Source organism: Chelonia mydas, chromosome 6 (assembly GCF_015237465.2).
Source record: "Chelonia mydas isolate rCheMyd1 chromosome 6, rCheMyd1.pri.v2, whole genome shotgun sequence".
NCBI lineage: Eukaryota > Metazoa > Chordata > Testudines > Cheloniidae > Chelonia > Chelonia mydas.
This window is the reverse complement of record NC_051246.2, coordinates 70,723,186-70,867,364: the sequence shown is the minus strand read 5'-3', so window position 1 is coordinate 70,867,364 and position 144,179 is coordinate 70,723,186. Positions and strand designations below refer to the sequence as shown.

At 43.4% G+C, this 144,179-nt stretch overlaps 2 protein-coding genes across 2 annotated transcripts; both read right to left on the bottom strand.

Annotated features, from left to right (window-relative positions):
• Positions 1-28,591: 28,591 nt before the first annotated feature.
• LOC102936869 (cytosolic phospholipase A2 zeta) lies at positions 28,592-70,392 on the bottom strand. The gene is made up of 20 exons (XM_007055800.4): positions 70,266-70,392; positions 67,913-67,985; positions 63,152-63,288; positions 56,246-56,374; positions 50,357-50,406; positions 49,762-49,804; positions 48,828-48,894; positions 47,293-47,462; positions 44,781-44,894; positions 40,755-40,792; positions 39,232-39,367; positions 38,561-38,697; positions 37,000-37,222; positions 36,057-36,171; positions 35,053-35,190; positions 34,615-34,722; positions 32,765-32,959; positions 31,700-31,866; positions 30,076-30,262; positions 28,592-28,812 (listed from the first exon to the last, which is right to left on the bottom strand). The coding sequence occupies exons 1-20, from the start codon at positions 70,365-70,367 to the stop codon at positions 28,592-28,594; spliced, it is 2,550 nt and encodes an 849-aa protein (XP_007055862.4). The 5' UTR covers positions 70,368-70,392.
• A 12,741-nt stretch (positions 70,393-83,133) lies between these two features.
• On the bottom strand, positions 83,134-142,698 carry LOC102947510 (cytosolic phospholipase A2 zeta). The gene is made up of 21 exons (XM_007055766.4): positions 142,368-142,698; positions 123,781-123,909; positions 119,821-119,893; positions 112,123-112,259; positions 110,131-110,259; positions 105,725-105,765; positions 105,013-105,055; positions 102,752-102,818; positions 102,203-102,372; positions 100,067-100,180; positions 99,412-99,449; positions 97,960-98,095; positions 96,939-97,075; positions 95,887-96,109; positions 94,401-94,515; positions 90,877-91,014; positions 89,455-89,562; positions 88,020-88,214; positions 87,444-87,610; positions 85,961-86,147; positions 83,134-83,912 (listed from the first exon to the last, which is right to left on the bottom strand). The coding sequence occupies exons 2-21, from the start codon at positions 123,889-123,891 to the stop codon at positions 83,692-83,694; spliced, it is 2,550 nt and encodes an 849-aa protein (XP_007055828.2). The 5' UTR covers positions 123,892-123,909; positions 142,368-142,698; the 3' UTR covers positions 83,134-83,691.
• Positions 142,699-144,179: the final 1,481 nt, after the last annotated feature.

Genomic DNA, 144,179 nt, shown 5'->3' with positions numbered 1-144,179 from the left:
CATGGCCTCTCCACTTTGTCACCATTGGGGATTTCACGCCAGTAATGTGTTGAATGGAAACTTCTATTTTCATTGTCTTTGGGGAATATGAAGTTTTTCACTTGCTGTGGCCCATGCAGTACAAGGAAGTCCCTCAGGCTACTGCTCAAGTGGGTCCACAGTCCTGGATCATCTAGACTTAAGGAACTAAACTCAGCAGCAGCAGCTGTTTCTTGCACCTCCACCACACTCTTGTCTGATCTACACTTTTCTTCAGGAATGTGCATGGTTACATCCATTTGAGATGGAGATATTGATGCTGCAGTAGATGCCAGCTCACCTGCACTCTGACTAACTGGAAGATCAGGCATCTCCTCACCACTCACATCCTCACTGGGGCCAGAAGGCTTACTGTGAACATTTGTGTCTATGTAGCTCAGGAGTGCTCCTTCCTGCTTAGATAGAAAAGCTTCCTTTGCTTTCTTTCTTTTTCTGAATGCTGCCCCAGAGGGGGTTTTCTTCTTTCATTCATGACTGCTGTTCTGTGCCAGCTATAGTGGCTCTCAACACTCAGTTGAAGGGGACGCATAAGCAGGCTGGTAGCAGGGCCTGAGTGAGGGAAGATATCAGCGTCTTAAGGGCCTAACTGGCTCCTACTACTTCAGTTGACTGCCTGTTCTCCTCAAGTGGGCTCAGGGAAGCAGCAAGAAACAGGAAGCTCCCTGAGAAGCTGGTGTTAATCAGTCCAGGCTCCTGGGGGTGCTAGAGAGGTACATAAGAGGCTCCTCCTCCTCTCTCTCCCTGCAGCTCCTGCTGCTTTCTGTTATTCCCTCTCACCTTTTCTCCTGCCTGCCTGTTATGTCTCTTGTGCCCTCCTTCCTCCAGCACAGCACTCCACCATCTCTGTGCATCTAGAGCAGAGAGAATACATATGCACCAGCAGCAGACACAATTTTCTACACTCTGGGTCCTTGTGGCCCCCCCTGTCCCTCCCCCAGTCTGGCACCTGAGGCGACTGCCTGAGTTTGCCTCATGGTAAGGCCAGCCCGGCTCTGGAACTACTCAATATGAGACCAGTCAGGATTCTGGTGTAGCATGCCTCCTCTCTCTGAGCATACTGTCACCAGGGCAAGAAGCTTACACAGCTTCGACCTTCCTGGATCTGACCTCAGAGCATTCAGCATGCCCTTCCACACCGTGCACTTCCCACAATGAGTCTGCCCTGGCGGGCCCTGCACCCCAACTCCGTAGTCACACGTGACTCTCAGCCAGCCAGTAAAACAGAAGGTTTATTATTCAACAGGAACACAGCGTAGACCAGAATTTGTTAGCACAGAAATCAGTGACTTTCAGCCAAGTCCATCTGGGGGAGTCCTGGGCCAGAAGCCCTGGACTCCCGCTCTTCCAGTCCCCGCAAGCAGACTGCCAGCTTCCAGCAACCTGATCTCAGACACCCCTGTTGCTCCTCCTCCTAGTCTTTGTCTCACTTCCCGGGCAAAGAGTCACCTGGTCGTCACCTGGTTGCATCTCCCTCCTCGGTCTCAGGTTATGAAGGGCACCAGTCATAGCATAGGCGCTGACAGATGGAGCAGCCTCACCTGCCTCAGAGGTCTCAGCCAAAGTCACACGCCCTATTCCCACCACCGAGGTATTGGTGCAGCACACAGGGAAACTGAGGCACGCACAGTATTCATGCAAAACAGTAACACTCACATAGGCTCAACAGTAAGACTCACATACCACATACCAAGGGAAAATCCCCATTTCATCACACCCTCACCCACTAACTGTGGGATGAAAAATCCTACATGTTACCCTTAATTTGCTTAAACCACTTGGATCCTTTCTGTAGCTTTGGGAACGTCAAGCAATCAGATCATATGAGAGAAAGTAGTAGCAGAACACAGCAGCAAATTATAGATAACCCAAATGAACAGAAGGATTTAGAAATGAATGGAGCTGACTAATACTATGAACTTATATAGCATCTTTCATTTGACAATCTCAAAGCACTTTATAGAAGCGGATAAATATTATTAACCTCATTTTGCTGATGGGGAAAGTTACCCAGTAGATTATGCTTCTTGACAAGCGAAAGTTGGGGTATTGTGGCAAATTGCCAGCACTACTATGATGGGTCTCGCGCTCTCTTCTTGGGGGGGGGGGTGTTCAGGGCACCATTTCTTGCCCCTGAATGGGGGTATTAACTGCCCCACTAGTGTCCTAGAGGAGGGGAGTGGAGAGGGAGGGACCCAGGCACGCCCTCTACTCCAGGTCCCAGCCCAGGGGCCCTAGGGATAGCGGTAAACCGCTTGAACTAACGGTTCCTTCCTCTGGGCTACTTCCCTCTCCTGCCCTTCAGCTTGTGGGGCTTCCTGCCCTCCCTCTGCACAAACCAGGTGTCCCTTTACTTAGGGTCTTGGTCTTCTTAGCCCACCGCAGCACTTCTCCAAACTCTCCTCTGCTTCCCTCCAAACTGCTCTCTGCTCCAACACCAATCCACTCTGCTTCAACTCCTCCCCTTGTCTGATTGAAGCAGGGGGTTTTATCAGGTGACTGGCTTCAGGTGCTCTAATTGGCTTCAGGTGCTCTAATTAATCTACAGGGAATAAGGCTCCCTTCTAACACTCTCCTGCTGCCCTCTGGCCATGCTGTATCACAGTATCTTCTCAAAAACAAAAAAGTTTTTCTAGCAAAAGTGTGTTGGTATAAACTCCATGCGTGGCAATATTTGAGAAATAAGGCAAAACTAGAACTTCTGAGACAATCACATGTGCCTTAGGTGTGGTTAATATTGTGCCCGTCACTCAACAAATGCAATAACTCCTCTGCTTTCCTCCACTGACTTCCAATGTCTTTAATAGTAGATTCTTTTAGTGCTAACAGGAAATGGTTATTAGCTATTTATATTCAGTTTTAATTAAAAATAAAATTTTAAAGGAAAAATGCACATTGCAGTTCTTGATATAAATTATTACAAAAATAAGTATTTTTAATGATTTCTTTGATGCATGGGTATAGCAGGGTGGTTGGGCTCTTTTGCTGACTGGCCCTCTTAGCAGGCGTTTGAGCCCTGCAGGGACATTCTGGCAGGTGTGACTCATTAATTCCATCCTCGGTATAAGGCAGGTGAGAGGGGCTCATTGAGCAGGGGGAACTAAGATCTGAGACAAACTACAGGGAAATCCTGAGAATTACTAAATTTAGAGAGAAAGTTAGGCTGAGGTTCTAAGTTGCCAAAGAAGGCAAAGCCAGGAAAAGGATACATTTGGATTAAATACAATATATGTAGATTTCAGTTCAAAACAGGACTGGAATTGCACCTGTTTACAATGTGTCACTGTTTATAAATGTTCAATTAATAGTCCCTCTGAGAAGTTATACTGAGCTCTGTCAAGAGACAGAACACTACTGAAGGACGAGACAACATACGTGAATTTGGTATTTGACAGATAGCATCCTATTCCAGGCCTGCTTCTCTCCTTAAAGTGCATTTCAGTGCTTGTGAAGGTGCTGACTTGACAGCGCTGAAAATTAAAGTTCTCCTTTTATCAAAAGATCAGATACAGAAGGGGAATAATAGTAAAGACTAGCCCATGTTGCCCATTAGTATCTCACGTGTTGTGCCCAGTTCTAGGTGTCAGTGTGTCGCTCAGTCTCCAGGGGTCTCCAAACTTTTAGAATCGCGCACCCCCAGGCCCAGCTCTGGGGAAGCAAAAAAAGAAAAAAAGAAGAAGAGCTGCCGCCGGCGCGCCGCCGAAGACGGAGCGGGGAGAGCCGGGCTGCCGCCGGCGCGCCGCCGAAGACAGAGAGGGGAGAGCCGGGCTACCGCCGGCGCGCCGCCGAAGACGGAGCGGGGAGAGCCGGGCTGCCGCCGGCGCGCCGCCGAAGACGGAGCGGGGAGAGCCGGGCTGCCGCCGGCGCGCCGCCGAAGACAGAGAGGGGAGAGCCGGGCTGCCGCTGGCGCGCCGCCGAAGAATCAAAGGTCCAAGAGCGCTGCTGCCACCATGCCAGCGGCGCTCCTTCGGTGGCGCGCCTCCTGCCGCGCACCCCTACGGATGGTCTTGTGCGCGCACCCCACTTTGGAGGCCACTATTCAGTCCTTAGTCACTCTGCAGAGACTACCAACAAGAGTGCCCTTTGTGGTTTTGTGGTGGAGATGCCTGAACACTGTTAAATGGACAGACCACCAACTCATTCCTAGAGACCACCATTAGATAGTAACGATATTTAGCCATTACTGACCTGGGCCAGATTCATCCTGGCCATGTAAGGGCTTGTCTACATGAACACTTAAGTTCTTGGCAAGCTGGGGAGTAACTTTACCCCTCTTTAGCCTGCCAGCCAAGTGTCCATGCGGCCCTGCTACCATGCATTAACAGTTCCCTAATGCACTTTGATCTGCCCCACTTTGAAATGGTAGTAGATTAAAGTGCACTACAGAACTTTTAGCGTGTGGTAGCAGGGTCCACACAGGGCACTTAATGCATATCAGGCTAGTGCAGCTTGCTGGGAACTAAATGATCATGTAAACAAGGCCTAGTAGTTAAAAGACCTGCCACTTTAATACCTGTGTATGAATATTTAAGCTTGATGTCCAATAACACATTCTGTGTAATCAGAACAGTTTTAAATCTGAGACGGGTGGGGAGCGGGTTCTTGCACATTTAGTGAAATGCTGCATCAAGTCACATCACCCTGATAAGAGAGCTCTGGGATTCCTCCTTATGGTCATGATAAATAAAATAGGATGTAGGAGAATTCAAGCCCTGAGACATCAATTTCAGTTCCTAGAGCATTTCTTCCATGCTATGGCTGTGTGGAAAGCCTGCAGAATCATGTCTATGTGATTCTGGACTCAGCTTCAGCAGTTTGTCAAAGTCATCCTTACAGTAGGCCAAATTCAGGAGATTATATGGTGAGCAGCAACCAGCAAGAGGTATCGTTCCCTCTGCCATCTCCATTGGCCCTGTCCATTCAGTATTGGAAACATCAGAGGCAAAGAGAAGCAGCAAAAAATCTGGCATTGGCACCTCAAATTTGCAAATAAATCCAGAATGTTTAGATTCTCTCCTTTGGAAGCCCCAATATTTCCAGTGCCCTGTACCCTCTATCTGGTTTGTAATCCACCTGGGATGGAGTTGATCACAACTTCCAGCAAGTCCTAGAGCTGCCTTGATCTGAGTAACTTTATTTAAGTAAATAAAATTTATGGATTTTTAACCTCAATTTCTGTAAAATTGGAAACTTCACCCAGTTCTACAATGGATAGGATTGTTACAATACTATGAGAAACACTGAACCAATCAGTTAAGAATTTGATTATGCTGCAACGGGAAACATACCACAAGACAGTGGGGAAAAGTTGGTCATGTGGACTGTAGTAAAATTGTAACAGACATGACAGCTGCTAGCCATATTACACACATGCTGCACATTGGGTGGACACTGTGAACTTCAATATCAACACACACAAGCCAGCACCTAAAAGGAATATCTATGTAGTTGTCAGAAGCAACAAAGCGACAGCCAGTAGAGAACTGTGATGTACACTGCACACTATCCATAGCCAAAAAGTTATAAAATTGGCTCTTTGAGTTGATATTCAACTACCTACCAGGTACTTTGAACTTCCTGAAAGTATCATTCACCAATGGGAAGTGAATTACTATGGGAGCCTTTAGATTCTCTTCATCCACAAATATGTAGCACTCCTTTGGATTCTTCTTATCTTCTTCGCTCAGCATAATTTTTGGGAAAGGTATTCCTCACTCTGAGTAGTATTTCTCAGTTTGTTCCATAGACTACATCAGCACAGAAGAGGACAACATTAGAACAAACAACAAAACTGAGGCCAACGCAGCCCTTCCTGGAGCATAGAAAAATGCCACATTGCATTGGAATAGCGGTAGGAATAAATGTAAAGTACAAGAGGAGAATAGAAATATAAAATGAGAAATAAACAAACAACATATATACCCTTTAAAACGTCAGGTTAATAAATACTGAAGATTTTTCAAAACAAGAATACCTCAACCATAGTTTGAAAACAAGAAGCGGTAAAGACTGCTAGTAGAAACATACAAACAGGTAAAATAACTGCTCCTGGCACTGACAGAACTAAGACATTGAGAAACCTGGCCTAAGCTAAAAGAAATTATGTCCCTGCGTTTTATGTGACATGATGAAAAATCACGACTCCCATATTCTATAATTTCACATGCCTTCATATTATTTGCTAGTATTCTAATTTCAAGTACAGACTTAAGTTATATCATGTCGAACTTGGAGCATTCGAAGGACCAAGATAACATTAATGTTGGGTTTTTTAAAATATTATCAGGATTAGAGTTCAGTGAATAGTGAATATATTCTTAAATATTTTACTTATTTTTGTTTTACAAAATCCAGGTACATTGGACCAGCTCTGTAAGCTAAGGAAATATTGAAATAATTGTTAAATAATTTAACTGGAAAATATTGTGAAATTCTTCAAATTATTTGACACATTTTCTACCAGTTACATTCAGGAGTAATGTTAGTAATTTTATTCAACCCTTTGATAATAATTAGAAAACAGATCATTAGAAAACAGATAATTAGATAATTAGAATCATTAGATAACAATTAGAATAGAAATATTAGATAATAATTAGATAATTAGAAAACAGATAATTAGAAAACAGTTTGAGACACAACATTTGACAAAATAATAATATGGACAGACTTGATTGTTATCTCAGTAATAGGGACCAATCCTGTACTCCTTATGCAGATAAAACTCTGCTCCAGTCAATAAGAATCTTGCCTCCATGAAGTTTATGGAATCAGGCCTAAAGATATATTGCATCTAACTGTTAAACTGGAACACACATCACAATCTCAAATGGTCTGAAAGTGACTTTTTACTGAAGACTTCAAATGTTTTTCCTCTTAGGAGCAACTTTCCAAAATTTTCTCTGCAAGTTTAAAGGACAGAGTCACATTTGACAAGTACCAAACATCACCACACACTCCAACAGCAACAGGCTTCACTTAGAGACTGGCATCAAAGTACTGAAGAGGTTGGCCACCAACTATTCAGCAATCTGATTTGCCACCACAATCCCTATTCAACTAGCCCTCTGAAAAACAAATGTCTGAGATCTTGTACTTAGTCATCTATAAGACATCACTTTCACCAAGTACTAGCTTGTCTTCAGAACTTACCTCTGTTCTCCTTGACAATATATCATTTAAAAGCTAATATCTTATTACCTTCATTCATTCTTTAAATTTAGTCTACTTTCAGTATGTCAAGGTTCCTTCCCCACTCTGAACTCTAGGGTACAGATGTGGGGACCTGTATGAAAGACCCCCTAAGCTTATTCTTACCAGCTTAGGTTAAAAACTTCCCCAACGTACAAACTTTGCCTTGTCCTTGAACCCTATGCTGCCACCGCCAAGAGTGTTAAACAAAGAACAGGGAAAGAGCCCACTTGGAGACGTCTTCCCCCGAAAATATCCCCCCAAGCCCTACACCCCCTTTCCTGGGGAAGGCTTGATAAAAATCCTTACCAATTTGCACAGGTGAACACAGACCCAAACTCTTGGATCTTAAGAACAATGAAAAAGCAATCAGGATCTTAAAAGAAGAATTTTAATTAAAGAAAAAGTAAAAGAATCACCTCTGTAAAATCAGGATGGTAAATACCTTGTCTCCTCATTGGTCATTTTGGTCAGGTGCCAGCGAGGTTATCTTGGCTTCTTAACCCTTTACAAGTGAAAGGGTTTTGTGTCTGGCCAGGAGGGATTTTATAGTTCTGTATACAGAAAGGTGGTTACCCTTCCCTTTATATTTATGACACAGTAGGTGGACTGTTGACTGTCCAGCAGCCAAGAAATGTAACAGATTGCAAAAAGAATTTAAAGCTAAAAACATTTACAGCTCTGACTTTTTTGTCATAGAATTGATGCATTTTTGGTGGCTACATATATCTGTTATATATCTGTCTGGTGCACTATTTGTTTTTGATTTTTATGGGAGTTTATATAATTGATGCTGTAGGTCTGTCAATATTAGATAACAGTCTGTGAGCCATCTTGGTCAGATCACTGTTACAAATGCACACTTACTCTTACCATCTTTCTGTAATAAAAGGATTATTTTTACCCCAATACTGAAAAGACTACAAACCCAGTGAAATAAAAATTTCACTGGCAGTTTCACATATGTAACAATGGCAATTACTTCTCTGACTAAAGAGGAAAAATAGAGGGAGCATCGTGATGCAGGAAACTCAGAACACCTGGGGTGTGTTGGGTACCCTCAGAACTTAAATGGTAAGGCAATAGCAGTCTTCGTTTTTACAAGGGATACCTATGATATAAAATGGCAGATTTAAGCATAGGGGCACATTTGGCATCTGTCAATCTTGGCAGTACCTCAAATATTGGTGGCCACTAGAGATGGCAGGTTTGAAAACAGCTAGTCGAGCAGAAAGATAAATCAAATTGAATAACCTCAAATGCTGTGCTCAAGGAGTAATCAAATGACAGGGTGATATCCACATTCCTCTCCTTCCTCAAGAGTGGTGGACAACTGGTATTGATGAAATAGGCAGCATCAGCCAGACACAGGTCATCTTCTGATGTGGTCAGTTGATTAGGGAACAAGTCCAGTTGACAGTCTGAAAGGCAGATATTTCTAGTATTAGTGCACCATTTAGAGACAAAAAGAAAAGGAGGACTTGTGGCACCTTAGAGACTAACCAATTTATTTGAGCATGAGCTTTCGTGAGCCACAGCTCACTTCATCGGATGCATACTGTGGAAATTGCAGAAGACATTATATACACAGACACCATGAAACAATACCTCCTCCCACCCCACTTTCCTGCTGGTAATAGCTTATCTAAAGTGATCATCAAGTTGGGCCATTTGTGGGGGGGCGGAGGGTGAGAAAACCTGGATTTGTGCTGGAAATGGCCCAACTTGATGATCACTTTAGATAAGCTATTACCAGCAGGAAAGTGGGGTGGGAGGAGGTATTGTTTCATGGTGTCTGTGTATATAATGTCTTCTGCAATTTCCACAGTATGCATCCGATGAAGTGAGCTGTGGCTCACGAAAGCTCATGCTCAAATAAATTGGTTAGTCTCTAAGGTGCCACAAGTCCTCCTTTTCTTGTTGCGAATACAGACTAACACGACTGTTACTCTGAAACCTGTCATTTAGAGACAGTGTCTATGATTTTCTTCTCTAGTGGAAGGAAAGGATAACAGAAACAAGTTTTCAAATTCCATATCTGATTACCCTTGAGATGCTGGTCCCTCACAGCATCTTAACCCTCCATCCTGAAAGAATCCCTTAAAGTAAAGGAGGATTTTGATCAGTGTTTTAACCTTTTAGTTCCCCACACTGGTATGCCAGCGACAAAACAACTGAGATTGAAGCCATTCTTTTCTTGGGGAAATCTTGCCACTCCCCCCAATCCTCCCCTACAAAAATGGGGAACTGTGCAAAATCCATGATGGTTTTCTGAAAATATCATGTATCCTATGAAAAGAGATTCCCACAAGAACCATTGAGGGTTTAATTTTCCCTTGGGGGCTGATTGGTCACTAGCTCTCTATAATGCATTATGAGAAATAACCTTTCCTGCCTGTTTTACACATCTTTGTACTAAACTTATGGGACTCTGATCTTAAGTATGCCTGGTGTACTTTTACAAATATTTTTTTAAATTTGCTAATGAAATGTCATTCTCCAGCACCAGCCAAAAGGCCAAAACTTGCTCACTGAAAGCATATTAGAACATACCTGAAAGATATTATTTTAACATTCTTGTGGGGGAAGGGACAAGAAAGCAGCTATTTATACATATTTAGGGGGTTACCACAGTTACATTTCCTATATGGAGTGACACCTGTATTTGAAAGGTGCCCTTGTTGAGAGCAGAGAGTTCTAGCCTCTACAAGGGAGACAGAGAAAGGAGTGTGTTGTAGAAAGTAATTGTTTCAAGGAAACATACACATACAGATAAGCCTGTTTTCTTATTGCTCAAAAGAGTGCGACAAAAGGGACAAAGAGAGCCATTGTGATTATAAAAAGAGAGCAAAACTATCTACAAAGTTCTAAGCACTTACCGTGGTGGCAGAGATCCCACTAAAATAACTAAGTTAGCATGAAAAAAGGAAAGCTGAAAGCTGTTAATTCATGTTTTTATCTTCACTAGAGATATGGCTTAATAAAGCTAGAAATAGGGTAAGCCCAGAGACTCTCTCATAAATTCACAATTCTTTTACGTACTCCAAAGTTATTTGCATAGTTCATTTACTAGCCAGACTAAAACTTTCAGTAGCCAATTGTGCAGTTTTATCTGCACTGTTACATAGAAGCATCTGTTTAATATGCAAGAATTTGCTAACCAGTTCAAAGCCCCTTCTAGTTTTTGTGCTGGCTTTCCTACCTACTTTGTTCTATGGAACAACACACTAACATACAGCCCACCTGGTTGGTGATCCCATTATTGACAATGGATATCTGGGTTTTTGTGGTCTTATATCATTCCTGTAGACTGATTTTTTTTTTTAAAGGATAATCACCTTCTATGTAACAGATCCAGGACTCTGGGTTCTTCGTCATTAGTCGCCCCATGAAAAATTCACTTCCAAAATCTTCTGAGCGAATGAAAGCAGCGTATTTCAGGAATCCAACCTCATAAGGGGAAAATTCACACCATTCTAGAAACACAAAAATGAAATATTTTACCTGATCATGGAAGCAGACAAGAATATATATGGAACAATTCTGACTTCAGACAAAAAGCATCATTTCAAAAAATTTGCTGAAGTCACTTAATTCCCAGGGGACTGTAACTCAAACTACCAGTTTGTTGAGAATCTAACAGCTTCTAAAATTTAGCTCATGCTGCATTCTCTATATCCCTGGTACATAAACTGCTGAGATCATTTTGCGGTGGGATATGCACCAGTTCCATAGTTTTATGTATTCTCCACATAAGAGCTGGGATCTTGTTCGTCCTTGGCAATACATATAATATATTGCAGCACCTGTTGTCCAACATTACTCTGACAGAGTGGCCCCTGATGTTGCATAGGAAGTGATAGCAAGTGTATCAGACTACTTTGACTTGAAGAATGTTGCTATGGAGAGACATCTCCTGGGGGGGTCCAATTGCCTTGGGCTGAGAAGACCTCAGAATGGGCACCCCAGCCTAAAAGGGAAACATCTGCGATGATGAAGTTTGTAGGGAGAGAACTTGAGAATGGAACTCCCACAGAGACCTTTTGGGTTTCAATCCACAATTGAGGGAGTCAAGGACCCTCTGAGGTATCCACACCTGCTTGGACAGATTGTACTTGTTGGGTGTGTAGCCAGGTTTGAAGACATCAGAAGTGTAGTCTTGCGAGGGGAGCTACAAATGTACAGGCTTCCCTGTGGCCCAAGAGTTGAAGACAAGTCCTTGCTGTAGTTTGTGGGCTCAGCTGCAGTGTGAAAATGAGGCTGGACATTGTAGCAAACCTGTCTATGGGCAGGTACGCGTTGAAGGTGGTGGAAGATGGAGTGGCTCCAGTGAAGTCTCTTTGTTCCATATGTATGAGCGTAGACTTCTCCACATGGAGACAGAGGCCCAAGCAGCAGAAGAGGGATGCTGCCTTGATGATTACTGAATGCACCTCGAGAAAGGACACATCTTCAGGAGCCAGTCATCCGGTTAAGGGAAGATAATTATTCCCATCTGATGAACATTCACCGCAATGGCTGAGAGGACCTTTGTAAAAACCCTTGGGGTGGTCAAAAGTCCGAAGGATGGAATAAGGTATTGATAGTGCTCCTTGTCCATGACAAATCATAGGAAATGTCGTTGAGCAAAGTGCATAGCTAAATGAAGGTATGCGTCCCAGAGGTCCAGGGAAATGAACCAGACCCCCGGATCCAAATATGGAATGATCACTGCCAGGGTTACCACCCTGAACCATTGACAGAGGAGGAAGTTGTTTAAAGTCCTGAGATTCAGAATCAATCTCCACCATCCTCCTTTCTTGAGAACCAGGAAGTATCTAGAGTAAAAACCTTTTTCCACAAATACCGATGGAATGCATTCAATCATCCCTAAGAGCAGGAGGGTACTTTGTCTTAAGAGACCTCTGTAAGAAGGGTCCCTGAAAAGGGATGGGGACGGGGATGGGAGATAGGGAGGGATAGAGCTGAATTGCATAGAATAGCCTGTCAGACCACCTCTAGGCTCCATCTGTCCCAGCTGAGGAGCTCCTAGGAAGATAGGGAGAGGCAGTGTCCATAGAGGTTGTTGTGATAACTGGGCCTACAAATGTACCGTCATTGAAAGCTCAACTGTAAAACGTGAGCATAAATTCATAAAATGTCACAATAACCTACAGCAACAGATGTTGATGGGAAAAGATGTAAAAGCAAGACAGAAATATTGAATTAGTCCCAACAAAAAGGTCTACTGCTATAACTCAAGGGCTGTGTTGATAAACAAGAAAAGCATGGAACCAGAAATCAGTGAACCAAAATTGGTGTGTTGGAAACTAGGCCTAACTGGTGGACAAAATAATGAGAGAATGGGCTATTCCATCCATCACTGCCATTTGCTGTCCTTAAAAAAAAAGACATTTCCAGGAGAAAAATTGATGACTTGAGCTAGCTTCACCATCATGGATTCAACCTTCATCGTCTCCTGGGACCCTGGGCATTCATCATCCAATCCTGAGAGTTACCCTGACAAGACCAGGTAAGAGAGAGAGAGTGCCAGATGACATTGCCATCTCCACCAGCTCTGGCTGAATCCCAACCACCACCTGGGATGTGGGACTGTCTCCTGCCCCCACCCCAAATGTGTCCTTTTCCTACCCTACCTTCTTTCTCCCTTTTCCTTCTGTCTAATAAGTGTCTATAATCCTGTGAGCAGAAAGAAGCAGTTAAAAGTTAAACAGCCCAATGCTGGTACAAGTTTGCCAGATCTCAGAGTGGCAGATAAAACCCTGTACCATGCATGTGTTTTTCCAGCGGAGAGGTTGCAAGTGATAGAAAATTCCGCTTCTGACTCTGGTGTTGACTATTTTTGCTATTCTTTACTCTCCCCTTTTGTGTATGTTTGTCTTGTTAGGAAACAGATTGAACTTCGATAACAACAACTCCAGCCCATCTCATCTTACTTCTCTTTTCCCCAAAGGAACAGTTACTACCATCTTTGATTCCATCAAAAAGACGGTCAAACAAGGGGTTTTTTTCCTTCTCAAAACTCTCTCCAGCTAAAGGAAAAGGGAATAAGGGATGTTGTTAAAATAAAAGCCTTGTTTGCTTTACTTTTCCAATGCTTTAATTGCTTTTTCTTCATTTCTGTATCTTTAATAAAAGGTTACAGGAGTGGGCGGGTGAGATTCTGTGGCCTGCAATGTGCAGGAGGTCAGACTAGATGGTTATGTACGGTCCCTTCTGGCCTTAAAGCCTATGAGTCAAAGGATTTTTAATGATGTGTTTGCCCTGGTGCTAAGGATGCTGTGGGCTCTATACCAAACCCCAAACCTTATTTAACACTGTTTAATGTTGGACAGTTTCAGAGTCATGTTAACAGCTTTGACTCTTTGGGCCCATATATTCCATCTAAATTAATACAACAGGGTGGTCAGGGGTTGGTGCAGCATATGATCTGGAAAGGGGGGACTTGGATTCCCCAGGCCTCAGAAAACTCTCCGTAAGCAGTAATTTCAGTCTGTCCTCCCTCCGCTTTCTAGATCTGCTTTTGAATCTGAAGCAGACCTTGCACTTGAAGGGGATGTGAATCTCTCCAAGGCAGCGAAGTGGTGCCATGGCACTCTTGATCACAGATTTTGTCAGCGGTATCTGCAGGTCCATGCCTGTGCCCTAGACATCTTTTTGCTCCCTATATACCCTCACACCAAAGCGCAAGGATGTCTAGGGTGCAGACATGGACCTGCAGACACTGCTGACAAAACATCCTATCAAGAATGCACATATGTACGGACATCCTGACATGGAGCACTGATAGGAGCAATAACTGAAAGAAGTTTGAGCAATGAATTCAATTATTTGAGCCCATTGGTTGTGGATCAGCAGGGGCTGGGAGCGATGCAGAGGCAGCATGCCCAGTCATGCCTTTGGGAAAAAGAGGCATTTCATGTTGCACTATAACAATTCTTTTGGCCTACTCAGCAGGAGCAACCAACTTCCAGGGGGGCCTCTTTAGCCCCAGAAGAATAGTCAGTTATGATATAGGGCATTTGGTGTAATGGAAGAGGGAGTGAAAGTTAAAAAACTGGGTAGCAGAGCAAGGAGCAGTCCTGCAAAAATCCCCTTAAAGTCCAATGCTCATCCAGCTCTATATTATTCCATGCAGTGCTTTAAGCAAACAACGTATGTCTGTCACAGCACCATTGAGACTAGTGGACTTGCCTGTATCATGCCATCAGGAGTGAAGGTGAATGGTTGGAGGCAAATGTATAAATCCAGGGTATCCATATTTTGAAACATATATTCCCTTCCTCCCTGCTCCAGCCACAGAATTCTATCTTACAAACCTCATGGTCTAGCAGGTCCTCTTCCAACTGGAGAACCTTTTTCAGGGTAGCAGCAACCACCTTCTTCCGCTTCTGCAGGAAATCCTGCTCCTCTGAGCACAGGTCAGACCCCAAGAGCATGTCTAGGTCTTCCTGGCTGAAACAAACAAAGTATGACATGTATGGACAGAGACCAATGTACTATTCAGTGAGGACTGGATCAATTTTTAGCACTTGTAATTAACCTGCAAATGGATAAGCTATTCCCATAAATCAAACAAATCCCACAATTCCTTTGTTGCTCACAGATCATGCCTGTGGTCCTGCATCAGTGCAGGGAGCTGGACTTGATGACCTCTCAAGGTCCCTTCCAACCCTACATTTCTATGATTCTATGCTCTTCTATCAGTTCAATTCCACATCTATTCAAATGAAAGAGACATACCAAATACATACAGATCCAACAGTGATCAACAAGTATCTTGCTGGACAAACAGATGCTAGTCAGCACCAAAGAAGTTTATGTGTCATCTTTCTTCTTCAAAATATTTCAAAGCACTTTTCAAAATAATTAGGTAAGAGGAGTTGCTATTACATGATTAATAATAGTTTATACACAAACTTAGATATTAGAATTTGTATTATTGACAAAGGAAATGTGGACAAGAATGCCAGATTTCCTCACTTCTTCTGAAAAATTACCATTAAACACAAATGTCTCCTTCCAAGGACAGCACATTTCTAATAATACATAACCCACCCACCCTTAGTACTGCACTGTCATGTCACATTTGGTATGAGCCTAACTTCTGGTGTTGGACTTGTCATGAACTCCTGGTCCAGAGGCAAGTATGAGGGCCAAGTGCACTAGTTACATGGGAAGCAACTTCTTGGTAAGTCAAATTCAGTGGTAGTGTAAATGACAGTTTATATTACACATGGGATTGGATGTTAGTTGGTCAGAAAACAGATAAATAGAACCATAAAATCATATAGAGTCATAGAAATGTCAGGCTGAAAGAAACCTAAGAGGTCATCTAGTCCATCCTCCAGTGCTCATGCAGGATTAGGTATACCTAGACTAACCCTAAAAGGTGTTTGTTTAATCTGTTCTTAAAAACTTCCAGTGACAGGATTCCACAGTCCCCCTAGGAAAACCTGTTCAAGTGCTTAACTATCCTTATAATTAGAATATATTTTCTAATTCCCTAATATCTTTTTCTAATATCCAACCTGAATCTCCCTTGCTACAAACTAAGCCAATTACTTCTTGTCCTATGTGGTGGGCCCGGAGAACAATTGATCACCAACCTTTATCAGAACTTTTTACATACTTCAAGATTTATGTCCCACCTCAGCCTTCTCTTCTGTAGAAAAAACATGCCCAATTCTTTCAACCTTTCCTCATAGATAATGTTTTCTAAACCTCTTATCATTTTTCTTGGTCTCCTCTGCACTCCCTCCAATTTGTTCACATCTTCCTAATGACATGGTGGCCAAAATTGGACACAATACTCCATCTGAGGCCTCACCAATGCCAAGTAGGGAGGAACAATTACTTCCTAGGTCTTACATATTACATTCCTGTTAATACGTCCAAGAGTGACATTTGCCTTTGTTGCAGTATAATCACACTAAGAAAAGGAGTACTTGTGGCACCTTAGAGACTAACAAATTTATTTGAGCATAAGCTTTCGTGAGCTGCAGCTCACTTCATCGGATGCATTCAGTGGAAAATACAGTGGGGAGATTTATATACATAGAGAACATGAAACAATGGGTGTTACCATACACACTGTAACCAGAGTAATCACTTAAGGTGAGCTATTACCAGTGGGGCCGGGGGGGACCTTTTGTAGTGATAATCAAGGTGGGCCACTTCCAGCAGTTGACAAGAACGTCTGAGGAACAGTGGCGGGGGTGGGGGGGGGATAAACACGGGGAAATAGTTTTACTTTGTGTAATGACCCATCCACTCCCAGTCTCTATTCAAGCCTAAGTTAATTGGATCCAGTTTGCAAATTAAGCCCCACAGTATGCTAACATTTTTATGGCTGACTTAGAACAACGTTTCCTCAGCTCTCGTCCTCTAATGCCCCTACTCTACTTGCACTACATTCCTGGAAGTGGGGTAGGACCTGCCGCTATTCTTCCATGGGAGCATTTCAGTCCATGCAAAAATAATACAGTTTCTCTTTGGTTAATTCCATGCTCCCATCTTTGCCATTCGCACCTTCCCTCTGGGTAAAAATTTTAAACTACATTTTAGAGAGAATGAGAGTAGCTGAGAAATCAATCAGAAATGTAATTACCACCACTAGGACACCATTCATGATGAGATTTTCTGGTTGGTCCAAGCTGAGGGGGGGAAAAGCACTTTTCACAACTAGTTCAATGTAATACAAACATATGCATCATTCTTATTTTGCTTTTTAGTGTAAAGAGACGTTGTTTTCCATTTCAGTAACCTTTTTAAATGTCAACATAAAAATCATTCCATAATGAGTTATGTGCTCATGAAATATGGTAAGTGTAATTTGGGAGCCTTGCCATTTTAGGGATACAAATCTATCAGGTTAGCCCTGGCCTTTCTAATGCCACTCCCTGTTCTGCTCAATAACAGAGATTGAAGTTAGCTGATATTTTGTGAAATAATGCAATCGAAGGCAACCAGATTAGAAAGAGATGCAGAAGAAAGGATCTTTCTTACAGCAGACTGACTTGGTCATAGGCAAAGGGCCTGATTCTTCAGGCACCACAGATGAACAACTCCTACTGGCCTTCATAAGTTTTATGATGCTTATATGCTGGAAAATCAGGCACCAGGTTACTCTGCTACAAGTGTGAGCACAGGTCATAGCAAAAATGCCTATTCGCTAAACGCAGATGCTCCTCCCTCCTCTCTTCTTCCCAGTCATTCCAGTCTCCCCACCATTTCAAACCACCACTTCAGGTAGACATCCATCCCCATCCCTCTTCCAAGCCCCTTCATAGCCCCCAAGTATGCAGTTAGCCTTCTTGGCATCAAGGGCACACTGCTGACTCATATCCAGCTTCTCATCCACTGTAATCCCCAGGTCCTTTTCTGCAGAACTGCTGCTTAGCCAGTCAGCCCCCAGCCTGTAGCGGTGCATAGGATTCTTCCGTCCTATGTGCAGGACTCTGCACTTGTCCTTGTTGAACCTCATCAGATTTCTTTTGGCCCGATCCTCCAATTTGTCTAGGTCACTCTGGACCCTATCACTACCCTCCACCGTATCTATCTCTTCCCCCCAGCTTAGTGTCATCCGTGAACTTGCCGATAGTGCAATCTATCCCATCGTCCAGATCATTAATAAAGAGAATGAACAAAACCGGCCCCAGGACTGACCCCTGGGGCACTCCACTTGATACGGCTGCCAACTAGACATCAAGCCGTTGATCACTACCTGTTGAGCCTGACAACCTAGCCAGCTTTCTATCCACCTTATAGTCCATTCATCCAATCCATACTTTAACTTGCTGGTAATGTTGTGGCCCAAACTGTGCAAGATGTGAGGGGACAGTAATCCTCAAGTTCTCACCCTGACTCTGACTCGCTACAGGGTGACATCTTGGGCTCATCACTTAACCACTGTAAAATGGGGATAATGCTACTTGCCTACTTCACACAGATTGTAGTGAGGAATTATTTCATTAGTTAACATTTGTGCAGCACTGCTGAATATATACATGCTGAGTATGTGTGTGTACACACACACGCACGAAAACTCATGCTGGTGCCTAAATACAGATTTGGAAGTCTGACTTTAGGGTCCTATTTTTGAAAACTTTGGCCCTGAAGTTTCAGGTGCTGGAGTCCAGGATCTGCAGGAGTTGACAGACCTGGAAAAGTTTATCCTAACAAAGTTTCATGATTGTACAGTTTACCCTGTAAGTCACTTGATGCAAATATCTGCTCAGTAGCTCTTGCCATCTATATCAGCATGCCTACCTCTCTTTCTGACTCACAGCTCTTTGAAACATCTGCTTTCAGATGACATTGTGTGTGTCCTATGCCTCTGAGTTAAAAAATAGCAGCACAGGAAGAAACTAACTGCATTAGTTAACTTTGGGATGTAATTTGTAGGAAAGTTGTATACAATACAAAGTCACAAAAGACTAGAATCAAAATGTTTTCTTAGGGAAAATCTACGTTTGTAGAAAAAGGGAGACTGGCTATCTCATTTATAAAATGGGGATAATAATGCTTACCTGCCTTTAAAAAAAAATCTTGAGAACTACAACTGGAAATCATTTTGTAAGTGCTACGTACTATCATCATCATCCACTCTGAACTGTACAAACACTCACAAGAATATAGCCTGTAGGGGTAGAGGGCATCTCAGTCATAGGATATACTATACATCAGATTTTTGAGAATGGAGCAACACTATCATTTCATTAGCTTGCCTTTTGGGATAGTGTCAGTACCACACGTACAGAGTATATAGCAGCCATGCTAACTGTAGAATCACCAAACTCCACCATCTTGCAACAGCTGTGTTTTGCTTGGAAATCTCCCATCCATACACCAACCAGTCTTGGTGGTTCTACCTTATGAGATCACATCTGAGGGACATATGGCTTCAGGCCAGCCATAATTCCCTGCACAGGCGGTGTCAGAAAGTGACCTTAACCAGTCAATCATCATCACAATCAGTTCATATTTCCACCCATATCCTCAAACCCAAGCCAAGCAAAGCCATTCTCCTAAAATTAATATGTTAAAAGGTCTGTTGATGTTTGCCTAAAATGTGCTAACACACACCTTTGAGACATCCATTTAACTTGTTCTTTCATTTGACGCTGATAGGTTAGGATCAAGCTGTCTCCAAGCCATCTATGTGAAAATAACTATCCATCCGATGAGGTGAGCTGTAGCTCACAAAAGCTTATGCTCTAATAAATTGGTTAGTCTCTAAGGTGCCACAAGTACTCCTTTTCTTTTTACGGATACAGACTAACACGGCTGTTACTCTGAAACCTATCCAACTACAATTATTGTTTAGCTCCCCAGGATTACTAAGAGAAGCAAATGTTAAGATGCTTTCAGTCAGCATCAGATCCACAAGTGTCATATTGACTTGTATTCATGAAATTTGGCATATTCTTTTATCAAGAACTCTTGCATCATAGTATGAATCCAAATTATGTCTGTTACAGAGCCAATCTCCAGGTTGAGATTAGCCAAATTATTCCAGTCCCTAGGTTTAAGTTCCTCTGTCCTTCTTGAGGTCCTTTCAGTTAGTTTTCTGAATTGTTTGAGGAATATCTGAGCCCCATATTTGGCGTTTGAAACCCACAACTAAGGAGATGGAGTCCCAATTGGCCAGAAACCTAATACTAAGGTAGAACCAAGTGATCTGCTGCTGTGTGAAAGAAATGTGTAGGGGGAAAAACATTGAGGGGACGAGGAGAGAGACAAAATAAAGATTAACTAGACTGAAGACTCCCAAAATCTGCAATTGAGCCCTGCTGTCCCCTCTTTACTTTAAAAAAAAAGTTTTCCTAGTTACGGTTACATATTTTATTGTTCATTTCTTTAATGCACTCATTCAACAAAAAGGAGTGCCTCTTTTGCTCTGCACACATCTTGAAATGTTCTAAAAATACAGCTATAATAATGGACTACTACTTCACACTGCTTTGCCCAATAATTAATACATATAATAATCCATTGTGCTTGCTGCAGCCTGTGACTGTTTTTCTCACTTATTGGAGAGACTATTTAGGTGAGGTAATGCCTTTTAGTGGACCAACTTCTGTTGGTGAGACAGACAAGCTTGGTCCAATAAAAGATATTCCCTCACCCACCTTGTCTCTTTACTATCCTGGGACCAACATGGCTACAACAACACTTCAGACACTTCTCAATTATTATTTCTAGTACGTATTTGTAACTAAGCCTGTTGAAATGCTCTCAGTGAAACCCAAAACAATGCAAAATTTGCCTGGTTTCACACTACATTACAAATGCAAAATTCAGGCTAGAATTACAGAAAGATTTGTCGGGGCTGGGAAACTACTTAAAAGATTCTGGTTCCAATTCTGAGCAAATCTAAGTTTAGGAGGGTTTTTCTCAGAATCATTCCTAGACTGCCTCCGTCTCCCAGGTACAGATCTAGAATACTACCGCTGGCCAGAATCAAAACTACTCAATTGTGTCTTACAGGTCCTTCACTGCGAACAGCATCGCCCTTACCTCGTATAGTTAGCGCTGTACTTCTAGAGCAGAAGGCACACGAATTCTGTCACCATTGTCACCATAAAGTTCTGAGTGGGTACAAAATGTCACACACTGAAGTCCCAGATGGCCTTGAATTTCCTACCATATTTACCTGTGGAGGAAAGAATTATAGCCTATGTTTTCAGAAGTAAATAGTGATTCTAGGTGCCTAACTTGAAATCACTGAGGACCTAATTTTCAGACAGGGTTCCCAACTTTCCAATTTCTTAAAATCAGACATTCCAGACCGCAGCCCCACTACTCGCTCGCTCCTCCTTTCCCCCAGGATTCACCTGCCACCTGCAGAGCTGGACTGGGAGCTGGGGCTGGGAGCTGAAGTTCCTACCCTTTGCTCCTCCCTCCATGAAAGCAATGGCCAACAATTGTTTCGCGCCTTTTTCCATGCTGGTGCCATATTGCGGTCAGCATCGTCAACCACCCGCCGCTTCCACTGCCACTCTGCTCTCCTGCTGACGTCAGATCAACATGGCAGTTATGACCATTCTAAACACCACACACATTATCCAGCAGTGTATGCAGAACCAAAACCTGCAAAAGCAGATGAGTAGGCTACAGCAGCATGGTGAGGAGAGTGATGAGGACATGGACACAGACTTCTCTCAAACTACAGGGCCCAGCAATTTGGTCATCCTGGTGGCAAGGGAGCAGGCTCATGCCATAGAATGCCGATCCTGGGCCCGGGAAACAAGCACAGACTGGTGGGACCGCATAGTGTTGCGGGTCTGGGACGATTCCCAATGGCGGTGAAACTTTTGCATGCATAAGGGCACTTTCATGGAATTTTATGACTTGCTTTCCCCTGCCCTGAAGCACAAGAATACCAAGATGAAAGCAGCCCTCACAGTTGAGAAGTGAGTGGTGATAGCCCTCTGGAAGCTTGCAATGCCAGACAGCTACCGGTCAGTCGGGAATCAATTTGGAGTGGGCAAATCTACTGTGGGGGCTGCTGTGATCCAAGTAGGCAATGCTATCACTGAGCTGCTAATATCAAGGGTAGTGACTCTGGAAAATGTGTAGGTCATAGTGGATGGCTTTGCTGCAATGGGATTCCCTAACTGTGGTGAGACGATAGACGGAATGCATATCCCTATCTTGGGACCGGACCACCAAGGCAGCCAGTACATAAACCACAAGGGGTACTTTTCAATGGTGCTGCAAGCACTGGTGGATCACTAGGGACGTTTCACCAACATCAAAGTGGGATGGCCGGGAAAGGTACATGACGCTCACATCTTTAAGAACTCTGGTCTGTGGGAACAGCTGCAGCAAGGGACTTAGACCAGAAAATAACCATTGGGGATGTTGAAATGCCTATAGTTATCCTTGGGAACCCAGCCTACCCCTTAATGCCCTGGCTCATGAAGCCATACACCGGCACTCTGGACAGTAGTCAGGAGCTGTTCAACTATAGGCGAACAAGTGCAGAATGGTGGTAGAATGTGCATTTGGACATTTAAAAGTGCTCTGGCGCAGTTTACTGACTCGGTTAGACCTCAGCGAAACCAATATTCCCACCGTTATTACTGTTTGCTGTGTGCTCCACAATCTCTGTGAGAGTAAGGGGGAGACGTTTATGGCAGGGTGGAAGGTTGAGGCAAATTGCCTGGCTGCTGATTACATGCAGCCAGACACCAGGGCAGTTAGAAGAGCACAGCAGGGGGCGCTGCGCATCAGAGCAGCTTTGAAAACCAGTTTCATGACTGGCCAGGCTACGGTGTCACAGTTCTGTTTGTTTCTCCTTGATGAAAACCCGCCCCCTTGTTTCACTGTCCTTCCCTGTAAGCCATCTGACCTCCCCTCCCCACTTTGATCACCGCTTGCAGAGGCAATAAAATCATTGTTGTTTCGAATTCATGCATTCTTAATTAATTTGTCACACAAATGTGGGGTTAACTGCCAAGGTAGCCCAGGAGGTGTAGGGGAGAAGGGAAGCACCGGGTGGGGTGGTGGAGGAGGGGTGGATGGCAGGACAAGGCCATGCTGCACTTCAAAACTTATTGAATGCCAGCTTTCTGTTGCTTGAGCAGTCTTCTGGGGTGGAGTGGTTGGGTGCCCGGAGGCCCCCCACCGTGTTCTTGAGCATCTGGGTGAGGAGGCTATGGAATTTGGGGAGGAGGGCGGTTGGTTACGCAGGGGCTGCAGCAGCAGACTGTTCTCCTGCTGCCTTTCCTACACCTCAACCGTACGCCAGAGCATATCAGTTTGATCTTCCAGTAGCCTCAGCATTGCATCCTGCCTCCTGTCCTCGCGCTCGTCCCGTGCTTTCCTGAAACTTTGACATTGTCTCGCTCAACACACTGTGCTGGGCTCTTTCAGCATGGGAGGCCTGCATGAGCTCAGAGAACATTTCATTGCGAGTGCAATTTTTCTGGCTTCTAATCTTTGATAGCCTCTGGGACGGAGATGATACATGGAGTGATAAAAAATTTGCAGCTGTGGGAGGGAAAAAAAGGGAGAATAGTATTTAAAGAGAGACATTTTAGAGAACAATGGGTAGACTCTTTCACGGTGAACCAAGCTGTTAACATTACATAGCACGTGTGCTTTCTTTACAAGGTCCCATTTTGCCTCTTATATTGAGGGCCTGCCGGTAAGGTGTGAGAGATCACACACGCAGGACCGGCGGGCAACAGAATTCGGCTTGCAGGCAGACATGGTAAGCCACAGTCTTTTGGCTTCTTTAACCTTCCTAACATGTGGGAATGGCTTCAAACAGCAGCACCCTCATTTCACATACCAAGCACCCGTTGGGTTGGTCCTTTAAAATGAGTTGGCCATTTAAAAGGATGGGCTGTGGTTTTCCGGTTAACGTACAGCACAAACCCAACTAACCACACACACACACACACACACACTTAATTCTCTGGCATGATCACTTCACCCCTCCCGCCACAGCGTGGCTAACAGCGGGCATGATTTCTGTTCAGCCACAGGCAAACAGCCCAGCAGGAATGGCCACCTCTGAATGTCCCCTTAATAACATTCCCCTATTTCTACCAGGTGACCATGAACGATATCACTCTCCTGAGGATAAACACAGAGAGATAAAGAACATATGTTGCTTGAATGCCAGCAAACACCAGGACCATACGCTGCCATGCTTTGTTATGCAATGATTCCAGACTACGTGCTGCTGGCCTGCCATGGTAAAGTGTCCTACCATGGAGGACAGAATAAGGCTGCCCTCCCCAGAAACCTTTTGCAAAGGCTTTGGGAGTACATCCAGGAGAGCTTCACTGAGATGTCTCTGGAGGATTTCCACTCTGTCCCCAGACACGTTAACAGACTTTTCCAGTAGCTGTACTGGCCACAAATGCATCCCAAGTCTTCAGGGAAAATTAATCATTAAACATGCTTGCTTTTAAATCATGTATTATATTTACAAAGGTACACTCACCAGAGGTCCCTTCTCCACCTTCTAGGTCCAGGAGCCTGCCTTCAGTGGGTTGGGAGGGTACTAGATCCAGGGTGCAAAATAGTTCCTGGCTGTCAGAGAAAACGGTTTCTCCGCCTGCTTGCTGTGCTTCAACCTCCTCATCATCATCTTCCTCATCCCCAAAATCCGCATCCCTGTTGCGTGAGTCCATTGATGGAGTCCATGCACAGGGCTGGGGTAGTTGTAGGGGCACCCCCTAGAATGGCATGCAGCTCATCATAGAAGCGGCATGTCTGGGGCTCTGACCTGGAGCGGCCGTTTGCCTCTCTGGTAGGCTTGCCTGAGCTCCTTAAGTTTCACATGGCACTGCTGTGGGTCCCTGTTGTAGCCTCTGTCCTTCATGCCCTCGGAGATTTTTTCAAATATTTTGGCATTTCGTCTTTTTGAATGGAGTTCTGATAGCATGGATTCATCTCCCCATACAGCAATCAGATCCAGTACCTCCCGTTTGGTCCATGCTGGAGCTCTTTTGCGATTCTGGGACTGCATGGTCACCTCTGCTGATGAGCTCTGAATGGTCACCTGTGCTGATCAGCTCGCCACGCTGGCAAAACAGGAAATGAAATTCAAAAGTTCATGGGGCTTTTCCTGTCTACCTGGCCAGTGCACCTCAGTTGAGTGCTGTCCAGAGCGGTCACAATGGAGCACTCTGGGATAGCTCCTGGAGCCCAATACCATTGAATTGCGTCCACGCTACCCCAAATTGGACCCAGCAAGGTTGATTTCAGTGCTCATCCACTCGTCGGGGAGGAGTACAGAAACTGGTTTTAAGAGCCCTTAAAGTCGGAAAAAATGGTTTCATAGTGTGGACAGGTGCAGGGCTAAACCGATCTAACGCTGCTAAATCCAGCCTAAACTCGTAGTGTAGACCAGGGCTAACATATAATTATAGGCCAAATATTAAGGAGGTCCTATTGTAGCCAACCATGCAAGAAAAGAGACATATTGTACATATTATTGGAGTGAATGACATCTAGTCTGTGTTTATCACATTCTTATGTCTTAAGCCAGAGTAAAGTATCATGAATTATTAAGAGGTGTCAGTTTGAAGAAGCCAGAAGGTATGCTACGCTTTGTCTGTATAGCACTCTGTATACAATAAGGTGACACTGCTTCCCACACATTGATACACCTACTATCATCTACCTCACTAGAATCAGATGGGAGACCTGCTTCATTCTAGGCAAATACTATGTGAATATTTGTTTAATTCAATATACAGAGTGTATGGTTGGTTATTTGCTTCTTTAATCTTAGCTATGTATTTGAATGGGAAGGAAAAGAAATTTAATTAGATACCCCATCAACTTGAAAAGTCATATTTCTGCCTCAAAATAGTATATACCTACAGTAGTTACCAGTAACACCCAAAGGTAGTAAAAAATAAAGGAAGTTAGTGAAGAAAATATTTCTCTGATTTTTAGTGTACTGTGTGTGTGACAGCATGCTATGTACATGCACTGCTATTATAGCAGTGTCAGTCCCAGGATTTTAGAGAGACAAGGTGGGGGAGGTAATATCTTTTATTGGACCAACTTCTGGTGGAGACACAAGCTTTCAAGCGACACAGAGCTCTTCCTCAGGTGTAGGAAAGGTACAGCTAAATACAAGATTGAACAGATAGTTTAGCATAAGTAGTTAGCAGATATTCTAAGGAATCATTCAGTGCAAAGTTTTATCACATTCAGTAGTCATAGGACAAAAAGTGGAGTTAGAGGGTTACAATGCTGTTGTAAGGAGACATAAATCCAGTGTCTTTATTAAAACCACAATTTTTAGTGTTTTAGGCTCATCTTTTGAAAGTGCTGTGCAGGTTTCCTTTGAGGATGAGGACTGATATCTCAGCTATACAAAGTGATCACCCACAGGTGATATGCTTTTTTTGTCTTGTATCATTTTCCTGTGTGAGTTCACTCAAGAGCATAGTGCTTGTCTGGTTTCTTGTTATTGGGGCATTTAGTGCACTGGATGAGGTACACTAAATGTTGTGATAAGCATCTGTAGGACCCATGGATCTTGAAAGATGTGTTGTGGGAGCTGTGCATACATACAGTCAGTTTCACTGTTTCTCCTGCATAGTCAATTTCTCCCTGGCTGAAAAAAACCTTTTTAAATGTCAAAGAAACAGAAAGAAACCCTTTGTAACGTATTCAATTTTTTAAGCAAAAGCAAGACATCCTATTTAAAAGGTGCCCTATTAGAAACTGGATTTTTTTTTTAAATACTTTAAAAAATTATAGTTGACAGCATCCTTTTAAGGCAGGGCCACCTGAGTTCAGCTAGGGAATTGCAATATAATTATGTGAATACATGTATTGTAAGTTAGGATGCAAGTCACACAAGAGAAAGGGTTTGAGTGACACTGACACTGGGCACTCTGGTTGGCTGACACAAATGTCATCTTGTGCTAGACAAGGATCCCCGGTTTTCGGATGGTTAATATGCTTTATATCACTGAACTACATTCCCGTCACTGTATTACTTCTAAGGCTACATCACAACAGGGGTGAAAGTAACTTAAAGGACTTACTGGTACGCCGGAGTCCTGAGCAGGGAGCAGGGCCTCAACCAGAAGAGGCGTAGCCTTTACAGCCTCGGGCCCTTTAAATCTCCAACAGAGCCCCGAGCCCCAGGGTAGCAGCAGCACCCAGGAGCCCCTGGGGCTTTACATCCACCGGCCCTTTAAATCACCGCCGGAGCCCGGGGCTGCCGTCGCTACCCCAGGGCTCCAGCAACAGGGCTCCAGTGGTGATTTAAAGGGCCAGGAGCTCTGGCCGCTGCCAAGAGCCCCAGACCCTTTAAATCACCAGCCTGGGGAAGCCGGTCTGGTCCAGCACAGAGTACCAGCTCTTGCCGGTATGCCGTACAATACCGTACCAGCTTATTTTCACCTCTACATCACAACCAAGTTACATTTGTGTTCTCTCACTTCTTTTAGGAAGCAATGACAATAATTGCTGATGCCCAGAGGCACCTGCTGTGATATTAGAGCAGACTGCGGCTATCCACCCTGCTGCGGTCTCCGAAGGCTGGTTTAAGTCCCAGCGCTCTACACCTGCAAGTATAGCCAAGCCCCAACTCACTAGTGCAATGGATCGCCTATAAGACCAGCCTCAAAGTAAATTCTACGTATTATTTTGATACATGCAATTTGTGCACGTGGATCTCAGATGGCCACATCCCTTACATATTTATTTCACTGAGGAAAATTAAAGTACACTGTATGCAAATATATAGTTTTAATCAATTAGAACGTAATTACTTTTAATTAAATATTTTATTTTATTAAGCCACATTTCTCAGTAGAAGCAATAGAGATGCAAATTTTTACATTTTAAAACAAAAAACTGGTTTTAAGCTACAAGTACCCAACTGCAAAAGCAGCTGGTATCTTTGTCTGTCAGCATTGAGACAATACAAAAACAGCTCAGATTTACTTAAGATTTCCACAACAACAAAAATCACCTTCAGCCTGAAGACAAATAAGCCAAATTTTATCCCACAAGGAACATTTTTGAGAAAGAGGCAAGCTAGATCTGCTCTTAGAATGGAATGGCTATTTCAAACTTAACCACAGCTGGACTGCTATTGTTAACCAACTCTCTCTGTTTGCCTTTATATTCAGAACACTCCGGGGATAATCAGTTGTACAAATTACTAGGTTTAATGATCTCAAAATAATTAGATGAAATTAAATGAATTCAGATTAAAGAGGGGCCAGAACTGTGGAGTATGGATCCAGAATTTACCCAAAGCTCAGATATTTTCTGAATCTGCCGCATCTCCAATTCAGAACACTAATCTATATTTATGGTTTCTGGAGACAGGAAAAGCAGGTGAAGTAAGTACATTTTTTACCACCCACTAAAACATGTTTTCAAAGGAAAAACTCTAAAGCTAAACAATGCAGAGCTCTGAAGAAAGCTCACACCCTTATCAACTGTCTGCACTTCTTGATGCCATCCTGACAGGTACTGAATATGGAGCAAAACCCTCTTTCCCCTGAAGAATAGGGATTCTGGAGATTAGTTTACCAGCATTACATATTTATCAATGGAAAAGCATCACTGGCTTAATCCCATTGATTCACACATTGCACAGGAACACAAGAGCTCAGTAAGAACATACAGACATGCTCATACACAAATATTTTAATGCTATTATTAAAGCTCCATTCACACACTTCACCCAGAAGTGAAGTCCAGCTGATACATACTGTATTTGGAGAAGCTACGAAACATAGTTAAGTTATCAGCTGTGTTGGTCATTTGCAGATATCTTAGTCCTTTGGTGTTCCTGTCTGAAGCTTTCGTGTATTCAATGCCCTGCAACCAGTCAATATCCTAAATACAAGGCTGCATCTTATTTTCTTTTGGCATTCTTGAGTACCCTTCTTTTCATGCCCAAATCAAGGGCTTTTAAAATAGCGTCCTTGTTGTTCATAATATTGTAGCAGCTTAATTCCAGCAGCCTATCAAATTCATTGGGTTGATATGTGAAGTTCATAGAATGATAAGGAGATTTTTCTCCTTCAACAGGAAAGTTGCCAAAGGATTTCTCATCTTCCGTCTCACGCTCGACTCCTGCAGACAGAAAATCAGACAATAACAGTCTTCACAGATCCCCTTAACAAGATACTCCCATGTTTATGCAGGAGCAAAAGGAGGTGCTACCATCATGGTTTATCATAAACCTACCCACAAGTTGATGATCGATCGATAGATAGATAGATGGATAGATCGATCGATCGATAGATCGATCAATCATCGGCTCCACTGACTCTGCAGATGGCTCTTTTGTCCTGCCACTGGGTGCAGGTAAGGTTCCTGACAAGGTGAAATAGGTGTGTTTGAAGCACTTTAACCAAGTGTGATTTTCAAGCCCTATACTTGGTTCCTATCTCACAGGCAGTGTGAATTATTTTAATTCATAACTTTTTCAGCTACAGAGGGGAACCCAGAGTCCCTTATCCCCAGTACTCTTCAGCTTTGCATTCAAACCTTTGGACAATACATTTCCATATGCCAGTGTTGTTACTGTTCATAAAACCAAACACCTCAGGGCCCATTGTCATTATCCTAATACAAAATTTCAGCTTAAACAGTCTACAACATTTTAAAAATGAGGCCAAAGCTATGACAGAAGCTCCAACCCCAAGCAACCGAGACTCTCTGGTAATGGAGTAAAAAGGGCTACTGAAAACTGGACTAACAGTACACCTGAACAAATATACTCTATATAACAAAAACTACTTTGGAATATTTGAATAGATTAAAACAGTTTTAAACAGATGGTCCGTTCCACCAGCTAGAGTAGGGAACGCACAACCTTCATATTTGTGCATTTAATAATATAAATATTTAATCACTTTAAGTAGCATATGAATCATATTTTCTTGAGATATTGAAGATGGATATTTTGGTGGCCAATGTCCAATATATAGTTACTGCTCCCAATGATTCTTCTTGTAGGGCAGGTTTACACTACAAATTTGCAGCTGCATTGCTGAAGCATGTCTGGGGAAGATGTTCTAAGCCGACAGGAGAGAGCTCTCCCACCTCTATAAGCTATGTCAGTGGGAGAAGCTCTTCCACCCACATAGCACAGTCCACATGGGGGTTAAGGTGGGTATAACTATATCACCCACGGGGGTGGATTTTTCACACCCCTGAGTGATGTAGTTATGCTGCAGTACATATACGGTATGCAAGCCTTAAGTAAACCTTAGGTAAGTAAGCCTTAGGTTCTTAGCACCTTAGAGGATTGAGCCCTAAGCAACTCCCGACTATGGGGCGAAAAATTCTCAGTACCGTGTATAATTGAACCTCTCCTACATACTTCCTTACCTGGTGCCTTGTATTTCTGGAATGTGTTGTTCACCAATGGAAAGTGAAGCACTATGGGAACTTTTGGATTCCGAGGATCCATGAACATATAACACTCCTTGGGCTTCTGCTTATCTGTCTCACTCACAACAATGTGTGGAAAGGGGATTTCCCGTTCTTCACAATACTTCTGAGCCTGATGCAGCACCTGAACTCAGAAGACAAAAGTAAAGTTATTTTCTTTACTGGATAAGATCTAAAAATCAGGTGGTGCCAGATATTCAAAAGTGCTCAGCTCCCATTTAGGCATCTAAATAAAGATGAGATTTTTCAAGTGCACAGCACTCCAAAGTTCCCATTCTGACCTCATGGCCAGATTTACAGAAGAGCTCAAAAGAGTATATGTCTACATAGGGCTTAACACAGTGGGGCTTCAACCTCAGCCTCCAGGTACTATTGTAATATAAATGTTATCATCAATTATAACAATGTAGCTGTTTGATTTGGCTATACCTATCTCTAACCACCAAAAAACAGCCCCCTCCCAAAGCCAGGGACAGAACCCAGGATTCCAGTCTCCAGTATTCTATTGCTGTCTAGCCAACAGCTGGGCAACCCACTGGCAATGTGTGTGTCACGTCGCATCCCCCTGTACTGGCTGCTCCACACAGAGAAGAGCAATTATTCCTGTAACTCAAGTAAAGGCTTGTGCTGGGAATGTGAAAATCCAGAGTTCAAACTCTGCTTATGATCCATATATGCCAGAGGATTTTTTTATGGCAAGCAATAGAATTAATTTTTTCCATTTTTTCCTTTTTTTTTTTTCAAATTGGTTTATTTAAGTAACACAGTGAGAAAACATCCTTCAAACATGCTTTATATATATATATATATATATATATATATATATATATACACATATACACACACACACACACACACATATATATATACACACACACACATATATATATATACACATATATATTAATCTGTATATTATTGTGTCCCACATTTTGGTCATTTGTCACACATCTTGATTGTTGGTGTCACACACTGGCAGTTTGAGGGATGAGAAATTTGCTTTGAAACTTCTCTTCCTTGTGTTTTTAAATCTATGTCACGGGCCCGGGCCCTCAGAGCCCAGAATGTGCAGGGTCGTGTAAAATTTCTAAATGTACATATGTTCATTTAACATGGCATTTTAAGTATAGAAAAAAATGGTTCATCTCATATGGAAATGGTTATTTTTAGGGATAGATATTAATATTTATCCATCAGGAACTGGACTGAGATCATCAATTTATTTCAGGTAAATCACCAAACAGCCATCAGCTGGAAATCTACAGAATTGATCTTGGATTCAAACCAATTATCTACAGATTCATAGATTTTAAAGCCAGAGGGATAAATGTGATAATCTAATCTGGTCTCCTGCATAACAGGCCACAAAATTTCACCCAGTAATTTCTGCAGCAAGCCCCAAAACTTGACAAAAGGTTGTATAATGCATTATACCCAGTAATAATTCTCTCAGTCATTGAGATATGTCTAAATAGGGCATTTGACCATTCTGATTTCATCCATTATGTCCTAGGCAGTAGACACATGTCTTTACCTAATTCTGCTCCGTTTTGTCTCTCACCTCAAATGGAGCTTCCCAAGAGTAGTTGAATGAAAAGATGACATCTACATCTCTCTCCGGCTGAAGCACCAAAGGAAATGGAGAATTGATAGAAAAAACCCCATCTACCAAGTACAGATGGTGTTCCATTGGAGTTAGCTGGTTGGGAAAGGCATCCTGGTGAGTGCCTGAAAGACCCCAAAATCATACTGGTCACTGAAGTACACAAAACACGTCAGTCTAATTTCAGAGAAAAGGTGAAAATCATCTGAGACCCTAAGGAGAAATGTTTAAATGCCCTGGAATTACATTAACTGTACTCCCACACCCCAACACCCACCTACCACCAAATCAAACTAAGTTGCCTCCACCCTGGACACTCAGCAAAACAAGACAAATAAAAAAAGATCTATATCTGAGCACCACAGAAAAGCTTATAAGCAAACATCACCACAGGAACCAAACATCTCAAGTGCATTAACTATTCTATCATCACAACACCCCTTTAAGGTAAGGAAGAGAGATTAAGTGACTTGCCCATAGAGCGTCAGTAGCAAAGCTCAAAACAGAAGCCAGATCTCTTTATTCCTGATCCAGTGCCGTAAGCACAAGCCCATCCTTCCTACTGGGACAGATAACTTTCGTATATGGCAATTTCCAATACAGTCAAAAGGGATTTGGGATGGTTTTGCTCTGAAGTATATAAGCCCAAGTCTGCTGTCATATACACAAGTACAACCCTGTCATTGTGGTTGCCTGTTTGTAAAGGAAGACTGCATTTGGCCAACAGCGTTTCCATTGGTGGTGTTGGTGATTTTACTCATGGAGATCTGGTTACACAAACCCCAGTGGCAGCAGACAAAACATGTTTTTAACTTGTTTTAGACAACAACTGCATTTTGAGCAGCCGTCTATACTGCCAACTGAATGGTTTGCTCAGAGCAGCATCTTGCCCATTTTATAAGCTTTACAGCAGCATGTACTTGGATAACACATACTTGCATTGTCACTGACTGGTCATCTTTCTCTTCCTAACTGTCCCCAATTCCTCTGACACACAGTCTCACACAGAATCTTGTTACCCACCTTTCCAGGTCACAAACTCCTTGGAATTGACGTAGTCCCTGTGAAGGTACAGTCCACGCATAAAGTTAATGTTTTCCCCAGCAGAGAAGCGAGACTTAAATACATCTTGAAATAAATGTGAGAAGGCTCCACCTGGCATGACCATTCGCTTTTCTAATTGTGAGGGGTCCAGAGGCTGGCGTCCTCGAGCCTCATCTGCAGAAAGAAACAAACAAATCAGAATTCAGATCTCTGTATCCAAGCTCAAATTTCACAATTCCCTGACCATTTTACCCTGAGTTCAAGATGCCAGCCATTTTATACTGACATTTCCCCCTACAGCAGCTGGGATTTTAAACACAACTGCTACTGTCTTCAGCAGGGCTCATGTAGCTAACACCTTAAGCAATATTTTTAAAAAATGGCTGGTATTATTAAGCCTCCACCGACAATCAGAGGTGAAAGTAAGTCGGTATGGTCCAGTACGGCATACAGGCAAGAGCCAGTGCGCTGTACCAGACCAGCTTCCCCAGGCGGTGATTTAAAGGGTCTGGGGCTCCTGGCAGCAGCTGGAGCAGGGGCTTTAAATTGCCACCAGATCCCTGCTGCCAGAGCCCCCAGGTAGCAGAGGCGGCCGATAGTGGCAGCTGGGAGCCCCGGGCCCTTTAAATCACCACCGGAGACCCTGGCCAGCGCTGCTACCCCAGGGGCTTCAGCAGCGGGGCTGGGGCAGCGATTTAAAGGCAATTTAAAGCCGTTACGGTCCAGTATAGCATACCGGTAAGAGTTAGTGCGCCAGACCGGACCAGCTTCCCCTGGAGATGATTTAAAGGGCCTGGGGCTACCGCAGCAGAGCCGCAGGCCCTTTAAATCGCTGCCCAAACCCCGCTGCCAGGGGTAGCAGCAGCAGCCGAGAGCCACCAGGACTCCTTCAGCAATTTAAAGGGCCTGGGGCTCCGCTGCAGGTAGTGGCAACTGGGAGCACCTGGCCCTTTAAATCACCAGAGCCTTCAGCCACCTCTGCTACCCCAGAGCTCTGGCAGCGGGGCTCGGGCAGTGATTTAAAGGGCCCCTGAGCCCTCGGGCTCCCAGTCGCCTCCGCAGGTGGTAGCTCCCGCAGTGATTTAAAGGGCCCAGGGCTCCCAGCTGCCACTACCACATCTGGAGCACTGGGCCCTTTAAATCCTGGGCTCTAAAGGCCACGCCTCTTCTGGTTGAGGCCCTGCCCCTTCCGGTCAAGGCCACGCCCCCTGCTCAGGACTCAGGCGTATCGGTAAGTCCTTTAAGTTACTTTCACCCCTGCCTACAATAGAATGTTGAGAAAACAAGACACAGTTGGCTCCAACCTTGTATACTAGAGTTAAAATCTCTAGTATAAGTGGGGCCCACCCATGTCCCCACTTTGAACACTGCATGGTTTTCATCTGGCGAAGGGGACATAGATAAGTACTTATCTCAACTACAAACTTCAGACATATTGCAAGTGCTGCAGGGGACAATTGTGATATTGCCAAATCCTCTGACTCCATAATAGCTGTAGTGTAAATAAGTCCAGAATCTGATGCTGTTGTGAAGTTTCAGAAAGTTGTGGTGCTGCCCATTTTCTCTTTTTCTTCATTATACTGGTAAGGAGAACTTATATTATCTCTTTTATTAGAAACTGTATTATCCTTTATCATCTCCACTGTCAGTCCCACACATAATGTTCCTATAATCTAAACTAAATGGGCTACCAGTAGACAGTGCTGTTAAGGCCCTCCTAAATTATCTTCTTTTATGTTGTGAGAAGAGGTTACTTCCTTGAATGGAGGAGTTATTTTCAAGGCCCTTTCATATGACTAAGGAAAGCCCAGTCTCTGTCTATCTTTTACCTATAGCTTTGATGGCATCTTTCAGAGATTCTAGAAAGCCAACTTTTGAAGAAATCACTTCTTCCCAGATTTCATCTAGATTGGCAGCAAAGGCACTGGCCCATATTCCTGAAAAGGGACAAGGAAAGTATTAATTTAGGTTCCCTAGACATCTCAGGCACTGAACACCATGACCAATCTCAATTTCACCATATCAGATATGCATCATATGCAGGACAAAATTGGGATAGGACAGATTATCTTTAATAAAAGTCTTGTTCAGTTAAGAACACAGAGTGTGGTTAAATGCTTAACAGTCTCCAGGGGCAACTGTACAGCTGTTGATATAAGTCACTAACAATTAAATATCTGATTATTCTTAACCCTCTCATCAATGTGCATCAAGTTACAGTTGCTATAAAGCATAATAGGAGTGTTTCTAGCAGCATCAGATCTTACCCTGCAGAAAACAAATTCTGGGCTCCAGACATTTCCCAAGCAGCAGCCCATTGAAGAATTCACTGCCAAAGTCTTCTATGCGGATAAAGGCTCCATACTTGTGGCTACCAAACTCATAGGGTGTGAACTCACACCACTCTGTGAAAGGGTTAACCAAGATAATTATCTCACAAATACACTTGGATAAACATATTCATCCCCTCCTCATTCCCGTGAGAATGGCTAAGAGAGAATAATTCAGTTTCTTAACCCATACCAATGATGCCTATGCTGGTAAAGGTTAACCCTCCCAGATAACAATGCTTTAATGCCCTGAGGTGAGATTCTTCCACATACATCTTACTTATGGCATGACAGCAATATGATTGACAGGAGATTTATTTAACAGATTCATGGGAATTCACTATTAAGACTTTTCACCAGCATCACAAGTTGATATTTTTTAATGGCGGCAAAAGGGATGAAGAATGAATTTAAAGAAGTATTATCCTGCCACTAACAGAAATAATTAAGTAATGGGATTTTCAAATCAGCCAAACAAAATAAGCCATCATATCATCATTCAAAAGTGTGTTGGAGACAAAAACCAAACAAACATCAAATAAAGATGTGCACATGCCCACAGAGAGATACATCCAAAAACAAACCAATGTCTTAGCATTATAATGAGGATTGCCAAGTACAATTCAAGAGAAGATGTGCGATTGAACACATCATTACAAATATTGAAAAGGCATGAAAAGTTAGGTATACATAATGGGTGAAACCCTAGCCCCAGTGGAGTCAAAGGCAAATCTCCCATTGAGAGTTTAATGGGAACAGGATTTCACCCAGCAAATTCAATGTAGCGAGGATATGAAGGAGAATTTATGCTGCTACCCACAATCATTATTATGCTGGGACAAGATCTGAGACTGGGAACAAGGACATAAATAATTAAAACTGGGGGGAAAATGCTATTTACAGCTTTTAGAGGGGGGAAAAAAACCCACTTTACTTTATACCTGTAAATTCATGGCTACCGACATTGGGCTTCACATTGACAGCTGCATAGATAGGGAAGGGGTTCTGTCCCCACCTGACTGCTGACTGCTGGTCAGACAGCTTCGATGGATCCTGCTGGATATGGCAAGGAAAAGTCATATCACTTTGGTGTTCAGTTTTGCCTTTAAATAGAAGGTTCCTCTTGCCCTCGCAATGCCATGTGACAGATGTGACCAATCACACAGCATGAATAGTGAACTCAGAGGAAATTCTCAAGCAAATTCTTTAGTTTTTCATGGGCTTTTTTAAAACCTCATGGAGTAATTTGTCAAACTCATGATCTCATCTTTCAATATTTCCACAATCCAGAAATTGAAATAATATGAGAAAAAACTAGATCTCACAGTGTTTAGTCCTCATAAATGGTTCCTTTAGGCATCAGGAGAGAGAGAATGAAAAACATAAAGCAAATACAAAGTACTAGACACACATACCTACTGAGGAAAATCCTGTGGGCCAGGGATTCTGGAGTTCTAATCCTATCTGTCCCTTATTCATCATGTGGCCTTCGACAAGTAATATAACCAATCTGTGTCAGAGCTACGCCATCCGCAAAAAGAGGTAATGCTTATCTATCTCAGAGGTGTTATGAAGATGAGTCAGCTAATGGTTGTAGAGCATTTTGAAAATACAAAATGCCATGTATTTATGATCATCATAGGATAATTACTATAATATTAGCATGGAATAGGTTTATGATTAACATAGGATAATCACGTGGGGCTTTAATCACTGTTGGATATTATTTAAAGTTTTCATTTCTCCTGTAAAATTCTGTTTATGTCTGGGAGAAGTTTAAGAAGTGTCCCACAAGTCTGAAGAGATAAGTTGCCGGAGGCTTCAAACAGGTTTGTTAAACTCCTATTCTGAAGACAAACCATTCACATTCAGGACTCTCATTACCTTCTGTTGTAAGAAATATTCTATGATAAGGCCCCACAAATCCGTGAGTGTGACCTTCCGTCCTTCTTTCTCCAACAAGATCAGCTGCTGGAAATAATACACCAGTCGTTCAGCAGAAAACGCCCCCACTTTGCTACTGGTCACGAGTTTCCGAGCAACGCTAATTGCATCCTGGAGGTCTTTGTGGGACCAGTGAGGGTCTTTGTAGAGTTTAGACAAACACCTAGTAAAATGTCCACCAAGTTTTTCAGTAAACAACAAATTATTACACAATATGCCAAATGTCTGGAGAAAGATGACTGCCCTCCCCACATTGCGATTTGAACAGAACTGAAAGTAACATCTCTGTTTTTATTTAAGAACATATTAAATGTATAGTCTATAGCACACCTTGGAATCTTTCCTATTAAACAATTTTATGATAGGTCACAGCTTGGGCCTCAAAACTGCACTCTCTTAAAGTCTTAATATCATATCTCTGTGCACACCCTCAGACTTTCAGTAACAACCTAATTAATTATTAGTATGAAGAAACTTTCCTAAAGCATCGATTACCATGGTCATCTAATGTCTTGGGTTTCCTGTGTGCCCTCTTTTCTTTACCTCAGTATCTCAGACTACGTTAGGCAGAAACACACCCCCTTTACAGCACCTTCCCTCTAACTTAATTCACATTATTTTTAATTAATACCTAGCCATACTTTACATACCTTTCTACAAACCGATATATTTTAATGCTACATGGGCTTGTCCCTTGATTTTTCTGCTACAAACCTGATATCACTAAAACCTCGTTTCTTAGAAAGAGGACTTTCAGTGGCAAAGGGATTACGGCCCCAGAGAGATGGATCTGGCTCAATGAAACTGGAAGTAGTTTGAAACCTTTTGATAAGAATTATGTTAATGAAAATATTGTATGGATTGAAGAAAAATGCTCACTTTAAAAAAAGGCGGGGCAAAGATATTATGACTTACTTTCCTGCTTCTCCTTTTTGTTACTGATTTGAGGGAAGGAGGGAGGCTACTCAGATCCCATCTCTCCCTGTGATTTACTGTCACAGTGGAGATCATAAGGGGTGTTTAAGCTGGAGCTCCCTCAATATGAACAACAAGGAGCTTCTGATAGGGCATCCCCTGTGTGGGGCCCTTGATTCTGGAATTCATTTGTCCCCACGTGATCTACCAGAGCCCAGATTTCTTAACCTTCTGGACATGCTGCAAAGCTCACTTTTTTCTTCCCTTAGTTAAGGTGGTTGAGAGGGGGTGGACCAAGGTGGGTTTATTTATGGGCAGTCTTCTGGTTATATTTATTCTGTAATTTTTAATTTATGGGAGAGGCACCCAGAACTTGAATGGGCATCTATAGACAAACTTGAGAAATTTGAAGGATAATTAAATAAGTAACCAGATGAACAACAGAGACTATGGAAATATATGAGCTTATCACTGAATCATCCATGTTGGTAAAAGTAAACTGTGTCAATAGAGTATCATTCCCCAGACTATGCTGACTTGGGTTCTTGGGTCGAAGGACTATGGGGAAAAAGTTCCAGTTACATACCAGGTGGATCCTGAGACTCCAGACATATACATCAGGATATCCAAGAGATCAAGCTGCTGGAGTCCTGATAGATTGCCATAGAAAGCAGTCATAGCTCTCATCCCACCTCCTGATCCCACTACTGCCACTACAGGGATCTACCGGAATAGAAGAATGAAAGGCTATGAAAAACATATGCAATTGAATATACTACATTGCATGCATATGTATTAAATTACACACACACACACACACACACGGTCATTTGGTTTTAGGTTTCATTTCATGGATTTTCTCATTATAAACAAAAATAAAATATGGGAGGTAGTTAGACAGATAAGTATTCCTATGAAAGGACTCTGTTGACATTAAAAATCTGAGCCCACTATGTCCAAATCTTCTGCTGATTTAGCCTCTGTAATTTGATCTGGGAGTATGAGCTGCCATTTTGGACAGAAAACAGGGACTATTAGCGGCTCAGATAGCTTTCTCCTTTTTTTTTCTGGGTTGTTTTTCCCTGTTCTGCTACTGTAAATCCAAGCTGTGACTGTGTCTTGCATTCTGAACTGCTTTTTCAAAATCTGTGTGCTTACAATCTATTTTCCATTAAGCTGAGGTTCACTGACAGCACAGTTATCTCCCCCTAAAACTAGTCACAAAGGACAGAGTTCTCTAAAAAGGGCATTTCATACCTCATCTTTCTTGGGCTCCTCTGGCAAACCAAGTGTCTTCTTTAGGGCATCAGAAACTACTTTCTTCCTCATGTCCAAAAATTCTCTCTCTCCTTTACAGAGGTCAAAACTGATGCGCACATCAAGATCCTGAGAGCTACTCCCACAAACAAGAGGAGAGTGAGGGAGAACAGGAATGGCAAAAGAGAGATGAACTTTCAGAAAGCCCTTATTACTTGAGACCACCTCTCTGATTTTGTACCCTGCCTCACCAGTTAAGACCAGCTGAGAAAAAATTAAATGCATTTATTTTTCCTTGGTTTTCATTCATACCTGTGTTGCATTCTTGTTTATGTTTTACTAGTATCTGTTTTTAAAGAACCAAGCTGTCCAAGTGATAAGAGCCATAAAAAAAAGCACAGTTTGTCCTATCTCTGGAACAGTTTTCTCACTTCAGCATTCCAGACCAAACTTCACCCTTCCTTCAAGACCCTCTGAAAGGCCTCACATCATGAGGATAGCCTCACAAAAATGAAACTTCCAACCTTGCTCTCTTCCATCAGATAATTAAACATTAAAAACAAAATACAATATTTAAAAAATTGTACCTGACAAGTCTGTTCAATCACCTATACCATTTCTCAGATGATACATGGGGATAAAAACTTTTATACAGCCAAAAAAGCAGAATATACACTCTTTAGATAAATGTATTAAAAATCAGGGAACAGATAGAAGCAAGGCATCAGCAAAACAACTAAAGTTAGTTCTAATGTTCTTCCACTTACAAGATTATGCAGTCACTTCACTTTTAAGCTGTATCCCTTCCACAACCCTGCTTTGCATTTTGCCTTTTTACACCATAAGCTCTTTGAAACGGGGCTGACTCCTTTCATATTTGCTGAATGCTCATGGATCTCAATAGAGGTTTTAATAGGTCTAAAAGAATTGTAACAACCTCTCTGAAAAAGGCAGATGTAAACTCTGGTTAGAGGAAAGTCAAACGTTCAACAGGTATATTAAATGTGTCTTAATGACATGATGTGTGGTTTATACTATCTTCAGACCATGCCTAAAACAGGAATCAGCTCTACACTGAAAAAATATAACCTACCAACGACGACACACGCATTGTACTGTTTGGAGCTGAGTGCCAGCTCTCCTGCCCATGAGCCCATACATGCGTTAGTTTGTGGACAAGTCAGCATATTACCATTTGAAGCAACTTTTTCAGATTTGACTTCCGTAAGCAACTCTTCAGCACTCAGCCCCAAGTTGTATAACTTCAGTTCTTTTTCTGAGCCCACAGATAAAATATGTTTCAAATACAAGGAAAACTGATTCTACAGTAAAGTTACAGTGATCTGATACAACACAAGAAAAAACCCCTCAACACTAGGAACCTTTTTTCACTTGAGACAGTCAGGTAAAATGAAGTGTAAGTGTGACTGAGACAGGTAAAACAGTTACCAAGATAGTTTATAAATGAGAACAGTATTTGCTTATCATATGTTCTTTTAGGAATTTCTGGGTATCTGACGCACCTCTCTTCAACCTTCACAGTCAGATCCACACCTTGCCCCTGGAAAAGAAGGAACAATTCTGAACCAAAGGATAGTTTTACAAATGGTCTCACCTGTGAAGCATAAAGAATTCCCACAGCTTATCATAAAAAAATTATACAAAATCTATCCAGAAGTAAAGCCAACTCGAAGACAGGCCATGTTATGTTTTCACCATACACAAAGAACAAATGTATGCTTTAGTCAGAGTGACCTTTATTTCAGAGTGGTAGCTGTGTTAGTCTGTATCAGCAAAAACAATGAGGAGTCCTTGTGGCACCTTAGAGACTAACAAATTTATTTGTGCATAAGCTTTTGTGGGCTAAAACCCACTTCATCCGATGCATGGAGTGAAAAATACAGTAAGCAGTATAAATATTACAGCACATGAAAAGATGGGTGTTGCCTTACCAAGTGGGGGGGTCAGTGTTAACGAGGCCAATTCAATTAAGGTGGAAGTGGCCTATTCTCAACAGTTGACAAGAAAGTGAATATCAAGAGAGGGAAAATTACTTTTCTAGTGCTAACGAGGCCAATGCAATCAAGGTGGACGTCGCCCATGTCCAACAGTTGACAAGAAGCTGAGAGTATCAGCAGAGGGAAAATTACTTTTTGTAGTGACCGATCCACTCCCAGTCTTTATTCAGGCCTAATTTGATGGTGTCCAGTTTGCGAATTAATTTCAGTTCTGTAGTTTCTCGTTGAAGTCTGGTTTTGAAGTTTTTTTGCTGAAGAATTTCCACTTTTAAGTCTGTTATTGAGTGCCCAGGGAGATTGAAGTGCTCTCCTACTGGTTTTTGAATGTTACAATTCTTGATGTCTGATTTGTTTCCATTTATTCTTTTGCGTAGAGACTGTCCGGTTTGGCCAATGTACATGGCAGAGGGGCATTGCTGGCACATGATGGCATATATCACATTGGTAGATGTGCAGGTGAATAAGCCCCTGATAGTGTGGCTGATGTGGTTAGGTCCTTATTGTAGATTAAGAAAACAAGAAAAGCTAGCAATAAAGTCACCATAAAGGAACACAGCGGTTCCTTGTATACAATGTATAGAATATGTGGGACACTATGATATTGTTGATACCAATATTATAAAATTGCAAGGAATCTGACCATGTCCTGTGAGGTATCTGCCAAAATGTTACCATTTGCCAGGTATGATAATTTTGTTTATATGTTTGTATCACCTGTTATTATGCGTTATAGATATGGAGGGTATATCTGTATTTCCAAACTTGTGCTTTGTTTTTGGGTGACACCCCCAGACGGATTGGCATCAGCACTACTTAGCCTGTTCGATGGCCCATCAAGGGTCATCAGTTGTACAATGAATCCACTGAAAGGAGCCAGGGAATACACCCTGTGAGTCAGCAGGACTTGTAGGGGCATACCTATGGACAGAGGCTTTAAGGCTTTTCCGTGCCCATGGGCTGTGAATACACAAAGTACAAGCCATATGGCAAAAGGAATATAAAGGACAGCTGCATCGTCTGCTTTTTGTCTTCAATCCTGCTTCTTACCTCTGGAGTAACTTTTCCACAAACTGAAGCTCTGAACAAAGGACTGAATGACCCATCGAAGCTGTGGATGTGTTCCAGCGGGATTTTCAAGCCAGAAAACTCACCAATATTGCTAAGAACTTGATATCTGGACTTTAAAGTCTCTGGGTGTATCTGAGTGCTTTATCATTTAACAAGTCTCTTCTTGTACTTTCCTTTTTCTTTAAAATAAACCTTTAGTTTTAGACACTAAAGGATTGGCTGGCAGGCAGCGTGGTATTTTGGGTAAGCCTAATATTGACCTGGCAATGTGGCTGGCCTAATATTGACCTGGCAATATGGCTGGCCCTTTGGGGTTTGTATAGTCAGCACAGGCAACAACTCTGTGGGTGCTCCGGGGCTGGAGCACCCACGGAGAAAAATTGGTGGGTGCTCTGCACCCACTGGCAGCCAAGCTCCCCGCCACAACTCACCTCACCTCCACCTCCTCCCCTGAGCATGCTGCGTCCCCGCTCCTCCTCGCAGCACTTGCTGCCGTGAAACAGCTGTTTCGTGGCGTAACAAGCTCCGGGAGGGAGGGAGGAGAAGCAGGAACAAGGCGCACTCAGGGGAGGAGGCAGGGAAGAGGCAGGGCCAGGGCGGGGATTTGAGAAAGGAGTCCAATGGGGAAGGGGGCGGCGGAGTTGGGGAGGGGACTTTGGGGAAGGGGTTAGAATGGGGGCAGGGCAGGAGCGAAGTTGGTAACTGGAATGCTGGTTAAGGCAATAAATACATGGATTTTGACAAATTTTAACAAAAAGAGCTAATTTAGTTCATTCACATAATCCCATGTTCAGCATGTGAGTCAACATAGCAGAAGGTTTTGAACAGGAAAGTTTATATAACAGAGGTTTTTGGACATCACAGCTCATGTGACAGAAGATGCTGGAGGCTCCTCCTAACAGTTCACTGAAGATGACACAACACTGTGTGATGAGAAAAGCCATCAATGTAACCATAGAGATTATAAGCACAAAAATATAGTCAGTATATATCTTGTGACAGATCCAACAAACCCATGTGTTTGACCTTGCACACCATCTTTGGGTAAAGCTCAATCTCTTCAGATGTGGAGTGTTAAAATATGCTGCTAATGACTCTAAATGGGGCCTTTGTGACTCCCCACTTTGCCACTGCAGCCAGTGAGAAAATATAGGCAACAAAGCTGCGGGGTACACCCATCAGCAAGGGCTGCCTGGTTCCTGCATGGACTTGTACAATGCCCTTCCCTCAGCTATTGAATGGTTAAGACATTTAGACTAATATGCTTGACTTGATTGCCTATGCAGATGCAGCACATTGCTCTTGCAGAGAGCCAAGGGCCCGGAGGAGGGAGTGAGTAAGAGAATGTAAACATGAGACAAGCCACAGCCAGATCGACAGAGGGAGGTTTAGTTGCTGAGCTACCAAATCTGTGCTCAACCAACACTAGCCTCTGTCTCCTCCTCTTAAGAGAGGAACAGGGCTAGGCAAGTGCAACACCAGATCTCTCTTCCAGAGTCCATGGGCATGCAAAATACTTCTTGTGATTGCTTATCTCAAGTCAACATGAACATCTCATTTCTTCCCATCTCCATAAAGAGGTCCTTGACCAGCAAGACCAGACAGAGAAAATGGTGAACTGAATAGGAAAAAAAGAGGGTTCAATGAATTTATACATAGTTTCGCTCTGTTTTATTTGATGCTTTAAATTAACCCATGAATTGTAGATGAGATTTCACTCCTTCCTCCTATTTCCCACATTTCAGAGATGACCGCTCCAACTTTACTGTGAGGAAGCAATAACATGCGAGTGACTGCTCATTAGGAGAGACAGACAGTATATAAGGGGTTAGATACCACGGGCTTCCACAGTTGAATCCAGAACATTTACCAGAGCACGTCTGCTCTCTAGCAACCTGTCAGGCAGGCCAAAGTGGATAGGACTTCTGAGCCAAACCGCATTCCAAACTGAAGGTCAGGTAAGTGTGCGAGGACAAGAGTAATTAGTAAAGGGAAAATGAAAGGCACAAAGGGAGAGATAGTGGTAGGCTTATCCCTATCAGTCCCCTCATTCACTCCTACCCTTCACTTCCATTATAATATTGTCCCCCTCTGATTATCCCCTTTAAATTCCTTATTTGCTCTAACAACCAACTTTCTTCTTATCTCCCTTTATTCTCAACCAAAAACCTCTCCTCCCTCAACATTCCCCTTCCTCCATTCCTTATCTCTGACTCATGCATCCCTTTCTCTTCCCTCTTACTGTAGCACATAGCAGCTCCAGTCAGATCCAGGCATCACTATACTAGGGTGCTGTATAAACACATTGTAAAAAACAGTTTATACTCCCAAATGCTTCTGGCTTTAAAAAACCAACACTAACAGGAACAGAAAGACAACATAGAGCTTAAATGCACAAAGCTTAACTTAGTCCACCATTTCCACACCCCTAAAAAACCTGTGCATAGAAAGAGAGACTATTACCTTTCCTAGTGGAACGCTAATTTCAACTTCCTGTCCAAGAGGAAGTGTTGCAAGGGGGATTGCTCCCGTCCCTAAGCGTGCAGTGTGCATTTTCAGATCCTCACTCCATCCCTCCTAGGAATTAAAATGCTTGGTTTATATACAGAGAAACGTAACTATTTGTATACATTTATAGAAGCATCCTTCCATCACTCAAGGTGCTGTACATTTGTTATAAAAACATACCACTCAGCTGTGTGCTATTGACTAATACAAAACCATGTGTTCACTGTTCAAATGAGTAAAAATGGCTGGTGGTTTAATTACCCAATAACAAAAACTTTATTATGTCTCAGTTCAGGTTGAGCCAGGCAATTCAGGAAAAGATGTACCGATAAGATCTCCTTAAAAATCTCACTAACTTTGAAACGTTAAAAATTACAAGCTAAAGTTACATAAACAATTCTGACCTACCCAATTCACACCAGTGGACCATTATACAGAAACATTCCCAAAGACCAGCAACTACATAAACTTGTCCTTTGAACCCAGACACATGGTAGTATATGAAGGCCCAATCCTATTTCCACTGAAATTAATGTCCTCTTTCCTTTGACTCTAATAGGAAATTGACTATGCCCTTTTTAACCTTTAATAAACCTATGTAGCTCATCAGCAGGTTGGAACCTTTAGATCCATTGCACAGACCTCTGCCACTTGAGGTAATGGAGTAATTGATAGCAGTAGTAGGTTGTCACTATTTCTACGGCCCAGAACTAGAGGGGACACTTTGCCGGTGGGTGTCACAGATATTTGCTGACAGCAGAGGAATGGTGAGACTCGGGAATCTTGGGTTGCATTCCAGGCTCTGGAGGGGAGTTTGCTCTAGTGGGCACAGACACTTCTAACCATTTCCCACCAAGGCTGACCCCTTCCGCCCTGTCTCCTCCAACCTGTCCCTGAACCAGTCCTGTTTCTTCCCCACCCCTGGCTCCTCACCTGAGTCTATTCTTCTCACCTAGCTAGTCCCAGTCTCCATACCTCAGGTTTCTCACTCCAGTACCAGTCTCCTTGCCCAGGAAGACCTAGTCTCAACTCCTCCAGACATTCCATCCCAGTCACCTCCCCCACTCCAAGTCCGAGTCCTCTTGCCCATCCGTTCCCAGTTCCCCACCATCCTACCCCTGCCCCTTGTCTCCAGTCTCCTGGCCCAAGCAGTCCTAGTTTCCCCCTCCTCTTCCAATCCGGTGCTCCACACTCCCAAGCCTCCAGTCTCAGTCTTCCTCCCCAGGCTCCTTGTCCAATCTCAGCACCCACCCACCCTGGCTCCATGCGCCAATCTCTTTGCCCAGACAATCCCAGTTCTCCCCTACTCTGGCTCCTTGTCAGATCTGTTCTAGTCCAATCTCCCCCCAACTCCTCATCCAGTCTCAGTTTCCCCAGCCCAACCACTGGCTCTCAGTCCCATCCATTTCCCTCCCTAGCTCCCAGTCTACTTGCCCAGCCAGTCCCACTCCATCCCACTCACCAGTTTCCCTCCCTGCCAGCCTCCAGTCCCAGTTCATCCCCTAGGCTCCTTGTTCCAATCCACTATCCTGCCTACCCCTCACCCCAAAGTTCAGCTCTTGTCCCCTCTACATTTGAGTAAGGTAGCTTCCTCCTCCACACTCACTAGGCATCAGCAGGAGGGCCATTGAGAGCACAGGAGAGACAGGCTCCTTTGCTCCCACTTCTAGTGCCTGGCCCCAGCACAGTCCGCAATTGCAGAGAAGTTCATCTTAGCTCCAAGGTGGGGCATGCCCAATGTGGATGGAATCCTCAGGTAATTCAGCTACAAAGTTTAGCATTTCTCTACTGACCACATACAAATTGCAATTTTTAAGGGCTACTAAATTGGCCAAATTTGGGCAGATTTTCATAGGGATGGTGGAAGAAATATGCCTGACACAAATACCATGCTCCTGCCAAATTTCAAGTCCCTGCTCCAAGGCACGGGGGTGCTAGAGCTTCTCAAAGAAAAGGTCACCCTGGTTGTTGTCTTTTTTAACATGGGCAAAACAATGTAATTTTCCCTAGACACATTCTCAGAAACAGCTCAATCATTTTGGCTGAAATTTTCCAAAATAATTCAGCTTGAGGCAGATATCTGGCAGTAAAATTTCAGCCCAAATGGTTAAAGTTTGGTAAAGTTATAAGCAAATAAACAGCATCTTATAATGGGAAGTGCTGGGCCATTATAACAATAGTCAGCCCTACCAGTCCCACCCTATAATTATTTGTTGTGTATTCTCACATCTAATAGTTAATATAAATAGTTCCTATTTTAACATAATGGACTTATTTTCATCAACAGGTTTAAGACCTATGTCAACTTTGCCTCTAACACTACTTGTCCAACCGGGGTAGTACATAGAATTATTATGAATGGAATATAAGTCAGGACCTAAGTGTCATTTTCAGGAGTCGAGGACCTGGCTTCAGAATGGATTTGCCTGGCTAGTGGATTAAGCCTCCAGCAAATGCTGTTTCTCACCTCTAGGACAGTTGTCGTTTGCAGCAGCTCCAAGTGCAGCTCTGGGCTGATTTCTCTGTCTACATGAAAGAGAAACGGGATCTTCCTTCTCTCTTCTGAATCAGCACTACAGAAAGTGGATGACCGATTCTCAAAGGCCCCTGGCACGGACAACTTGACCTGACAGTTCTCTGAATAAGGAAATGAGAGAGTCAGCCCACACAATTAAGAGCATAAAGACAGAAAAGGAAATCCCTAATATACTATTCTAGATTGCAATCAACTCTCCTCAAGTGATTAATGAATCCCCTCCCAGATGCCAGAACTTCTCACATCCTCCAGAACAAGTTCCACATTGATTCCCCAAAACCCTGCCTGCAATGCTTCACCACTGATCATCTCCAGCTGTCAAACCTACATAAGAGCCCTTGTAACATTAAGATGGGTTTCCTGGTTTCCAGTAGTGGGTCCTGCTCACCCGACCCAATATGGATATGGTGACAGTGCAGGTGTGTTAGCTGTGCCCCCAGCACTGTAGATAGCATTGAGGGACTGCATTAAGTGAAAGGTGGGAATTTTGCTTGGATGGATTTTGGCAGGGAGGGGGTAGTGTTATTTTACAGAATACCTACAGAATTATCCTTGTTTGCCCCAGCTGTCCTCCTCACAATCCCCCTTTTGTAGGAATGTCAGTATCTGCCCTTTGCCAGCGAGGTGAAGAAAAGGACAGCTAGAAATGAACCAGACAGACCTCCTGAAGGTCCTGTAAAGCCCATATCAATGTTTTTTATACTACACCATAACAAAGGGAAGTGCAGTTCCTCACCATATCCTCTGCCATTCAACCCCTGCATTTGATGGATATGTCAAAGAAAGGACACAGCCATCACAGTTCAGGGCAACTGCACCTGTATTCCCCCCTCACAGTCCCTCAAGTGCACCCATGCTAGGCTCCCAGCTCCTCAACTGTCCTCTCTTGGGCAGAGACCACATTTCTCTCCCTCCGGATCAGAGTGTTTCTAGGCTGCACAGTAATTCCCTGCCTACATTGTGATATCCCCAGGAAGCCAGACTCCATGAACAGGCTAGGCATCTGCACTTTGCTTTCTCTTTGAAGGGTATGAATAGCTGTAATTGCCAGCAGTTATAAGTTATCACATGGGCCTTTGTAAGCAAGCACATTTATTCTTAAGGTGAAAGCATTACAGAGAAAACACATTAAAAACCATAAAGGAACCTACATGCATGCTAATAGACTTGCCTGAGATCACCCCTCAACCTCGAGCAAGAGCTCTGTTACTAGGCAGTCCTTCAAACCCCACAAAGGGGTTTTTCTGTGACCACAAGTTCATAACAGCCATGAATAGCTCAGTTTTTCCTTTACACAGCTTGGACCTTTGATCCTGGCCTCATGGAAAAGGTGATCAGCAGACAAAGGCCCACAATAATACATAACATTTGCATTTAACACAATGGACTCCAAAGACACTTAACTTAATTCAGTAAGGTTTTTCAAGGCTATTGCAGGAAATTGCCATATCTCTCACAAGACCTACCCTGTATTATCCATTTGGTCTTCTCACTTTTATTGATGGAGCCTTGAACACACAGGCAGGGATGAGCCTATGTGAAAAGAATGGGCCATGAGAACTTAACTCTGACTAGGAAATTGTGTTCATTTCCTCACGGACGCTAATGCTAGTCTCTATGATGAGAAGTTACTAGAATAATCCAAGGACAAAACTCAGGACAGATATGTTCCTGCATCCAGAAGAGCATTTCCCCTAAGCAAGACTCTCCTCGCAGTGCTCAGGGTGACTCTGTGGCTTGACCACCTTCCTCCAACTTTTATTCCTGATTGCTTCTGACCTAAACTAGTGCCATATAAAATTGGCCTGGAGAGATTGGCTCCTAAGCTCATTTGTTACTAAGGGGCACAGGAATGGGAGTGCAGGGATGTGAAGAGGCAGGTGTACCACTACCATCTTCTGTGGAAAGCTATGTGTACCTCAGCACTGGGAGAGATCCAAAATACTCTCCCCACCCCACATACGTTCTCCAGAAACACAGCTTTTCAAAATCTGCCCCACAGCAGATGCTCTGCAATGAAAACTATCACCCCGCTGCCAGACAAAGCAATTTCAAGAAATGCTTCCAGGTGACAGTGTAACATATGGAAAAAGTGGATCAAGTCACCCTTTAGTGGTAAGTCCACTAGAGTATCACAGCCTACTACTGCAACCAGCTAATGGAGTTATTCTTTAGCTCATGAGGTTGAGGTCTCTTCTGTGGTACTTAAAGTCCCAGGTACATACCCAGCTGACACCCTGTGGGGAAGTGGGAGACATCACTACAATCACAGCCAAGGAGAGAGTCTCTCTGATTTGAGAGAATGAAAGGGGATTTCGGAAAGCAGTGCACCACCAACAGCACAACCCACACTAAATAACAGTCCTCCAGCATGTAAGTAAAAACACATCTTCTTCTCACCACTAGAACTCCATTGGTGATGGACTCAGCGTGGGGATCTGTGCTGTGGAAATGAAGGGATAATATGAATGAGTTTTGGTTCCTTAGCTACAATCATCCCCCTTATCTCCCTCTCCCAACTCTCTGCATTGGGGTCTAAACTATGACAGGCTTTTTATAATCTATAATCTGACACTGAAGCAAATGCTTCCTTTATGTCAGACAAAAGTTTTCCACTGTCGGAGAAAAAAATAGTATCTTGGTTTTACACAACTGCTTTGGATTCTCCCACCTTGTCACAGGATAGCCAGAACCAAGGAGGAAGGATTTGAACAGGATACCAGCCATCCCAGACATACTGCAACGAAACACTGGAATATATACTGTGAAATATCCAGCTGAATTAACCTGCCCTAGACACATCTAGGATACCAAGGCTGTGACTTCCTCGGAGCAGTGCTTCAAGAACCCCTTCAAACTGAGGAAGCAGCAGCCTTGTTGGCACGTATAATCGCATCCCCTCACAGAGTGAGTACACTGAGATGTACTACAGTGGATTGTAAAGGGTTAATTCAAAACTAGATGGACAGTTAGCAGCACCTGGGGGGAACCTCACCTTTCTTCCAAAGAAAATTCCACATCCAACTCTTCTCTCCCCTCCTTTTCCTTGAAAGAGACCAGACACACAGTGGGTCACCTGAATATTGGAGAGTACATTTCATAGCTCCAGACCCACCCCAATCTCTGGATAGAAATTCAATGCTTGTATAATAAGAGTATAGTAGTAGGAATATACTACCGACCACCTGACCAGGATGGTGACTGGGGGAAGGGGGAAGAACGCCAAAGAAAACCTCCACAGTAGCATTTAACTTCAAAAAAGGGGAACTATACAAAAATGAGGAAGCTATTTAAATGAAAATTAAAAGGAACAGTCACAAGACGGAAATGCCTGCAAGCTGCATGGAAGCTTTTTTAAAACACCATAATACAGGTTTAAACTAAATGTTTACCCCAAATAAAAAAAAAAACAGTAAGAGAATCAAAAAATGCCACCATGGCCAAACAACAGCGTAAAAGAGATAGTTAGAGACAAAAAGACATCCTTTAAAAATTGGAAGTGAAATCCTACTGAGGAAAATAGAAATGTGCACAAACTCTGGCAAGTCAAATTTAAAAGTATAATTAGGCAAGCCAAAAAAGAATTTGAAGCGCAACTAGTATGATACACAAAAACTGTGGGGAAAAGAAATTAAATACATTAGAAGCAGGAAGTCTGCCAAAAAATCAGTGGGGCCACTGGATGATTGAGGTGCTAAAGGAGCACTCAAGGAAGACAAAGCTGTTGCAGAAAAGCTAAATGAATTCTTTGTGCCAGTCTTCATTTCCCAGGATGTGATGGAGATTCCCACACCTGAGCCATTCTTTTTAAGTGATAAATCTAAGAAACTCTTCCAGATTGAGGTGTCAAAAGAGGTGGTTTTGGAACAAATTGTAAACAGTAATACGTCGCCAGGACCAGATGATATTCACCCAAGAGTTCTGCAGGAATTCAAATATGAAACTGCAGAACTGTGGTATATAACCTATTGCTTAAATCAGCCTCTGTACCAAATGACTGGAGAAGAGCTAATGTAACACAGATTTTTTAAAAAGGCTCGAGAGGTAACTCGGGTAATTATAGGCCAGTAAGCCTAACTTCAGTACCAGGCCAATTGGTTGAAACTATAGTAAAGAAGACAATTATTAGATACAGAGATGAACACAATATGTTGAGAAAGAGCCAACAGATTTTGTAAAGGGAAATCCTGTCTCACCAATCTATCAGAATTCGTTGAGAGGGTCAACAAACATATGGACAAAGGTGATCCAGTGGATACAGTATATTTGGACTTTGAGAAAGCCTTTGACAAGGTCCCTCACCAAAGGGTCTTAAGCACCGTAAGCAGTCATGGGATAAGAGGGAAGGTACTCCCATGGATCAGTAACGGGTTAAAAGACAGGAAACAAAGCGTAGGAATAAATGGTCAGTTTCACAGTGGAGAGAGGTAAATAGCCAGGTCCCCCAAGGATCTGTACTGAGACCAACTGTACTGCTATTCAACATATTCATCAATGATCTGGAAAAAGGGGTAAAACACTAAGATGGCAAAGTCTGCAGACAATACAAAATTTCTCAAGATAGTTAAGTCAAAAGCTGACTGCAAAGACTTACAAAGAGATCTCACAAAAATGGGTGACTGGGCTACAAAAGAGCAAATGACAGGTTTCAGAGTAGCAGCCATGTTAGTCTGTATTCGCAAAAAGAAAAGGAGTACTTGTGGCACCTTACAGACTAACCAATTTATTTGAGCATAAGCTTTCGTGAGCTACAGCTCACCTCATCGGATGCATTCAGTGGGAAAAAAATGCACAGAATGCATCCGATGAAGTGAGCTGTAGCTCACGAAAGCTTATGCTCAAATAAATTTGTTAGTCTCTAAGGCGCCACAAGTACTCCTTTTCTTTTTAAAAGAGCAAATGAAATTCAATGTTGATAAAAATAAAGTAATGGGTATTGGAAAGCATAATCTCAACTATACATACAAAATGATGGGGTCAATTAGCTGTCATTACTCAAGAAAGATTGTGGATAGTTCTCGGAATCTGCTCGATGTGCAGCAGCAGACGAAAAAGTTAACAATGTTAGGAACCATTAGGAAAAGGACAAATAATAAGACAGAAATTATCATAGTTCCACTATAGAAATCCATGGTACACCCACACCTGAAATACTGTATGCAGTTCTGGTCATCCCAACTCAAGGAAGATATATTAGAATTGGCAGTAGTACAGAAAAGGGCAACAAGAATTATTAGCAGTATGAGGAGATAGTAAAAAGACAGACTGTTCAGCTTGGAAAAGAGACAGATTAGGGGGGATATAACAGACGTCTATAAAACCATCAATGGTGTGGAGAAAGAATAAGGAAGCGTTATTTACCCCTTCACATAACAAAAGAACTAAGGGTCACCCAATTACATTAATAGTCAGCAGGTTTAGAACAAACAAAAGGAAGTACTTCACTCAATGCACAATCAACCTGTGGAACTCATTGCCTGGGGATGTTGGGAAGGCCAAAAGTTTATCTGAGCTCAAAAAAGAATTAGATAAGTTAATGGGGGATAAGTTCATCAATGGCTAAGTGGGTCAGGGACACAACCCCATGCTCTTGGTATCTGACCTCTCCCTGGCTGAAGCTGGGACTAGATGACAAAGATGTATCACTTGATATTTTGCCCTGTTCTGTTCACTCCATCTGAAGCATCTGTCACTGACCACTGTAGGAAGGCAGGATACTGGGCTCGATGGACCATTGGCATGACCCAGTTTGACTGTTCTTCTGTTCTTATGTAACTTCTCACAAAGTTATCTTTCACACTGGGGCTTTACAGATATCTGAGCTGACCTGTCTCTCATCCAAAGACATGTAGCCTCTCATTTAGTCTAAATTTTTATTCTCTCCATTCTCCTTCCCCTTTCTCTGTTAACAGGCAGCCACCCCTGAGGCTGGCATAGAGAGCTAATAGTGTGGAAGATGGTACCCACCCATCTTCTCCTAGTCCAAACATAGCACCTTCACCATGAAGCTAAACCCAACTGATATGAAGAGAGAAACTGCTGAGGTTACCCTCCACCCATGCATCTTATGCTCATTTATGTTGCTGGAGGGCTAAATATACAGAGAAACATTGTGGTTAATAATCTTAAATGGGAGTAAAGTGGAGGCAACAGCAAGAAGCAAGTACTTCTCTACTAAAAAAACAAGTGATTTTGTAACCCACACACCTTCTGGTGTGTTGTTCTGTCCCATCTAGTGGCACCGAGACCACTTAGAGCAGAGGTGAGCAAACTATGGCCCACGGGCCACATCTGGCCCACGGGACCATCCTACCCAGCCCTTGAGCTCCCGGCCAGGGAGGCCAGCCCCCAGTCCCTCCCCCGCAGCCTCAGCTGGCCGTGTGGTTTGCGCAGTTTGCACCCGCTCACCTCCCAGGCTTTCCAATAAGCCTGTCCTGCCGCTCTGAGCAGCATGGTAAGGGGGCAGTGAGAGGGGGGGTGATTGGATGGGGCGGAGGTTTGGGGTGGGGGGGTGATCAGGAGACAGGGAGAAGGGAGGGGTTGGATAGGGGGTAAGGTCCTGGGGGGACAGTTAGGGATGGGGGTCCCAGGAGGGGGCAGTCAGGGATGGGGGTCCCAGGAGGGGGCAGTCAGGGGACAAGGAGTGTGGGGGGATTGGATCGGTCAGTGGTCCCGGGGTGCCTGTCATGGGGCAGGGTGTGGATGGGGTTGGGGCAGTCAGGGGACAAGGAGCAGGGGAGGTTGGATAGGGCGTGGGGTCCCGGAAGGGGGCAGTCAGTGGACAAGGAGCGGGGGGGCGGGTGGATGAGTTGGGAGTTAAGGGGGGCAGTCAGGGGGCGGGAAGTAGGAGGCGGCGGATGGGGGTGGGGGCCAGACTGTTTGGGGAGGCACAGCCTTCCCTACCCGGCCCTCCATACCGTTTCGCAACCCCGATGTGGCCCTTGGGCCAAAAAGTTTGCCCACCCCTGACAGAGAGACAGGGAGATTAATGAGTCTGCTCTACAGCCTTAGCTAAAAAGCAGTTGGCTTTTAGCTCATGCAGTAGAGGCTCATGCACTAAGCTCCAGAGGCCCCAGGTTTGATCCTGATGACCAGGGTCTGTCGGTGTCACAAGTGGGGGCTCTGGAGCTTTTAGTGCATGAGCCTCTACTGCATGAGCTAAAAGCCAATTGGCTCTTGGCTAAGGCTGTAGAGCAGACTCGTTAATCTCTCTCTCTTTCTCTCTAAGTGGTCTCAATGCCACTAGATGGGACAGAACACCACACCCAGGAGGTGTGTAGGTTACACTTTATCATAAGCTCCCAGATAGTCTTTAGTCACAGCAGTGCCCTGACAGCATTCAGTCAGCTGAGGTGGCAGCAACAGCAGTGGTGGGGGGTTGTGCTTGTTCTCACCATATAGCAGAGGAGCTCAGATATAACGTGATAGAGGATATGAAGAGCAAACAAAACACAAACTGATTTATATAATCTGGATTCCAAGACAAATGCAGCAGCTTATAGTGGAGACCCTTCCAAAAAGGGAAATTATACCCAGTTTCATCAAGGTAATGAGCTCATATGTACCCTTAACGGCCATTTCTAACCATAGGTCTTCTGTGCCAATAGTCATGCCTTGGCTTCCCTCTATGGCCTGCACTCCTGCTACCTCAGATCTCCCCAGCTAAAATATGATTAAAGTCTAATCAGTGCTTAGATGGAAGACCTCAAAGAAAAATCTATATACTGCAGGATGTGGTGATGACAATGAAGTCATATTTCCCTCTGGGTCAGTAAGGGTCCAGTATAGTTGAACAGCGGTGGTTGTTCTGCTTAAAGTGCATGTTTTTGCAAGAGTAGATGTGTTTGTTTCACCCTCCAAGGAAAATTCTGCTTGAATAATTGCATTCTGTCTCCCTGAATTCCCCTCGCAATTACTCCCTCAGGAAAAACAGACTGGTCTCTCAAATGGGCAAAGATTTGATTGTGAATGGAGGTTGGGAGAGTACCATCATTCTTCTTCCACCAAACTGAGCCCTGATTACAAATCCAAACCTCATGCTGGGTTTGTGAAACCTGCTGGGCCAATGTATGATTTCATGTAGAAACCACAAAGAATTCACTGCTTTCAGGTGAGTTTCATTCTAACCTGGAACTCAAGGACTCTGATCCCTCACAGAGCAAAACTGAAAGGAGATTTACATGAACCCCTGCAAAACAGAACTGCAGAATTTTGTACAACTCCATTGTTAATCAGTTCACAGGCCTCTAGTTTAGATATCAGCCGATACATTCACCTTTTGTGCGCACTACCTCCTCTGAAGCATTGACAGCCTACAAGGCATAAATGCATGATGTTTCCCAAAAAGGACAGTATAGTGTTTTTTTTAAAAACACCCCAAGAAATCTCCCATACAACCTACTTTGGCAATTGCCTTCTATTTCATGCAGAAATGTGGCAAGGGACGTGGAGGCAATATGGACTTTAAATCTGAATATTTCCCTGAGGAATTTTCACCAGTGACTCAATATCAAACATCACCAATAATTTCTAAGGGTTTGTGTCATATTGTGAGCCCTGGAAGCCAAACAACAGGGTAGTTTGAACACGGGGCTATGGTGGAAGCTTTAAGAGCTAATGCTTCAAAGGAATTCTGGATAAAAAGCAGAACATAATTATTCAGTGTTATCTCTGAAACGTGATCCAGGACAACTGCATAGGTTGAGATTCGTTAGCCACATTATACTCCATTTTGAAAAGGAATATTTAATAAATCAACACTTGCTACATACCTAATGTGGGAAGTAATCCTGGTACAACTACCAGCCTCTTCATCACATGTCAATTACACATCCTACCTGCACTAGTCTTTTCCCCACTGGGAAGTTGGGTAGAAAAGTCTCACCTGGGGATTTAGCACAAATGTGTGATTCAAAGTCTGCCCTGGGATAATATTCCCCACATCAAAATGAATGGAGGCAGCATGACTCCTCAGCACAATGCCTTTGTCATAGAAGGTGAACTCCACGATATTCTGCAATGAGAGAAGCAAGAAATCTTATCTAAACATCTTATCTTCCACAGTCAAATAAAATCTATCATAGCCTAATGTGGAATAAAGGGACATTCTCAATTCATTTGTTATTCTGTCCTTTGTCTTATCATACAATCATAGGACTGGAAGGGACCTCAAGAGGTCATTTAGTCCAGTCCCGTGCACTCATGGCAGGACTAAGTATTATCTAGACAATTCCTGACAGGTGTTTGTCTAATCTGCTCTTAAAAATCCCCAATGATGGAGATTCCACAACCTTCCTAAGCAATTTATTCCAGTGCTTAACCACCCTGACAGTTAGGAAGTTTTTCCGAATGTCCAACCTAAACCTCCCTTGATGCAGTTTAAGTCCACTTCTTCTTGGCCTATCCTCAGAGGCTAAGAACAACAATTTTTGTCCCTCCTCCTTGTAACAACCTTTTATGTTCTTGAAAACTTATGTCCCCACTCAGTCTTCTCTTTTCCAGACTAAACAAACCCAATTTTTTAAATCTTCCCTCAGAGGTCATGTTTTCAAGACCTTTAATCATTTTTGTTGTTCTTCTCTGGACTTTCTCTAATTTGTCCACATCTTTCTTGAAATGTGGCACCCAGAACTGGACACAATACTCCAGTTGAGGCCTAATCAGCGTGGAGTAAAGTGGAAGAATTACTTCTTGTGTCTTACAACACTCCTGCTAATACATCCCAGAATGATTTTCGCTTTTTTGCAACAGTGTTACACTATTGACTCATATTTAGCTTACGATCCACTCTGACCCCCAGATCCCTTTCTGCAGTACTCCTTCCTAGGCAGGCATTTCCCATTTTGTATGTGTGCAACTGATTGTTCCTTCCTAAATGGAGTACTTTGCATTTGTCCTTACTGAATTTCATCCTATTTACCTCAAACATTTCTCTAGTTTGTCCAATTTGTCCAGGCCATTTTGAATTTTAATCCTATCCTCCAAAGCACTTGCAACCCCTCCCAGCTTGGTATCATCCACAAACTTTATAAGTGTATGCTCTATGCCATTATCTAAATCACTGATTAAGAGATTGAACAGAAGTGATCCCTGCAGGACCCCACTCATTATACCCTTCCAGCATGACTCTGAACCACTCTCTTGGAACGGTTTTCCCAACCAGTTTTGCACCCACCTTATAGTATCTCCATGTAGGTTGCATTTACCTAGTTTGTTTATGAGAAGGTCATGCGAGACCGTATCAAAAGCTTTACTAAAGTCAAGATATACCACATCTACTGCTTCCCCCCGCATCCACTACCTTCTCAAAGAAAGCCATCAGGTTGGTTTGACACTATTTGTTCTTGACAAATCCATGCTGACTGTTACTTATCACCTTATTATCTTCTAGATGTTTGCAAATTGATTGCTTAATTATTTGCTCCATTATCTTGCCAGGTACAGAAGTTAAGCTGACCGGTCTGTAATTCCACGGGTTGTCCTTATTTCTCTTTTTATAGATTGGCACTATATTTGCCCTTTTCCAGTCTTCTGGAATCTCTCGCATCTTCCATAACTTTTCAAAGATAATCACTAATGGCTCAGATATCTTTTCAGTCAGATCCTTGAGTATTCTAGGATGCATTTCATCAGGCCCTGGGGACTTGAAGTCTTCTACCCTTTTATTTTCAAACAAGTAAAACATTTCCCCTACTAAGTTTGTGTTTGTGACAGACCTCCACATGGATGCTACTTCTGCTAGCATGTGCTCCAGACTGGAGAACGTGGCACAGCCAATGCACCTAGGGTCAGTATACATAGCACTCTCACTGAACATATGACACCTGAAGAGGTGAGGTAATCGATAGACACACAGGCATCTATGTGACAAAGAGAGTGGCGGTAGGGACTGGTGCAACCAAATACACAACATATTCTCCCCAGTAACAGACTTGGGGTCTGGAAGGAGTGAAGGAACAGAGCAAGAGGAAGAGGCAGAACAAGAGGAAAAGTAGAGAAGGGGAGAAGACTTGAACAGAAGGCAAGCAACTAGCATAGCCATGTGATGGCAGAAGCACAAGCATAGACAGCAGAGACCCCATTTAGTTCTACTCAATATATTAAGTTGGGAAAAAAATTCTAAGCTAGACAAGCATTTAAATACTGCAGTACATTCCTGCTAATAGCCAACAGTAATGCTCTGGGGTAGGACACAATCAGGGCCAGTCCAAAACATTTTGGCACCTGTGCCGGGGAGATCAAATGACGCCCCCATGTCCCCTCACTTGGGTCAAAACTTTGAAAGGTCTCAATTCTGCCTTCTTCCTGTTCTACTCCTCTCATGGTACTGCTCTGCTACCTACCCCAATAAAGGAGAACTAACAACTTAAAAGACTTTGTCCGAAGTTTTAAGTAACACTTAACTTTCAAATGCCTAAACAGCAAATATAACTTCTCTTGTCAGCATAGAAAACACTGGCATTTTTATCTGTTTCAATAATCAAAGTGGTGCTTTCCATGCCTTCTTGGTTTTAAAGATTTGAACTGCTTCCGCTGAAGGTCCACCGTCTGAGCCAGCTCGTGCTCTACTGAGATGGTTGCAAGGCCAACCAGCCTCTCCTGTGTCATTGTGGAGCGTAGATGTGTTTTTATTAACTTCAGCCTGGAGAAGCTGTGTTCTCCACTCGCAACTGTTATAGGAAGTGTTAGAAGTATGTGCAGAGCAACAAAAGCATTTGGAAAGAGGGTGGTCATCTTATTTGTGCACATATATTCCAGAACAGCCTTTGGAGTTGATACTGCTCAAATATATCTTGAAAGGACTTTCAGTTCATCACCTAAGCACTTGCATCAATATCGTGCATGTCATCATGTGTCAACACTGTCTCCAGTGTCCTGCATTGCTGGTGTAGGTCTTCTTCAGGTATAGTGAGGAGTTTTGGAATATCATACAACATCCCAAATATACTGCTGTGTTCCTTGAGCTGCATGAAACGTTCTTCAACTGACTGTATTGCACAATCTAGCACCTGGTTAAAGAATACAACTTTGAATTGTTGTTTGGGGTCTCTTATGGGATTATCCTGGCTTTGCAATCAAAATGTCTTCTTCAGTGACTCCTGTGTTCTTGAATGGGTGGGAAAATAGCTTCAGTGTGAAGTTCCTCTGCCAACTTCTGTGCACTCTTCAGAACGTTTTGAAATTCCTCATCTGACCGATAAGACTGTAGGTATGACTTTGCTTTGTCCAGCTATTCCATTGCTCCAGATATTTCAAGGTCAACACCTTGGAGTCTCTTGCTTAGAACATTTATTTCAAACAGTGTCATGTCACAACACTAAGCCACACAGAAATTTGAAGTTAGGTATGTTTCTGGTGATGTCATTTCCCTCTGCCATTGTTCTCCCATGAACAGTTTCTGTGATAGCATTATCCTCCATAATGGCAACTATGGCATCATCTATCTTCCCAATTTGGTGTCTGACAGGCTTTAACTCCTCCACTTGACTTTCCCATCATGTGGCACTCAGTGGTTTCAGTGTGAGAGAGGATGTTCCCAGATGTTGCTTCAAAATTTGCCATCGATGAGTTGATGCAGAGAAAAATACATAGATGCTTCGAATTACATTAAAAAATTCAGCAGCCTCACTAACCACCAAGTTCAATGAATGAGAACTGCATGGGACAAAAAAAGCTCGAGGGTTTAAATCCGTGTCTGCACTCCTCTGTTCTTTCCTTTCATATTGGCACCATTATCGTAGCCCTGACCTCTCATGTCAACTATCGCAATTCCCGTATCTTTTGACCTTTTAAGAAGCACGTTTGTCACACCAGCTCCTGTAGTATCATCAATGTCAATAACTTCTAGAAAATGCTCTCTGACAGTCACCACTGCAGAGACATTTTCACTAGGTTCTGTTGTTGTTACAAAACTCACCATTAAAGCCATTTGTTCCGTATGGCTGATGTCAGGTGTGCAGTCCAGAATAACAGAGCAATATCTTGCTGACTTCAGATCTGCCACAATCTTCTGTTTGACTTTTGTTGCCAGTAACTGTATGATCTCATTTTGAATTGTTTTTCCAAGGTAGTGGTGTGCGTACATTTCTTGGGTGGTGACTCTTCTTACATGCTCCTGGGAGTACAGCATCAAACTCAGCCATCAGCTCCACAATTTTAAGGAAGTTTCCATTGTTTGGCACATACAGCTGATCTTAAGTGCCACGCAGTGCTAGGTTTTGGGTAGCAAGCATTCTCACAATGGCAATGAGCCTTTTCAGAACATTTTGCCAGTGAAGAGACTCTGATGCAATCTTCTCTTGATGCTGATCATCTATGGTGGCCTTTAACCTTAGTCTCATCTCAAGCTCTTTCCACCTATGGAATGCTCTCCGGTGATTTGCTGCCTTCTCATGGCATGCCAGATTTCTAGACAGATTTTTCCAGTCCTTTGTTCCTGTAGAACCCAATGCAGCTGGAACATTAGATTGGAAGAGTTTGCAACAGAAACAGTATGCAGCATTCTGGGTTTTTAAGTACATAAGCCATGGCCTCTCCACTTTGTCACCATTGGGGATTTCACGCCAGTAATGTGTTGGATGAAAACTTCTATTTTCATTGTCTTTGGGGAACAGGAAGTTTTTCACTTGCTGTGGCCCATGCAGTACAAGGAAGTCCCTCAGGCTACTGCTCAAGTGGGTCCACAGTCCTGGATCATCTAGACTTAAGGAACAAACTCAGCAGCAGCAGCTGTTTCTTGTGCCTCCACCACACTCTTGTCTGATCTATACTTTTCTTCAGGACTGTGCATGGTTACATCCATTTGAGATGGAGATATGGATGCTGCAGTAGCTGCCAGGTCACCTGCACTCTGACTAACTGGAAGATCAGGCATCTCCTCACCACTCACGTCCTCACTGGGGCCAGAAGGCTCACTGTGAACATTTGTGTCTAGGTAGCTCAGGAGAACTACTTCCTGCTTAGATAGAAAAGCTTCCTTTGCTTTCTTTCTTTTTCTGAATGCTGCCCCAGAGGGGTGTTTTCTTCTTTCATTCATGACTGCTGTTCTGTGCCAGCTATAGTGGCTCTCAACACTCAGTTGAAGGGGACACATAAGCAGGCTGGTAGCAGGGTCTGAGTGAGGGAAGATATCAGCGTCTTAAGGGCCTAACTGGCTCCTCCTACTTCAGTTGACTGCCTGTTCTCTTCAAGTGGGTTCAGGGAAGCAGCAGGAAACAGGGAGCTCCCTGAGAAGCTGGTGTTAATCAGTCCAGGCTCCTGGGGGTGCTAGAGAGGCACATAAGAGGCTCTTCCTTCTCTCTGTCCCTGCAGCTCCTGCTGCTTTCTGTTATTCCCTCTCTCCTTTTCTCCTGCCTGCCTGTTATGTCTCTTGTGCCCTCCTTCCTCCAGCACAGCACTCCACCATCTCTGTGCATCTAGAGCAGAGAGAATACACATGCACCAGCAGCAGACAATTTTCTACACTCTGGGTCCTACTGGCGCCCTCCTCCCCCCAAGTCTGGCACCTGAGGTGGCCGCCTCAGTTCGCCTCATGGTAAGGCCAGCCCTGGACACAATGAGCTTATTGGTCGGGGAGAGAATGTCAGACAGTTAGGCAAACACATTAGACAAGAACCAGTTAGCTATCAACCAATATAAGCCAGCATCCCCTGCATTTGATTATGAAAACTTTTCTCAGAGGTCTTGGCCTCCTGTGCTTTGTGAGCGGTTTTGAATGCCATGCAATTCAGTAATCAAGTGATACGTTGTGTCTTAAACAAGTGATATTATTTAGGAAGGCTCAGGGGTACATAAGTTTTTCAACATAACTCTAATGGCTGCTGCCCTAGCAAGTTTGAAAAAACAGGCAGCGTTTCAGGCTTCCTGCAGAGTGGCTTCCTACAGAGAAAAGTATTACAGATATTATTGTGCTGTCACTACTTGGCTATCAATAAGAAATTGATTAACTTTTTGTATAGTCTGTTGACTTCTTTTCACAGAAGATTATGTTGTACATATCTACAACACCTGTCATAAAACCCCTACACACCAGCCCAGGAGCCAAAGCCTTTCCACAAGGCAGACCAAGTGAGAACAGTCAGCCAATCCCACATGACATCCTGGTGAGCAACAGCATTCCTACCTTGCCCCTCTTCCTTAAACTCCTGTATGGGGATGCTGAATTTGATACCCCATCTCCAATTATGCCTTATGGTTCTTTTTTAATGAGGCAGTGGTGTCTAATGATTTGAGCTTTGGATTGGAAACCTGACTTTTAACCCTGGCTTTGTCACAGACTTCCAGTGTAGTTTGGGGGAAACCACAACACTTTTGGGCCTCAGTTTTCTCATGTATCCAACAGGAATTTGTTTACCCAACCACACTGAAATCTTGAGAGGATTAGTTCACACAGCATTTCAGATGTACAGTTCTATATAAACAATATTCCACTTGCAAACACTTTCCTTTGAGAAAACTGCAAAAAGCATAATTTCTCCATCTACCCTGCCTCCATCTCAAGAGTCCTTAAAAGGCACAGCTCCTGCTTTTCCCTGCACCACTATTTTTCGGAGCCTTGTTTTAAATAAACAAGAAGTCTTCACTGAAATTTACCTCCTACATTTGTCATCAGAAATACACCTTCCCAGTGAAGTGAAGAGCTTGATAGAGGCAGATCTTGAATCACTAAATTTTATTTCAGTATGTGTGTGTCTTGGAATAATGACCCTTTGTTTTTTGAATGCTAAGACGCTTCCACTGCGGATGGAGTAGGGTAATCTAGCCAGCTCCATGTCAAAGAAACCCACCTCACCTTCACAGCACTGTGGATCCTGTATTCAAAGGTTTCATTCCACTCTGGATCACTGGAATTATAAACAACCTGTGTTCGAGATGTGACTGGAGATGCAGTTGGAAGATTCAATGCCACATAGCAGTCTGCCTTGGACACTGAAAGGGAGGACAGAAGACTGGCATCAGGAAAACCCTCAACAGGCAACTTCTCTCCTCCGCTCTAGGGCCCTACCAAATTCACTGTCCATTTTGGTCAATTTTACAGTCATAGGATTTTAAAAATCATAAATTTCATGATTTCAGCTTTTTAAATCTGAAATTTCACAGTGTTGTAATTGTTTGAGTCCCGACTCAAAGGAGTTGTGGGGCGGGGGGGTGGTGGAGGATTGCAAGGTTATTGTAGGGGGATTGCAGGATTGCTACCCTTCCTTCTGTGCTGTTGCTGATGGTGGCACTGCCTTCAGAGCTGGGCAGCTGGAGAGCTGCAGCTACTGGCTGGGAGCCCAGTTTTGAAGGCAGAGCCACTGCCCGCAGCAGCATACAAGTAAGGATGACGTTATGATATTTCCACCCTTACTTCTGCACTGCTGCCTGCAGAGCTGGGCCCTCAGTCAGCAGCCACCACTCTCTGGCTGCCCAGTTCTGGGGTCAGCAAGGCAGAAGTAAGGGTGGCATGGTATGGTATTGCCACCCTTATTTCGGCACTGCTGCTGGCAGGGCACTGCCTTCAGAGCTGGGTGCCCAACTAACAGCCGCCACTCTCCAGCCACCCAGATCTGAAAGCAGTGTAGAAATCAGGGTGGCAATACCACAAGCCCCCTAAAATAAACTTGTGAGACACACACACACACACACACACACACACACCCCACAACTCACTTTTGGGTCAGGACCCCCAATTTGAGAAACGCTGGTCTCCCCTGTGAAATTTGTATAGTATAGGGTAAAAGCACACAAGAGTAGATTTCATGATCTGTGGTACGATTTTCATGGCCATGAATTTGGTAGGGCCCTACTCATAGCTTTCTTTGCAAGCCAACCCATCATGTCTCATTATCCACTTTCTTTTCAGTGTTTAGTTCGGGCTACTGAATATCAATAACCTAGCGTTCAAAATGGCTGTCAAAACAAACATGTTCCTATGGAGTCAATTCCACTTAAGATGCAAAACGCAGCCAAAGCACCAAAAATTGAGAGTACTGACCTGTAACTGGAAGTTCTTTGAGACATGTGGCCCTGTCTGTATTCCACACAGGTCCAGAAATTCTAACAAGCAGAGTCCACTGGCCTGCACATGCACAGGAGCTCACCTCATGCTCCGGACCAAGGGTATAAAAGGTGGTGCGGGCCTCTCTAGTGCCTCTTCGTACCATGAAGACAGCAGCAGAGGGCATGGAGAGCAGGTACTGGAATACACATATGGACCACACATCTGAGAACATTCAGTTACATGTAAGTAACCTCCATTTCTTCAAGTGCTGGTCCCTATGTATATTCCACACATGGGTAACTGGCAGGCAGTACTCATCATGGAGGAGAGTGCGAGGATGCCAGCTGCAAAGATGCTTGAAGTACTGCAGCTCCCACTACTGCACCCTCAGCAGAGGCCTGAACTAGTATGTAATGTTTTGTGAACGTGTGAATGGAGCTCCAGGTAGCTACTCTGCATATATCCACTATCAGTACTTCCTGCAGGGATGCTGTAGAGACAGCTTGTGCTTTTGTGAAGTGTGACCTTATCCCATCAGGCAGAGGGACAAGTGCTAATTGGTAGCACATGATGATGCACCCAGAAATCCATTTAGAGATTCTTTGACAGGATATACTTTGTCCTTGTGACCTCTCTGCTATAGAAATAGCCTAGGTGATTTTCTGGTAGACTTGGTCCTCTGCAGGTAGAATGACTAGGCATGTCTGACATCCAGGGAATGAAGTCTCCTCTCCTCCACAGAGGCACAGAGTTTCAGGAGGAAAATTTGGTAGACATGGAATTCAGAAATAACTTAGGGAAGGAATTTAGGATTGAGCAGAAGGGAGACCTTTTGTGTGTGAAAAATAGCATATGGTGGGCCTGCCAGGAGGGTTCCCATCTCGCATCTGGCTGAGGTAACAGCAACTAAAAATGCAACTTTCATGGATAGGTGGGACATGGAGCATGTTGTCAAGGGTTCAAATGGCAGCCTGGTGAGTGCTGATGGGACGAGATAGAGGTCCCATTGAGATGCAGGTTTGACGACTGGCAGAAAAGTTCTAATTAAGCCTTCCATAAATCTCACTATTGTAGGGTGAGTAAAGATGGGAACTCTCTTTACTGGAAGAAGGCAAGCACTGATCCCTGCAAAATGGACCTGCAGTTAGCTAATGGAAAGATCTGAGATCTTTAAAAACAGCAGGTAAACTAAAACAACTGGGATATCTCAGAACTTGGAGAAGGCTGCCTATGCTAAGCCTAAGTAGAGAGAAGCATCTCCATTTAGCTAGGTAGCAGGTCCTAGTTGAGTCTTTCCTACTTTGAATAAGAATATCTTGGATGGGTGCCAAGCAAAGATGCTCTAGTTCTGATGCCCATCCAAACACCAGGCCATGAGGTGGAGTAGGTCTGGATGGGAGTGTCTGATTGCCACCTTCCTGAGTAAGGAGATCCAGGAAGGAGCAGATCCTGAGAGGAGGATGAACTGACATTCTCAGGAGTTCTGGGAACCAAAACTGTCTGGGCCAGTGGGTGTAAGGAGAATGACTCTGGCCCTTTCATGATGGATCTTTCTCAAGACCCATGGTAATGGGAGAACAGGCGGAAAGGCATATCTAAGTTTGTCCGTCCATGACAACAGGAGAGCATCGCCCTGGGAGCCATGATCCATAGCTCCTCTGGAGCACTATAAGGGAAGCTTCCTGTTTGTTTGGGACATGAAGAGATCCCATTAAGGTGGTCCCCACTGAATGAATCTCTCATTCAGGACGGAGCTGTGCATCTCCCCCTCACAGTCTGCAGAGAAGCGTCTGTTCAGGTTGTCTGGTAAAGAGTATTGAACCCTTGGAAGGTACATGGATTGGATAGTGATGCCATTTCTGGTGCACCCGTTCCAAAGTCTGGCTGCTTCTAGGCAAAGGGGAAGAGATTTTGCTCTGCCCTTGTCATTTATGTAAAAGACCATGGTGATGTTGCCCAATATTACTTGGACATGGAGAGAATAAATGAGCTGGAGAGAAGTTTGCATGCCACACAGTCTGCCCTCAGTTCTAGTAGACTGATGTGCAGTCTGGCCTCGTGGAGGATCCAAATACCTAGTATGGTGTGGTTGTTCAGGTGAGCACCACAACCCATAAGGGATGCATCTATGATGATGATGGTACTAAGAGTGGGAGTGATGAAGGGGGTGCCAACTCTCATTTCATCCAGGTTTGACCACCAAATAAGAAAGGGAATGGTCACTCTCGTGTTGATGTGATCCTTGTCTGGTGCATAGACTGACCAGACCCAGGCCAGTAGGTAGCATAGATGAAGTCTGGCAAATGGTGTTATAAATACATGAGGCCATGTGACCTAGAAGGGAAAGGCACAGTTTGACTGTTATCTTTGGTCAATAAGTAATCTGTGCTATCAGATTGCTTATTAACTGGAATATTTCTGTGGTGAATATAGCTCTTGTTGAAATGGAGTCCAGTGTCACTCTGATAAAGTTTATCGCCAGTGTGGGTGTTAAACCGGACTTTTCTTTATTTGTACAGACACCCATCACTACTAGAAGATGGAGCAGGAACAAAGCCACCAACGTGACCTCTTGGCTGGTGCAACCTACTTGGAGCCAACCGTCAAGATACAGGAAAACTGCACTTCGAGAAGAACTCTCAGGTTCTTTTTGCAGTAGGATCAGCTTATCAAAGTTAATTATATAATCCCCACCTCTAAGCACAGTGCACTGAGATACAGGTACAGTTAGATGAACTGGAAGAAAGGCTGTGTTCTCTCCATATCTTTCCCCACACACAGCCTACAATTCCTACAGGTGCACCCACAAAAAAGAATCACCTTTTCTGTCTGCAGAAATCTGTGTGTGCGCATGCACGTGCATATAAACAGCCATTTCTGCATGGAGATTCAGTAAACATGCAAAGGGGTAGCCAGGTACCCAGTTACCTAATTTGCATGCACAAATGGCTGTTTATATGCACAAATGGTTTTTTCAGGCGCAACAAATGTGCTCATTTTTAATAAATGCAACCATATTTGAAAATCAGGCTAAAGACAAACTCTAGTTAAGAATAACTTTAATTTGAAAATAAAAGCAATATTTTCAAAGGGAGTTGACTAAAGGAATTGAACATTGTCACCTAATTTTGTTTAGTTTATTTTTTAAAAAGGTCAGGAGAGGATTAACACAGTATAGAAGGGTTAAAAGTAAAAAGGGCCAGATTCACTTTGCACTCACCCTACTTTTTACACTAGTGTGACTGTTTACTTTGCTGGAGTTATTCTTCATTTACACCAGTGTCAGAGAAAAAAAAAAAAATCAAGAGCTACATTTTTTGCCCTACCAATTTTGTCATTTTCAATTTACCAGAAATTAAACAGTTCCTCCATGTTACCAATTTACCTGGAAACTACCATGGCTATTTCGCTATTTTCTCTCCTCATCAGCCTCAGTTAAAAAAAATTAAGACTAAAAATTTGTAAAAGTTAATTTAGTGTTTGTGACAGAGGCCAGACAAGCGCTATGGAATCTGAAGTATTCTGTTCACAGAAGAACATTAGTTTGGATAATTTTGGTCAAGGACTTACACAGGTCTGTGCCGTGAATATTTCTAGCTCTGAGGACTTTCACCGTGAGATTGTAGTACAGGTGCTTGTCATGCTGAAAAGACAATCAACCTGAATGTTAAACTCAGCAACAATTCACCTTAAGAAAACTGCTAATATCAAACAAAAACAGGGGACCAGCCAGCCCAAAGATTGCTTAGCCTAAGAAAACTAAGAACCACTTCAAACTGAGGAAGTGGAAGCTCATCAGGCTAAGCAGAGTAGAATTGGCCTACCTTTCCTTACCTACTTCAATAATCTGCCTTTATATCTCAGATTTGCCTACTCATCTTCAGATGTCAGTTGTTTCCATTAAACTGAGGACTATGAACCATGAGAAAGTCCCAGCAAAGGGACAGGGAGTAGTTATGGTAGTCAGAATATTGCTATATAACCTGAGATCGAAGACTTTATGATGTCTCATAGAAACATTCTGTGAAAATGTTCTTTATATGCTATCCATGAGTGTTGAGCTGCCACGCGCTCATTTTAGAAAACTAACTTCAAAACATTCATTTGCTAATAAATAACACAAATTATTGCACAGACTTATCTCAGAGATATAAAACAAGAAATGAAGTGTACACACTTTTTTATTCTAACCTTTACAAGTGTTGCTTGACTTTACTGATTTGAAATGTATAGAGGCCTTATTTTCACTAGAGGAAAAAAAAAGTGTGTTCTAACGTCATGTTAATTAACATGTCATAGCTAACAAGATAAAATCCCTGTGAAGGCAAGCTAGTTGGAGCATTAACACATGGTAACAGGTCAAAATAAATGCTAGCAGCCCACTACCATGTGTGAAAACAGCAAACTGCCTTGTCTTCACTAGAATTTTACCTCATGTTAGTTAGCATGTGTTAGCTAACACAAGGTAAGAACATAACTTTTTTCCTTCTGTGGTCACACCTAAAAATTTGAGAACCTGAACAAAACCTTTGACCAAAGCCACAGTGCCTGTATTATTTGTTAGATCATTAGCTTGAATCTTATTAACGTAAATGGGGAATTGTTCTGGTAGAGAGAATTTTGTTCATTCATGATTTTACCTCCTGTGTGAGGAACCCGTATCCAGCACATAACCAAAACGCAGTAATCTGGCTCAGTAGCCTTAAGTATTTTGCATCACTGTTTACAGGTATCAGGTTTCAGAGTGGTAGCCATGTCAGTCTGTATCAGCAAAAAACACAGGAGTATTTGTGGCACCTTAGAGACTAAAACTTATTTGAGCATAAGCTTTTGTGGGCTAAAACCCACTTCATCAGATGCATGCGGTGGAAAATACAGTAGGAAGATACACACACACACACACACACACACACACACACACACACAGAGAGAGAGAGAACATGAAAAAATGGGTGTTGCCGTACCCACATACTCGTTATAGTGGGTCTTGCAACATCCGTTTTTTCATGTTCTCTGTGTGTGTATATATATCTTCCTACTGTATTTTCCACTGCATGCATCCGATGAAGTGGGTTTTAGCCCACAAAAGCTTATGCTCAAAAAAATTTGTTAGCCTCTAAGGTGCCACAAGTACTCCTCATTCTTTTTGTTTACAGGTATGTAAACCTAACTGTCAATTAAGTCTGCTCTATACTTGAATAATGAAGCGATAAGAAAAGAGGCAAATAAGTGTTACTCAGTCTCCTCAAAGTTAATTATTCTTCCCCCACCCCCTCTCTGACTGCCACCTGGAACAAGAGGTTTTGGGAAGAAGAATGGGCAAAGTCCAACTACAGTTTATGGTTAATAATGATGTATTTCTAACTTTGTTATGCAAACATTTAAATAAATCTCTTCCATTTTTCTCCCAGAGATTGTGAAGATTTCTCTCAGGATGTCTACACTACAAGCTGCAGCACTGCAGTTATGCCTCTGTAGTGCAGACACTGACAACAGCAAGGGTTTTCCGTCGCTGTAGTAAATCCACCCCCTCGAGAGGCTGTAGCTAAGTCGAGGGAAGAATTCCTCCATTGACCTAGTGGTGTCTACATCGGGGTTTAGGTCATCTTAACTACATCTCTCCAGGGTGTGAATTTTTCACACCATTGAGCAATGTAGCAAGGTCAGCCTAAGTTTAAGATGTAGACCAGGCCTCACTCTATATGCTGAAAAGGTCAGAGTTAGGACCTGACCCTGAAAACATACACTGGAAAATGCAGGACTTACTATTGTTAAACCTTCTACTGACATCAGTGGGACCACGCACCACAATAAGCACTATGCTCAGGCCTGTAGTTTTACACATCTAGTGCAACAGTTTGCAGTTTCTTCATTCAGTAGTTGCAAAATCATATAGCAAAAGAATTGCTAGAGTTTACATTACCTGCCTGTCAGAGAACTCAGTATCTTTCTCCTTAAATAGCACAGCAGCCACAAGTGGCAGCATTCGGGTTGACACACGGCTAAGCAGCACAGCACGGAACATGAGAGACTCGGTCCAGGCACCTCCCAAGCCTGAGGTAAATGTAACAGAGAATGAACGGTGTTTAAAACTACTGGGCTGCTCTGAGTTCACTAGCTGGTTCTGTTCGCTCCTCAATACAGCTGTTATTCTAATATCCTTTCCTTGAAAGCACTCACACAGCGCTGCTCCCTCCAGCCATATTTCTTTAATGTTATTTCAAACCTACCTTTTTAAACTAATTATCTGAGGCAGTGACTGGAGACATTTTGAAGAAGTCGGAGCACAGGAACTTCATTTGTATATTCCTAAATGGCCAGTGCCCATTTTAAAAAACATCCCTGCACATTTCTCTGAGTTCTTCGCTGCATGTTTGGTTAGCTTCTTTGCATTAAAGAAATAGTTACATCAAATGTGGGGAAAGATCCCTAGTCCAGGGGAGCAGGTATTAAATTAAGGACCTCAGACAGACAGCCGGATGTAACAGGAGCCAGGATATCAATGCCTGCCATATAAGCCGGACCAATAGCCTATGACAGGGGCCAACTAATAGTCTCTTCCAGCATTCCTGGGTATCTCACCATTATTACACCAAAAGCCTAATTCCTTAATACACTGTGCCATACAACTTCATACTCTCCCTTCAAATGCCTCCAGACATATTTTTTCCTCTTACTTTTCAGTTGCTTACATGCATTCCCCCACTCTTGCTCTTGAGACTGAATTTGCTCCTTCAAACAGTTATATGTATATAGACTTCATAATAGCTATATGTGTCAGAGAAACGATGGTCCAGTGGTTAGGGCTCTAGTCTACAAGATGGGAAACCTGGGCTCTTGTTCCACCACAGACTTCATATGTGACCTGGGGCAAGTCAATTCTCCATCTGTAAAATGTGAATACTATTTTTCTCCTCACAGGGGTGAGGTGAGGACAAATATAATAAAGACTGGGAAGTGCTCAGATACGAGGGCAATCGATAAGATATACCAAAAGTTAAGAAATGTAAAGAAGGAACTCACAAGATGTGAGTATCTGCTCATCTCATGATCTTTTATTGTTGCATCACTTATCTTCCCTCCACCCCTTCTCCCACCCTTTGTTTCCAAGTTCATCCCAGGGGATAGGGACCACGTCTTGTCTCTCTATGAAGCACGCCACACATTTTTCTACAGAAATAGTAAGCAATAGGTAAGAATGGGAGTGGCATTAACTTTAGCTATGAATTTCCTGATATGAGCGTTATTGTCATCGCAATGTTATTGACGTGTATTTTTACATTAATTTCCTCATTCTTCTTCCATGCTTTTAAAATAAATCAATTCATGGAAATTACAAAAATGTATTTTGCCTGAGACATTGAAAAAAATCTAAAAAGACATTCTCCTCTCCCATATGCAAACAGAGCTTTGCTGGTGTATAAAAATACTCATTCTAGAGATACAGTATTTAAAGGCTCATTGTTTATACAGTAGGCCATAAAGGCTTCAGAAAAGATGAATATGTATTACAACACACTCATTTTGAAAATGCATATGAAAATAATGGAAGTGCCTGTCCTGCAAAAAGAATCCCCAAAAGACCCTGAAATTGAAGTCACAGAAGAAATACAAAGTCCTATTGGAAATCCATGAAAAAGTGTCTTTGTAGTTAAGGCACAACTTTCAGCTTTAACATAGTAGGATCCCTTGAAAATCTTCAGCTGGTTTCTACCAGGCAATTGGTGACTGCTCCTTTACAATCATCATAATGATCTCATTACTACTTTGTGGTCCCCCATTTGTAGCATCCACCCATTGACATTTTGTCATATACTTAAAGCCTAAGCTCTCTGGGGCAGAGACCTCTTTTTGATATAATGCCTAAGACGACAGGGCCCCAATCCCTGAATGGGATCTCAATATTTCCCATTGTGATGACACCTAAAGGTACAATAGTGGCTCTAGCTAGTCAACTAGATTCTGAAACGCTACACTGGACTTTTTGGGCTACTGGTACCTGGGGTTACTGTTCCTCCAACTGAAGCCAGAGACCAGTTGATGGATTCTAATGGTGCCCACTGGAATTTCCACTAGAGATTAGATTCTAATTGTCTGAGGTCAAATGTGACATCACCAGTTACATGCAAGAAAAACTGCAGTGTGAATGACATTCAGCACATTCATCAACAGCTGAGAGTCCCGGAAGAGTTTGAATATGATCATTCATACTGAATCCCCAAATTATATTACAAGTTAGATACAATTGCCAGCACAGACTCATTAAAATAATTTCAAGCACAATGAATGGGTGTTTAGGATTTTTCTTCCAAACTGCGTTAGCCATAAAGGTTTTTGGATTGCACATTAAAAGGAAAACAGAAGTACGAGAAGTGGACCTTATTACTTCTGGAATAAGGATGCTTTTGAAGTTAAGGCCCAGGGTAGGCAGTCTAGAGACATGGATTTCATTCCCAGCTCTGCCAGAGACTCACTGTGTAACGTCAGGCAAGTCAGTTAATAAATTATTAGTATCATGTTATTTGTGATGCAGCAGTGCCTACAGGCACCAATCATAGGTCAGGGCCTCATTATGCTAGGTGCTGTACGTAGAACATTATAAAAAGACAGTCCCTGTCCCCAAAGCTCATAACAGAAATTTATGATGAGACAACCCAAGGATTAGGTCGGACACAGTAACCGTCAAAAGTATCACATTTGGTACAACAGAGGCAACACGTAGGGGTGGTATGACGGGTCAAGTGCCCTCCCAGATTGGCCTGCGGAGGCAGGGGGAGAGAGGGGCTCTGTACTTCTCTCCCTGCACCTCCCCGCTGACACGTTCACCCCCCTCCCTAGCAGCCAGGTGGGGAGAGGGACAGAGCTACTTCTGCCTGAGCGCGCCTGGCTGGGAGGCAGCAGTGGCCTGTTCCCTGCCTGGGTTTGGCTGCCAGGGACAAGGGCTGAGCAGCATGCTAAGGGGAGACAGGGGGCTCCAGATCGCTCCGCCCCTGTCCTCAGCAGCAGGGCCTGAGTGGGGGGCATCCCACTACCACCCGAGCTGCTGGAGACAGGGCCCAGGTGAACCAGAAACATGTCTGGAGGGTGGAGGGGAGAAGAGGCAGCTCCGGTCATCTGTGTGGTACAATAAGCTGCACTCTCAGTTAAACCATCAGTAAAATGAGAACAGTAATACCTATTTACTTCTTCGGGGTGTTTTGAGGAAAAGTTTGTTTATGACTTTAAAGGACTTTGAGATAATTGGACTGAAAATGCTAGAGAAAGGGCAGGACGCTGTTTTTGTTCCCCATTGTTTTCCACTGCTCTAAGCAGACCTTGTGCACAACTTTTGATACTTTAAGAACTGATCTTTACACTAGGACTAAACCCACCTTTAGTAAATTCTGCAAGCAGGGCAGAATCATAAGGGAGAATACTGCATGGCACACAGGGTTGACACACTTGTCCTACACATTTCATACCTGCTGATCATAAGTAAAAGGTTCATGCGGTTTCCATGTAGTTCCCATTTGTACATAGGATAAAACCATCACAGTTCAGCACATCAGACATTACTGGCACTCTGCTTCCATCTACACGAGCAAGTGTTGCAGGTTAGACGTGAAGAGGAGCATTTTTCTTTCATCATAGCTTATCACCACCTCCCAAACTCAGAAGGACATGTTCCAAAGCAACACCCTTGCAACAAGTTGTAATTTGGTGTTATTTAAAGAAGGATGGTATATCTGTCAGTATAAATGTGACGCATTGATGGACTACAAGAGAAATTTTTCCACACAAATTTAGCAAAAGGAAGAAGGATAATGCTTGGGAAAATTAGTAGATGCAGATTTACAAACTCAAAGGAGGAAAAATGGACCCAAATGAGAATACCAGACAGGAATCCCCCAATTTTGGACCCACTTCCATAGCTGAATTTCGTGACTGAGGCTCACCTCTACCAATTACAGCAGCACAAGTTTTGTCAACAGAGATCATTTAAGCACAGACAAGTGTTTTAGCTCTCCTTCAACCAGGAATTCGGATATCAAAATGTATGCTAAATTGTTTCCTTTTGCTGGGAATAATGCAAAAGTTTACTTCACAGAGCATCAAGGGGCCTAGAAGAGAGACTGGAACTTGAAGTGGGGGTGGGAGATCGAGGTCAGATGAGGAATCCACAAGTGAGACCCGAACAAGGAGAGTGGGGATGGAAGATGGATTCGATGAGAAGCCTAGGGAGGGTGGAGGTGGCTGGCTGGACAAGAAACCCAGGGAGGGAATCTGGGATAAAGGGTGGAGAGAAGACTGGGACTCCAATAGAGAGCCCTGAATGGGATATTAGGACTGGCTGGTCAAGGGAGACCAGGATGAGGGGCTTGGGGCGGGAGACTGGAACTGTCTACGTGAAGAGGTTGGGATGAGCCAACATTGGACATGGAAAGTGACAGACACAGGCTGGAATGGATGGGGCAGGAGGGTCTATGACCTTAGATACACTCCCCACAGAACTTGGACTATAACCCAAAATTCCTGACTTTCACCATTCGCCTGCTGTCAGCAAGTATCTGTGAAACCCACTGGCAAAGTGTGTGTCTCTTCCCCCTCTAATGCTGGTCTACACACAGAGGATGACTATCTACTATTGCTATCAGTTACTTGGTTTGCTCGGTGGGAGAGAGCTGTGCAGCGGATGTGAAGGTTTCAGCCCTGCTGATGACCCATGCTGGAGGACAATCTGCATGTTTTGCAGTTTGGTTTTAAAACCTAGGAAATTACACACAAAAATCTACATTGAAATAACATTCCAGTTGCAAAGCCAATCACTCAGAAGTTAGGAAATACCAGAATGTCCAGACTGTGCTATCTTAATTCACACCCCTTGCGCATATGCATTATGCACATTCTTTAACTACATCATCACATACTATTTTTTCTACAAACGTCTGCCTCATTCAGTGTACAGGCTGGATAGTGCTCTGGGGATAAATCAAGGTTGTACAGTAAAGCAGTGGTTCTCAACCAGGGCTCCAGGGCCCACTGTGGGGGCCATGAGCAAGTTTCAGGGGGTCCACCAAGCAGGGCCAGCATTAGACTTGCTGGGGCCCAGAGCAGAAAGCCAAAACCCCACCTCCTGGAGCTGAAGCCTGAGCAACTTAGCTTCACAGGGCCACCTGTGGCGTGGGGCCTCAGGCAATTGCCCAGCTTGCTACCCCCTTATGCTGGCCCTGGCTTCTATATGCAGTAAAACAGTTGTTGTGGCACAGATGGGCTGTGGAATTTTTATAGCATGTTGGAGGGGCCTCCGAAAGAAAAAGTTTGAGAACCCCTGCAATAAAGGATGCTATTTCCCCCAGGACCCCTGCCTCATTTGTTGCAGAAGTAGGACCATGTGTACAATTTGCTGATCTGGGACAGGCAAGTCTAAGGCCATCCAAAACTAAAGGCTTGCTCCCTTAGCTAAGAGGGAGGAACCACTAAGCCCAGGCCACAAGTGAGAACATGGGACAACAAATGAAAAAACAGGAACAGGAGTGAGGTCAAAGGTTGAAAATCAGAGGACCCTGGACAGCATCCACTGCCCTTCAAAGGTGTCTTAGAAGTCAGTGGATGCTGCCCAGAGGAACTCTGCCAGGAAACTTGATTGAACCAGGGAATGAAAATAGACCCCACACTCACAAAGCATCTCCACATCATGCTTCCTCCTCCTGGTGTGATGGACAGCCATCTTAGCAAGTGCCAGGAGGAGGACCCACAGCTTTGTGAGGCCATGGACTGAATGTGCCTAAATCAGGAGGTGCAGGGAAAAGTGCAGCTAGAATCTCAGTAAGAGGTTCTGGAGGAACCAGAAGAGGGGCTTCAACCTGACACATCCTACATATATGTATGCTAGCATCTCCCTCTTGCCACAAAAGGGACAGGTGTCAGGGGAATTAATGAACTGCACCAAGTACATGCCCGTGCTCGTGGCCACATGGAGGAACTGCCAACTAATATCCCCGGTGGGCTCTGGGACCAGAGCAAGGTAGACTGGCCCACCAGAGTCCCTCACCTTCCTCAGGTGGCAGCAGGTCCCACCACATGGTGTCAGGATGGGACACAAGTTTCAGCATATAAACCTGTTTGTTAGCCTGGGATAGACTTTGGGTTTGACTTTTTGATACTCTTATACCTTATACTAATATGTGTAAACAAAGGGATTCTTACTAAAAACAAAGACACTGTAAAAGTTGCTTTTGCCTAAACCAGATGGGTTTGTTAGCATAATGGAAATAGAGAAGAGCAGTTAAAGTGTTACTGGGCATGGTGGGAATGTAATATATGAGCACACACTTAAAGACTGCCTCAACTCCTTATCTCAAGGCAAGGTCAAGCAACCAGTTAGGAGGGGCAAGGGGAGTTGCTGGGGGGAGGAGAGGGAGCCATAAGAAACACTAAAAGCTAAAGAAAGGCCTGGCCTTGGCCAGAGCACAACCTCACTCCTTACCCCTCCCATGGGGTACAAAACGGGTGGGACTAAGTCCCCAGCTCACGACCCTCCAAAATGAACAGGACCATAAGTTGTAAGGGGTGTGACTAGGGGTGTGCACTGAAGGTATATTTGGGCCTGCTAAGGAGGAGGAGGGGGGAAACAGGGAATGGGGAATTGGGAATGGGAGGTGGGAAGGGGGACATGGAATAAAGGCTTTGTGGTGTCAGAGCTGGGAATGGAACACTGAGAAACAGCCTCTGCCGGTGTGTAGAGCTATGGATATGTTTGCTTGGAACTAATCTCAAACATGGAATTGCCTACACTTCGTACTTCTGGTCTTCTCCTTTCTGTCTGTGTGACAAGAACCAGGGGAGAGGGTGAAGGAAAAGCCCTCTAACAACAAGGGCAAGGAAGTGGATGGTATGAAGCAAGATCACAGTTCAAAGGCAGACCAGCTGGATGTTGGGCAGCTGGCTTAGGTGGTCTGTTGAGGGTGGCCAGAGAGGCTGGCAGGGCAGGGGCCCAATGGTGAGTTCTACAATGGTGGGCAGGGAGCAGCCACTCACAGGACCTGCTCAAAGAAAGCAAGAGGCAAGGCTGCCCTCACCTCCTGGAGCACACTACAGGGGACATGCAAGGTGGGCAGCCCTATGCACTGATCAAGAGCCGCATGGCCCACCCTGTTGCTCAGTTCAATGCTGGCTTAGATCATTGGATTCTATCCCTGCTTCAGTCACAGAATTCTGATGCTGGGCAAGTCACTTCAACCAAACTATGCACAGGTGGTCACAAATTGTTTCTCTCCTCCCCTGGGTGCCTGACTTGAAACCCCAGGGTCTGATTTGCAGAAGTGCTGAACACTTACAGCCACAACTGTAGTCAATGTGGGCTGTGCTTTGAACATTAGATAGATAGATAGATATAGATAGGTATATATAGTGCTAAGTTCTCTAAAAAATCAGGTCCCTAGACATCTCAAATGAGGCACCCAATTTAGTGGACACTTTTGATTTTAATCTCTGTGCCTCAGCTCCCCACCTGTAAAATGAGGATAACAGTAGCCTTCACCTGACAGAGGTGTTATGAAGATAAATCAAATAATGTTTTTGAAGCACTCCGATACTTCAGTGACAACCACCATAAAAAAAGCCCATGAGGAAATTCATTCTGTCTTCACAACAGGGTTTGAATATTGTGCAGTAAATAAGATCGGATGTCACTCATTGAATAACGAGAAAAGAAAAATTGAATAGCAGCTCATTTAATGAGCACCATCCATCCAGTGCACCGAATGAAGCAGGGGTCCTATGAGAAAAAAAATGGAATGAGATCATGTAATTAAAGACTATTATAATGCATACCTACAAGGGGGCCAAATTAAGATTTCACAGGCAACCTTAATTCACTCATTTCTTAACTTTTGAGCGCTTGTCTTTACAACCTTAGTATTCCTTTAACTTATTCATAGATATTAAGGTCAGAAGGCACCATTATGATCATCTAGTCTGACCTCCTGCACAACGCAGGCCACAGAATCTCACCCACCACTCCTGTGAAAAACCTCTCACCTATGTCTGTGCTATTGAAGTCCTCAAATCGTGGTTTAAAGACTTCAAGGAGCAGAGAACCATCCAGCAAGTGACCCGTGCCCCATGCTACAGAGGAAGGCGAAAAACCTCCAGGGCCTCTTCCAATCTGCACTGGAGGAAAATTCCTTCCCAACCCCAAATATGGCGATCAGCTAAACCCTGAGCATATGGGCAAGATTCACCAGCCAGATACCCAGAAAAGAATTTTCTGTAGTAACTCAGATCCCACCCCATCCAACATCCCATCACAGGCCATTGGGCCTACTTACCATGAATATTTAAAGATCAATTAATGGCCAAAATCATCTTATCCCATCATACCATCTCCTCCATAAACTTATCGAGTCTAATCTTAAAGCCAGATAGGTCTTTTGCCCTCACTGCTTCCCTTGGAAGGCTATTCCAAAACTTCACTCCTTTATTATGTATTGTGTATACATATACACAAATAGTCTGAAACAATCAAAAAAATTAATACAATATATTAAAACAGTTGTTGTTGCTGTGGGTTTGATGAAATAAACACACAACAAAGGATCCCATCCCAACAGCTTTGTTCTAATTAGCAAGGACCAGTAGTGACAGATTAAGGGCCCATCAACAAATGAGTGCCCAAATAAAATGGCTTTCCATCCCCTGGTTCCTACAGTCTGATTTCCTACCTTGGTCCCTAGCTCTACCAAAGCTGTTTATCTTCCACTGCTGTAAAGAAGGTAAAGTGCATACAGAAAGGGAAAGGGGTAGTGTTGCTAGCTCAAAGCCATTCCCAGACAGTTAAAAAAATGGGATTTTCCACCTCTGTGTCACTTCCTATATGCATAAGTGAGAATATTAATATGGGGTGACAGTTCCCCTGCCTTATGAATGCCAACCAGTGCTGCTTTTTCTGAGGTCTTCTGTTTTCATCGAGGAATGGGGGATCATGCAATAAGCACAGTAGCTGAATTAGTCTCCAGAATGAATGAGGGGAGAGAGGTAACAATGCTGATATCCAGACTGTCACATGGAGATTCCACAGCAAGTTCTGCCGCTTTAGGATCATAGAGTAAACAGATCTCTGCCTATGGGATTTACCATGGTACAGATCTAGTACTGCAATTTCTACTTCCTAAGGCAGCCTGAGTGCTATTGGCATGTTGCCAGTATCTAACATTGAACAGCAGTGTTTTATAACATCCCTTCCTCAAATTCCTGGGAGCAATATAAGGAAAGGAAAATCAGGATGCCCAAACTAGCTGTTTGTAATATACAGACACAGACATAAGATAACTGCAGTGTATTGGCCTTTACAGAATCATAGAAATGCAGAGCAGGAAGGGACCCAGACCCAGACCATCCCTGACAGGTGTTTGTCCAACTTGTTTTTAAATATCTCCAGTGATGTGGATTTCACAACCTCCATTGGAAGCCTGTTCCAGAGCTTAACTACCCTTCTAGTTAAAAAGTTTTGCCTAATATCTACCCTAAATCTCTCTTGCTGCAGATTAAGTCATTGCTTCTTGTCCTACCTTCAGTGGGCATGGAGAACAATTGATCCCTGTCCTCTTTATAACAGCCCGTCACATATTTGAGATTTGTCAGGTCCCCTCCCGTCTTCTTTTCTCAAGACTAAACAGGCCCAGGTTTTTTAACCCTTTCATCATTTTTGTTGCTCTCCTCTTGAGTGTCTCTAATTTGTCCCCATCTTTCCTAAAGTGTGGAGCCCAGAATCAGACACTGTACTCCAGCTGAGGCCTCACCAGTTCTGAGTATAGCAGGACAATTATCTTCAATATCTCCTATACAACACTCCTGTTAATACACCCAAGAATGATATTAGCCTTTTTTGCAGCTGCATCACATTGTTGACTCACATTCAAATTTGTGATCCACTATAACACCCAGATCCTTTTCAGCAATGCTATTGCCTAGCCAGTTATTCCCCATTTTGTAGCTGTGCATTTGCTTTTTCCTTCCTAAGTGTAGTAATTTGCACTTGGCTCCATTGAATTTCATCATGTTGAATTCAGACCAATTCTCCAAATTGCCATGGTCCTGACGACTTCTAATGCTGTCCCCTCCAAAGTGCTTGCTACCTCTTCTGGCTTGGTGTCATCTGCAAATTTTATAAGCATACTCTCCACTCCATTATTCAAGTCATTAATGAAAATATTTATTAGTAATGGACCCAGGACTGACCCCTGCGGGACCCTTCTAGATACACCCTCCCAGTTTGAGAGCAAACCATTGATAGCTACTCTTTAAGTATACTCTTTCAACCAGTTGTGCACCCACATTATAGTAATTTCATCTAAACCACATTTTCCTAGTTTTTCTTACAAGGATGTCATGTGGGACTACATCAAAAGCCTTACTAAAATAAAGTAATCTTTTAGGGATAGTGAGAACCATCAAGGACTGATGGTTTGTTATGGTTATGGGGAGGGGTGTCATCAGGTGACACTATTACAGTCTTTCAGGTTCTCTTACTTAGCATGTGAGCAAATATTTGGTATTGGCTGTACATTTAGTCTGGGTTATGCAAGGCTCCGGGTAGAGGGAGCCGTGTGAGCAGCAGCGTTTGCTCTCTTCCTTTCTGTATAGTCAATTCTTCTAGCATAATTGCTCTCTGCGAACTGAGCTGGGATTCCTGAGAGAAGAGATTGCTTGCATGCTCTTTGTGACTGACTTCACCTGCTGGGACTGAGATGCTGGTGTAAGTAAAAGTTACACTTAGAACATACCCAGACACTGCATCACTGATTTCTCGTCCCCCAGAGACAACCTATAAAGATTGAAAATTGTACACAGTACAGCTAGCTCTTTAAAATCTCTCCTGCCCTGCAGAGTGAATTCTACTGAATAACCAAGTTCCAGGGTTGCTCTTCCTGTAGAATAGAAAGCTTTTTAAAGAGACAGGACAGCATATCAGTGTATGTTGCATCGTGGGTCTGCAGAGAAGGATTTATCTTCCTACAAAAATGTGATGAAGTGGAGTCCTCCATGAAGTGCTTATGTGCTAATTTACTGATCAACGGGAGCATAAAGGACCCTTACTTCAGACATGAAGCCCTGCTGCTCTGGGAGAGCTTGAGCAGAAAGTGGGTGTGTGAAGTTTTAGGAAGCCTGGGGAGACCTAGCTTTGAGGAGAGTACTCGTTGCCTTCCCATTTACATCAGTCTAGGGTTATATATATCCCCCTCACCATGGTACCTGAGCACCTGCTGGGAGAAGGGGAAAACTGCAAGAAACAGACACTGGTTTATTTAACATTCACAAAAGAAGAAAGGTCCAGTTTGGAGAGGGAAGTATCCTGCCTCCCCTGTGCCAAACATCACAAGGCCTAACCTGGATGTAAGGCTGTCTCAGAACCCAGTCAAGAATATTTATAAACATATGTAGAAAACAATAATAAAATTAATCTTCTGAAGTTATTGGTGATAAAAAAGGTGACAGACTCCCAATCCTGCAAAGAAAACAGCCAGTCTGCATTGAAAATAATGAAAACAGGTAGCACTGAATTGGTGATTCTCATCATGCCTCAGCTGGAGAAAAGGACATAAGAGTTGAGGATGTAGCCTGGTAGGAAGGAAGTTTAACAGCTCAGAACTGCAATTATTTAGTACACTGAATTCTAAAAAGCAAGACCCCAGGAGTGAAGATTGATTATATTTTTATAATTATATTATATTTGAGCAGCATTGCCTAGTGGATAGAGCACTGGACTGAGACTCAGGAGACCCGGCTTCTAGTCTTCATTCTGTTACTGGCCTTCTGGATGATTTTGGGCAAGTCACTTCCCCTTTGTGCCTCCATTTCCCTATCTGTAAAATGGGGATAATGATACTGACCCTTCTTCGTAAAGGGCTTTGAGATCTACGGACAAAAAGTATTATCGTAAGAGCTAGGTCTTATTCTATTTACTGTTACTACTTACCTTTGACCAGAAGGCACTTAAACTGGAGGAGAAAGAACTATCCTTAAGTTGAACAAGCATCAATCAATAAAGAAAAAACCCTCCACTTTAGCCTTGTGGCCTAAAAAGCAGCATGTTAGCAAAATTCTTTTTGTTTAATTAAAAGGAAATATGGAAAATATCCTTTTCTTTATAGAAATGAAGTAGCAAACCATTCTTGAAAAGTTACTACTACGCTAGGGTCTGCTTTGAACGGGGACATCAAACTTCTGTCATGACAGTTCAAATACACAATCAATACATTCAGTTCAAAGTAAACACCATACATGGGAATAGTTGTTATTCCCCAAAAACTTAGTTTTGATTAGATATGCCCTGAAGATTAGTTTCCTATTCTTAAAAACCCTCTCTGTAAAGTGAGGTAGTTCCACCCCACAATATAACAGCACCACTTCACATTCATTTTATTTGTTCACATTTAGTCGTTGCACCTATCTCAAGCACTAGCTGCATTACACTATTCCTCTAATGCACACACTAACAAAATAAAACCCTAAACAAGGCCTTGACCCAAATATCTTAAAACAAAATAGACCTCCCTAAATCTACCCACATTCGTAGAAAAATAGCCTCCCTTCCTCCTCCCCAGGAAAAGTCTGAGGAAAACAAACAGATGAGTTCTTGCAGTATCTGAAGATCACCAATTCCAGGCTCTGGTGAGCCAAGTTGCAGCAGCAGAAGGAAGTAATTTCCATAGTCAAAGATCCTTTCCTGAGAACTTCCAGTGCCTTCCCAGTTACATTAGAGAGGAGTTAGAGCTCTTGGTCTGGTATCACACAAGGAGAGAGACCATCTTGAAGTTGCTAGGACTAAGCCATCTAGGGTTTTATTGGTCAAAATCAACACTTGAAGTATTACAGTAGCAGATTTTAAAAGGAACTCTGGCAGCCCTTCCCCCATCCCCAAGTGTCTCTGTACCCCCAAACTCAGCCACCTCCCTCCCCACTGAGGCCCTGCACCTGCACGCCCATTCACCCTCTGCCCCAGTCTGTCCTTCCCCACTAGCCCTTACAAGCCCCTGTCTGACCCCCAGCAGCCCCACGCTGTCTATCTCCCCATAGCCCCGTTTCCTGACCTGGCCCGACAGGTGCTGTGAAGAAGGTTCTGCAGGCACTCTCTCTTTCCTAGCTGGCCGGGAGCTGCTGCTCTGTCCTATCACCATAGCGCTCTTGGTGAGCAAAAGGCAGAACTGCAGCAACTTTCTGGCAGAAGCTTTTTTCTGGGCAAAAAAATTAAAAATGTGTGGCTTATTAATTATGCATGCACAGTGGTACAGAATTGCCCCAGGAGTACTACTTGAACCATATGCCTTTGGTGCATTGCAGTCCATCCATGTCCTATGCCAAGAAGGTTCTCATTGCCCATTGCCCTTCTTCAGCTTCCTCCTGCTCAGAGCCAAATTTAGGGCCTTTAGGAGTATGTCCTTGTTGTTCAGAACATTGTAGCAGTTCACTTCCACCAGCCTGTCAAAGTCATAGGGCTCAAAGCTGAAATTTAGCGTGCGGTAAGGAGAGTCTTTTCCATCAATGACAAAGTCACCAAAGGATTTCTCATCTTCTGACTCACGTTCTACTCCTACAACCAGAGAAAAATAAACTGTAAAAGTCTTACTAGAATCCTTTAATTGAATCATCAATGAAGGTCACAGATCAACTAAGCAGCTGTTGTTGACTTTTGGTCACTCTCCTGGTCAGAAATTGCATGAGAAGAGATTTCAGCACCGCAGAGCAGGGTCACAATACTTTAGCTTTCAAACTTTGAGCCAAAATACCGTCTCCACTTCATACTTCCACCACCCTCCAAAAACACAGATTAAAAGAGAAAAAAATGGTTTCGTTGCAATAGATCACAGCATGGCACACTACAGGATTAAGCTATAATTCTGAGGTAAGAAATACTAACCTGACTCCAAGGTAACAAAGTTAATTCTTCCTGGAAGGGGCCTCCCACATTAGGATAACAGGTGTGTTTTTAACATCCTAATGTAGACAGGGCCACTTGGGCTTTAACATGTTACCATAATATAGAAAAGGCCCCCACACCTTCTATTGTAACTAAACTTGATTTTAAAATGGGGTTCTATGAGTAAAAAGGTGTTTCAGGTTCTGAGGTGGAAAAATGGCTGGGAATTCATAAATCATAATGCTTGAGGCAACGCTGACTGACTGATTTCAGACCTCTTTATAATGCAAATACAGTGACCATCACATCCTCAGGATACAGAGTAACAGCCGTGTTAGTCTGTATTCGCAAAAAGAAAAGGAGTACTTGTGGCACCTTAGAGACTAACCAATTTATTTGAGCATGAGCTTTCGTGAGCTACAGCTCACTTCATCGGATGCATACTGTGGAAACTGCAGAAGACATTATATACACAGAGACCATGAAACAATACCTCCTCCCACCCCACTCTCCTGCTGGTAATAGCTTATCTAAAGTGATTATCAAGTTGGGCCATTTCCAGCACAAATCCAGGTTTTCTCACCCTCCGCCCCCCCACACACAAACTCACTCTCTTGCTGGTAATAGCCCATCCAAAGTGACCACTCTCTTCACAATGTGTATGATAATCAAGGTGGGCCATTTCCTGCACAAATCCAGGTTCTCTCACCCCCTCACCCCCCTCCAAAAACCACACACACAAACTCCCTTTCCTGCTGGTAATAGCCTATCCAAAGTGACCACTCTCCTTACAACGTGCATGAAAATCACGTTTTGAAAAAAAGGGGGGGGGGGTGAGAACCTGTATTTGTGCTGGAAATGGCCCACCTTGATTATCATACACGTTGTGAAGAGAGTGATCACTTTGGATGGGCTATTACCAGCAGGAGAGTGAGTTTGGGGCGGGGGGGAGGGTGAGAAAACCTGGATTTGTGCTGGAAATGGCCCAACTTGATGATCACTTTAGATAAGCTATTACCAGCAGGAGAGTGGGGTGGGAGGAGGTATTGTTTCATGGTCTCTGTGTATATAATGTCTTCTGCAGTTTCCACAGTATGCATCCGATGAAGTGAGCTGTAGCTCACGAAAGCTCATGCTCAAATAAATTGGTCATCCTCAGGATAAACCCTCAGAAATATTAGTTCACATCTACATCTAGCCATTATATGTGGCAGAACTACTTGGTAAGGAAGGGGTTCATAAAGGAGCAAATCAATTGTCGATTTAGATTCCCCTACACTTTACATAGCTTTTGGGACAGCCCTGTTACTGCCCTCACCAAAATGAAACACTTCTGTTGCGCTTTCTGTAAAAAAAGTAATAGAGCTCAATAGCTTACAGGGAAACTAGGTGAGAGAAAGCTGTGATATTTTATGGTTAGAGAAACAAGGCGGGTGAGGTAGTATCTCTTATTGGTCATATTTTTTATCTTTTATTCTTCAGGTCAGGTCCCAGACCTGAGGAAGAGCTCTGTGATAAACTCAAAAGCTTGCCTCTCACCAACAGAAATGGGTCCAATAAAAGATATTACCTCACCCACCTTGTTTCTCTCATATTCTAGGATCAGCACAGCTATAACTGCATACATTCTATGGTTAGGAAAGTTCAGCCAGTCCAGCATTCTATCTGGCTAATCAGACCTGAATACCTTAATCATAGGATCTTAATGCACATTCCCTTACCCGGTGCTTTGTATTTTCGGAACGTATCATTCACCAGTGGGAAGTGAAGCACGATCGGAGCTTTTGGGTTCTCATCATCCACAAACATGTAACATTCTTTTGGCTTCTTCTCATCTTCCTCACTCAAGATGATTTGTGGAAAGGGGATTTCCTGTTCTTCACAGTATTTCTGAGTCAACTGTAAAACCTGTAGTCACAGAACAAAAGTCAAATGTTAGGTCCTGTTTTACCCAGTGAAAACAGAAAAATAGAGAATATTTTCCTTCTAACGATTATATTTATGGCACTACTATAAACTATTCAATGTTCATAATTAATGTATGTTATGTAGCAAATATTTTATAAAGTAAAGGCAGCATGTTCTAAATCACAAGTCTGGGAACTTTTCCATTGGCTTCCTCTCTGACCTTGAGCAAGTCATTTAACCTCTCTGCCTCGGTTTCCTCATCTGTAAAATGGGGATAAGTTACCTCACAGGGGTACTATGAAAAATCAGAAAATATTTTTAAACTGCTGTAAATGTGTAGACAACCTAAGTATTATTACATTCAGCAAATTTTTAAAAAACTACTTTTGTAATATATTTCAAACAGAAAAATTAGTCAGTCACTATCATTTTACATAGCCAAACCTATAGTTAAGCTTGGAAAGATTGGACTCAGATTTCTCACTCTGCTAAAAACAAATAAAATGCTTTCATAATTAAAAATCAACAATTACAATGAAGAAACGTTAACAGTATATCCTATGATGGGCTCGTTAACAAGTAATACACTGTGTTGCTGTCACCTTTTTCTGGCGATAAAATAAGGAGGTGTTGACTATATAATGATAAGGTTTGTCTAATATTAGGATTTTATTACTGAATCTGATGGATCTGTTTCTGTAGACATATTTTGAACAGCAACTAGACTTGATGGTGCTACAGAAAATATTAAAATCAATAAAAATAAAAATACTTGGAAATAAATTATATCCCTTAAAATACACTACAAATTAAAATTGAATACTTTCAAGATTATACATATTGAATTTGACTATCTGCATGTAATATTTTGTGAACATACATTTGTATACAGCACAAATAGCACACTGTTAGCACAAAAAAATCACTGCCACCTTCATCTTCCCACCTAACAATGCCTTCTGCTAGATGGAATAAGAATGTGCAATGGTGTGCCACAAGTCTTAGACTGCTAACAGAGATTCACCTTTAGGTAAAGTGATAGGGGCTTATGCTTTTTAAGCAGAAAGACTGGCATTTTACCACCACTGTCACATGAAGTTCCACGTATGAAGTTCATGTTGTGACATGAAGTTAACAGTGAATTGCATGGTCTGACAACTGAAGTCTTGAGTGGCCTTAGATTTATTACAATGTGTCCTACTTCAGAAGACTCTCTGTTCAAACATCTTGGACTGATCCATGTTATCATGAAAAAAGTATGTTTCCATGCTTCTTTCCCAGTCTAATGCTGCTCACCTCAAATGGAGCATCCCAAGAGTAGTTAAATGACAGGATGACATCTACATCTCTCTCTGGCTGGAGCACCAAGGGAAAGGGAGAGTTGATAGAAAAACCACCATCCACCAAGTACAGGCTGTCTTCCGTGGGAGTCAGCTGGTTGGGAAAGGCATCCAGGTGTGTACCTAACAGACACCCCCCCCCACACACACACACAAAAATCACCTTAGTTGCCAAAAAGATGGGGAAAACTTTGGAAATGAGGAAATGAAGCAACCACTGAGACCTAAAGGAGAAACCTCTATTACATGTTCTATACTCCCACACCAAAATCAGACCTCCACTCTGGATATTCCAGAAGCAAAGTAGAAAACAGGTCTGTACCACCAACTGGGTGATATTATTTCATAGCCAACAAGTTCTCCAATTGTATCAAATTCTCTGCTGCTGGTGTAAATTGGCAGCACTCCACTGATTTCAATGGAGCTGTTCCAAACTTACGCTAGCAAAGAAATTGGCCCAAAATGCTAACGTTATGCATAATTTTAAAATATTAACAGAATATCCAGAACAGAGTGATTTCAAAATGGCTACCTTTCCAGGCTAAAAAATTCCTGTTGTTGACATAATCCTTGTGAAGGTACAAGCCTTGCATGAAGTTGAAGGTTTCCCCAGAGGTGACACGGGACTTGAAGAAATCCTGGCAAATTTGTAATAAGGGTCCCCCTGGTATAACCAGACGAGTCTTTAATCGAGTGGGGTCCCGAAAATGGAATCTTTGGCAATCATCTATAACAGAAGCCATGATAAAGATCAGAATATATTTAAAAGCATGCTCATTCAAGCCTAGCATTTCAAGATACTAATCTATTCACAAATGAAAGTTCAATCTATTCACAAATGAAAGTTCAATCTATTCACAAATGAAAGTTCAATCTATTGTCATACGACTGTTTTTTTCCCCCCTACATATGTGGGCACTGTAAAAATGTATTAGATTGAGGTCCAAATTAACTGAGTCTATACTGAAGTTTCACCATTTAGGGTGTCTTTCAAATCTCACTCATGAGTCATGTAACCATTCCAAACTGTTGCCAATGAAAACTGTCACCATATGACATCATGGATAGGCTCTCATACGGGGACAACAGTTACAAGAAATCCTGAACATTCACTACAGTATTTCTTATAGTTACAAATGGGAAATAGTGTAGTGAAACCTAACACTGTGGTATGACAAATGCCGACCGAGAGGAAGGATGGTCTTTCTACCTACCTATTGAAGGTACTTATAGACCTCTCTCCATCACCATAATACCTACGCTCCTCAGAGTCTTTAATGTATTTATCCTCACAGCACCCCTTTGAGGTTGGGAAGAGCTATTATCTCCCTTACACAGATGTAGAACTGAGGCCCAGAGTGACTTGCCCAACATTACAGAGAAAATCTACGGCCAAGAAGGGAATTGAACTCAGGTCTCAAGTCCCCAGTTAACACACTAACCACTGGATCTTCCTTCTTCCTTCTTTGTAGTTTGGACACAGGACTGGGACTCAAGAGACATGGGTTCAATTCCCAGATCTTCTATCAGCTTCCTATATGACCTTGGACAAGTCACTTAACCTCTCTGCACTTCTGTGCCACAGTTCCCTATCTGTAAAACAGGAGTAACAACAGTTTCCTACCACCCAGGGATGTTGCAAAATATCATAGTCATGGGAACCAGGAATGGTGGGGGATGGGAGGTGAGAGGGACAAGTTAATGGTGACCATTATTATTTAATTTACTGTGTAAATATAGGCCATATTGTTGAGAGAAACTACATGACAGAGGGAAGTGGAACACAGCTTTGGAGAAACTTAACTATCCAGCCCAGCTGAGCCTTGTCTGTGCTTGGAAATTCCACAGGACTTCTTAAATTTTGGACTTCCATTAATGTGTTGTGTGATCGTTCTAAAAAGAAACCTCTAGAAAACCCAGTTTTTAAACAAAAACTGACTATTTTACAGGGTACGGAACACCCTTACCTATGACTCTGATTACATCTTTCAGAGAATCTAGAAAGCCCAGTCCTGAACCAACCACCTTCAGACAGACATCATCCAGACTTGCGGCAAAGGCACTTCCCCACATTCCTATAGGCAGAGGAAGGGGTAGTGGAAACAGAAATAAAGAAGGATTTAACACCCTCGTAGGCTTCTTAAACCCAGTGCAGTCAATAGAGGCTCTACCATCGGGTCACTGCCTGTTACCAAGTGGGCTGGCCCTGTAAGAGGAGTTGAGCCCTATGCCTAATAATCCCTTTCCCAAGTGATGGGTTTGGGCTTCAGGCAGTGGTTGGGTCATGTGAGCAGGCATCAGGTAATGGTAGCCCAGGGCCAGGGCATCCTGTACGAGGGAGCCTACTCTGTCAGAGAGAGGAAGACTAGGGAAGACCTAAAGGAGACATCTCTACAGACAGGCCCAGTCTGGGGTACTCCCAGAAGAGAGATCTGCGATATATTGTGTTAATTTTGATGGAATATATGGGCCCAAAGAGTCAAAGGTGTTAACATGACCCTGAAACTGTCCAGCAATAAAGAGTTTTAAACAAGGTTCAGAGTCTGGTATAGAGAGACCTCAGCCTGCTTAGCACCATGGAAAACACACCAATAAACAGCCTTTCAACCTTTTATTAAAGATATAGAAAAGAAGGAAAAACAGGTAAAGCATTTGAAATGTAAAGTATTAACTAAGGCTTTTATTTTAACCATCACTCTTATCCCCTTTTCCTTTAGGTATAGAGAGATTTTATAAGGAAACCCCTTTGTTTGACAGTCTTTTAGATGATATTAAGATAGTAATAACTGTCCCTTTTGGGGAAAAGAGAAGATGTTAATTGAGATAGGCTGGAACTGTTACTGAAGTTCAGTCCTGTTTGCTAAAAACAAAACAAGACAAACACACATAAAAGGGGAGAGAAAAGAATAGCAGAGATGCAAAATGCAAATTCTGTCCCTGATGGTGCATCCATTTGCAACCTTCGGCGCATACCCCCTTCCCACACCCCAACACCCTACCCCAGCCCGGTGAGAGTGAGTGAGAGTAGGGGGGAGCAAACGACGGAGGGAAGGGGATGGAGCGAGTGGGGGCAGGGCAGGGGTGTTGAGTTTTGTGCAATTAGAAAGTTTGCAACCCTTACCACGAGCAATATCCCAACAAGAGTATTGGGAACCCCTGGGGGCATAATGGACTACTAAGCCTTGAGGAAAAGGCTGAGAGATTCTACTTTTGAGTTAAACTGTTATTTTATATTAATAAGTCAGATCCCAAGAAGGGGTGAGTACTTAAGAGCACCAGTTATGGTGGTTTGTTTAACTGAGCAAGGGGGAAACTGAGGCATGAGCAGGTTCTGACACTAGATGAAGCTTTCCTATTTCCCCTTCAAAATCAGCAGCATTAGCATATACCCTGCAGATAGCAGATCCTGGGCTCAGGACGTTTCCGGATCAGCCGCCCCATGAAGAACTCACTGTCAAAGTCTTCTGTTCGGACAAAGGCTCCATACTTGCGAAATCCAACCTCATAGGGAGTGAACTCACACCACTCTGAGAGAAAGACAGCAGATCAACAGTTATCTCAGGAATACTCTGAAGTGTATAGTCTCATTAGCCTATTCTTATAGGAGTGGTTAAAGAAGAGTCTCTGCTTCTTCCAGCATCACCTATCAGCAATTCCTTCCCCATATATAGTAGAACTAGTGTGGCTGTCTTGGGGGAACAGATAGTTGGATCTTCCAGAGAGGCTCTGTAGGAACTCCCTGTGCAGCAAGGTTTGGAGACTAATTAAACCACTAGCATGCAGATCCACCAGCCATTGTCCCTTGCAGAGTAGGGGCACAAGAGCAGCAGGAACGATTGCTGTCTCAGGACTGCAGCAGCCACCAAAGAGCACCTCCACTTCCTCCAAGAATAGTCCCTGCACCAAGCTCAGCTATTCAGGTTTCACACACATTTGGGTACAGAGGGGAAGAGAAAAAGGATTTAACATCTAGAACTGGGGAGGGGTAACCCTCTCGGATGAGAGCTCCTTAGCTATACCACAACTGAGAATTTCTCACTATATCTCACAATTATGACAATGAGAGCAATTTGACTGTCTAGATGTTTGTCACAGAACTGGCTCCCTCACCCTGGATTTCTCTTTGCAAGCAGCCCTCACACACACTTACGTTAAGTTCACCACAGTGTACTTTATTTACAACATCTTAGACAGCTTCATGTCCCATCACCATAAGGGACAGCTTCAAAGCACCCCTGTGGCACAGGAAAGGAAAGTGAAGGGGGAAGAAGTCTCACCTCTCTGAGATCCTGAGCTTCTTTGCCCATCCTTCCAGCCTTCCCCTCCTGTCTCCCATTTAACAGTTCCCAGCTAACATTCTGAATCCCCTTGTTAACTGGTTAACCACCCAGTCCCAATCAATTATCTCCCAATTTGGTCCATGACAGAAACCTTGCAACATGGTGAGCCAGCCCTACGCTACTCCCACTGTGTTACATTGTTCAACGATGAAAACATTAGTTGAAGCTCACCAGCAATTCCACATTTTTGAGATTCATTTTTCTGAGCAGCGATTTTTAAATATTTCTTTTTGGTGTCATTAAGTTGTGAAATAATACACGGCCATTTAAAAACAATAGCACAGAGCGTTATTAAGCCATACCAGAACTTAACAGTGGTATCTGCCTAAAATATTATTGAAAATGACCCCTATGACAGAGTTCAAACCATAAATACATATTTATATTTCCAAAGCCTACCCCTTCTGAGATCTATTTGGGCCAGTTACCCAACCCTCATTGCTATTTTATCACTAAAATCCTTCATTTAACCCATTATTAACATTAACAAATATACCTGGCTCTTCAACACCTTTCATCAGTAGAGCTTGTTGTCCCTATTTTACATCTGAGGAAACCGAAGCATAAAGAGGTGAGGTACCTGCCCAAAGTCACCCAGCAATCTAGTGGTGGAGATGGGAAAAGAGCCCAGGTTTCCTGAGTCCCAGTCAAGAGATCCACTTGGCCACATTATTTCCCAAGTAAAACAAGTAAGTTTACAGGAGCAATCTTGTCAAGATAGCTCAGAACAGTGCAATGAGTATTGCTCATTGCAGAAATATTGCTCTCTCTAGATTCCCACATCTAGACTGTGTTTAACTCTTGCCAATTCTTTCTGCATAACATCTCTACAACACAGCCTTTCCTATCCACCATCAACTAAAACTCTCCTCCAGGTGCTCGTCACCCTACATCTCAAATATCACATCATCCTTTCCTCTGGCCTTCACAAATCCCATCTTGCCCCATTCATGTCAATTCAGAATGCTGCTGCAAAGATCATTTCCCTAGCCCATTGCTTTGACCAAGTCACTCCTCTCTTTGCATCTCTCAACCCCATTCACATAAACGACTCATCTTCGCACTCAAGGCCCTTCTCAACATACCTCCCTGCTTCCTGTCAACTCTCATACAGTACCAGGATGATGCCTGCGTGTTCAAGTTTCGAACAGGCACTTTTGTGCTTTATCCCATGCTGCCCCCCAAACAGAGGCAAGGTATGCAGGGCCAGCCCTAGGTTTTTTTGCCACTCCAAGAAAAAAAAATAAAAGGGTGGCAAGAATGCCACCCCTGGAATTGTGCCACCCCCAAGCACGTGCTTGCTTTGCTGGTGCCTAGAGCCGGCCCTAGAGGCACTGGGGGTGGGGGGGAGGGAAGCACACAGGGTCGTGCCAGTGCCTCCCCCTCATTTCTGCAAATGCAAAGCTGCTCAGCTCGGAGGCTGCGCTCGGGCTCCACTGACTCTGCAGCTGTGCGCAGCCTCCCGGGTCCTAGTGCCAGTCGTGCTCCCCTTCTGTGTGCTGGGAGCCTTCCTGTTTTCTGTGCAACAATGAGTGCTCCCAGTGGGGCTGGGGGAAATGAGAGAAGGGGCAGTGGGGAAGGAAGGGGGTGGAATAGGGCAGGGGGAAGGGAATGTGGGAGTGAGGGGAGGGAGGATGGAGAAGAAAAGGGGATAGGGGAATCACGGGGGGAAGCTGTAGCCCGACATGCCACATCCCCTCGGCGGCAGCTGGGGCTCCCCCATTAAGCAGGCTCATCAAACCCTCACCCTGACAAGCCTTACCTCCTACACCTGGACCCCTCTGACAAGGCCACAACACCCAGACCCCTACCCGACTGAGCCCCAACCAGCTGCACCTGGACACCCACCCCATCAAGCCCCAGTCCCCCAGCACCCAAACCCCCCCACTGAGCCCCCACACCCAGACCCCCCACATCCAGAGCCCCCCTCCCCCTGCTGAGCCTAACCATCACACCTGGATCCCCTGCAGAGTCCCATTGCCCCTGCACCCGGAACCCCCCAACGAGCCCCTGTGCATCCAGATCTCCCACTGAGTTGCCCACGCCCAGACTGCCCCATAGAGAAACCTCTCACCCCATACGTGGATCCCCCCACACTAAGCCCCTCCACACTTGGATCCTGCTGGGCTGAGCCTGCCTACCCACACCTGGTGGGCACAGAGGGGCAGGGCCCCGGGGTGTTTCTGGGGCAGGCCCAGCTCTTGGACTGTGTCAGGATCAGGTGCAGCCTCATTGCTATGTCCCTGTACTGGGGAACTGGGGTCTTCAGGATGATCTCCCACCTCAATGCAGCCAGTGGCCTGAACTCCCCACTGCCATGCTGGAGCCACATTTATCTGACAAATAAAATTTGCAGAATTTTAAAATATTGTGAACATAATTTTTTTTTTGGTGCCGAATTTCCTCAGTAGATCTTCAGTGATATAGCTATGAGGAGAACATAGGTGAAGGTGAACTTTGCCAAGCAGTGTCCAATTTGACATATTAGCTATTGGGCTCCCAAATACTGGCTAATCAGCACCTCATGTCTCATGCTCATTTAAAATAGAAAAATAAACTTGTCTCATTTATACCTGCAAAGTCATCATCGCTAATATTGGGCCTCACATTGATTGCTGCATAGATGGGATAGGGGTTCTGTGCCCTCTTCACTGCTTCCTGTTGGTCAGACAGCTTAGACAAGTCTTCCTGGTTATAACAGGGAAAGAAAAAAAAGCTTACTATTTCTGGTGCTATGCTAGATCCATCTAGCCCCACACTCCAGTATTCTGGAGCTCTCTCACTTTCCAACCTCAACTATAACCGTATCACAGGCTCTGAAGCTCCTCTCTCCCCAGCGTAGGGCTCATTATATTTTACTAGAATAGTTATATGGCCTAGATATTTTGAATTTCACAGGCATTCTTCACTAGTTAATTGCTGTTTTAATCAGATTCCAATTTGTGATTTCACCTAACTGTATCACTTTACATTCTGTTTTTGAAAAACCATATTGCTAGACATATGTCACCATATTTTCTGAGCCTTAACATTCCAAATGGCTGTCAAATGAATGGCTTTTAAAGTAATTTCAAATAAATAGATTAATAGATCCATAGATATTTAGGTCAGAAGGGATCATTATGATCATCTAGTCTGACCTCCTGCACAACGCAGGCCACAGAATTTCACCCACCACTCCTGCAAAAAACCTCACACCTATATCTGTGCTATTGAAGTCCTCAAATCGTAGTTTAAAGACTTCAAGGAGCAGAGAATCCTCCAGCAAGTGACCCGTGCCCCATGCTACAGAGGAAGGCGAAAAACCTCCAGGGCCTCTTCCAATCTGCCCTGGAGGAAAATTCCTTCCCGACCCCAAATATGGCGATCAGCTAAACCCTGAGCATATGGGTATGATTCACCAGCCAGATACTACAGAAAATTCTTTCCTGGGTAACTCGGATCCCACCCCATCTAATATCCCATCACAGGCCATTGGGCCTATTTACCATGAATATTTAATTACCAAAACCATGTTATCCCATCATACCATCTCCTCCATAAACTTACCAAGTTTAATCTTAAAGCCAGATAGATCTTTTGCCCCCACTGCTTCCCTTGGAAGGCTATTCCAAAACTTCACTCCTCTGATGGTTAGAAACCTTCGTCCACTTTCTAGTCTAAATTTCCTGGTGGCCAGTTTATATCCATTTGTTCTTGTGTCCACATTGGTACTGAGCTTAAATAATTCCTCTCCCTCTCCGGTATTTATCCCTCTGATATATTTATAAAGAGCAATCATATCTCCCCTCATCCTAGCTCTTACATAGCATTTTTCATCTACAGATCTCAAAGTGCTTTATACATTAGGTAAATATCATTATCCCCATTTTATAGATAGGAAAACTCAGGCAAAAAACTCCCATGTTTCTCCCAAGACTCCTCTAATCCCCAGAACAATTCTATACAATTTAAGCATACACAAAGAGAAATCATTTTCCAGAGCACAAAAAGATGGATATCTTGAGCTCCTAATTTGAAGGCAAACAGCAATACACTTCAGAGTCTAGAATTCTTTACCTTCCGATGTAGAAAATACTCTATAATAAGGCCCCACAAATCTGTGAAAGAGACTTTCCGTCCATCATTCTCCATTGAGTTCAGCTGCTGGAAGTAATATTTCAGTCGTTCTGAGGAAAATGCCCCTGCTTTGCTACTAGATACATTATCCCTGGCATTGCTGATTGCACCTTGGAGGTCCTTACAGGACCAGTCTGTGTCTTGATACAGTTCAGACAAACACCTGAAAAACATTTAGATCAACATCAGTGAATGATATTAAACATCAAATTCCAGGTAAGTATTGTTACTATTGCAGTGTTGAACTGAGAACTGTAGAACTCTGACAACCTAGAAGATTAAATACTAAAGATAACAAGCATTATGAGATGGAGTTTTAAGTTCTAAAATACGCTGGGGAACCTGAGACCAACCGTATTGTTATCACTCTCTCAGCTCACCTACCACTCAGGGTTGTTCTGGAGAACAGATTAGCTAATGCTCATTAGTTTACAAACATGAGCTAACTCATCCTCACAACAGCCCTGAGAGCTAGATATAGGGTTCCAAACAGAACCAGGGTAACTGGCTTCCTCCTCTGCACAGCAGAGAATCTGGCTTTGCAAACCTCCCTACGCAAATGTAGAAGCTAGAGTTTTAGGTGAGGAGCAGTACATATTTATTTACATTAAGTTATTTTCCATAACTTTTCCACAAAGGGGGTGAATTTTAAAGCTACAGATGGGAGTTAAGCATCCAACCCTCACAAAACCTCAATGGGAGCATCTACTTCCTCTTTGTCCTTTTGAATATCTCCCCCAAAGTGTTATCTTTCTGTAATGCAATTATATAGCTTCTACAAGACCCACTGCTGTAGGTATTAAAAATAGTAATGAAACTCTCTTTTTAACCACCCAGAACATAAGGACTGTCAACGTCCGATAGACTATAGCAATATACTGGACCTACTATTTTTTTTAAAGATTATGTGCATTAAATCTAGCATCTCCCTTGGAGCTACACAAACCCTATCCAGCTAGAAGTTTCAGGGACCATCATTGCATATTACGCACCAAGTAGAACCTGAAATTCCACACAGATACGTTGTGCTGTCCAAAAGGCTGAGCTGCTGAAGCCCTGACAGGCTGCCATAGAATGATGTCAATGCTCTAGTCCCACCACCAGATCCCAAAACTGCAACCACTGGGACCTGCAGAGAGGCGAGAAACCAGGGAAGGACACATTCCTAGTTAATTTTTGATCTGCTGTTTAATTTTATATTTACTCTCTACTATGTAAGGATGAGACCCCTAAAACACAGGAATAGTTATACTCCTGTTAATATGCTGATTAAATTCCAGTATAAAGTTAATCACGCCTGATATTTTAGTGATATAGATCATGTATTATAAAGATCGTTAGTATTGTCTAGAGAGTCGTCCATTTGCTGAAAAGAGGTGTGATGTATATTATGTTCCCCAAATGCTAGTCATTTAATCACACGCCTTGCGATAGCACATGAAACCGACACTGTTATAAGCAAAAAATACATCAATCGTTTCTGTAGCACTAGTACCTGAGACCCCAAGCAGAAATCAGGACTATTGTACCAGGCACTGTACACACTGACATTCCTTCTGCCCTTTCCTACAGTCCGAAGTCCCTCAAAATGGGGGTCAGGTTACAACCATGAGCTTTGCTGGGTCCAAAGGCTGGCTTTCTTTTAACATCTCAGAACTATCCTGACAGCACATGATGCAGTAGCTCTAGAGGAGAGAATCCAAAGAAGTTCTGGAACCTCAAACCCCAGAAATTTTCATCAACCTTCTTGGAAAAATTGTTGGGTTTTTGTTAAAATTACTTTTTGTTCCATAAAAGGAACACCTACAAAAAAAACCAAAAAAGTCTGAAAAAGATACCAAAATCTAGCGCTCAAAATTCTAGGTTTCGAAAGAGAAACTCACCATGGGCTATGCTGTGAATGTTCCATGAATGGAGGAAAGTCCTGTTGTTTACCTGCAAAGAGCCCTAAATGTTTAAATGATTACCAGTCACAGTGGCTCTACAGCCATCTCTAAACACTGTGCTTCATACCTCATCTTTCCCAGGGGCTTCTCTTAACTTAAGTGTCTTCACTAGTGCCTGAGAAACTATTTTCTTCCTCTTGTCCAAAAATTCTCTCTCTGCTTCACAGAGGTCAAAACCAAGGCGTACATCAAGATCCCAAGTGCTGATTACAGAAACAGGGGTTAAAAAGAAATTAGGAGTTTTCATAAATCTAAAGGGTTTGAAACCCCTTGAAAAAGGGTGCGTGATAATCTTCTTTAAGCAAATATTCTAGGCTCACAGTCAAATCACTGCATCAAACACGAAACATGACAACCATTATTCAGTTAAAAAAACAGAAGAGCATTTTTTGGTTAAAAGTGAACTTCACTCATCCTTACTATTTTAGTTTGTAGTAAATTCAATCCTACAGTGTCCAAAGACCAGGATTTAATAGTTTCATACAAACAAAATTAAAGTTATGATTGGTTTAAAGAAACAGATAACTGGGCGGGAGCTGGGGATGTCGCCTTCCTCTGTAGCATGGGGCACGGGTCACTTGCTGGAGGATTCTCTGCTCCTTGAAGTCTTTAAACTACGATTTGAGGACTTCAATAGCACAGATATAGGTGTGAGGTTTTTTGCAGGAGTGGTGGGTGAAATTCTGTGGCCTGCGTTGTGCAGGAGGTCAGACTAGATGATCATAATGGTCCCTTCTGACCTAAATATCTATGAATCTATGTCTTTAGCAGAGGAGTAGAGTCTCAGAGGGAGGTAGGGGGAGGATGCAGGTTGAAAGGCTGGGTTCACTGTGAGAAGTACAGTGAAGGAAGGTGTCAGGATTAAGATGATAGTTTTAAAAGGACTTTAGTTGGTTTAAGAGAAGAAAACATCTTACTGTGGGTTTGTAGATGAGGGCTGGATCAGAAACAAATAAGGCTATGTTAAGAGGCAATTAGGGATAACTTATAATTTAAAAAAAATATAATAGAACTAATAAAACATGAATCTATCTAACCCTTATCCTGATCTGTTTTGATTCTATGCACTAATCCTTTCCTCCACTTTTTTTTTTATTTTAAGATTGTAAAGCTCTTTGTGCCAGGGGCTGTCTCTTCCTCTTTGTCTATACAGCTCCCAGCACATTTTGGGTACATTAGCAGTAGTAAAAATACAAAACAGCCACTTTATGTTTGCACATTAGGTGCTCATTTCTGAGGGCTAATCCCAAGGAATTTATGAAAAATTTGTTCAGATTTCAGGCCTTATCCTGAGACCAGTGCAACAAAGAATAATTTCACAGTGAAAATTAAAATAGAATTTGGTTAGCAGAAGAAAAATATCCAACAAGATTTCATTTTTTCATTCAACCCAAGAAAGTCTCTAGTAAAATGAATATACTTCAGGAGCAGTTAACACAGTCACCCAGATCATTCACCATGAGTGTAAAATATTTCCTCATCATAGGATCTGCAATGAACATACAAGGCTCTGACTCACCTCTTTTCAGCCTTCACACTCAGATCCAAACTTTGTCCCTGGAAAAATACAATAAATCCCTGAACCAAAAGGTAGTTTCACAGGTGAGCCTACTAACAGGTCATGGAGAATGCCTTCACCATTATCATCAAATATTATACAAGATAAGCACTTCCACCAACAAAAGCAAATACACAGCACACCTGATTTTTTCCCTGTGACTGTTTTAGTGCAAATAGTCTTCTCTTAAAACCTGTTACACTAGAGTAATATAAAGTTGGAGGACAGGGGAAGATTGCAAGTATTATTCCTCTTGTGAACTTTTGGCTTTTCCTTCCTCTCTTTCACAGTCTATTTAATTTTTCCCTTCCTTCTGCAAGCTGATGGGCTTTGACGCTTATTTTGCAGGAAACAGCCCTGAAAATAGCACTTCTGAGAATGATTGTGTTGAACAGTCTGCAGTGATTAACTCTGACATAATTCCAAGAAATGCTGTCTTCTTGAGGTGTTAATTTTAAAAATGACAGCAAACCTTGGTAGCTGTCAAGAGTTCAATTAAGTCTTCAGTTATGGCAACACAGGCTTTTCGTCCCAAACTTTAAAAATGCCTACTTCTAAATGTTGGAACCTTTATCCCAAGAGTATTAAAATACACACAAAAATATTAGTGGATTACCTCTCCTAAAGGAATAGCCTTGTCTACTTTCTGTCCAACCGGAAGTGATTTAATTGGTATAGTCCCCTGTCCCAGAAGTGTAGTGTGCTTTTCCAGATCAGAGCTTATTTCATCCTAGTAACAAAAAGAAGAGTAATTCTACAGTCATGGAAAAATAGTTTTCATTAAAATAGTAATTTCACCTGTGAAAATATAGAACCAGAACTGTCACAAAGTGGAGTTATTCACATACTGCAACTCACTACAACGCTTCAGAAGAAGGTCTTATGATATCATGTACTTTTGACCACCTTACAGGCTCTCTGTCCACCAAGCCTTCTTTCTTGGGACTATTTCCATCATTCCAAACCTCTAAATAACTTCAAAAATCTAACTGCTCTCTTTTCAAAATCAACCTGCCACAAAAATGTTTCTCTCACCCCCAAATGGGGAGTTTTCCTCCAAAAGAGTTGCCCTGGTCTGAAGCCAGTAATGGGCAATATGCAGTGCTGTATTCCTAACAGGTTTGGAATTTATTGTGACCTGTTTCAAACAGCACTTCATTCTGGCCCTGGAAGGTCCATTGATATCAGATTCTAGAGTCATGACATTTTGTCTAGAAAAGCTATTTTACTTCTTTTTGGGAGATTCATTTTTTACATAGCCAGTAAAGCAAAGCTCCTTCAATGCCTACAGAATTTGATTCATGATAACTGAAGCACCTTGTACAAGGGAGGGATGCAAAAAACCAATCCCAATAGAATATTTATGTTTAAAAATTGTAAAATAGTTTTTCTGTAGCATGTATCACACGCCCAATATATGCTAGCATAGCATAAAGGTTTGATCTTTATTTGCACAACTAAATTCATGCTGATAAAACTTTTTTTCTATACCACACTAGTGTGGGTGGGTGGCGTTGGGGGTGTGTACGCACGGCACAGTGTGACAAGAACTTTATTAAGGTTGGAAATTCAAGCACTTAAAAGTTAAGGACGTCCATACAACTTTAATTTAGCCCCCTTCTGCCTGTGACGCAGTCTTTAATAATTACACAATCACATACTGGGTTTTTTTTTTCCATTCCACCTCTGTCTCATTCACACCCACTCTTTTCTTCACAATTCCAGGCCCAGTCTCACCAGACTCGTTGTTCCAGTCTAGTCCTTTCCCATCCCACTTCCAACTTTTATCCTCTCTGCATTCAGATCAGATGGCTTCCTCCTCCACATTGCCAGGGTGCCAGCAGGGAAGGAGTCACTGACAGCATAAGGGAGAGAGGCTCCCTTGCTCTCAGTTTCAGTGCCCAGCCTCACTGAAAGCAGCCATTACACACAGGATAAGTCCATTTTTGCCCCTGTAGTCCTGGGCTGTAGGGAGTATGCTCAGTCACACGGTGGGGATGATGCATGTGCAGTCTGGTCAGCACTAGTAGCTGTGAGAGGCTCAACAACACTCAGTGAGGATGGAATCTCTGGAGATTTTAGCAGTTTAATATCAAAAAAGTCTCAGAGCATGTGCAAACTGTGATTTCTATAACTTGGCCAAATTTAGGCGGATTTTCACAGGGATGGCAAAAGGCACATCCTGACACAAAGACCATTCACTGCCGAATTTAATGTCCCTTGTGAAAAGCATGGGAGCACTACAGCTGTTCAAAGAAAAGGTCTCCAGATTTTTTTTTTTTTTTTTTTTTAACGTGGTCAAAAACATGTTTTTCCCTTACCTTGATCTCAGAAACAGCTGAACTGCTTAGTCTGAAATTTTCTAAAAGAATCCAGCCTAAGGCTGATACCCAACATGGAAAATTTCAGACTGAACAATTAAAGTCTGACAAAGTTATAGGCCACTGAAAAGAGGATCTTATAATGGGAAGTGTCAGGGAATCTTCATAATAGGCAGCACTACCATCCCCATCTGTAACTGCCAGTACTCCATGAGAAAATTGCTTTCAACACCAGTATCTATTTGACTGCTATACAATGGCAAACCAAAAATTGGTTTCCTCTAAAGAAATTCCTGGTGTGATGATCATAACCATAAGTCAGTGCAAATTACTCCTCCGTCTATTTCATGGACCAGGACACACCTTGCTTCGGAATGGATTTGTTCCAAAAGCGGTTGGTAGGCTACGTAGATGTCAACACACATGCTCACCTGCAAGACAGTTATTGTTTGCTCCAGTTCCACCTCCAGGTCTGGACACATTTCTTTGTCTACATGGAAGACAAATGGGGTCCCAAAATCCTGATCATTGTCCAGCCTGCAGGGAATGCACAGCTGTTTCTCATAGGCCCCCAGCATTGATAGCTTGATCTGACAGCTCCCTGACAGTAGGAATGAGAGGGTTAGGTCAGAAGAGTCACTGAAACACACATCGAAAACTAGAGAATGCTATTAGAAGTAACAGCCAGACCACAGAGACAAAAACTGAAGTCCCCAAGTTCTCTTTCATATGGCACTTGATGGAAAAGATGCAATATCATTCAATTTTTATTTTTTTAACAGATTTATTAAAAAGCCACTTCTTGAAAGAAAGTAGTAGACAACAATATGTTACATGGACAGTGAAGCAAAGCTCCTTAGAATTGGATGGCAAGAGGCAAAATTCAGGTGAGGATCCAAACTTCCTCCAGGATAGAATGGATGTGCTAATGAGCAAGCAACAGAGAGTACCTCTTCCTTGAAATACACAAGCAGACCTACCCTTTTCACTCTGCTTTGACTTCTCATCTTGGTTGATTACACCTTGGAGACACAGGCAGGGATGAGCCTATTTGGAAAAACACAGCTCTGGTTATGAGGTTTGCTTCATTTCCCCACTGAAGCATAATCCAGTGACAATAGGAAGTGGTTTAGAGCATTGATCCTGTAGCAAAACAAAGGTTTAGGGGATAGATTTGTTCCTTCAAATGGACAGGATTTGTAAGGCAAGGATTGTTGTTTTTTAACTGAAAATCACTTCCCTACACCATATCTTCCTCACAACCTATTCTACACAGCTACAGACTGTCAGGATACACCTCCATTTTTCTATTTTTTTATTTAAACTTACTAAGAATGTGCTTTGTGTTCAGATCCAAAAAAATATATACACACACACGGATCTGAACACAAATGGATACGTGTGTGTGTGTGTGCATTATACTTCAATCTCTTTCCTCCCCCAAAATTTGGGGAAACTAAAAGCTGGCTTGATTTGTATTTAGATCCAAATCAGAATGGAACTCAAATACAAGCTGAGCAAACAGCCAGCTTTGCACAGAAGGGAAAAATAGCTTGCCACCCATCCCACAATTCACAGAAACTGCACCATCTCTGCCTATGCAAACACCTCTTACACTGTAATCTCAGAACTCTGCCTTCGAGTGACCATGTGGAGAGAAAGGAGGTCAGTTTCCCACTCCATTCAGTCCTTGGCTTCTCTGATGAGACTGCAGACAAGGGACTACACTGAAGTTAACTGTGCTCATTAAATTTTATTAAATCATCAACATTCCTCCAAAACTCTACTGGTCCCCACAGAGAGGATACATGTCTACCTTTGAGCTGGAAGGGGTGATTCCCAGCTCATGCAGAAGTATCCACTCTAGTTCTGCTCAAAACAACAACGCTACGAATAGCAGCATAGCCAGGGTAGCACAGGTGAATACATACCAGCCCAGAACACCTGGGTATAGACTGAAATGGCTAGGCCAAGCCACCACTCATGCTACCCAGGCTACACTGCCATTTTTAGCACGCTAGCTTGAGCGCATCAAGTGCAGGTACGTCTATGTGAGCTGGGAATCACACTTCCTTAACACATTGAACCAAGCAGTTGCTTAGACGGAAGACTGACATGCTGGGAGGTGTAGGTCCATGCTCTTATGAATCGGCCTATAGAATGAAAAGATTTCAGAATGACTGCACTAGGAAATTAATTGATCCCCACCCATTCAGTTCACGTACAGGCTATTAGGCAGCCTCAAGCTATTTTCAGTCATGATTTACCTAGCCTGAATTACAGTCAGTGACCTAGAAGCAAAATGCTCCATATTAGAGCTGTGTAGAGGATGGAAATTCCATTGTGGGGAGGATTTTGAGATTTCGGAGTTTGGCTTCATTCTAAATCAGAACAAAACCCAAAAATTTCACAATTCTCCATGAAAGAAAATTCTTAAAAATATTTCATTTCCGATTGATCAAAATATTTCTTCCCCCCACACCTTGACACCCAATTTTTCTTCAAGATGAAACTTCAGTGAAACCAGCATGATTTCACACCGCATTCAATTTCAATGGCACTTCATTCTCCAATAGAAAATGCTTCAGCCTAAGCTTTTTGGATCAGCTCCACTCCATATCCTCCTATCCTGTTAATTTTCTTAGCTAGCCAGTCCTTCCCTCCATCCTTCATGTGTGATTGGGATTCTTCACTATATAAAGATACCATTTTCATAGTACCATTTTCTCTGGAAACTTAGAGAGATTGCCTGAGATCAGGCCCTGTGGCTTCAAATTTCAGATTCAGCAGCCAACGCTCCAGTGATTTATCCCATTTACTATTACTAATAAGAAATGACTGGACAAAAATGTATGCTGAACTTGCTTATTACAAAAGTTCAAAGGAGTACAGGAAAGAGGGTAGCAGGTAAGTTTCAAGTACTGGAGGAGAGAGGGGTCAGCAAAATATCCACTGACGCTCCAAAGGCATGATTTTGAAACAGTGTCCTTTCTTGGCTATGAAGCCACCTGCCCTACTGGAAAGAATAACCCCCCATCACAGGACAGTAGCCTAATTTCCAGAAATCCAGGTTAATATTTTTATAAAAGCAAATGCAAGAAGGGACACGTGAAGTAGAGGAAATGAGGTGCATAGATTTTGAGAACCCTCTAATTTTGAAATGCTCATCCCCTGTTGAACCACTGAAAGTTGCATTAAGTAACAATTCTCTAATGCATAACCATTATCCCCACTCACTCACCACAAGGACACCATTGGTGAGGATCTCAGTAGGGACATCTGAGCTGTGAAGGTAAAGGGTAAATATGAATTAGTTTTGATTTTAATTTGCCATTGGTCCCTCATTTTGATGCCCCTCACACCTCCCTTTCTATACTGAGTGCTTGGAGGCACCCTGTGGGCTTACGATCTGTAATCGGACACTGAGAATGGCAACTCAGTAAACATTTCCTTCATAGGGCAATGGAAAAAATTTCACTATTAAAGGAGAAACTGCTTCCTGGCTTTGTGCAGCTGTCACGCGCACACACTGATTCCCACCTCAGTTTCCAGAAGGGAGGCTGGTCTCAAACAGAAGGAGACCAAATTTTAAAAAGGTATTCTGGATAGGCAGGTGTACTGTTAATTGTATTACAGGAATTATTGCAGTAACCTTCCATTGCAAGCTAAGACTTCATCAACACGAGCTTCACCACAGCAATGGCAGATAGACTCCAATACTGTGATTTCCCCTTATCGCGACGCCGCAGCAACAAGATTCCAGCAAAGTGATATTCCAGAGCACTGTGCCAGTGCCCTAAGGCTGAGGATGCCATAGCCTTGAAGGCATTTATACCTAAGCTCAGAAATAATGCAAAGAATTGTAAGAGGTGGGAGACCATCACTGTATTCTAAAACAGTGTATTAACAATGCACATTTACATTGAGCAGTGTATTTAGATGATCAGACTCACCATTTTTCTAAGTAGAACTCTACATCGAGCTCCTCCTGAGCCTTTAAAAAAAATAAAAAATAAAAAAATCAGACACAGAACAAGATAATCTCTGACCATTAGAAAGAATATGAAGCAGGTCCAGGTTCACCCAGAAGCTTTGCCTATAAGGCAATCTTCATATTAGGTTATATACTCGAGAGATTGTTTGCTTTTTTTACAGTGTAATTATATTCAGAAATGTGAGCAAGAAAAAATGAGAGAGAAGGTTGGTGAGATAACTTTTATTGGACCAACTTCTGCAGGTGAAAGACAAGTTTTGGAGCTATACGGACCTCTTCTTCAGCTCAAAAGCTTGACTCTCACTGACAGAAGTTGATCCACTAAAAGATATTACCTCATCCACCGTCTCTCTCTAGTATCCTGGGATGGCTACAACAGCATTTCAAAACACCAATAAAAAAGGGCATATGACTCAGCTAATCTGCACCCTTTGGGCAGAGTCATGTCTGCTTACTTCTCCGGCAGGCAATTTTTATTTGTTGTACATAAGCATTTTCAGCTAACACAGCTATGAGAGAGTAACTGACTAGTGAGTGAGTGAGTGTGTTACAGTTCCCACTCTCTATTCAATCTGCAGAGGATAAGAGACTGTTAGGCCCCCAATTAGAAAGATTTAGGTCAAACTGTAGGAGTTTATGCTTTTAGCTCTGGAAGTTCCCAGTTCAATCCTCTGTGCATCAAGCCAAGATGACAGCCATCAAAAAAGCATGCACTATTCTATTATGGATCAACAGAATTACCAAGCAAGATCAAACTTAGAAATTTTATTACTTTCTCACTACAAAGTAGCTCAAACCAAAACTCAGAGCCAAACACAGGTTCAGGTGCTCAAAAATTCTATACACTTATTTTTGCAAACAAACCCCATCTTTATAATTATGTGGCATGTGACCATCTCTGTGTATTATGGGTGATGATGCAAGAGGCAGAAAATGTATTGCGATTTTTAGATTGTAAATGCAATTTGCAGCAATGACAATTAGAAAAGTCAGGTTTTGTTTTGTAAACTTAATAAATCTGGAAATAGTTCAAAGAATATACAGAGCCCCTCGGTGATTTTTTACAGCCACTTTTCCAAGTATAACCAAATTTGCATGCCAAAAAAAATATATTAATGCAATGTTGTTACTGAGATTTCTTGAAAAATAAAGATCTCCACTTCTCTTCATTAGAGGCAGGAGGTTAGTATCAGAAAATAACTTTCTACAGCAATATTGGATTGAAACTGTTATGCTGTACTATTTTCCACTACTAAAGAAGTAAAGTGCACTTTAATGCTATTCAAACAAATCTACTTAGGAGCTGGAAAGATTGAGTGCCAAAGCAAACTTACCCACCACCCCATCCCCAAAAGCACGACTAGTCCCATTGAAGTCAATTTATACAAATAACGCTCCATAACTGCTTAAGCGTTACCAACATCAAGGCTTCAATTTTCAATATACTGATCTTTGACTATAGCAGTTCTGTAGACTTCAACTAGGACACCCTACCAATAGTGGCATTTTAAAAAAACCAACATTTATAATTTAACTCATTATAAAAATTAATCTACAGTCATAATAGCACACATTTTCAAATAAGCTTACTAAGCCTCAACCTCATTTAAATCAGAGAGAGGGTGAGAGTGAAACTGTAGTCAAAGCAGTGGGACTGTTCAAGGATTTTTTTTTTCAAATGGTTTAGGAGAGGTGACATTGTCTCACCAACTGATCACGGGACTAGGAGTTGGGAACTCCTGAATCCTAATCTTGATTGTTGTGTCCATGGGTATGTCACTTAGATCAATATTTTCAAAAGCAGCTGCTAATTTTAGTTACCTAAATATCTGGGCACTCAACTTGACATCCAGAGTCTGACTTTCAGAGGTGATGAGCACCCACACTCCCATCAACTTTGTCTGGGTGCTCAGCACTTCTGAAAATCAGGCCTTACATGTCTCAAGCTGGACACCCCAGAATAGAAAAACCTAGAATCAGAAGCAATTTTTGAAAATGTTTGCCTTAACCTTGCTGTGCCTGTTTCCCAATATGGCAAATAGGGATATTACTTACTAACTCATCTCACAGGTGGGACATGAGGATTATTTAGGATTTGTACAGATGAACAGTTAGTGCATGGCAAGCTGGGGTATAAATCTACCTTGCACTAATTGTCTTTGTGGACCCTGCTATTAGGTGCTAAAAGTTCCCCAGGGAATTTGGAGTAGGTGAAAGTGCACTAGGGAACTTATAGTGTACGGGTAGTAGGTAGTATGCACGTGGACAGTTGGTGCACCATAGGCTAGTCCAAGGTAGGTTTACACGACAGCTTGCTGCAAACTAATAGTTTGTCTACACAAGCACCTTGCTAATGTTTAGTGCTGAACAGTGCTTTGAACTTGAACCTGCTAAGTACTATATACATACACAGGTTACAGGGGAACAAAAGTGAACTTTGCTCTCAAATCTGTCCCTACTTTATTCAGTGAAGCCCTTTTGAACCCCAATACCCATATGGCAGCATGACTGGTTATAGCTACATATCGGCTACCTATGTTTAGTTTCATTTCTTCACCGATTTGCACTCAGAGCTCATTGCTGTCTTTAACAGCCTTCAGCAGACTTTGGCCCATCTCCCATTCACAGAGCCCAGCAAGCATTCAATAACAGATTACAAACAACATAACTAATCAGGAAATACATGTAGATCCTAACTCAACTGTGTTGGGCACTTCTCCCGAGGGCACTAATTTTCAGTTCCAGATCCACTAATCAGTTTTTCAGGATCACAATTAGTGGCCAAGACCACACTAATCAGGCTCTGGGAAAGGAGGGGTAGAGGTGTAACAAAAGGCCCTCCAAGATTCTGTGATCTGAGCTTCTATGTAGACAGAGCATAGACTACTACACATCTAGGTTGCCTAGATGAGGGATCATTACTCCTCACCAATAGCATACACAGGTAAGTTTGCTTCTGAACTCGGCCACTCCAGCTTCTAAGTAGGATCCATTTGAATAGCACTAAAGAAGTTAGCACACATTTCTTAAAGAAGGCTGAAATTGTTTTGTCTTCACCCAAGTCTATTGGGCATAATTTGGCTGAGGTAATGACCATGGATGGGATATCTTGTTGCAAAACAGTAAGATTGGAACTAAAGCAACTGGACCAATAGTAGTTGGAGTGCTTACATCTCCAGCACATGCAAAGTCTGCGAATTTGACTGAATGTAGTAGTTCAGGATTTTAACATGGGGATGGTGGCTATTCTTAAGTTTTGAACTTATTAAAATTGAGAGGTACCCTTTGCAGCAAAGAATATTTGATCCTTGCAAACTAATAATATCAGTTTAGATATGCTAGCCTACATTTTCATGAGTGACTAGTGATTTTGGGTATCCAATTTGAGACACTTTAAAGGGACCTAGTTTTCAGAAGGTGGGTGGTCAGCACTTTTTGAAATACAGGGGCCCCTAGGGTCTCTAGTTGGGCATCCAAAAAACTGAGAAACCTCAAAATCACTCGTGACTTTTGAAAATGTAGGGTGGCTGTATTTGCCTGTAAACTAGCTTACTAGATTTTCTCCAATATTTTATAATTGCTTCAATACGCTGGGTCAATCAGAATGCATCTTTGCCTAGGAAATTAAGAAAAAGATACTTTTTATAAAATGGCAGTTCTGAGCCAAGATAACAGCTCTTGTAACATAATGCCTACATGCTGTACTGCTTGTCTTGGCCCACAGAGGATACGGATCCTTCTACACCCAAGAGAGTCTCCCCTTTTATCTTAAGTAGTACTGACTTGTGGTTTTGGACCAATAGGTCCCTATTTCTATCTATACAGAAGTTCACACAGATGTGGGATAACTAGTCCGCAACCTGCTCTAGAATCTGAACTCCTGGTTACACTGGATTCCACAGGACGCGTTTTAGTCAATTGGTGGAAGAGAGAAGAGTAAGTATTGTGAATGTGTACTACTGGCGCTCAGTGAATAAATATCAGACCTGCTCAAACATATGCGACTGTGTCCCTCTCTACAGTTGATTGACCGGAGAGAATGTAAAGCCCGAAGAACGAAGTGTGCATGGCCAGTGATAAAACATTCAGGATACCAGCCAGAAAAGCAAGGGGAAGTGCGCAAAAGAGAAGTGGTCCCTTTGTTTAAAACGTACTGGGAAGCATCTAATATCAGTGTTCCAAATAATGTCAACTGTCACCAAAATGGCTGCCAAGAGAAACCAAAACCCCTATAACTGTAAGAGCATTATCAAAAGCACTCCACAATTTCTGCAATGCGGAGAGGTTTCTCTCAGTGTGAGCCTCTGTGTGGCTGTATTGAACAGATTTGTAAAGGTACTTGGGCACAGGGTGAATGGTACCAACCTCTGGGTTTAACTTGAAAGTGCGCTTTAAAGGCTGGCCTGGCTTTATACCCCCCACATCAAAGACAACGGAAGTTAGTTCATCATTTATCAGAACATCTTCGTCGAAGAGAGTCAACTCCAGAATGTTCTAAAACAAAACAGAACAAAACAGCACTCAAGGGATGGGTTGGAGGGGGGAAGATAGACACACTTGGTACCCTCTCTCTTTGTACATGGCTGATAAACAAAGGGCCATATTCATGTTAACAAAAGCAAGTTGATGGATGAAAGTGATATAAATTACTTAGTATTGCTATTGGTTTTACTCTCTACTGTTTATAATACACCCTTTTAGAAGCCTGAAAAATTAAGAGTCCTTCTGCAACAATTTTATCTTTCCCCATTTGTAGAATTTGCCCTGTTCCAAAGAGCTCATGACACAGTGGAGGATGTGGGCTTGTTAGCCCATACTTTGGATAGTTTCTCTGGAAGAGATTTCCTAATGTTTTCCAGTTAAAAGGAATACACGGGACCCAACTTGTTTGGAATTTCCTCTTAACTCAGCCCTGGTTTGCCTGAAGAAAGGACAGCAGCTTCCTCTCTTTCAGGGTGATTCAGAAGCAAATAACTTCCTGACCATCACTGCTACTAGGCAGAGGCAAGCCCAGCTGGGATTAACAGAAAGATGCACTAGTGGGTAATTGGAAGACACAAAGTACAGTTGCCTATAAATGGCCTGTGCAGTAGCATTATGCTTCAAGGAGACTGCTAAACTACAGAAATGCTCCAGGTTAGCCTTAGCAGTAGCAGCCAGAACTTAAGCGTCCTCATGAATTAGAGGGAATATAAAGATCTTTGTTATTTTATCGCTTTTATTTTAGTAATCTAACTCCGACCTGTTTGTAACTTTCTGCCAACTTGTCAGAGTCATTTATCAACCCAACTCACGCTCCCAGCAGCCACAAACCACCATGACACAGGCCTGGTCCAGCTGGGAATCTTAACTAATTTCTGCAGAGAGGGTTTTGGGGGTTTTTTTGTTTGTTTTTTTAAGAGATGTCATCATCTTTTAAAAAAGAATATCCTTATTTATCTATCACTAGTGTCAACGTAGAGCACTGACACAGACAGAATTTGAGACATTTTCATCATTCATGTTACACTACAGTCAAGCTTTAGCAATAGGTGACAAATTTACTCTCTCTCCGCTCATGACTTTTAATTCTGTATTTCTGTAATATTGGAATTATTGCAGCCAGTAAAACAAACTCACAGTCAACTTGTATATCACAAACTTATTTGAATTTAGTTGATCCCAGCATTCTTGCCCACACAGTGATATTACCCTAATGATGAGACATTAGGGCAAATACAACCATGAGAAGACAATAGCCCCAGGCTGGGAGAATAAATAACCCAGGAAAGTTTACCTGCATTATCAAGGAATTTCCTGAAACTTTATGGGGCCAGTATCAGATTGCTTGATCACTGTCTATGATGGTGACCAATATTGTCTCATGGTTTCCTTATACTCCCTGGCCTGTCTGTATCCATCTATTGCCCCTCACTTTATGTTTTGACTGTAAGCTCTTTGGGGAAGGAACTCTTTTTATTCTGTGGTTGTACAGTGCCTAGCACAATGGGGTCCTGGTCCATGACCTGGGCTCCTAGACACTGCAAAAATACAAATAGAATATTCATAATGCTCTCTTTCCCCCAGATGCATCAGACAGTACTAGAGAAAAAAAATCCTTCTCTCTCCTTAGCTGTGATTTTCAAGAGTGTGAGCAGTTATGAATCAGCTCTTTTGGTGGCTATGCAGGGACTTGGGGAACATGTTTGAGTGTTGCGAGCAAAGGGCACCTGCATCTAATGGCTCATGTGAGACATCTTACATGAAATGACTTTTTTTTGTAATAAAGATCCTTTGGGTTTTTTTAAATTCAAGATCCTGCCACCCAAGGAGCACCAGATAATCTGATCTGCTCCATATCAAAAGGCTCCCCCTCACCTTGACAGCATGGTGGATTCTGTACTGGAAGGTTTCATTCCACTCTGGATTACTGGAGTTGTCAACAACCTGAGTTCGATAAGTGATTGGAGATGCAGTTGGTAGACGCAATTGCACATAGCAGTCTGCCTTGGACACTGGAATGAAAAGGACAGAAGAATGGTATCAGAAATATTCTAATCAGGTATGTGTCATCGCTTTCTATATTCTATCATGTCACAGGATTGTGCAGAATTAATCAGAAAAAAAACAGCTGGACCAGCTGGGAGAGTACCCTCATTAAGACACAAATATTTTCAACAGCAGCAAATTGAATTTCTTTTCACATAAATAGTTCATTTTTCAGGTAGGTCCCAGTGTTAAACACCACCTTCAAAGTGACACTGTTGGGAAAAGGGCTTGTGCTCCAAAGAGGTTTCTTCTTCTGAAATTATTTTACTGTTATTTGGACAGTAGAGGAAAAGATCTCACTGTGCCATTCTTTAAGTTATATTAGCTTATACCATGATCAGAACACCTTGCTTTCACATGCAGTGGGATCCATGCCCTATACACCTAATGCCAAAAATCAAACCACGTTTTTGAGTGCAACAGGAGTATCACAATAAGGGCACTAGAATCAATCTAATTCTAGAGTACTAAGGTAAAGTGCAACACTCAGGCTGTGTAACATGCATTGGTTTTCTGTTCTCCCGAACACAGACCATAAAGATTGCATAAAGACAAACCAGTGCTAAGTTAAGAGGATATTCCAAACAAGTTAGGCCCTGTGTGTTTCTTTTAACTGGGAAACATCAGGAAATCTCTTCCAGAGAAACCATCAAAACATTAGGAAATCTCTTCCGTAAAGTACCTACACTACAGAAAATTCTGACCACTTAGATCCAAGCATGTGATCTAGTCCTATTCCCATTCACAATCAGGATTTCATAGGTTTGTGAATTCTGGCAGAGACACACACTACTAAGAGCTGGAAAGCTCATGTGATAGAACTCAGTGGATCATAATCTAGATTAGATATCCTCACAACTGTTTTACATGTCTTCTTAACATAGATGAAGCCATGAGGACCTATAGATTTTTCCAGGTATCCCTGAAAACAGGATGCAGAATGCAGAGTAGAAAGAAACTTGTTCAGGCAATAAATTTTCTTTAAATTCCCACATGATCCAGCCTGCAGTAAAATTCTGTTCGGGCCTGTTTTACATGAGTCATGTCTTGGCCTATTAAACCCTGCAGCTTGCCCAGGAAACATGGCTTTCATCTGAAATGCTTTTTGTTAATGTCCTTGGTTCACTGTAATGGTTTCAGTTTCAGGTCTGTGCAACTAGGCAAGGTACAAAGTTAAACAATGGAGCTTCAATGAAATACAAATTATATTAAACTGCCTCACCAAATCTACACAACTGCCATCTGCCTTCATCCTGTGCTTTTTCCTCCACAGCAGGGCACTCCCAGATAGCTTCATGTTTCCATAGAGACTGGTTAGGGACGTGGGACTTCCCCTTTTCCCATCCCCAAAAGGGAACAGTTCTAGTCCTCCAGCCAGAATACCCTCCAGCCAGGCTCCATCCCTTCCCCAGTGAAGTCAAATCATTTTGGATGGCTGATTCAATCCACTTCAACAATCATAATAAGGACTTGTCAAAGACAAAGAGGGAATCATATAGAGATGGGCTGAACACTTCAGTAGTCTACTCAACAGACCATCCACAGTCGATTGACGTGTCCTTGACCATTTACCTGAGAAACCCATCAAAGAGGATCTCCATCTCCTTCCACCAGTTGAGGAAGTTATAAAAGCCATCAAACAACTGAACTCTGGCAAAGTATCTGGAAAGGATAGTATCCCAGCAGAATTGTATAAAGGAGCAGGCCCAAAGGCTATTGAGGAGCTTCATGACATCCTGAGTAGCATTTGGAAGGAAGAAGAAATGCCACAAGACTTTAAAGATGCTATTATCGTATCACTGTTGAAAAACAAAGGCACCAAAGCTGACTGCGGAAATTACGGAGCCATTGCTCTCCTCTGTACAGCAGGCAAAATACTAGCTCGCATTCTAACGAACAGACTCATTGCAAATATATCTGAGGAGAATCTGCCAGAAGCACAGTGTGGTTTTAGACCAGGTTGTAGCACTATGGACATGATCTTTGTTGTAAGGCAGGTCCAGGAAAAATGTTTAGAGCAGAACATGGACCTTGCAGTTTGTAAGTGTATGCAGTTTTCAATTGATGTGACCAAAGTTTTTGATACGGTCAACACAGAGGGTCTATGGGCTATTCTACATAAACTGGGCTGCCCAAGAAGGTTCGTACAAATCATGTCTGTTCCATGACCACGTGACAGTGCAAGTACTCACCAGTGGTGACTTTCCCAAAGCATATGAAATCTCGAATGGGGTGAAGCAAGGCTGCGTATTTGCTCCAGTGCTGTTCAACTTGTTCTTTGCTTGTGTTCTCAACCATGCAATAAAGGACTTGGATTGGGGGATATTCATCCCTCTTTGATCTTACTGCTAAGACCAAGACACTGGAGAGGCTTCTCGTCAAGGCACTTTTTGCAGAAGACGGCGCCTGGATGGCTCAGACATCAGGTCAACATTGATAGATTTTTCTGAAGCATCCCAGCTCTTTGGCCTCACCATCAGCCTCAGGAAGACAGAGATCTTGTTCCAATCAGCACCTCATTCCGATGCCCCAGTGCCAGCCATATTCATCCAAGGGACACAGTTGAAAAATGTGGATCGGTTCAAGTATCTAGGCAGTACTGAAGGGCTAAAATCCATATGCGGTTTATGTTACAACCTGATATATAGACCGTGTCAGCTCTTTTTACAGGCCTAAAGTCCAGAGTTTGGTCAAGAAGACAGAGGCCTAGCAAATAGTGAATATTAGCTAAGAAGCAAAACAAATAAAGGACAACCTTGCTTTTTGCTAAAATAAGCTTAGTCAGCAAGAAGCCAGGTGGAAATTATAATTGGGGGCTTTATCTCAAAGTTGCAAACAGATTTAAGGAATGAAAGGGGCCCTGTTCCTTCTGTAGAAGAGGTGCCTTCCTAAACACCAGCCTTGAGTTTATGGAAGAGGTTCAAACATGTCAGTATGAGATATATCCTCCCTCTCACAGATGTACACCCGTCCTCCAAGCCATTGCCAGTGCCTGCCTTAGAAACACAAATGAACAACTAAAAAGCAATCTTTATTGCCATGTACTTTTCATTTGTCTCTTTGCTTTAACCCCTAGTATGTACCTGTTGGACAATCAGAGGAGCTCTTTCATTCCTATGGACCCCAAATCAGAATTCAACATATATATTTTATACTAACACACTGTACATTGTTTAAAGGAAAACACCTGTGTACTAATTGTGTCATGTGTTAACCTGAAACCATGGGTGGAGACATTATATAATCTCTGACTATTGGCTACTGTGCTTATCTTGTCTTGCTGCTAGACCTATCCAGGGGTTTGGGACTGCCTACCCAGCCATTTCCCTCCACCCATGGAAAAATCCATATAATCCATTGTAATCAATTGTTTGGCAGCGTCTCTGAGCCTAATAAGCAAGGTGACACTCTGCCAGCACTGTGCGTAATAAACCCACGTGCTTGATTCTACACGGTGTCCATATTTTGTTCCTTCACTACCATCTCAATTAACTGTTCCCTTGATAAGGAAATTTCCTCCAGAATTAGTAAAGCCAGTCAGGCCCTTGGCCGACTTCAAACAAAAGTTGTTAACCAACACAACATCTGTCTCTCCACCAAATTGAAGATCTACAGTGCAGTGATTTTAACATCTCTCCTATATGGATCTGAGATGTGGACTCTTTATAGACGTCACATTAAACAGCTTGAGCAATTTCGCATGCGCTCCCTCCGCTCAATAATGAGCATTCGCTGGCAGGACAGAGTGATCAATATTGAAGTCCTTGAGAGAGCAAACTTAACCAGCATTGAAGAAATGTTATTGAAAGCACAACTTAGGTGGACCAGGCATGTCATCCGAATGGAAGACCACCGTCTCCCAAAGCAGATCTTGTATGGGGAGCTAAGTCAGGGCAAAAGAAAGAAGGGTCATCCGTATAAGTGCTTCAAAGATAATCTGAAGAGCAGTCTCCAGTGGGCTGATATCAATCCCAAAGAACTTGAGCAAATGGCTTAGAACAGGATTCACTGGAGGTATCTGACAAGATCAGCACGTGACAAGTTTGAGCGGGATTGATGAAATTATCTCCAGGCTGCATGTGAAAGGCGCCACAGAGCTGCATCATCAAACATCATAGATACAGACTTCCCATGCCCTCAGTGCAGCCGACTCTGTGCATCAGGATTCAGACTGCAGAGTCATATGCATAGCCATATGAGAGAATTGCAACAATGTCATCATCATCATCATCAGCCATGGACTACCAACATATTCTTGCAGAATCCAGGACTTCAGCATTATTGTAGCCTTAGCTGTATAGATACTCAGTATTTAAATAAATTTAGTATTGGATGTTATAGCTAAATCTAAAAACAGACTCCATCTCAAAATCCATACTAATTAAGAAAACACTGTAAACCCAAAATGGCCAACAGGATTTTAAAAGTCATGGGGCTGTAAAAGCAAATATTAAAAAAGGGGAAGGAAAAATTAATCAAAATATTAGAAACAAAAATGGATTGGAGGGCACAGAACAGCTTTACTTTTAGCATCATTCATGCACATTACAGAGTTAAACAATAAGCATAACAACAAAGGGAGAAAGAAAAGGGGGGCTGTAGTCCAGGGAGAAGACAGATGTATAGGGGCTCGAAGTAAGACAGAAAGTTTATGCAGATAGATGCAGGAAGGCAAGAGTTGCATGGTAGAAGGCTCTCTCAGCCACATTGGTGAAACTGTGTTTAAAAAACACAGTGAAGGCCCTGGCTGGATGTGCACAGGGAGCAGAGACATAAGAGGTACTAATTTGAATCCTGGCTCTATTTCAGTCCTTGAAAATATATAAATACATTTTAGTAGGAAAAAGTTTTATGTAAATATTGTGACAAAGTTCCTCCTCTACCTTGGTGGGTTAGGCATTAGGGTGTGGGTCAGACTCGGGTGCTTCTCCCTCCTGGGTAGCCTCCTTTTCAGCTGCTCGGGTCCGCCTAACTACGAGAGTGACTCTCTGGCTTTGGGCCAGCATTCGGGTTCCCAAGGCCTTAGCTGCCTTTCTTTCCGTCTTTCTACGCTGTCTGGGAGTGGAGAACAAATCTGGGGATATTTCAGAGAAGGTTGGGGGTTGACAGTATACTGTGGATGCCTCACTACTTTCAGGGCTTCCCCCTTTCTCCAATTCCCCTATCGGGAGTAAGTCTCCAAACCCTGGGAAGTCCCTCCCTATGAGCACCGGGTATCAGAGTTTAGGGACTACACCTGCTGCTACCTCAGTAGTGTTCCCCTGAATCTTGATTTTTACTGGGATGGTGGGGTAATAACCAATTGTCCCATGGACGCATGTTATCCCCATATGCTTAGCCCACAGCAGCTGACTACACTTCACAAGCTTCCCCGAGACAAGCGTGATAGCACTCCCCAAATCAATCAGTGCTGTGGTCTCTACCTCATTTAGCTTCACTGGTCTGGTGTACATATGTGGGGTTAGTGAGACCCCCACAAGGTGGATTAGGGAGCATGGGTCTGCCCAGTTCCCCAGGTTACATTGCATAGGCTCCTCGGCATTGGGACACTGTGCACCTATGTGTCCCCACTCCCCGCAGGCGTAATATCTGAATGGAGCCCTAGGCGTTCCCCGGTTTCTTGGTTTGGGCAGTCTAACATCATGATCCTCTTTCCCCTCAGGGCTCTGACTCTTTGTGGCTTCCGGTGGGCCTTCAGCCCCTCTTTTTCCACCTGGGCTCTCCTGGTGGCCCAGTCACCCGAGCTCTCAGGCTTGGTGCTGCTAGTTTAACCCAGGGTGCTTCTTCCTTAACTGGTCGGGTCAGCTCCCTCGCCGTCCTTCGCCTTTCTGCTAGCATAACAACCTCGTCGTAGGTGGAAGGTCTGTTCTGTCTTACCCAGGCACGAAGGTCTGGAGGTAGTCCTCTCATGTACCGGTCGATGACAAGAACCTCTAGTATCTCCTCCGGACTCCGGGAATCAGTTCATAACCACTTTCGTGCAAGATGGATGAGGTCATATAAACGGGAGCGCGGGGTTTTGTTTTCCTGGTACCTCCACTCATGATATCGCTGGGCCCACACTGCAGTTATTACCCCAGATCTGGCCAGGATCTCTGCTTTCAGCTGAGGGTAGTCTGCCGCAGCCTCTTCAGGCAAATCATAGCAGGCCTTCTGGGCCTCCCCACACAGGAATGGCGCGAGGATGCCAGACCACTGTTCTCAGGGCCAAGCCTCCTGCAGGGCTGTCCTCTCAAAGGCCAGGAGGTATGCCTCTACATCATCCTCCCGCATCATTTTCTGCAGCCAATTGCTGGCCCGTATGGTCTGCGTCCCATCATGGCCACGGTTCAGCTCTGTAAGGACTTTTACCTGGTTTACCAGTTCCTGCAACATAGCCTGGTCCATCAGCAGGTGATTAGTCTCTTGATGCAGCCGCACTGCCTCCTGTTGGGCGGCTGCCTGGACAGGGGTAGCCTCCTGCTAGTCAGCTGTGGCTTGTATCAGTGCCCACACTACTTCCTCCATTGTGGAGAAAAAAAATAATAAACCCTCTCCCTTTTTTTTTTCCTTCTTTTTCCAAACACCCTCCTTCTTCCGCCGCGCTGTGCACACCAGATCCCACTTTTGACACCAGTTGTGACAAAGTTCCTCCTCTTGGTGGGTCTTGCGCTTATTGGAGGATTTGCTCACCTTGGAGCTTCACAGCAGCCCTTAGTTTGGCCATTTTCATGCACCCACACTCCAGGTCAACTCTTCTTGTGTCTGACCAGGAGTTGGGAGGTTTGGGGAGAACCCGGGCTCGCCCTCTACTCCAGGCTCCAGCCCAGGGCCCTGTGGAATGCAGCTGTCTAGAGTGCCTCCTGGAACAGCTGTGCGACAGCTACAACTCCCTGGGCTACTTCCCCATGACTCCTCCCAACACCTGCTTTATCCTCACCATAGGACCTTCCTCCTGGTGTCTGATAATGGTTTTACTCTTCCATCCTCCAACAGTATGCATTCTCACTCTCAGCTCCTAGCGCCTCTTGCTCTCAGCTCCTTACACGCACACCACAAACTGAAGTGAGCTCCTTTTTAAAACCCAGGTGCCCTGATTAGCCTGCTTTAATTGATTCTAGCAGCTTCTTGACTGGCTGCAGGTGTTCTAATCAGCCTGTCTGTCTTAATTGTCTCCAGAAGGTTCCTGATTGTTCTGGAACCCTCCCTGTTACCTTACCCAGGGAAAAGGGACCTACTTAACCTGGGGCTAATATACCTGCCTTCTATTACTCTCCTGTAGCCATCTGGCCCGACCCTGTCACAATATATACTGAAAATGACTGATTCATAGATTCCAAGGTCAGAAGGGACCATCATCATCTAGTCTGACCTCCTGTGTAACACAGGCCAGAGAACTTCCCCCAAGCAATTCCTAGAGCAGATATTTTAGAAAAAACAAGCAAGCTGTGGGGATTCAGTGTTACATCAACCAGAGGAAATCCTGGCTATGTTACAGTTGTGCATTGTGTAAAACATGAGTCTGCACAACATTGGTCAAGTACTTACATAGATCTGTACCCTTGATGTTTCTGGCTCTGAGGACTTTTACTGTGAGGTTGTAGTAAGGATGCTTCTCACGCTGTAAAGACAAGCAGGTTCTGTGTTAATGTCAGCTTCAGCACACCTTCCAAAAACATGCAAATATCAAGATAAGGGAATGAAGTGGAACAACCCGCACAGAGTCCACTATAAGTAAATCTCAGTTTTGAAATATAAGAACTATTTGAAATTGAGAAAGTGAAGACATAAGGTGGTATCTCTGAAGAAGGTGGGCGAAGGACAGAGGCAGAGCACCACAGTGAAGGGAGGCTGAGAATTAAATGAATTCCCATCTCACCACAGGTAAAAGTGATCTTTTTTTAGATAGTCAAACTGACAGTCATAGAAGAAAAAAGAACTCTTTAGGGCTCACTGTTGTTACAGCTCAGTTTCAAATAGCTTAATTAACCCTATTACTGCTGAGCTATAAATTAGATATTAACTTAATTTTTAAAACCTTCCTCCTAGCTTAGTGTGTCCCATTCATTTGTACAGAACACTTGAGCTACATTGCTATATCGAGCAGAAGTCAGTTGGCCTAGGTTCTGAGACTCGCTGCCATGGGTCTTTTTTTCTTTTTTGTAGTGGAGACATATCCCCATTTTACAGATGGGTACTAAGGATAAGATTCCTCCCCCAGCTTACCTCACAACAGCGTTGTAAAAATAAGTTGTTTGTGAAGCACTCAGATACTATAGTGATGAGCACCACAGAAAAGCCTATCAAGAAATTAATAATTCTATCTTCAAAGCAGGGTTTGAATGGGGCAAACACTGAACTATGAAGATAAAACAAAATATTCTGTGCACTGAATGAGGCAGGGGTCCAATATATTAAGTGATCATGTAATTAAAGACTATTGCAATGCATGCACACAAAGGGAGCAAACTAAGGTTCCATAGACAACCTTAGTAGTGACATTTCCTAAGTTTTGAGCATTTGTCTTTGTAACCTCAACATTCTTGTAATGTTTTTTGAGTGTAATATACATCAGAGCCATAATTAGATCTTCTCCTCACCCCCCGTTTCCCCCTCCCCAGGTTAAACACATTTTGTTTTTGACTCTCTTCTTAATAGGTTTCAGAGTAACAGCCCTGTTAGTCTGTATTTGCAAAAAGAAAAGGAGTACTTGTGGCACCTTAGAGACTAACCAATTTATTTGAACATAAGTTTTCGTGAGCGACAGCTCACTTCATCGGATGCATACTGTGGAAAGTACAGAAGATCTTTTTATACACACAAACCATGAAAAAATGGGTGTTTACCACTACAAAAGGTTTTCTCTCCCCCCACCCCACTCTCCTGCTGGTAATAGCTTATCTAAAGTGATCACTCTCCTTACAATGTTTATGATAATCAAGTTGGGCCATTTCCAGCACAAATCCAGGTTTTCTCCCCACCCCCCCACCCCACAAACCCACTCTCCTGTTGGTAATAGCTTATCTAAAGTGATCACTCTCCTTACAATGTGATGCAAGGTAACCTATTTCCCCTTGTTTTTTCCTACCCCCCCCCCCAAGACGTTCTTGTTAAACCCTGGATTTGTGCTGTAAATGGCCCACCTTGATTATCGTACACATTGTAAGGAGAGTGATCACTTTAGATAAGCTATTACCAGCAGGAGAGTGGGGTGGGGGGGAGAGAAAACCTTTTGTAGTGGTAAACACCCATTTTTTCATGGTTTGTGTGTATAAAAAGATCTTCTGTACTTTCCACAGTATGCATCCGATGAAGTGAGCTGTAGCTCACGAAAACTTATGTTCAAATAAATTGGTTAGTCTCTAAGGTGCCACAAGTACTCCTTTTCTTTTTTCTTAATAGGTTTTTCTTCTTTCAATATCCCTAAACTAACCTCTCTACCTAAGCCACCCGCCTCTCTAGCTTCCCAATACTTGGTCTACAAGTTTCAGGAAGGAGATACAGGGCTGCATGTAAGGTTATTTTCTCTTACTCCCTGGTGGAAAATTGCTACTGCCCTGTAGGCTGTTAAATACAGTAAGGATGTGGTTGCAAAAATGCCTGCCATCATGAGTGACTGAACTCTCCTGACTTGACACACAACGTTCTATAATATTGGCATCCGGGAGATCACACAACACCAGCACACATCCCACTCCCTCACTTCACTCTGAAGGATGTCAGTGTACATCCATGTGTTGCAATCCCAATGATAATGATCCTCTTCAAGAGCCTCTGAGAAAAGATGTTTGCCAACAACAGCCACTCAGCTGAATCAACATTCCCCAAACAGAGGAACTTCCACAACATAAATTAAAGACTCAGGAGCATAGCAAAGATCTCTGCCAACTATGAGAGCTAGGTCTGTTCCAAGTCCCATGTTTTTAAGTAAACTGGCACCTTGCTTAGTCTAATGCAGTTTTATTTCATAAGAGGCACGGTGGTGTCACATCACATTACAAGATAAGCATGCACAGTGAACCCAGAAATTAATGTGACATCACCAAGTTTGCACTACCTGAGTCCCAGGGGCAAGGCAGGCAGGGCCAGAAGAGTAGCTGATTCCTAGCAGAGCAGCTGTTCTATATGAGTAATCAATGTTTGTGAAACAGATTCAAGTGTGAGACAGCTCTTGGAATTGAGTTTATGGCCCAGGTGCCCTTTCTCCAGAGGTAGCATATTGCACCGTAGGTGAAATTTACTTCCCTGAATAAGTGGCCCTTTTGTGTAGGGGACTTCACATTGCCCAGGATGGAATTCTTCTAGGCTGAGTGAATTGATAAGCATAACAAGCACAGAAAATTGCCAGGTTTGCTATCTGAGTTTGGATGAGCCTGAAACCTCTAAGTGCAGCTAAGTGGGTTTGAATCTGAATAAACCAAAGGGACAGCATCTGTGCACCTCTAATTCTCAACAGCAACTTTTCACCTGTAAATAGTTAATGTAGCAGGTACTGGCTAAAATTTCAAACTAGCAAGTCTCCAACAATGACAGCTTCACACTCCTGATGAATCCCTGGTTAGACTGCAAAGCACTGGTGTTCAGTAACAATTCTGCCCTCTTGCCTGACTTTGCTCTTCCAAACCCTGTATTAAATATAACAAATTAAAAAACAATTTAAAATGAACAAAGCCACAGTTTTACATAAATCAAACAGGAACCAACAATGACAGGCACACAGCAAACCTCTCATGATTTTTTTCTGTAACCTTTGCTATTTGCCTCCCCCATGAAGCCTCACCTACAATACAAATATAACCACATGAAGGAACCTGGTTAAAAGTGGGCTACCCCCTACCTTGGTTACAAAGCAAGTATGATTCGAATATGTAGTCCAGAGTGGATCTTAACAGCAGCTTTAGCCTTGCTGTAAAACAAGGTTAACAGCCACTCTGCACTACATATTGGAACTCTTGCAAGGTAAGGAACAACTAATTACCGAGTTACCAGACATAGTTGTATTGGTAGTGTAGACAGGGGCTTACTCTGGGCTAATCCTTGCCATACTTGGTAGGATTCAGACTGTAAATTCCCGTTAGCCTGGGGAGCGACTAAAAGGAAAGTGCGCAGAATTGCTCTGCTTCTTTATAGTCAAAATAGACTATGGATGAAATCTGCACAAACATTTCCTTAACTTTGCTCCCACTGAAGTCAATGGGAATTTCACCACCCCGACTTCAGTGGGAGCTGACTTAAGGCCACACAGAGCACTTTTTAAAATTTCACCATACATTGCCGAACAGACTCCGACCTAGGAAGCCCAGAGACTAGGAATGAGCAGCTAAGCTCAGTCGCTATCACCACCTTTGCTATCCAAACTCTGCTTTAGGTAGCTTCTCCTACACATGACAAAGGCTGTGTTCACCCTGTTTTAGGGCTGCTTTTATGCATGTGTCATAACTTTTAGTCGCTTCTTTCTCATGTGGGTGATGACACTTAGCGCAAAGGAAGGGCAAAAGTTTACATTACCCGCCAGTGATAGAGCCCGGTATCCTTCCTCTCTTTCCTCTGGAATAGCACAGCAGCCAGAAGTGGGAACATTCGGGGTGACACCCGGCTAAGCAGCACAGCACGGAACATGGGAGACCTTCCCAAACCCTGAGGTAAAGAAACAGGAGTGAAAACACCAAGTCACTGGAATTTGACCGGCTGCTTCTCCTCACTCCTCTGAACTGCTGTAGCTTTGTCCTGAGTTACACACAGAGCTCTGCTCCAATAGGGAGAAGCAATCACTGGGGCGGGGGGGGGGGGAGTTTGGGGGTGTGGCTTGGAGTTGCCTAACAATCCAGTTTACAGCCTCGCTGGCAGGTTTTTCCAAACACTAGCAGTAAAACATAAGGGTGATAAATAAAGTAGATCAAGGGAGCGGAAAGAGGGTCTGACAAGAAGCACTATGTTTTCTTCCAGACTCTGCCACAAACTTGTTCCATGACTCTGGGCAAGTCGCAACTTCTCTGGGCTTGAATTTCCTGGTCTGTTGAAATACAGAGAAATCCCTACGTCACAGTTCATTAGTGTCTGCAAAGTGCATTGAGATCCTCTGATGGCAGGCAAAAAAGACAGACTAGATAACAATCAAAGTTAAGAATCCAAAGAATTAAGAGGATAAGGAAGATATTTACGTCTATTATGGGGGGGGGGGGGAACAATGAGGGAGGAAGCAGAGGAAATTATTAGTTAAAAGTATCAAGGGGTAGCCGTGTTAGTCTGTATCCACAAAAAACAACAAGGAGTCCGGTGGCAACTTAAAGACTAACAGATTTATTTGAGCATAAGCTTTCGTGGGTAAAAACCCCACTTCTTCAGATGCATCCAGGTGCCTAGAGCCCAGCCGCTCACCAGATCTGCCGCCAGCTTCTCCTCCTCCCAGCCCCCAAACCTCCAAGTACCTAGTACTGTCTAACTTAAACTAAGCCAATAGACACTACACATCTGTACCCCCTCCTCCATTGATGCTAACCTCTCCCACAAGTGCCCTTACCCTGCCCCACTGCTTCCCAGGTGACTGACTGTCCCCCGCTGCATCCCACCCAATGCCATCTGCCCCCGTTTCCAGCAGTTACACACCTGGAAATTAGGTGTTGGATGAAGAGTTAAGGAAATCTGAATATACTAGAAGCTTTTTGCCCTGCAGTAATCTAGAGCCTTTTATTAGTTCTTAATACAGTCAATTTTATATCTGAGTTACTCTGACTGGCCTCAGTCCTGAAGGCACCATGCCACTCAGAACTGCAGCGTAAGGAAGTAATCGTGCCTAGATAGCATAGCAGCGTACACCTTATACAAGCATAACTTGATCAGATCAGAGCATGGCTCTGAGCAAAAAAATTGCCCTTTGCTCCTGCGCTTGCTGATGTCTGTGGCATGTTTTGATTCAACAAACAAAAACAAAACAGCAAGGAGGAAATTTGCACAATTCCCCTTTCTGTTGTTGGCCCCTATTTGCGAGCACCTTGCTAGTCAATGATCAGGTTGTTTCCACTCAAGCAATCACTCCTCCCCTTTGCCAGCGTGTCTTCTAACATGCTGCATGTTTAAAAGGTATTGTCAATTTCTGGCTACATGGGAGTGGGCTGCCCAACCAATGGGAAGTTGCTGGTGGCATCCTCTGCAATAAATGGAGTTAGGGGTATGGGAAGAGCTGTTAAATGAAGCACTTTATTTTCATATACGGGGAAAGGGAAATATAAATAAAAAAAACTGAGTTCCCTTTCACACTTTACCATAGAAAAGATCCATCAGCTGGTCTAGTCACTGGGTTGATCTGGACAACAATACAAAACTAATCTTAGTTCTTGAAGAAGTTCAGTCACCAGCTTCACAGCCCTTTGGTTTTTTAATCCAAGTTGGTTAAATCTGTAGGCGAAGGCCAAAAACTTCATTGGTTGTATTACTTGCCAGAATCACATGCGAAATAAACTCTGAAGAAGTGGGGTTTTTACCCATGAAAGCTTATGCTCAAATAAATCTGTTAGTCTTTAAGGTGCCACCGGACTCCTTGTTGTTTTGGTTTAAAATGACAGTTGTTAATAGCTGAGACACTGAAGTTTGGGTTTTAAAAAAAACAAAACAACCAAATGTACTGCAAATAAAACTCGGGAGGGGTTTGGAAATTAGAATGGGATTGAGACCTTGGGCCAAATCCTGCTCACTTTTCTCATGTAAGTAAAACTCTGACTTCATGAGATTACTTTGGTGGGCAATGCAAGCACAGTTTGGTCCCTTCTCAGTATGGACCCAATCCAAACACCCATTGCCATTGACTTCAATAAACATTGGATTTGACCCTATAAAAAAATTAAAAATAGGTACTAGAATACTTTGGAAAAAATATAAACAATCAATAGTTTGAGATTTTATCCCAGGGCTTTACGGGTATTTGTTAACGAATTTCCTGAATAACTGGCAATTAATTTAGAAAAGGTAGAGATAACTGGAGAACCTCAGACATTGTAATGCCAAACTTCAAGCCACCTGGCTATTTGTCCTGAATCTAACTTAATTCCCTAGTAAAATAATAGGACAAACTGAGCCACACACATCTGAAAGTGCCTAAAAGATAATGGAAGCTTGAGCAATGAGCACCATGGCTTTGAATCACAGGACTGGAAGGGACCTTGAAAGGTCATCTAGTCCAGTCACCTGCACTCATGGCAGGACTAAGGGTATGTCTACACTATCCACATTACAGCACAGCCACAACAGTGCTGTGACATGGGCAGTGTAGACATGCTTTATCGCTAAAACTTTTGTCGCTCGGGGGGTGTTTTTTAACACCCCTGAAAGACAAAAGTTTTAACGCTGAAAGTGGCAGTGTAGACACAGTCTATATATTATCTAGACCATCCCTGACAGGTGTTTGTCTAACCTGCTCTTAAAAATCTCTAATGAGGAGATTCCACAACCTCCCTAGGCAATTTATTCCAGTGCTTAACCACTCTGACAGTTAGGAAGTTTTTCTTAATGTCCAACCAAAACCTCATTTCCTGCAATTTAAGCCCATTGCTTCTTAACCTCTGAGGACAGGACAAGAACAACAATTTTTCTCCTTCCTCCTTATGACAACCTTTTATGTACTTGAAAATTGTTATCATGTCTCCCCTCGGTCTTCTCTTTTCCAGACTAAACAAACCCAATTTTTTCAATCTCCCCTCATAGGTCATGTTTTCTAGACCTTTAATCATTTTTGTTGCTCTTCTCTGGACTTTCTCCAATTTGTCCACATCTTTCCTGAAATGTGGCGCCCAGAACTGGACACAATACTCCAATTGAGGCCTAATCAGTGCGGAGTAGAGCAGAATTACTTCTCATGTCTTGCTTACAACATTCCTGCTAATACATCCCAGAATGACGTTCGCTTTTTTTTTTTTTTTTTTAGCAACAGTGTTACACTGTTGATTCATATTTAGCTTGTGATCCACTATGACCCCCAGATCCCTTTCCGCAGTACTCCTTCCTAGGCAGTCATTTCCCATTTTGTATGTGTGCAACTGATTGTTCCTTCCTAAGTGGAATACTTTGCATTTGTCCTCATTGAATTGCATCCTATTTACTTCAGACCATTTCTCCAGTTTGCCCAGATCATTTTGAATTTTAATCCTAACCTCCAAAGCACTTGCAACCCCTCCCAGCTTGGTATCGTCCGCAAATTTTATAAGTGCACTCTCTATGCCATTATCTAAATCATTGACTGAACCACTGATAACGACTTTCTGGGAACAGTTTTCCAACCAGTTTTGCACCCGCTTTATAGTAGCTTTACTAAAGTCAAGATATACCACGTCTACCGCTTCCCCCCATCCACAAGGCTTGTTATGCTGTCAAAGAAAGCTATCGGGTTGGTCTGACACTACCTGTTCTTGATAAATCCATACTGTTACTTATCACCTTATCTTCTAGATGTTTGTAAGGAACAAATCCTGCCAACTCATAATTTATTTTGATCCAATTACGCAATTAGACATGAAAGGATTTGCGTAACATTGCAACAAGTTATCACTGGAGCGATTGTGTTTCAAGGAATGCTGGCATGCCTGGAACATTGGAATTCTTGGGTGGGTGGGACCAGATAAGATATTTGGTGGAGGTGAAACACTTGAGTGAGAGGAGGAGAAATGGGTGTGAAACTGCTTTGCTAGATAAACATTCAACCACCCCTCCCAACATAGTTGTCTAAAAAGGGCTCTGCCCAATATTTTGCTATTTAACAGCCAAAATAAGTCCAAGAGTGGTGATTCCTATAAAAAGGCCAATCCTGCACAACCACTGCATCAGAGATTGTGCATGATCAGACCTAATACTGAAAACAAATATATAAATTAGAAAGACATAAGAATGTAAGAAGAGTAATTGCGTTGTATTATTGAAATGCCACACAACGCCCTATAGTAGGGGTAGTTAATTATTTTTTGTCAAGGTCCAAATTTCTTGGTCAAGGTATAGTCAAGGTCCAGACTCCAGACCAAATAATACAATGACAATAAAATAAAATAAATTATTAATAAATAATAAGTAAATAAAAAGTTTTCATGATCCATTCAAAAGCATCTGCCTGTCCCAATTTGGCCCATGGTCCACCTGTCAACTCTCCCTGCCCTATAGAATCCTATAGCTGAAACCTGCTTTCAGCAATAGGCTCCTGCAACAGCAGGCAAAGCCATTGAATCGGTCTGTGAGGTTTAAAATTTATGCAACTTCCACAGATAGTGGAGTTTCCCACTTTGTTTCAACTTATGACATTTTTACTCTTAGACATTTTGTTTCATCTTTAAATTAACAGAACCCTATCCTGTAACCCTTACTCATACTAAATATTCCCATAGAAGTGAATAAACTACAAAAAAGATGGATTATCTCTTGCTTCTCTCTTATTTTAGATAATATATATTTATGGCAAAATCTGTTCTGCCCTTTTATATTATAGTATAAGAATACATATTACACAGGAACTGTGGATATTGATTGTAATTCATCTATTGGCTTACTAATTTTTCCATCGTCTTTGGTGGTGATCATATTTTACTCTAAGATTCAAAATATTCTATTGTGAACAGAAATTTGATACAATGGGGAAGGGGAATGAGTTTCCAAAAACATTTTTCAGGCTACTCATAAGAACTTGGAGTTTAGACTAGCCCCACACTACTTATACTGAAATCCCTGCACTGGGCTGAAAATTCACTATTCTGATTCCTCTATATCCTTAAATACCACAGTACTGGCAATGACCTACCAAATTCACGGTCCATTTTGGTCAAATTCACAGTCATAGGGTTTTAAAAAAAATCATATAATTCATGATTTCAGCTATTAAAATCTGAAATTTCATGGTGTTGTAATTTTAGGGGCCCTGAGCGAAAAAGGAGTTGTGGTGCGGGGGGTCACAAGATTATCCCAGGGGTTGTGGTACTGCTACCCTTACTTCTGTGCCGCGGCTGGTGGCGATGCTACCATCAGAGCTGGGCTGCCGGAGATCAGCAGCTGCTGGCCGAAGGCAGAGCCGTCGCCACCACCAGCAGCAGCACAGAAGGATGGCATGGTCTGGTATTGCCACTCTTACTTCTGCACTGCTGCCTCCAGAGCCGAGCCCTTGATCAGCAGTCACCACTCACTGGCTGCCCAGCTCTGAAGACAGTACAAAAGTAAGGGTGGCAATAGCGCGATTCCCCCTGCAACTCCCATTTGAGTCAAACCCCCCAGTTTGAAAAATGCTGGTCTCCCCCATGAAATCTGTATAGTATAGGGTAAAAGCACACAGAAGACCAGATTTCACAGGGGGAAGACCGGATTTCACAGTCCATGACGCATTTTTCATGGCTGGGAATTTGGTAGGGCCCTAGCAAAGAATGAAACAGTCATTTTAGGCCTTGTCTAGAACAGAAAACTTGCTAACTAGAAAATGAAAAATCAACTTAAATTACACCCCAATATAGACACATTTAAACCAGTTGAAATGGTGTTTAAACGGACTTAGTTTGACATGGTAAGCTGAGTCTCTCAGGCACCAAGCCAACAAAGGGACAGGAAAGAGGCATTCTTTCCCAGTTGATCATCACGAACTGCACTTACAACTGGTATTTTATTGCAAGGGCATCTATTTTTGTTTAAATGACAAAGTTTGCTTTTTCCTTACATTCTGTGACCCCTCCACCTCTCCTCTCCACGAATTTTATTAAAGTGCTTTTATATTTCCATAGCCCCTTTCACTCAGAAAGATCCCAACAGGCTCTAGAAAATTGAACATGTGCAGAGGGATCATTGAGGGACTAACACATATGGGGGAATACCCAGAGCCATCACAGCCTGTCCCATAACCTTGGGGTACCTTTGTGCTGTGCATCTATGGCTCAGAGCAAGGGCATTGGAACATTCCCAAAAGTGGGCGGGGACTGAGGCCCTCACCCTGAAGCTCTGCCCCTCCTCTTCCCCCCAAGACCCGGCCCCTGGCCAAGCCGGAAGCCATAACAGGGCCAGGGAGTCTGCCCCCTCCCCCAACCACAGTGAGATGGGGGCCAAAAGCAGCCCTGTGCCTGTGTCCCCACCCCCAGCCTCCCTGCCCAGGGCAGATGGAGGGACCCGCTCCCCATTTGGCTCTTCCCGACCTGGCTCTGGCCGGGGGCAAGGTCTCGGAGCTGCAGCCCAGCCAGAAGAGCTGTGCAGGGCTGGGCAGCTATGGGGAGCTGCAGCGATCCCTCCACCTGCCCACAGTGCAGGGGGCCAAAGGAGCGCAGCCCCCAGGCCCCCTGCCCAGGGCAGGTGGAGGGTCTGCAGCTCTGCACAGCAGCCCACATGGCTCTTACCATGGCTGGGCTGCGGCTCCAAGGCACCGGAGCCGAGTCAGTGCAAGCCATGAGGGCAGCTGTGGGGAGCTGGTGAGGAGTCACGGACCATCCACCTCCACCTGCTGTAGACCAGGAGTCCGGGAGGCTGGGACATGGGCTGGAGGACATGCGGCTCCCACAACTGCCCTGGCTGCCTGGCCAGGCGGTGGAACCATAGGGGAAAAGAGGTGGGGAAGGGAGTGGAGTCCACCCCGGCGAAAAGGTGATGGGTCAGGCCCGTCCATTTTCAAAAAGTGGGAGGGTCCTGGGCCCCCCCGTTCCAGCACCACTGGCTCAGAGCCCTGACACCAGTAGCCTGCCCACAGGATAGGTCTCACCCTGGCTCTCAGAAGCCTACTTGTTCATTGCAGGGTGACACCAACAGCCCTCCCAGTCTAAAGTCTCCCCAAATCTGTCCTCACTAAATACTTAGCTACCAGACACTGACTTTTCCACTCTGGTTCCTCATCCCAAAGGAGGGAAGCTAACCCCTACTCATCAGTTTACTTTGGCCCCCACACTCCAGACAGTTTGCACACCAGAGTCCTGCACAGGGTAAAAATAGACAAAGTTTATTTAATAGAAAACACATATTCAAAGATGAAATATAAAGGAAAAGCAAACAGAAAAGTTACACAAAAAACAAATATACAGATGCAACCTCAGGCTTTACACTTCTATATTAGATAAAATCCCAAATCTCATACTAGTTATCTATTGTCTTTAAACATTTTCCCAGCATACCACCTAGCTGCAGGGGGGGGATCCAGCATTTCATGGATGGCTGTCCCTCAGAACTTGTCTACACTTAATGCTGCTTCAGTGTAGACATTACCTAGACCGATGGGCGGGGGGTGGGGTGGGGGGAGAAGGGTTCTCCCCTCAGTATAGCTACCAAGAGGAGGTAGCTAGGTGGATGGAAGAATTCTTCCGTCAACCCTGCGCTGTAGGGGTCAACCTAATTTCCTAGTGTAGACCAGCCCTTAGTTTCTGGATGCTCTTCAGTTCAAAACCTTAACCATGTAAAAGCATTTGGGGTGGGGGGGGAGCAGGGGGAGTTAAGTCAAGTCACTACAGATACTCAACGTGGGGGAAACTCCCTCCTTTCCTAGGCCAGTGGCTCTCAACCTTTCCAGACTACTGTACCCCTTTTAGTAGTTTGATTTGTCTTGCGTACCCACAATTTTCACCTCACTTAAAAACTACTTGCTTACAAAAATCAGACCTAAAAATGCAAAGTGTCACAGCTCACTATGACTGAAAAATTGCTCACTTCCTCATTTTTACCATATAATTATAAAATAAATCAATTGGAATATAAATGTTGTATTTATATTTCAGTGTATCATATATGGAAGCAGTATAAACAAGTCATTCTCCATACGAAATTTTAGTTTGAACTGACTTCGCTAGGGCTTTTCATGTAGCTTGTTGTAAAACTAGGCAAATATCTAGATGCGATGACTGGTGCCTCCCCATACATGGGGAGCACCAGCTAAAGGGGAGGACACATGACCTCCTCACATCTCCTCCCTGCCCCACCCCCAGCGCTCTCCCCGCCCCCCATTACCTGCTAGGGGGGGCTCTCTCCTCCTGCTGCGCCAGCTCCCCCTCAGCACGTTCAGCTGCTCTCCCTGGCAGCGAGGCCTGGGCAGGGAGAGGAACGGAGCTAATCCTGGTTGCTGCTCTGTGCAGTGTGGCCAACTACCTGGGAGAGAGCCTGGTTGGGGAGGAACGGCGGCAGCCGCCTGCTCCCTGCCTGGGCTCAGCTTCTGGGGACAAGGACCAAACGTACTGAGGGGGCTCCAGCTCGCTCAACCTTTGTCCCCAGAAGCTGAGCATGGTCAGGGGGCAGCCTACCACCGCCACCACCAGGTGCTCTTCCAGGCAGCTGCTGTGCTGTACCAGGCAGCATCCCAGCAGCTCAAAGAAGCTCTGGCCCCACCCTTCTGCTCCCCAACCCCAGACCAGCTTCTCAGGGGCACATTTGACCTTGCATACCCCCCGATACGTTGCCTTAAGATGTATCCCCTTGACGACCTCTGCTTTACTGCAGGGGTACATGTACCTCCTGGTTGAGAACCACTGTCTCAGACCTTGTCTATACTACAAAATTAAGTAATTACTACAATTTTTTGTGTCCACACTAGCACCTTCTGTTGGAGTGCATCCTCGCCAGGAGCGCTTCCACTGACTGAAGTGGGGCACTGTGTGGCACTGACAGCTGGAGCCTCCCCACCCCAGGGCTGGCAGCCTGAAGGCCCAGTGCCACCTCCCAGTGAAGGACTGAGCGGGGGAGCACCTGGCTGCCTCTCACAGAGGGATTGGGAGTGTGTGTGGGGGCTGGGGGGAGGGGAGGAGAGGCAATCCCTGACCAGGAGGCAGCAATAGCAAGATATCTTCCATAATGGTCACATCCCGTGGAAAGTGTGGGGACAGGAATGATTATCAGCCCCCCCCCTACAGTGCTGGCTCTCCCCAAGAGCCACATGCCCAGTGTACAGCAGGGTCTGGGAAGAGTGATTTACCCTGTGGCTACTCACCATTTTGGGGGTCTTGTGGCTCATGGGTGCTTGCCTGGGGTCAGCCAGTTAGTGACAGGTGTGTGAATACTGGCTGAGTTTTAAATCACTGAATCAGTGTTGGGTGTGTTGCAAACAATACTGCTTCTGTAAAATGTTGCATTTAAACTTCACAGAGATGACCTTGGGAGCCTAGCCTCCCTCTTTGTTATAGGTGGCTGAATGGCGAGGCAGAATTAGAAAGTGGCCAAGAAGAACTAAGGAGGACTTTCTGCGTGATGTTATGATGCACTTTGCCTCCGAGAAACAAGAATTGAAGGAGTGGCAGGACAGCGAGAAGAGGGACCGAAAGGAGAACGTAGCTCTCCAGAAGGAAGCCATGGAGCAGGTCTTAAAGGATATGGAGCACCAAGAAGACAGGTCGAGGCGATATTAGCACTGCAAACTGAGCAGCTCCACGCCCGCCCACCCTCCCCTGCAACTGCTGTCACAAAACTCTTTCCCATTCGCCCCCCAGACACCACCAACACACTCTTATTCACCTCCTGGCTTCAGTCTGTACCCATGACATTCCACTCCTCCCTGCACTGCGGACTCCCACTACCCACTACACTCAACACCCATCCCTCTGCAGTTTGGCCTCGTTGAAGTACAGTACCCACTGCATTGTAGTCCAAAGGAAAAGGTTGGATATGATCCCTGGACATACACAAATCTATAGCCATCCCGGGATCCCTCCTCCTGCTGGGACCTTCCCTTCCCCCATCCCCCTCGCTGCTGCTAGGTTTTTTGTTTTTGTTTTTGTTTGACTCTTTCCTCCGGTTGTCTTTTATTAAAAGAATTGTGTTGGTTTGAAAGCAATCTTTATTCTATTAACTGAAAGCTAAGAGCCCTGCAAAGCAACATACAAATTATGTTAAACCCCCTTATTGCATTCTGTGCACCAATCACCTCCTAACAATACAAGCACTGCAATCCTGAGCATAGCAACAAATATTAGTGGCTTTCAGCTTCAGATTGCTTCCTCAAGGCATCCCTGATCCTTTAGCCCTGTGCTGTGCCCCTCTGATAGCCCTGGTCTCTGGCTGTTTGAACTCAGCCTCCAGGCACTGAGCCTCTGTGGTCCAGCCCTGAGTGAAGCTTTCACCCTTCCTTTCACAAATATTATGGAGCATACAGCACACAGCTATAAGCATAGGAATATTGTCATGAGCCAGGTCCAGCTTCCCATAGAGGCAGCACCAGTGGGCTTTTAAACTGCCAAAAGTACACTCAACAGTCATTCTGCACTTGCTCAGCCTGTTGTTGAACTGCTCCTTGCTGCTGTCAAGTTGCTCCATGTATGGATTCATAAGCCACGGCATTAAGGGGTAGGCAGGGTCTCCCAGGATCACAATGGGCATTTCAACTTCCCCTACGGTGATTTTCTGGTCTGGGGGAAAAGTCCCTGCTTGCAGCTTCCTGAACAGGCCAGTTTTCCAAAAGATGTGTGCGTCATGCGCCTTTCCAGATCAGCCTGTGTTAATGTCTGTGAAATGTCCATGGTGATCCACAAGCACCTGGAGAACCACTGAGAAATACCCCTTGCAATTAATGTACTCGGTCTGGTGACAGAATTGGAATACGCATGCCATCAGGAATGTCCAGTTACTCCCCAGTTAGGGAAGCCTATTTGTGCAAAGTCATTTATGTCATGCACTTTGCCCAGAGTCACGGTCTGTTGGAGCAGGATGCGATTAATGGCCCCTGCGCACTTCCGTCAACACAAGTCCAACGGTAGACTTTCCCACTTCAAACTAATTAGCGACCAATCGGTAGCAGTCTGGAGTAGCCAGCTTCCACAATGCAATCGCCACGTGCTTCTCCAGTAGCAGGGCAGCTCTCATTCTCGTGTCCTTGCGCCACAGGGCTGGGGCAAGCTCATCACAGTGCCATGAACGTGGCTTTCCACATCCAAAAGTTCTGCAGCCATTGCTCATCATCCCAGATGTCCATCATGATGTGATCCCACCACTGAGTGCCTGTTTCCCGAGCCCAAAAGCAGCGTTCCACTGTGGTCAGCACCTCCGTGAATGCCACAAGCAATCTCGTGTCATAACTACTGCACATGGCGAGATCAATGTCGCACTCCTCTTGCCTTTGTAGTTTAAGGAATAACTCCACTGCCACTCGTGACGTGTTGGTCAGAGTGAGCAGCGTATTGGTCAACAGTTCAGAATCCATTCCTGCAGACCGAAGAGGCAGGGCGCGCAGTAAACGAACCGTTGAAAGACAGCGCCAAATGTGGATGGAAGCACACAGATTGCTGGGATGCAAAGCAATGCATCACGGGTCATTGGAACAGGACCCAGGATGCCCCACAACCCCCTCTGCCTTCCCACAAGTCTTAGCAGCAGAAGAGAAACAGGTGCTCTGAGGGATAGCTGCCCAGAGTGCACCGCTCTGAATACCATTGCAAGTGCCGCAACTGTGAACACGCTATTGCGTAGGCAGCTGACAGTGTGAACACACAACAGTGGTTTCCCCTCAGCGCTCTCTGAGCGGTGCTGTAACTGCCAGCGCTGTAACTCTGCCAGTGTGGACATGCCCTTACATTGGTGGGAGCATCACTAGATATTCACAGTTGGGTGGACATAAGCTGCCTTGTCTACACCGGAGATAATCTAACTCTGTAGTATAGATGGGTCATTACTTTTCCAAAATGGTTTTGGTTTTTTTCAGTTTCAAATTGTTTCAATGTCTTTCAATTAACTCTAATGGTCCATCAGTGTCTTTTCCTGAGCTGTACAATATGTGGGTACTTGAAGCTAGTTTTGTGTAAACAACTGGCTTGGGAGGTAGCTCTGCCTGACTGCTTCCCCGCCCAGCTGGGTGATGATGCTAAAGTTGCACCACAGTTACAATTTTCTATACATACCCATCCACGCATTCATAATCATGGTCTGTAGACATAGCTCATAATGACTATCAAGTTCAGAACATTACCATCTTTCACAAAAGACCTTACTCTACACATTTTAAACTACAGTAATACAGTACGCAATCAGTTGGTTTAACTGCTCATTTGGGAGTGTGGGGGAGAAGTCTGAACCTTTTCTTCTCTTGTAGCATATGGACCCGATTGTCACAGGGACCATCTATAGAGTTTCATAGAATACCAGGGTTGGAAGGGACCTCAGGAGACCACCTAGTTTGCACAGCAGAGACCAGCTTGGGGAAAAAATAAACACAAAGTTTATGTGATAGAAAAACCACAGATTCAAAGATGAAATAGTAAGGGAAAGCAAACAGAAAAGTGACACGGAAAACACAAAAATGCAACCTCCAGTTTTACTCTTTCGCATTAGATAAAATCTCTTTTCTAATACTAGTTATCAATTGCCTTTCAACAATTTCTCAGAGAACACCCTAACTATAGGAGGGATGGCAGTGTTCATGGACAGCCTTCTGTTGTCCCCCAAGCTCTAGATAAGAGACTTAAGTCCCCAGTCTGCTTTAAAAGACTTTTTTCCTTTCTGTTCATTTTTTCCCCCCCTCTCAGTCCATGGTGACTCATGGTTATTCAGAGTGGGGAAATTGTCTTTCCATTAATCTAATGATCCATCCTTGTCTTTTCCTTGGCTGGACAATAGGTAGTTATTTGAAGCCAGTTTTGTGTAAACACCTGGCTTGGGAGGTTCCCCTCTCCACTTGACTCCTCACAGCCCTGCTGCGAGGTGCAGTTGAAGTTCTTGTATAGATTATGAACACAGTTTTCTACAACACAAATATACAGATTCATAACCACAGTCTGTATCCATATCTCATTACTCAGACTTCAAGGCCAGAAGGGACCATCATGATCATCTAGTCTGACTTCCGGCATGTCACAGGCCACTCTGGCAATAGGCCCATATCCTCTGGCTGAGTTACTGAAGTTCTCAAATCTTGATTTAAAGACTTGAAGGTAAACAAAATCCACCATTTACTCTAGTTCAAACCAGCAAGTTACCCATGTGCCCTGTACTGCAGAGGAAAGCGAAACCCCCCTCAGGGTGTCTGCCAATCTGACCTGGTGGAAAATTCCTTCCTGACGCTAAATATGGTGATTAGTTGGACCCTGAGCATGTGGGAGAGACCCACCTGCCAGATAGCTGGGAAAGAATTCTCTGTAGGAACTCAGACCCCTCCCTCTCTAGTATTCCATCTCCAGTCATTGGAGATGTTTGCTAATAGCAGTCACAGATGGGCCACACACCATTGTAGGTAATATCATACCATCCCCTCCATAAACTTGTCAAGCTGAGTCTTGAAACAAGTTAGGGTTTTTGCCCCCACGACTCCCCTTGGAAGCCATACCATCAAGTTCAGAACATTACAAATTTTCATAAAAGACCTTACTCAGTACACTTTTATAATACAGTACTACCATATGCAATCAGCTGGGTTAACTTCTCATTTTGGGGGTTTAAACCTGCTCTTCCCATGGGGTGTCACACCCCTCTTACGAGTTTGGTGCTGGAGTTTTGGCCACTGGCCATAACATAAGCTTCACCTTTGCCCCTCCTTTCTAGGTAAGATGTCAGATACCTTGTTCTCCTGCCACAATATGTTTAATCTCTGTATCTTACTCCGGCAAAGCTATGCTTCAGCATAGCAATCTGGAGTTGGTTCCTTTTGTTCTATGGAGCCATACGAATGGCAAATGGTCTGTTAACACCATGAACTAGTTATTGAATAGGTAGCATCTGGGTTGTTTTACAGTCCACACAATAGCATAACACACTTTTTCTGTGACAGAGTAATTCTGTTCAGTGAGAGACAGTTGATCAGAAACGGCATGGGATATTTCCTGTTGTCCTCTGTTTGCATCAGTATGGCTCTGAGACCCATGGTGAATGCACCAGTGCAGAATTCAAACATTTTCCTAAAATCTGAACTGGTCAAAATGGATTTCTTTGATAAAACTTGTTTCATTGTATCAAACTCTTTAGACAGGTGTCTGACCAGAGCACTTTTTCTGGCACAGACTTGTGATAGCAACAATATCACTGAAACCTCCCACAATATTTTCAATAATAGTTAGCCAGACCTGTAAAAGATTGGACTCATTTTTTTAGTTGTAGGAACAGGTCAATGCACAATATATCCACTTTCAAGGGATCTAGGTGGATTTGGCCCCCAGGTAAGGAAACCTTGCTATCCCCACAGTAAGCTGACACGTTTACTGTGGGCTTGTCTACACAGCAAACAAAACAAAAAATGCAGCAGCAAGTCCCAGACCCCAAGTCAACTGACTCAGGCTCGCGCTTTGGGGTTAAAAATAGCAGTAGAGATGTTTCCACTCGGGCTAGGGCCTGGGCTCTGAAACCTGGTGAGAAGGGTGGGTCTCAGAGCCTGGGTTGCAGTCCGAGTAGCAATGTCTATACTGCTAGTTTTAGTCCTGTAGCATGAGCACTGTGCGTCAATTGACCTGGACTTGGACTCGCTGGCATCAAATTTATTTATGTATTTTGCAGGGCAGATGTACCTAGTGAGGGCTGCCTCCCTACAAAACCTTCCTCACATGTGTTTAGTGTTCCTCCCAGGAGTTGCTAAATATAGCAACATCATCTATGTAGCTGAAAGCAAAGTCGTGGAACCCATGTAATACCTGATTAACCAGGCTCTGGAATGCAGCACCTGTATTAATTAATTCAAAGAATAGCACTGTGGCACAGAGGCCCATTGGTGGTTCACTACCCCGTGTCAGCAACTCTTGTCAGGCCTGATGTACTCCCTACAACTAACATGCTGTAATGAGATATACTCAACAGGTGGCATGTAAAGTATATCCCCGGAAAACTAACAACTCACCCATCATTAATATTATTGCATGGTATATGTACAGGTAACATTCAAAATTACAAACATTCTGAAATTATTTTCCTAAAATGTGGGACAAGCAGGATATAAGGTACCCTATCCTAGGCAAAGAATGTGGTTGTGCCTGCTGGAGTCACTGTGCAAAAACTAACTGGGTGGTGAAAGCCAGGGTGTGACCTGCATGCTTGTAGGCTGGCTGCTGGTGTCAGTGTTATGAGTCACCGTGGTATAGCATTTAGAGCACCCACAGTTACAGGGCAGGTGGTGACAACCTCTTACTGGTCTGGGTTGAACTCCAAAGAATCATGAGTAACTTTAATTCAAAAAGTCTAAAATCAGTAATGAATGCAGACTTCTTCCGTGACTCAGTGTCCAAAGGAATTTTCTAGTATCCCTTGGTTAAATCCACAGTAGTTAGATATGCTTAGCAGAGCTAAATATTTAATATACCTCCACACAAGGCATAGGGTAAGTAACTGAACTATAAGAGCATTACGTTTTCTATAATACACACACACACACACACACACACACACACAAACTTACGGTACAGTCAATGTTCCCTCTTATTTTTGACAGGCACAAAAAATTTTTGTGCAAATTTTTGACAGGCCATGTGTGCAAAAAAAAATTTTCTGTGCAAATTGTGCTTCTGTGCAAATTTCTGTGCACGCAGTGTTTTGCCAGGTGCCCGGGGTTTAGGATCTGTGTGCGAACGCACACGCGCACAGCTTAGAGGGAACAGCGGGTACAGTCTTTCTTGGGGACTAGGACAACTGGGGAAACCCAGGTGCTGTCTGACTGCTACAATTCTATGTCTAGCATGCTTTCTTTGCACCTCCCCCTTGATCCATTCCCTCATTGTCCCTGGTGTCCTGTAAACCCTGTTAGTTACTGGGTGTACCTTATTGGTATCAATGTGATGCTCTCTCAAGTGAATTTGTTAGAAAACATCCTTTTTTGGCTTTGTAACACAGCCATGACTTCCTTATTAGTGGGGTTAACTCTTCACTTATATTAATCCTCTCTAAAGAGGTGTCCCCCCTATTCTCAGAAATTAAGTCTAGGAGAGGTGATATGTTGTGGTCCTCACCTGCACAGCATATCATGTTCACCACAGCCTCCCTGTTATGGTAAGCTTTCAATCTGTTAATACATACCCTTTGGGATGGGTCTTGACCGTAGGGTTTCTGTACTTTGTAAGTGACTTCATTTCATCTATCACCTCAAAGAGACCCTCCCATGAGTTCTACATTTTATGCTTTTTTACAGGGGTTCGTACCATAACCACATCACCTACATCAAAGACTCTCTCACTAAGCTTTTTGTACAGACTTTCTCCAAGGTGATGCTGTTCAATATCTCTGCCCTGAACTTAGATACAAATTCAGTCACTGGTTCCCCATCTGTGTCAATGTTACCTTCCCACAAATCTCTGACCAGATCTAGGGGGCTTCTCACCTTCCTTCTGTATAAGAGGTCAAATGGGGCAAACCCTGTCAATTCTTAGGGTACTTCTTTGTAAGCAAACAATAGGTAAAGCAGTAGCACATCCCAGTCCCTTGCCTTCCTGTATACATATATTAGCACGGACAAAGTGGGTTTCAACTAGCTCATTTGTTTCTGGATGATATGAGACAGGCTTTAATGGATTTACCCCACCCCTTTTCCACAACTGAGAGTATATGTGGGAATGAAATACTGTCAGATTGTGGGTCAAATTTCTTTTGGAAAACCAGCCTAGTAAATATGTAAAGGACTTGCACAGTTGCCACTGTTTCTGCTTCTATATTACCTAGGGCTGCTGCCTCTGGGTATCTGGTAGCAAAGTTAACTACCGGCATATATATCTTTCCTGTTTTTGGATGGCTTAGGGACTGGACCAGTAGTGGCCATTGCAAGCCTATAGAATGCTTCTTCAATTACAGGTAACAGTTGCCATGAGACTTTATAAAGACCTGTAGCCTTTTTCCACTTTTGGCACACGACAGGTCTTAGAGCAAGGTTGCACAACTTAGGGCCTGTGGGCCGCACAGACCCCACCAGAGCAGTGCAGAAGCCCACAGCCTGTTCAACAAAAATATTAACTGCCGATTCATTAGCATTTTGTCATGTTTACATTATTTTAGTTTACACAAGTGTGTAAATAGACAATACTATACGTAGGTTGTTTCTATCTAAATACATACAAAACAAGTTGAATTTAGAATATAAACTAATACAGGTGACTTTAAATCCTATTACAATATGTAGAATCTGTTTGGCCCACACACGCTTGTGCTTAGGTTTATGAGGCTCTTCTGTGTAATAAGGTTGGGCACCATGGTCAGAGTATCCCTTTATTTCTAGATTTATACCATGCCAAAAACACAACATTTTCGGAAGCCTTTCAAATGTCCTCTCTACTCCTGGATGTTCAGCAAATGGACCAGGGGTGGCCAACCTGTGGCTCCGGAGCCGCATGCGGCTCTTCAGAAGTGAATATGCGGCTCCTTGTATAGGCACCGACTCCGGGGCTGGAGCTACAGGCGCCAACTTTCCAATGTGCTGGGGGGGGGGGCTCACTGCTCAACCCCTAGCTCTGCCACAAGCCCTGCCCCCCACTCCACCCCTTCCCGCCCCCTCCCCTGAGCCTGCCATGCCCTCGCTCTTCCCCCCACCCTGAGCCTCCTGCACACCATGAAACAGCTGATCAGCAGGTGTGGGGAGGGAGGGGGAGGCACTGATCAGCAGGGCTGCCGGTGGGCGCGAAGTGCTGGGAGCCGGGGTGGGGGGCAGAAGTTAATGGGGGGCTGCTGACGTATTACTGTGGCTCTTTGGCAATGTACATTGGTAAATTCTGGCTCTCTCTCAGGCTCAGGTTGGCCACCCCTGAAATGGGCAATCATGGGCCAAACACAATAATGCTGCCCTGTATTTACCGCTCACCAAGAAGTGTTTGGTGTGCAGTAAACACAGGGTCCCTGTTCTTAACCACTGGGGCTTCCCTATATATCCTACTCACTTCCATAAAATACCCACCCCTATTCTCCTTTGTAGAGGCACTGCTGTGAACTGGTTTCCTAATGCACTCCCTAGGGAAGGGTCTGTGTCCTGATCTTTAATAAACACTACTTGTCTCTGGCCGATTTGGAGGCTCCACGTCCTGCAATGCAGGCAAAGCATCCTTCCCTGTTCCTTCTCTCTCTTCCTCATCAGGCAAAGGAGATTCTGGGGTGCACACTTTCCCACTGCAGGTTACCACATCACTAAGTTTAGGCACAGATGTGATACAATTTCTAATCATCTGCAGGAATACCATCCCAATCATATTTCACCCCCTCCCACTGCAGCTTTAAGTGGGCAAATTTATGCCACTTCTCAGGCATACCTCTGAAAGTGGTACAAAATATTTCCACCATCCATTTCGTCAGATTCAGGTCCTGGAATATCTTAAACTGATCAGTTGAGGCCAATGGTAGATGGCTTCACAGTCTCACAAGGGAGGAGACAGCTATTCCAACAGGGTTTGGCTGCTCTTCTCCTGGTAGCCGTTTCTCTTCACTTCTCCTGCCTCTGAAGTACTTGTGACTAGACCAACACACTTGTCTGAAGTGGCTTGACTTTGCTTTGAGGAAGTGACCTAGCCATGGAAACAGTAGAAGCAGACTTCCTGTGTTATACCAATAAAATAAAAACCAGCAGGATCTTATTAAAGGGGATAAGACAAAATGTCACATTTACTGTGAATACAAAAAGAATCATAGTAGGCAGTCAGTTATAGCTATAACATTTCATTCAGTTTCATATTCATTCACACGTTCGTTCATACACACCCACACACACAGGTTCTGCATCTGCTGTATAGTTACCAGTCCTGAATGTAGCTTGGGTTCATAGCTTGTGGCGGCTAACTAGCCAGGAAAGCCGGGCACAAGGAAGAGCTGGGTCTCTGTTGGGCATGCACCAATGCCCTTCCATGTTGGCAGCAGAATGTTACCCTCCAAAGTCTTCCATTTCACCCATCCATTTTGTAGGCTTTAGTTTGAATCCAGAGTCTATAGGTCTTGCTGCGTCACGCTGCCTCTGGGTTTGGTGTGATTGATCACCCATCAATCGCAGACATGACTTTCAGCCTAGGACCTGGCTTTGATGTTTCTTCAATTGTACTTTTGTTCTTCTCTATTTTAGGGTGGACTCTTCTTGCTTTGTCAGGGCTGTTGTCTGCACCTTCAGCCGTAGGTGTTTACACTTTAATTCATCAGGACAGGCTGGTGCTGGAGGTTGATTCCATCATCCATACATACCTCATTCACACATCTAAACTAAACTAATAAGATTACAGCAGGTTTTGCAAAAATGAAGGTTGCAGCAAGCTTTTACGAAATGGAGTTTGGGACAAGTTAAAATGGAGTTTGAGTTACAATATGGACAAGTGTAAGGAATGGCAAACAGTGAACAGAAGTTCCAATAGAGACAAGTATAATGAATGACAAACAGTGAGCAGAAGTTACAATGCTGAAACAGTGTAAGTTTCCGCGATTTAAGCAGCAATTGGATTGCAAGTGAAACTCAATTAGCCAGTTATTGGGGTACCTGGTTTTATGAACGAATGTAGTTTCATTCATAAAACTTTATTTAAGAAGTTATATTAATAAAGTGAACTAACAACCATTTCATTGATCAGTTCTACACCTGGAGTACGGTTATACATCCCAGGAGGTCCAGTAATACCACAGCATGAATGGGCCAGAGCAGTGGGGTGGGAGCATATGGTGGTCCCTATGAAATCCAGGCCTCTTATCCCACATGCTCTCTCCTAGAAACACTCCCTGACTCCCAACACGGGGTTGGTAGACACATAGAAGTTTCTCTGCTGTGTTCAGCAGAAGAGGACGAAAGAGTATACATCCCCTAAGGGAGGGGCAGCCCTATCAGCGATACTCTGTTTTTGTATTGGGGAGCTTGGTACAGGGACACCTCTCTAGCCTGGCGTGCTGGTGACTCCAAGGCTGGTGCTTTGGAAATCAACTCTGTTTTCCCTCAGAGGTGACTCCAGTATCAGGCCTATCAAAAAGTCCTTCACCACGGGATAAGGTTTCAGTGCCAAGATAATATGAAGGCAGAGGATACCACAGAGCAGTCAGTACTTGGACCACAATACACACACAGTGCAGAGGAGTCAGTACCAAGGGCAGTGTGA

Excerpts from the sequence above, each read along its gene's own strand:
- LOC102936869 (XM_007055800.4), bottom strand. The coding sequence starts at position 70,367 with ATGTTCCGTGCTGTGCTGCTTAGCCGTGTGTCAACCCGAATGCTGCCA. Across the intron at positions 56,375-63,151 it reads GGATCCACAGTGCTGTGAAG|AATATCGTGGAGTTCACCTT; the intron begins GTGAGGTGGGTT and ends CTCTCATTGCAG. Across the intron at positions 44,895-47,292 it reads AAACGACAACTGTCCTAGAG|GAGGGATGGAGTGAGGATCT; the intron begins GTGAGAAACAGC and ends TTTAATTCCTAG.
- LOC102947510 (XM_007055766.4), bottom strand. The coding sequence starts at position 123,891 with ATGTTCCGTGCTGTGCTGCTTAGCCGGGTGTCACCCCGAATGTTCCCA. Across the intron at positions 102,373-102,751 it reads GTCAAAGCAGAGTGAAAAGG|GGAGCTGTCAGATCAAGCTA; the intron begins GTAGGTCTGCTT and ends TCCTACTGTCAG. Across the intron at positions 98,096-99,411 it reads AGTGTGAAGGCTGAAAAGAG|CACTTGGGATCTTGATGTAC; the intron begins GTGAGTCAGAGC and ends TTCTGTAATCAG.